Source organism: Ictidomys tridecemlineatus, chromosome 12 (assembly GCF_052094955.1).
Source record: "Ictidomys tridecemlineatus isolate mIctTri1 chromosome 12, mIctTri1.hap1, whole genome shotgun sequence".
Lineage (NCBI taxonomy): Eukaryota > Metazoa > Chordata > Mammalia > Rodentia > Sciuridae > Ictidomys > Ictidomys tridecemlineatus.
In genome coordinates this window covers 13,052,248-13,195,856 of record NC_135488.1, presented here as the reverse complement: position 1 = coordinate 13,195,856, position 143,609 = coordinate 13,052,248, and the positions used below count along the sequence as shown (strand labels likewise).

General features: G+C 48.3%; 2 protein-coding genes and 1 long non-coding RNA gene across 11 annotated transcripts; all 3 read right to left on the bottom strand.

Moving 5' to 3' along the window:
* Window positions 1–64,005: 64,005 nt before the first annotated feature.
* Window positions 64,006–77,011, bottom strand: LOC144369048 (uncharacterized). 5 transcript variants are annotated; one of them, XM_078028118.1, is made up of 11 exons: window positions 76,425–77,004; window positions 74,734–74,942; window positions 74,292–74,497; window positions 73,104–73,218; window positions 71,635–71,750; window positions 71,238–71,468; window positions 70,041–70,155; window positions 67,642–67,739; window positions 67,359–67,475; window positions 66,272–66,386; window positions 64,006–64,377 (listed from the first exon to the last, which is right to left on the bottom strand). In XM_078028118.1, the coding sequence occupies exons 1-11, from the start codon at window positions 76,715–76,717 to the stop codon at window positions 64,172–64,174; spliced, it is 1,821 nt and encodes a 606-aa protein (XP_077884244.1). In that variant the 5' UTR covers window positions 76,718–77,004; the 3' UTR covers window positions 64,006–64,171. The 5 variants fall into 5 exon arrangements, with proteins under 5 accessions (XP_077884244.1, XP_077884245.1, XP_077884246.1 ...); XM_078028119.1 differs by lacking the exon at window positions 67,359–67,475 and having other exon boundaries at window positions 76,425–77,011; XM_078028120.1 differs by lacking the exon at window positions 71,238–71,468 and having other exon boundaries at window positions 76,425–77,001.
* A 3,746-nt stretch (window positions 77,012–80,757) lies between these two features.
* Window positions 80,758–97,980, bottom strand: LOC144369049 (nephrocystin-1-like). Of its 2 annotated transcripts, XM_078028123.1 has the most exons (8): window positions 97,710–97,980; window positions 96,737–96,819; window positions 94,575–94,651; window positions 93,263–93,362; window positions 87,568–87,734; window positions 84,568–84,781; window positions 82,478–82,643; window positions 80,758–81,832 (listed from the first exon to the last, which is right to left on the bottom strand). In XM_078028123.1, exons 1-5 carry the CDS (start codon window positions 97,830–97,832, stop codon window positions 87,608–87,610), a joined length of 510 nt encoding a protein of 169 aa, XP_077884249.1. In that variant the 5' UTR covers window positions 97,833–97,980; the 3' UTR covers window positions 80,758–81,832; window positions 82,478–82,643; window positions 84,568–84,781; window positions 87,568–87,607. The 2 variants fall into 2 exon arrangements, with proteins under 2 accessions (XP_077884249.1, XP_077884250.1); XM_078028124.1 differs by lacking the exon at window positions 87,568–87,734 and having other exon boundaries at window positions 97,710–97,973.
* Window positions 97,981–104,468: 6,488 nt separating this feature from the next.
* On the bottom strand, window positions 104,469–132,585 carry LOC144369051 (uncharacterized). 4 transcript variants are annotated; one of them, XR_013428481.1, is made up of 6 exons: window positions 125,592–126,677; window positions 124,656–125,431; window positions 110,228–110,354; window positions 109,769–109,900; window positions 108,096–108,807; window positions 104,469–107,249 (listed from the first exon to the last, which is right to left on the bottom strand). It is a non-coding gene; the product is annotated as an uncharacterized LOC144369051 (long non-coding RNA). The 4 variants fall into 4 exon arrangements; XR_013428483.1 differs by lacking the exons at window positions 124,656–125,431; window positions 125,592–126,677 and adding an exon at window positions 132,350–132,585; XR_013428482.1 differs by lacking the exon at window positions 124,656–125,431 and having other exon boundaries at window positions 125,592–125,817.
* Window positions 132,586–143,609: the final 11,024 nt, after the last annotated feature.

Here is a 143,609-nt window from a genome sequence, read left to right as displayed (position 1 = left end):
AATAGAACCATAATTTAAATATTTAACTACTTATGGTCGTATGATTGGTTTTATTTTTCAAAAGTCAAATACAATCTTATGAATAACCATTTTGTATCTCCAGTTCAGATTTTCTTCACATTTCTTGGAGAAAAAGACCAGTTTTTATTGCATTTCTGTGACTCTTAGTTATTCAAATATTTGTGATCAAAATATTACTAGATGTTGTCTTCTTGCATTTGTGGTTATTGGGGCGGGTGTTAATCATCTATCAGAAAGTCTTTCTTAGAGACAAAAAACTGGAAATAGAACAGGGGACTTTCTACACAGCAGTCATTTGGAAAAGGAGCCATAACAACATAAAGAAGGCTGACTTGAACATTAATCCGTGGACTAAGAATTTAGCTCAATGGTAAGATGTTTGCCTAACCTCACATCCATGAGGCTCTGGGTTTGATCTCCAACACCACAAAATCATAACAATAATAAACACATGAAAAAGTCTCTTTACTGTTACAGAAAAGTATACCAGTATGTAATAATGGGTCTGTAATAACATTATAAACAAACAAATAACATACACTATTAGCTATCAAAAGATAAATTTCAAACTTCAATTGTAAAAAGCATTTTCTTTTCAGATTATAAACATAGTATTATATGCATAGAGAAAATATTTTCATTACTATTGTACCAACAGAGAGGTATATGTAATTAAATTAGAATGTATGTTCCTCTCCATTAAAGTTACTATTAGAAATTCCATATTAGCCATTAGAAAATCAAAAGTAGCAATGTTAGACCCATTTCATAAGATAAGAATGCATTCAATAGTGTTATTTCTGTTTCCCTGACAACCTGCCAGCATTCATGATCCAACCAAATTCCCAACAGTGTTGCAGAACAGGCTTTTAATAATGCACAGGCCTTTCTTTCTTTTGGTGGGATGATGTTCTCTTAGTGAGATTGGAATCACCCATCAACAATCTGTTCATCAATTTTCCTTTCAATATCCCAACTGTGATTTAACCTTTGTTAACCAATTCTCAGATTATTTTCCACTGGATGCTACTTTAAGTAGCACATTTATAACTGCGAGATACAATTGATGTCCAAGGGCTCTGAATAAGCAGCCACTTAAAACATAATAGTTAGGCTCTCTTCTCCTACTCATATATCATTAATTTACTCTAAATAATGTATCTTGAGTATTATAACTGGTTAGAGGAGAGCAAAATGATCTTTCCTGAGATACTTTCAAACAGGTTTAAAACTGGTTTTTATATAATCATCCAAGTTATTTTAAGGCATTAATGCAACACATTTAACACTACATAATAGAACACTAATCTTTAAGTCCCTGAAAAGCAGACAATATGATGTTCCTGTACATGCATAAATGACTAATTCTTTGAGTGACTTTTAATGTTTTTAACTTCTTATACTGTGAATCATTTGACTCTCTATTGTCTACATTTTTCTAAAAGAGAAACTGCTTGCTTCCTCTGGTTCAACATTTTATACTAAACAGAGTCTACCACACCATCAACAGGAAAAGTGGTTCAGTTTGATAAAACATGTAGGTTAGGTGCTGTTAATCAATGGCACTTTATTGATTTTTTTTCACCTAGAGAACAAACTCCCAAATAAAACATTATGTACAAAAGTAAAGCACTAAGCAAACAAACATTACCTTAAAGAGAATATTATACCATTGCTATATAATTTTCATTGGTTTGAAGCAACGATGATACCATAAAGGAAAGCGTATATGCATTTACAAAAAACTTACCTTTTTATATTTTGTATTAAAAATACATGACATTCTTTTAGTGAGGAAAAATCAGACTGTGAACACCGAGTCCTGAGCTTTTCCCAGTGACAAGGAGATTCCGACTTTTTACAACTCCTTTCTGAGTTAGAATCTAAACCTGCACAACCAGGTCCCCGAATGTCCACACGGCACGTCCACAGCCTCCCGGGATTGATTCTCCCTCATGGTAAACTATAAACCCTAGACTCCTTCTGTAACTCCGGGGCCATTTCCCGTGCCCAGAAAACGAGTCCTCCCATGCCTGATGGACTGACCCGCTGCAGCATGAAGGAGAGCCTGCTGATCCGGGGTCTGCTTCCCGCCCCCGCCTCTGTCATCTGTGCTCCATGTGCCTAGCATCTCGCCATTGCTGAGGCTGGCTCTGAACTCCCATCCTCCCGCCTCAGCCTTCCGAGCTGCTGGGATCACAGGCTTCACCGCTGCACCCGGCTCCAGGAGGAAACACCTCCCAGGTGGGAGCCGGGCCCCTCTGCTGGCTGGCTGCGGGGTGTGCAGAACTTAGCCTGCCAACTCTGGCACCTCAGGCCCTGGAGGAGGCACTGGGCCACATGGACCCTACGCACAGTCCTGCTTCCCTGTCATCTGTCGGCTTGAGGACAAGGCCCGCCTCGGAGGGCCAAGAGGGGATGTGTGCCAGGGGGAGGAGGAAGGCTCCAGGCCAGTCACTGCCCTGTGCTCCTGTGTCCTGCTTCCAGAACCAGCACCCTGCAGCCCATGCTCCACAGCACCCAGTGGGACACAGAGGTGACCCACTTCAAACCCAAGGGATGCCCCAGCCCCAAGGAGAGGACCCAACCCCACACGGAGCCATGGACAGCACCAGATCTCCCATCTGCAGGTGGGATCTAGAAAACTGTCCAGTGCACAGAGATAAAGAATAGAACAGAGCTGAGTGCGGTGGCTCAGGCCTGTAATCCCAGCAGCTTGGGAGACCAAGGCAGGAGGATCGCCAGTTCAAAGCCAGCCTCGGCTACAGCAAAGTCCTAAGCAACTCAGCGAGACCCTGTCTCTAAACAAAATTCAAAATAGGGCTGGGGATGGGGCTCAGTGGTTAAGCGCCTCTGAGTTCAGTCTCCAGTAACAAATCAAAACAAAAAAAGAACACAACAGTGTGCACAATGGAGAGGAAGACAGAGCAGTGGGCGAGCAGAAGGAACAGCCGGGAGCCAGTCACCCGGGCACTTGAGGACTTGAGGTCTGGCCTTGATGGCACTGTGGACCCAGGTCTCTTGCTAAGAGTCGATCTCAGGTGCTCTCACGTCAAAATAAAAGATGGACAGTTCTGTGGGAGGATGGACTTGTCTGGTCTCCCTGCTGGGCACCCCGACTTACAGAGAAGTGTTTCAATTCTGTGTCCCCACACCCAGGAGCCTGAGCCCTACAGTGAGCCTCACCGGCCCCCTGCAGCCTCCATCCAACCTGCCTGCCCCACCTCTGCGGGAGGGCGTTGCTCCTGCCTCCGCCCCAGGGAGGACTTGTCTGAGGTCTATTCCAGGACCCTGTGTGGCTGGGTGACGTCACAGACACCTGCCTACCTGTCTTTTTATCCCAGCTACAATAGGAGCTCGCTGGGGCCAAAAGCACATCCCTGAGGGCCAGCTCCCTGCCAGCGTCTTCTGAAAGACAGAGGGAAGACCCTCCGGAGAACCGGCAGCCTCAGATCTCCCATGAGCCGCTGTTCATGTCTGATTCTGCCTCCAGATTCACCCCTGCCCCTCCGCCTCTGGTCTGGCCGCTGCCCTGCTGCTTTCCTCTCCCTGGTAACTTTATGAGACGGGGCCTCCCATCAAGCAGCCCAGGGGCCGAGGCCGCCCAAGTCACTGGAGAGTGGAGGGGAGGCTGAAGGTGGCCCCAGGCAGGTGGGCGAGGCTTGCTGTGGGACTTGGTCCTCCTCCAGGGGCGCTGGGGGACGCTGAGCTCTTTCAAACAATTATTAGAAATGTTCAAGGTGTAAACACCGCCTTGAGCTCGAAGACGCTGCAACCACTTGCCATGTTTTAGTGCTAGAGACCCTTCCTCACCCAGCGTCCGGGGTGCAGGGCCTGTCCTGCCACGTTCCGCAGACACAGAATGGCCAGGAGGGGAGACCACAGCTCCAAGATAGATACGTCTTCAAGGGAGAGAGGAGAGAGGAGAGAAGAGAAGATGCATAGATGATAGAAGATGGATGGATGGATAGATTGATAGATAAATGGATGGATGGATGGATGGATTGATAAAAGGAAGGATGGATGGATGGATGGATACATAGATCATAGATAGCAGATAGAGGATAGATAATAGATGATAGATGGATGGCAGACACTGACAGACAGATGGTAGACAGATGATAGGTGTAAAGACAGGTACATAGGGAGATGTTGCTAGAGAGACAGAAATAGGTAGGTGGGTGATAGACGAGACAGCTGGACAGATCCACAGACAGGTAGACAACTGGTTAATAGACAGGTGGGTCACAGCAGTGGAGAACCGGAGAGTCCTTGTGGCAGCTGATTTGCCGCCTGCAAAGCTGGGCTCATGTCCGCTGTGCTGACGTCCATGATGAGACCCCCAACAGGAGCCTGGACACCGCAGTCCTTCTCACAGTCTGGATCCTGCGAGGGCAGGCCAACTGGCAGGACTGTCTCCTGGCTGTGGACACACCTTCTGTGACCTCACGTGGGGCACAGGGGTCACCTCTCTGGTGATTCTCCGTGGAATGGCCCAATCCCTTCAGGGCCCCACCCTCCTGGCCTCGTCCAACCCTGCTCCCCTCTCCAGGGCCACCTCCAAATCCACCACCTGGGGGCTCAGGGTTCCTGAGTGTGAAAATCCAGCTCTCCCTGCTGCCCACGTGGCGCTGGTGCCCAGCCGCTCTGCTCAGGGACGGAGAATCCCTCAGGCCTCCTGTGCCCAGATGGGAGAACCCAGTGTCTTTACCTACCACCTCGTCTTGGGGTGACGCGAGGCTTTCAACGGGTACAACGGCGGCTCGCAAAAGACTCGCCCAAGCCCTGATCTCTGGAACCTGGGCTTGATGTTCTGATTTGGAAAACACGACCTTGAGAGCAGATGTGATTCGGTCAAGGTCTGGAGGTGAGACTGTCCCGGTCATCTGAGTGGTCCTACACCCAGGGACAGGGCCTCTACAGGAGCCCAAACAGCACACGGTGAGAAGATGGCAGGGGCCAGCCGCTGCAGAGCCACAGGGACCTTGAAGAGGCACAGGGCTCTCCCAGCGCCTGAGGGGCACGGCCCTGGCCCCCTTGCTGAGGGGCTCTGCCTCAGTGAGAGCGACTGCCGCTGTCCTCAGTCCAGGGGCAGCTCCCATGGCGCCCAGCAAACCCACACAGGGTCAGGCGCTGAGCCACCGGAGGCCCAGGTGAGGCTCAGACTCGCCCCTGCTGCCTCTGGGCCAGAGAGCGTGGCTTGCGCCGTGGTGGGCGCTAAATAGAGAAACCATGACAGAAGAATCAGAGTTGATTTTGTAAGGAAATCTTGTTTTTGGAGAGTTTAATTTTTCGTTGTTGTTCCTTTGGGGTAAAAGATAAGAAAACAGATTTCCCCATTCCCAGGCAGCATCATTAAGTCAGTGTGGATAGCAGAGGCTTAATTTGTCCCAGCCCTGTACAATTTCATCATTCTAGACTATTAAAATTTTTAATCAAAGGTTTCAGTTATTAAACTGCCCGAGGTTGGCAAAGATTTGCTGTTATCTTACATTAAAATCCATCAGGATCCAAATAAAATGAAATTAATTTGAGATACTGAAAGGAACTCAGGCCAGAGGAGCACTGGTGTTTCCGGGGCTGAGCCGGGCACAGCAGGTGCTGGAGGGCCCACCACGCAGCCCCCAGCACCAGGAGGGCACTGAGACCCCGGGAGACCTGGAGCCCGAGCTGGGGAGGGGAGGATCCTGGAGACTGGGCGCAGCCGATGGCTGTGTCAATGTGCAGGCGCCCACCCAAGGCCCCACCCCTCCTCGCTTCTCCGTCTGTCCTGAGCAAGCCTCTCCACTCCCTCCTTGGTCTCTCAGCAACTCACAGGTCAGATTCCCCTCTGTGTCCTCCCAGCAAGGTCCCCGGCACCCTTGTCCCCAGCGCCAGCCCCAAGCCAGCCTTCCAGGGAGCTGCCCAGGCCGAAGGAGGGTGCCTTCAAGCACAACTGCCCGAATGCCATAAGCATGAAGCTAGGCTTGTCCCCGTGGGGGGAGCAAGTGTGGCCATCGCAGCTCAAAGCAGAATATCCGCCTCAAGACCAGCAGAGGCAGCACTGGAAAGGAGCCTGTGAGCTGGCGACTCTGAGCCTGGGCACTGCCCCGCTCCCTGCTGAACGCGGCCTTGGCCTGTGGACCGAGGGCTGATCACATCATCCCAGCCCTGCCCTGGGGTGCAGAAGAGACCAGTGCCCTGCGCTTCCATTCAAGAAACCGAGACCCCCAGCGGCCCAGGCCTGAGGGGCCGCCTGTGTGTGCCATTAGATTCCAGCACCTCTTCACCACACCACACCCACCTTGTCCCTGTCCCCGAGAGCTGCCCTCCGAGAACCACAGAGATGGCTCTCGGGACCACCCTCAGCCACCTCTGTCTGTCCAAAGGGAGCCCCAGGATCCTCCCACACTTTTGTTATCTGTGGCCTGTGCTTCTGTGGTGGTCAGTTCTGTGTCCACCTGGCCGAGCCACGACCCAGGCCAACAGTTAAAGGCTAGAGTGGCTGTGGCTGTGAAGGTCTGGGGAAACAGAGGGCCCTCCAGAATGTGGAGAAAGAAAGGAGGGAAGGAAAAAGAAAGACGGTAGACAGACAGACAGACAGCTCTCCCGCTGCCCTGCGTCCCTGGAGCCCTGGGCTAGCACAGCCTCCACCTCAGGCACAACAGCAGGAGGAGACACTTCCAGGGAATCCGGGAGCTGTCCAGCACCTCGTGGGCTGGCCTGTCGGGCCATCCTGGGTCCAGTCACTTCCCCTCACAAGGGAGGTGTATCTGCCGCAACTGCACCACCCACAGGGCAGGCGGGGTGCTGGGCACGGATGGACCAGGGTCATCGCCGGCAGCGTGGGTGGCAGTGCCCACTCCTCAGCAGATCCTACCTGTCGGGGTCCTGGAGGGCCGGGTGCTCCCCCACATGCTCCACCCACAAGCCCCTGAGCAGCCCCCTGCCACATGGTCCACCTCACGTGGGCTCGGAGCTCTCTGGCCAGCTTCAGCACTGCCAGAGCCGGCCTGAGCCTCACCGGAGTGCTTCCTCCGTGGGTCCTCCTGACCCCAGGACAGGCCTCCCTGCCCCCTCCACCCTGCACTGGGTACCACCGCTCCAGACCGGAGCTGCAGGCTGGAGACCACGTCCACACCCAGCGTGGCAGCCCCAGCTCCCTGAAGCTGCAGTCTGCCCAAGGCCTGGAGAGTGTCTGCCATCTTGGGGTTCCTCTGATATGCCGAGGTGACCCCCTGAGCCCCCGTGCCCAGCTCCCTGTCCCCAGCAGTCAGCAGAGGAACATCCTCGGCAGCCACCCAGGGAGGCCACCGCCCAGGTGACAGAGTGACTACCCTCCAGGGGCTAAGCCCTGGTGGAATCCTGCTCCACAAGGACCCAGCAGGCACCTGAACCCACAGTCCACCCTGCCTAGGCCAGCATTCTGCGCAGGACAGAGAGGCTCCCTGGTCACCTGCCCCACCTCCTCTGTGGGTCAACCACGTGCCTCCTGGAGGAGGCTGGTTCTGACCCGTCCATTCAGCTGGGCCCGTGCGTCGCGTGTGACGTGCCATGGCTGAGTCCCTGCCTCCACGGAGGCTTCTCGCCTCAAAGGGGGCTTCCCGCCAAGCCAGAGTCAGCAATTATCCTCTAGACAGAAAAGGGAGACCCAGGGGCGTCCCGACAGAGAGCCACAGGAGCCATGAGAAGGGGGCCGGGGAGGGGAGACCCTGAAGTACGGGGTGAGGGAGCCTCCTGGGGAGGCTCAGCGGAGCCTGGGTGTGGGAGAGCCGCGGACGAGCACGGGCAGGGAAGGAGCCCAAACAGCTCGGAGGTGGGAGCTCAGAGAGGCGAGGACAAAGGCCTGGGCACAGAGGCGGGAAGAAGGGCACAGCCCCGGGACTCGCAGGCCGGATGAGCAGTTGGGGTGTCCTGGTGAAGCCCTAAGCAGAGCTTCCTGCAGACCACACCTGCAGGTGACCACTGTGGCCCCGGGTGCGAGGAGCTGTGAGGGAGGCCTGGGAGGGGACAGTATAGGAGGCCCCACAGGGAGGGGGCTGGGAGGTAGGTGGCCGGCCAAGAGGTTAGACCCTCTGTCCCTGGTCCAGATGTCAAGGTGAGGTCACCAGCCACAGGGACAGGGCAGGGAACGAGCAGACGGCTCCCCTAGAATTAAGCCGGAGACCCCAGATGTAGCTTGAGGGCTGTAGAGAGAGGATCTGACTCCGGGCAGGGGAGGGTCTGGTGTCCTAGAGCTCTGTCCACCTGAGCTGCGAGGAGACCTGGCCCTCAGCTGCGATGCGGCAGAACAGACGGAAGGGACCAGAGGAAGGCCGAGCCTCCTTGAGGGGACGGGCACCTCCTGACGGGGACCTGGCTGTCCAGGGGGAGGCCTCTGGGCAGGTGATCCACCGGCCAGTGGCGGCAGAGACAGGCAGAGGTGGGAGGTCAGGCTGGACTTTCTCAGGGACAGAAAGCAAGGCCAGAACCGGGGGCCTCTGACTCATGGTGGGGGTTACGCACAGGGTGGAGGGGCTTCAGGCTGTGGCATCTCGGAGTGTCCAGGAAAGGGGGCAGCACACGGGGAGGGAGGGTGCTTCTGCAAGGCCCAGAAAGGTCTGCAGGGCGGCCAGGGCAGGATCTAGCGGGATGGGGGTGCTTGGAGACAAGGGCACTCTCAATGATATAAGGGTCCACTGACCCCCAAGACCAGCACCCGGACCTGGGCCACCACCTGGCTCCACACTTGACCCCACTGTCCACACAGGGACGCCAGGCACTTCCCTCCTCTGGGTTTCTCCTCAGGTCGGAGCAGCAGGGACCGGCCAGTCGCCTGCTTCAGAAATCTGCACGTGTGGGGAGGCCTTTGATAATGAGCACATGTCTGCCAGCCTGGGGCCCCCAGACCCGCCACCTTGGCAGGAGGCCGAGAGGAGAGGCCCTGCTACAGGCGCGGCGACAACGGGCAGCCTTTTAAAGAACAAGAAGAGCCGCGGCCCCTTGTGTTAGTTTCTGCAGATCGCTGCCTCAGAGGCACCAAGCAACAGAGCGTCACCTTGGGCTTGGTTGTACTTGATCAGAGACACAAAATCTAATAAAAGAGTTTGTCAGGGAGACCTCATCTTATTACAGAAAAATCAGCATCCCTGGACCCCACGCCCACCCTGAGAAGGGGTGTGCTTGCCGTGTGTGTGTGTGTGTGTGTGTGTGTGTGTGTGTGTGTGTGTACATGGTGGCTGCCACTGTCACTAGCTGGGGGCCCGTCCTCACTGCCTGTCCTTGCAGACCCCCCTTTCTGTGCTGTCCTGACTGTAGGATGAGGAAAACAAGCAGAGCGTGGGCCTCACAGGCTCAGGACGAGACCCACCCTCTGCATGGGGTTCAGCAGACACCTCAGCTCAGCCCACGCCCAACCCATGCAGACGGCTGGCTGTCCCCTCCTGTTTCCATGGCCCTGGCCACATCAGGAACACCCATGACAAGGTGCCATTGAGGGAGCTGGGACACCTGGGTGGCTCCTGCGATAGCAAGGAGCCCTACTGCGTCCTGGCCACCGTCCTCCCACCTAGGGACTCAGAACCAGCAGGCTCAGAGCCCAAGTTAAGGCCCCAGCCCATGAGGACACAGACCTCCAAAAGGTCTCCAAAATTAACCCTCTGACACTGTCCCCAAGCCCTTAGGAGCAGAGCTAAGGAAGACGTAGCCCTTACCCCCCTCAGACACAGCTCAGAATCAGTCATTTTAAATAAACCCTATCATGGATCGTAATTAACCATGGAAACGTGGAGTGTGAAATGGAAACTATCCTTTTGCCAAGCACACGCTGGTTGGAGGTCTGTTTACTCTCCATCCTCTGGGTGACATGCGAGGTGTCTCAGGCTTGTTTTCTCTGCTGTCTGCTGATGGGTGCTGAGGCCCAGGAGTGGGGTAACCGCGCAGCCCTGTCTTGCAGGACACCAGGTGCCCGCGCACTGGGCTCTGCCGGGGCATCTCCTGGCCTCGCTGGCTTGCTGCCAGGAGCTCCAGCTCCCGTCCTCCGGGCTGCTCTGGCTCTGACCTCCACATCATGTTACCGCCACTCTGCGGGTTTGTGACTTCCAGAGTGTTCATAAGAACTTTAGTGTTCACTGGGCACAGTGGCACACGACTGTAATCCCAGCGCTCAGGAGGATCAAGGTCAAGGTCAAGGCCACCTCAGCCACTTAGTCAGGCCCTAAGCAATTTAGTGAGACCCTGTCTTGAAATTTTAAAAAAGGGGGTGTGGGGCTGGGGATGTGGCTCAGCGGTTGGGCACCCCAGGGTCAATCTCTTGCACAAAAATCAAAAAGTTAGTATTCCCAAAATTACGATTTTGTAAAAACTATCCTTGTGTCCATTTGAATCTTTATTTTTTTGTGGTTGGAGAGTGTAGTTATTTATTGACTCTTAGAAATGTGTGGATGCGTTATGGCCCCAAGTGTGACGCGTTCCGCTCCTTTGTGTGTGCATGCCCTCTGTGTGTCAGGGAGGCTCTGTGTCCACCCAGGAGGCTACACCTCTGGGACTCGGACTTGTCCGTGGGTCTCCGTACTTGGCCTCTCTCTCTGCCTTTTTAGAAGCTGTGCCTCTGGGTGAGTAGGTGATGGACAGAGCTGTGGATACAGTTGCATCCTATGCTCTTCTCTTGTTTCTGAACCTTGAGTCTGGGTCTTGCCTATGTTTTGTGGACTTCACAATGATGGTGATGTCCCCCCGTGAGGCAGCCTGAGGGGGACATGTGGGCATGACGCATGAACATCCAGGTCCGAATACGGCAGCCTGTTAATGTCAACTTGTAGCTCTTCCAGTTTTAGTTCCCACAAGTCTCCAGCCTCAAGTGCCATGGCACCTCGGACAGTCTCCCAGAGGTCCTGCCTGGGTCTCTGCCCAGCACCAGGGGACCTCTCTCTGCTGCACAGAAGGTGCACAAGGGGCTGGAGAAGAGACAGAAAGTTCTGGGCTCCATGACAACCCCCCTCTGGTGGAAGTCAGAAGACAAATGTCCCTCCAGAGCCCAAGAAGGAGCACAGGTCAACCAGAGAAGCTCTGCAGATGCAGACGCAGCCTAGGGAGACCCAACAGGCACCCCATGGTCCCCGTGACCAACAGCTGCAGCAGGAGCCTGAGGGGGAGTGGGAAAAGAGCAGCCAGCTTCCCCGACAGCTTTCCAAAAGGATGGCCCTGCCTCATCCATAGGCAGAGGAGACCGGCAGGGAGGCCCAGCTCCAGGGAGGCCCAGCTCCAGGGAGGCCCAGCTCCCCTTGGAGGGGACCTCACCCACAACCAATCTTCAGCTCCACGGCTCTGTGCGAGGGAGCCTTCAGGGTCCCGAGTTCATGGGGCAAAGGGGGCCTGCGAGGCCATCTGCTTAAGCTGCAAGGACTTGTCACCAGGACCTGCCTCCCCTGGTGTCTTGTGAACAGCCGTTGGGGGCTATTGGCTTGGGAAGAGCTAGCTCATGTAGATTGACCACAAGGCACCAGATTTTACAGCCAGCGCGCCATCGCGGGAGGCCCCAGGACCTCCCTGGTGCACCTGAGACTCAGAGGACCAGCGGTTACCTGTGTGAGAATCCACTGCCGACTTCCTCCCCGTGCAACCCGTCTCCACGGCTGAGGAGCATCGTGTTGCTATAGCATGAAACAATCGCTACAGTATCAAACAGGTTTATGTATGGAGGGCTTCCATCTGTCCTTCCATCCAGATGACACTCTTCACAATTCCTCCAAAACTAGAGCCTAGGAGAGCGATCATTCTGGTCTCCTACCCTCCTTCCTGAGTGCAGCCTCAGGCACTGACTTTCCCAGGAAGCCACAGCCAGCTGGTGACCATCCTGGGTCTGGACACTCAGAGCCCAGACTCACCAGGCCAGCACAGAGAGCCCCCAGGAGGACAGCTGGATGCTGGGCAGGGCCACACCAGTTGCCCTGTGTCCTGGTCTGCAGGACCCAGGAGTCCTAGGAGGCCTCCTCTCCTACCTGAGGAGTGAGCGCCCGGTGGCTGCTCTAACAGATGGCCACCCGTAGGTGGCTTAAGGGAGCGGATGCTTGTTCTCTTAGAGCAGGAGGCCAGAAGCCAGAGCTCACGTATGGCGGGGGCGGGGGGCTGTGCCTCATGAGCCTCCTGCAGCTCCTGGTGCATCGACAGTCCTGGGCTACTCCAAACCACCTTATCTCTGCCTCCTTCTTCCCTGGGCCTGGGTCCCTGTCCTCTCTCTACAGGACACCACTCAGGGGGCCCCGGGTGCCATCTCCTCTTCTCACAGGACATTGTTCAAGGTGTTCACAGCCCATCCTGATCTGGAATTACTTCATCTAAAAACTGCATGTACAAAGTCCCTGTTTCCAAAGGCTACCGGCTGGGTCCAGGTGGCCAGAATTGAGGGACACCCTAGAACCCACTGCAGGAGTTAAGAACAGGGGAGAGTTGAATCTGGGCTCGGGTCTGGAGACCACTCCTGCACTTTGTACCCTCGGGTCTCTTGCTGGTGACCCCACTCCTCAGCCTCGCTGAGCCTTCCTTCTGTCACCCTGAAAAATTAAGGCTGAACTTGTTTTATGGAGCTGAGAGGATTGAGTGTGTGGGCGTGGTGTTTAGGAAAGCAGAGGAGAGGGTGGATGAGGGCGAAGAGTGAGTGAGTGAGAGTGAGTGGGTGAGTGAGTGAGTGAACGACTGAATGAGTGAATGAATGGGTGAGTGGGTGAATTAATCAGTGAGTGAGTGAGTGAGTGAATGGGTGAGTGAATGAGTGATTGGGCGAGTGAGTGAATGGGTGAGAGAGTGAGTGGATGGGTGAGTAAATGAGTGAGTGGATGGGTGAGTGAGTGAGTGAGTGAGTGAGTGGGTGAGTGAGTGAGTGAGTGAATGGGTGAGTGAGTGAATGGGTGAGTGAGTGAGTGAGTGGATGGGTGAGTGAATGGGTGAGTGAGTGAGTGAGTGAATGGGAGAGTGAGTGAGTGGATGGGTGAGTGAGTAAGTGAGTGAGTGAGTGAGTGAGTGAATGGGTGAGTGAGTGAGTGAATGAGTGAGTGAGTGAGTGAATGAGTGAGTGAGTGAGTGAATGAGTGAGTGAGTGAGTGGGTGAGTGAGTGAGTGAGTGAATGGGTGAGTGAGTGAGTGAGTGAATGGGTGAGTGAGTGGGTGAGTGAGTGGGTGAGTGAGTGAGTGAGTGAATGGGTGAGTGAATGGGTGAGTGAGTGAGTGGGTGAGTAGTGAGTGAGTGGGTGAGTGAGTGAGTGAGTGAGTGAATGGGTGAGTGAGTGAGTGAGTGAGTGGATGGGTGAGTGAGTGAATGGGTGGGTGAGTGAGTGAGAGTGAATGGGTGAGACAGTGAGTAAGTGAGTGGGTAAGTGAGAGACTGAAGGAGCCTCCCATGTGCATGGCGCAGGTGGGGGCCTCTGGAACTGACGGCACCACCTGTCCCAGCGCAGCCCCTGGCTTAGGCATTCAGGGTCCCTGCTGTCCCTGGGGAGGTGGCAGAGGCTCGTCCCTGGACCTGGTGAGCAGTGTGATCTTCAAAGTGGGGTGATGTTTGGGCAAACTCCACCTCTGTCCCCTTCGTCCCCGCTGTGCTGCAGATGGCTCGGAGTGGGCGGGGAGAAGGGCTTCTATTTTCCTGGCCAATAGGGTTTATTTTTGCTCTAGTGAATGACACATGAGCGTCTGAACAAACTGCAGTGTCTCCTCTGGGAAGCACTTTGCCCCTCGCCCTGCCCTTCCTGGCTGGCTGGGGCAGCACCCTCCTCCCCGCACCCTCTGCCATTCATCCTGCGGAGGCGGATGGAGTACAAACGGGGGCCTGGGGGGCCTGTGAGCTCGAGAGCACTTAGCAAGGAACTGGCTTTGCAGCCATAAATCGCAGGAGAGCTCGGGACCACCCAAGCTGCTCTGTAAATAAAAACACTAAGTGGTTTTCCAAGTGTTTGATTTTTCAGCTGAGGCTTATTCCCCTACTAAATTTTCGTAAAGGCCCATTTATTCATCTTTGGAGGAAAATATATTTAGCAGTGTCCACTTGGTAGCGAGGGCTTGAGCCTGAACCAGGGAGAGCCGCACAGCTGACCCACAGCAGGCCATGCTCCCAGCCTCGAGGCCGGTTTCCCCACCCAAAGAACAGGAGCAGAACGGCCGCCTTCCGCAGGACCCCTTTCCCCATGGAAACACGGACACGGGGCCAGCAGGACACACATCGGCACCCGGGACGTGATGCTGACTTCTATGAGAAGTCGACTCGGCAGTAACGTGGACGCATCCTGGACCACAGCCAGAGGAGCCCCAGGACTGGGCTTAGCAGCAGCGCAGTGACCAGGGCTGTGTGCTGACCCAGGGCAAGGTGGCCATTCTGAAAGACAAAGGAGCTCCTTCACACCCAGACAGGGCACCTGGCCAGGAACACCTTGTGTGGTACTGGGTCTTGGTGGTCCTGTCCCATCCCACTCCGCTGACCACACACCTGCCGAGGGACTGCAGGCCCCTGCTCCGGCCGAACCACACCTGAGTGGCTCCCTCCCTGACTTGCTGTAGCCAGCCCCCGTGGCCACCCCACAGTGGACACCCAAGCCCAGTCCATGCTGGGCTCTGACACACACAAGCTCGCACTCTCTCTGCCTCTTCCCTTGTCGGAGAAGGGACTGAGACAGAGCCTGGCCCTGGGGCCCCCTCAAGACTCAGCAGCGCCCTCGGGGACTACCATTGCCCCCATCAGGGACACACAACTCCCTCCTGCTCAGGGTCCTGTGTTCTGGAAATTCCTGGGTCACAGAAATGGAGCCCACACCTCCTGTCCCAGGGTTTCTCTTCTGGTTCTGGAACCCAGTGAGTCAAGAGCCGGAGTGGGAACCCCAGAGTCACTCTGTGTTCAGGACGTGGTGCTGGGGGTGAGACCCAGGCCTGCGCGCTGGGCAATGCTCTGCGCTGAGCTACTGCAGCCCCAGGGCTGGTTCTTCAACCAACGTGTCATCTGTATTTCCTTCCAGTACTGCTCTGTTGTTCCATGGCAGACTGGGACCTCGTTGATCTGCTCCTGGGGCTCCGTTTGTCCTTTGACGAGGCCGGTGAGGTGCAGTGGGATTGTTTGGCCTTGCCTGACCTGGCCACACACGATTGGTCACCACGTCACCGTCTTTGACAGGGACCTTGGGTGAGAGATCTGGGCTGCTGGGATGGCTTTAGAACGTCAGCGCTATGATCCACGTTTGAGCTCCGAGCCCCTCGGCCACACTTCGTTGTTATTATTATTATCAAATTATTTTAACCACGATTAGTTATAAGTTCTCCCAAGCAGAAAGGCCACCTGGAGTATGCAGCAAAGGCAGAGAGGACAGAGGCCGTCCCTGCCTCACCTTCCCCACCCGACGCCCTGGGAAGGCAGGAGAGCTCCCTGTGGACACGCCAGGCAAGCTAGCTGGGGTTCGAAGGACCTTCCCTGGGGACAGAGCTCAGCTCTCAAGGCCAGCACGACTCCCTGCCTGCTCAGCTCACCCTCCCGGAGGGCCCCGTGGAGCCAGGAGGATGCTGGGCATCGTACACAGGCTCAGGGCCAGCCCAGAGCCCAGGGCCGCCTCCCTCCAGCCCCGCACAGGCCAAGTTTGGATCCAGGTGTGATGCTGCCCGCCGGTGGCACTGCCCCTTTTCCTCCTGAAGACAGCACTAAAGCTCCTCCTCAGCATCAGAACTTACTGGGCTGTAGCCGTGACCCCTGCCAGGCTGGGCCACGTCTCCCAGATGACTCTTTAGCAAGACAGCCTGCCTGTTCCCCTTCTATTAACACCCCTCGGGCCACCCTGCTGGGTGACAACAGCGCTGTCCTTCAAAGCATCCAGCTGCCTGCCAAGCCCGCGCCGCCACACAGCAAACACCCCTGCTACAGGGAGGGAGAGCCATCCCCCACCACAGGACCAGGTGCCCCAGGGCCTTCCCCCTGCTGCCCCCTCCCATGCTATCCACTCCCCCCAGCCATGCCCTCCCCCGATATCCCCTCCTTTTGCCCTCCCCCATGATGCCCTGCCCTCCCCCCAGGCCCTCCCCCACCATCCCCCACCCAAGCCACACCCTCCCCCTTGGTAGCCCCTCCCTGAGGGAGCCTAGCCTGACATGGCCTCTCCAGAAGTGACCCTGGGAGCCGTATTTGGAGCCCCCATGCACTGTCCTTGGGCCCCTCTTGGCTCCTCGACCGCCATCCCTCGGGACCCTAGTCTTGTGATGAGACCCCTGTGGCTCGGAGAAAGTCCACGGAGGACCAGGTGGCAGGCTGAGTACAGGGGCCACACCCCCCGTGGCTGCAGTGGAGCCGCTGAGCTGGGCCAAGGGGCCCCGGGGAGACCAGAGGGCGCAGTGTCCAAGGCCGGGCAGCCGGCGTGCCTCCGCCAAATTCAATTTATGAAAGAAGACGCTCTCCGTGCACTGGGGGCTTCTGTGGCCCACTCTCCAGGTGCACAGCCTCTGGCTGTCACTGGGAATGAGCTGTCAGAAGTATTTAAGTGAGATCTCCCAGCCTGGCTGAGGAGGCCCAAGGCCACTGTACAAACCACAGGTGTCCTCCAGCACGGACAGCCCTGTCCCCCACCCAGGGCTCACGCATCATGACCAGAGGCAGAGACCCACAGCCAAAGACCCTCTGCCGCCCACCAGGCCGTCCTGTCCCTGCCTCCTGCCCCGGACCCTGGGTGCCTTCCGCTGTGCTGTCCCTGCACCTCCCTGCCCTGGCCCTGACATGCCACCTCACCTCCAGACCGACTCAAGCCCAGCCTCACCAGGAGCCTTCTCCACCCATCCCCTGTCACCTCCTGTCCCCCTCGGAGTCCTTGCCCCAGCACCACCCTTGCTAGGGTGTCCCCTACAGAGCTGGGATGCAGACACAGGGCAGGGTCGGCCTAAGGGCCGATTCCTTGGGGGTGAGGTTGAGGGAGCAGAGGCCAGGCCAGCAGGAGCCCACCGTGGTCAGGTGGCATGGGAGGCAAACCCGAGGGCCTGGGCAGCACCCACCCCAGGCCCAGCCCCTTCCCTGACCTTGACCCCCAGGGGCCTCTGGGAGGGAGAGTGGGTCAGAATGCTGAGATGGGCACCAGGGCCCTCGGGTGTGTGGGAGCTGTGGGGAGGGACTCCTGGTGCTCCTCCACCTCAGGGGGCAGAGGGGACGCGTGGAGGGAGAGTGTCCCAGGGGCCGAGGCTAATCAGGAACCCCGCCTCCCCAAGGGACCGCCGCTGGCCTGAGGAAGCAGACATCTGCGCGTGCGCCACCACGGAGGCCCCGGCAGGAGCGCCCACCCGAGAGCTGAGCGCAGCCCAGGCAGCAGCCAGCTGTAGACAGGACCCCTGTCCAGGCTGGGCCACGTCTGGGCCAGCAGAGCGGGACACTAGCCTGCTGCCATGGCCTTCTGCTTCTCCAGCCCGGCTGCCAGCCCTGGGAGACACCAGCAGAGGACCTCCTGACCTGTGGGGAAAGAATCCCCGAACCCACCACCGCTGGTCTCCTCAGCAGTGTTTATTCCTCCTCATCTGGGAGGTGCCACAGGTTTCTGGGAAGTGACCCTAAGCAACAGACCAGTTCCCCCACCCGAGACCCTTGCCATAATAAAGCTTCTCTTCTTGTCAGAAGAATTTTCCGAAGGGTGTCCACAGGAGAGCAGAAGCTTCCTGCAGAGGGCTTTGTGGATGGTAGCTCTCTCTCTTGTAAGCGCCAGGTCTGCAGACAAGACGTGTGAAAGCTCTGTGTGGCCCAAGACCACAGGACAGAGAGCAACCGCTCCCACCCACTGCCACAAAACCACCCCCTGAGGATGAGTCCAAAGCAATTTCCAGGCTCAAGGTCCAGAGGTGTCTGGGCGTGAGCCCCTCTGCACCGCGGCAGTCTAAGTAAACCCGCGTCCTGCGACTTCCTCCGGTGTCTAGCCTCATGTGTCCTGCGTCACAAGGACATCACAAGGTCATCACGGGCAGCGCCTCCTCCTGTGCCACACAGGCTTCAATGCAGTCTGTAGGATTCCTGTGGCTTGGCCGGCTTCGAAGCTCAGAGTTGAAGGCCCCACATCCTGCCTCCTGGCCATGCAGCCTGGTGACGATGGCGTCTGCCCAGCCCCTTCAGAGAGTGTCACAGGGTTGGCTGGTTTTGAGTCCCTGTCCTGCGGGACTATTTGGGTGGCCTTGGAGGTGTCTTCTGAGGTCAAACTGTGCAGGCCCGGGAGACAAGGAGGGTGAAGATGTGGGTCCAGGAGCTGCTTGGGGGTGTAGGGGACAGGCAGCCTGGGGACCTGCCCCGGGGCCCTCCTGTCCAGGACCAGTGTCAAGCCTGTGTGTGCCTCCTGCCAGCGGGTCATTTCGTGGTTTTATACACTGCTGCTGGTTTTGGCTTCTGTAATAAGAAAGCTCAGGGGGCGGTTCCCGGGGCTCTTGCCAGGCCCTCAGCAGCTCAGCTCTTGGCTGCTGTGGTCCAAGTACATGGGGTTGAAGGGCGGCTGGGCCTCTATGCAGAACGCTGAGCACGGCCCCAGGATGACACGGAACGCTGGCCTCATGGCAGAAGCGGGGAGAGCACCGGCAGGGCCAAGTCCAGGTCAGCACATATCCTCCTCTCCATGTCCCTCCTAGAACTGGGACTCCGAGCAGAGGTGGGCCTCTGATCCCCGGGCGCCCATGACATGTCACTCCTGGCGCTTCCCCAGCACTGCATCGTGACTGTTGGCGACTCCCCAGCAGCTCAAAAACATCCCCAAATGCACCTGGAGAAAGTCCATGGGTCCAATCAAAGGCCAGGGCTCAGCTGTGTCGCTCAGGCCACCTGGGAAGTAGGGCTGGGTGCCCCTTTGTACAGGCAGCTCCCCTGAGACCCATTTCCAAACCAGAAAGCAGGGCTCACTCCCTAACAGAGGGAGAGAGGAATGCCCCCCTCCAGTTTTGCTGAGCAGCTATTTGGTCCCCTTCCAAAGCCGTGCTCTAGCCAGAAAAATAGAACAAGAGCCACTGTGGGGGGAGGCACCGGCCTGCCCACGCTGCCCAGACCACTTGATTGTAATCCTCCTTTAAACCTCCAAGAAAGCCCGACTGTTTCCCTCATTTCACAGACAAAGCAACAAGCCCGAGATGGAGGAGTGGCCCGTCAGACCCCACTGGAGTGACTAAGGACTGGGCTGCTGGTGCCAAAGGTCCAGCCGTGGCCGCCCTCTTTCCGATAAAGAAGCAGTTTTTTTTTTAAATTTCATCCTATTTACTAAAATCACACTTTAGATCATTTTTAAAACAGAGAAGTGAAGAAACCTAAATCCAGACCCACGCCCCCTCCCCCGGCCTCACCAGCCCTGAGGATGCAACTGGGGGAGTAGCACCCCCCCTCTGCTCCCGCGACCTTCCCCCTGCTCCCGCCACCTTCCCTCTGCTCCTGCGACCTTCCCCCTGCTCCCGCCACCTTCCCTCCAGTTGCTTCCCCCTCTGGGGGCTCCGGGGGGCTCTTCTTCCTCCCCACAGCACACTGGGCTAGGACACAAGCTAAAAACCTCACGTTACTTGAGGACCCCTCAAAAGACCCTGTCTCCACACTCAGTCACATTCTGGGCCTGAGAGAAGATGTCTTGTTGCCCTGAGTTGCTCTCGTTTCTTGACCATACCTCTCCGTCCTGCGTGCCTAATCCTAGACCTTTGAGACAGATGTCCAGAGGAGGGTGGTGCAGGGTGGGGACATGAACTTGCTCTCTTTCCCTGTGCCCTCCGTAGCAGGTGGCTTTCATCTTCAAGGTTGCAAGATGGCTGCATAGTCCCAGGCATGGCGTGCACATCCCAGCAGGAGGAAGGCAGAGAGGCGAAAGCCACCTCTAGTTGACGATTTCCTTTTGCTTTTGAAGGGACGTCTTCTGTAGGGACTTCTGCCTACACCTGTTTGGCCAGGATGAGAGCCCCGCTCCTTCCTGGCTAGCTGCAGAGAGGGCTGGGTGGTACCTGTTTCCAGGGTGCTTCCCTGATCACAGAGGACAGCGGGAGGCCTCTGAGACGCGCCCTGGGTCCCCGCATCTGGGAGTGTTTCTGGGGGACACAATCACGTGATACGATATTAAAGGAGAGCATCCCCTTGGGCCGCCCTCAGCTGCGGGTGGCTGGGACGGAGTCCATGCCAGTGCGTCCTCTCCTCTCCATCATGCTCTGAGCCTCATCTATTGAGTGAAAACCCCCTTCTGCAGGGGTGGGCTTGTCCCTTGGCCACTGCCCCTCCTGTTTTATAGGTCCCCACACTCTTCCTGGGTACTTGGCTTCCTTCTGTTGAAGGGGGCTTGCTGTGGTGAGCTGGGCTCCTGGCAGGGGGCGTGGTCTCCGTGTGGCCCCTCCCCTCCCCTCCCCTCCAACACCCGCCCTGCCCTGTGCCTGGACCTCATCTCCCAAGCCCACACAGGGTGCCTGAGGCATCTGCTGCTGTTCTCCCTCTTTGAGGTCCTTTCCCCAAGCCTCACAGGAAGAGGCGGGAAGACTGAGCAGAAGGGACTCCTTGGCTGGAGGAACAAGGACCTTGGGGCTCACAGAGTGGACGCCTTCTTCCTTCTAAACAGGGACTGACCCGCTGCTGAGGCACTTGCTTGGAGGAGCCCTGCCTGCCCACCACGGCTAAGAGCCCACCGTCAGCTCCCGGTGACCTGGGCACCCGTCCTGAATGGAAGGCCAGGTGATGGGTGGAAACAGGGGAGGGAGGGAAGATGGACAGACAGATGATGGACGGATGGAGAGATGGATGGGTGGATGGATGGTGGATAGATGGACAGGCGAACAAACAGAGAGATGATGGATGGATAATGGATGGGTGGATGGGTGGATGGAAGGACAGATGGAAGCCCTCCATACATAAACCTGTTTGATACTGTAGCGATTGTTTCATGCTATAGCAACACGATGCTCCTCAGCTGTGGAGACGGGTTGCACGGGGAGGAAGTCGGCAGTGGATTCTCACACAGGTAACCGCTGGTCCTCTGAGTCTCAGGTGCACAGGGAGGTCCTGGGGCCTCCCGCGATGGCGCACTGGCTGTAAAATCTGATGCCTCGTGGTCAGTCTACACGAGCTAGCTCTTCCCAAGCCAACGGCTGTTCACAAGGCACCAGGGAAGGCAGGTCCTGGTGACAAGTCCTTGCAGCTTAAGCAGATGGCCTCGCAGGCCCCCTTTGCCCCATGAACTCGGGACCCTGAAGGCTCCCTCGCACAGAGCCGTGGAGCTGAAGATTGGCTTGGGGTGGGACCCCTCCAGGGGCCCAGGGATGGAGGCTCAGCGTCCAGGTGCAGGAAGCCCAGCGATGCAGGACGAGGCTCCTGGCCGAGGCCCCCATGGCCTGCAGGGCAGAGATGGCTCTCGTCACCACCTGCACTTCCTCTGCCTTCCTGGAAGCTCCCGCCTGATGGCACCCGGGGGGAAAGACTTCATTACAGCAAATGAATCAGACGTGAATACCACTCGGACTTCCAACAGTAGCTGCTCCACATGCTAAGGAGCCTGCGAGGCAGCAGGTCTCCCACCTCCAAGCAGAGCACGTGAGGGCCGGCAGTGCCCAGCAGGCACGTCCACACCTCCTGCCCGCCGCTGTCCTCTCCAAGTAGCCCTCCACCCACAGGACAGACTGGCAAGACAGAGGACTCCATGTGTGACCCTGGTTTTCCTGTGGCCTGTGTTGCTCCAAACAACGCTGCATCTACACCAAGGAGATGCCCTCTGCCCGCTGGTGGGAAGGGCTGAGGGGACGGCTGCTCCTGGCTTGGCACGGAGCAGGGTTTCCTGTGGGAATGAGGACTGTATCCTGCCTGGGGCCTTGTCCCCAGAGGGACCTCAGGTTGTGTGCACTGAGCTGGACGGACAGCGTTGCCTGGGCCTGCCCCACACGCCTGTTTACAGTGGTCACCCCTGAAACACAGACTCCTGAATGGCCCACACCCTCATCACTGGTGGAGACCCATTCCTGCCCCTCTCTGACCCCATGGCCTCCTACCCTCTCCACGTGGACCTTTGGAGCCCACTGGATCTTGCCCTCTTGCTGTGGTTGGAGGCCTCGGGCCTCCACATGCCCAGGCCGGTGTGAGCCTGTGGGAAGATAAGAGGCCCCCTGCAGGAGAGGCAGGTAAGAGAGGCCGCGCTAGACCTCCCACCACTAGCCAACCTGCCTGGAGGCCAGAGACACGTCAGCTGGGCAGGGACCAGAGGGCCCTCCACGGCCAGCCACAGAACCAGGAGAGGTCACCAGGGTTGTGTGTGTAGTTTGGAGCTGCTGCATGTCTGGGTACCGTGTTGGGCAGCTGAAGTGAACCCATGTGGCCTGGACACCATGGTGGAGGTCAAGGGGGCCAGTGAGCCCAGCGCAGAGCAGAGGCCAAGGCGGTGGGCAGGAAGGTGGCCCCTCTTGAGAGTTTGCACAGGTGGGTGTGGAGAGGCAGCCACTTCTCATCCTCCCTCCCCTCCTGACGCACACAGGCCATCTCTTGGTGCTGAGAGGGGCCAGGGGACCCTGGGGGCCCACCCCATAGCAGATCTAGAAAGCCCCCTCCTCTGGGGCAGTGCTGCCAGTGGCCCGTCCTGCTGCACCCTGGATGCAGGAGCCTGGCTCAGCGCAGTCCTTGCCCCTCTGCCGAGAGCTCTCCTTCCAACTGATGGTGCCCTCCCTCACCAAACCACACAGGCCCTGCTGCCCAGGGCACATGCAGGAGAGCCAGGCCTCCCCTTGGACAGAGCAACAGTGGGGGTTGGCAGCTTCTGACACAAACTCAGCTCACCCTCCTTCCTCCTTGTTTTAAGGTCAGAGAAAAATGGCTTCTCAGTTCTGCGTTGAACACACCACTGACCTTGGTGCAAAATTAGCAGGTATTTTCTTCCTTATTGGAGCTGTCACAATAGGGATTGGCCCCAGGTCCTCCTGGGCATTGCTCCATATCCCTGTCCCAAGTCCTCCAGGATGCCATAGGAGGTGCCATCTCTGGAAATGTGCTGGGATCCCAAATGCCCAGGCAGCTCCGTGCGCACACACCTGGGATGCGCTGGAGCGGGAAATGGGCTGACCCGAGGTGCGGTGGAGGACTCTCCTTTGCCTGAGTCCTTGGCCGTATGGCCAAGTGTTTAAACACATGAATTCCATCCAGAATCCTAGAGCCCAAATCCCAGATCAACAACTTACTCTATAGGATCTTAGGCAAATCCCTGCCCTCCCTGAGTCTCAGCTTCCTGACTGTAAAACAGGATGACGGTCCCAGTCACCAGCCCTCCAGATCCCGGCGAGAGCTAATGAGTGGTACATATGGTGCCCTGTATGCTTAGCACATGACAGCAAATGCCCCTGGCAGTTCAGAGGCGCAGGAAGGGGCGGGCGAGGAGCTGGAGCCGCGCAGGTGACCACGTCTCCCCGCTAGTTTCAAGTCCCGGGTCTGGTACTCCTCGTCCTCAGGAGTCCTTCACTAGCACTCTCAGCCCAAGCTCTACAGACAAACAGCAGCAGGAGAGGGGCACAGAGGCCCGGCACTGACTCCTTTTGGTCTTTATTTAAAGGAGGATTTGGAAATCTGCAGAACTGAACAGCCTAAAGTGAGGCTACTGAGGGGATAGGATTTTTTAAGTAGAGATCAAAGAGGGAGGCGGCTCGCGGTGCCTCCACATCTGTGGCGGCTCTGAGCCACTCTCCAGACTGCCTGGAGTTGCCGTGCGGACGCGTGGCCCATCAGTCCAGCCCACGTGCTTGCTGGGCCATGCAGAAACCGAGCACAGAGCAGCCCACGGGGAGAAGGAAGAGGAGCCCACTGCATTGAGGGCCATGTCCTGAAGGGGCCCGACCCTGGTGTCACCACACCAACCCCGTGACCAGCTGAGGAGGGCAAGAGCTGTGCCCTCTGCACATAGGAAGCTGGGGTTCAGAAGGACGTGGTGACCCGTTCAAGCTGCACCTTGGACAAGTGCACAGCCCCGACACGAGCTTTTGTGCCCTGACCCTGAGAAGATGGCCTGGGCTCCCAGGAAAGGCACAGACAATTGGGGAACTTTTCACATCCCCAAACCCGGGGTCCCTCATTTTCCCTCTGGCAGAGCGGTGACCGCTGACTGGCCCTGTGCATGGGGAGGACTCAGGAGGCCCTGGCCTGGGGCCACCTGCTTGCCACCAGCTCCTCTGCCTTCACGTCCTCACGTCCCGCTCGGTCCCATCTGTGATGAGGCCTCTGCGTGAGCAAGGTCAGGCTCAGCACCTCTCCAGAGAGCCACGGCAGCCCCTGGCCAGCGCTCCTGGGCCCCTCCTTTGTGAAGGGGGAGCGCTGTGTCCTTTCTCCGGTTGGGGAAGCTCAAGGGCGGCAGGCAGGAGAGAAACTAGGGCAGGCTTCTCAGAAATGCAGGAGAGGAAATGCCCTCCCAGGTGATGTGCTTAAGCCATCCCACGGGGAGCACTTTGTTTTTGATGGGCCAGCTGACGTTTCCTTCCAGGAGCCCAAACTGAGAAAACTGGGGCAGGCGCTATTTATCCCAGCCAGAGACTATAGCATCCTGTCCCGCCCTACCCAGCCTCCAGCAGACTACTCGACCGAAATGCAAAAACAGGAGTCGGTGCGAGGCTCCTCCCACGCCGGGCAACAGCGGGCAGGCCGCCTTCCCCTGTGCCAACAGGAGCTGACAAACAGGTCACCAACAGGGCCCAGCTGGTCTGCTTCCCTCCGCTCTCCAGGTACAGGTGCGGTCCCCCCACCAAGAACGCAAGTCCCTGGGGAGTCAGGAGCTGTGTTGAAAGGCCAGGCAGAGGTCGAGGAAATCAGCACTGTTCAACAAAAGCATGAAGCACAGCAGGAAGACTTCAGGCTGTTGAGAAGGTGTTCAAGTATTTCAAATCCATTCTGGATCCAAATCTGCACCCTAGTGGGCACAGGGGGCCTGGTGGTACTCCAGGCTGTAGCCCCGCAGCCCACCTAACTTCAGTACCACTGAGGTGGACAGTTTCCCGGGGCTGCTTGGGTGCACTGTGTGGCTCTGCTTTGGGGTGCCAGGTCAGGGCTTGCTGGGAAGCAATGGAGGCCCCTTCACCTCAATATCATGGTTTGGATCCAGAGTGTCCCGGCTATTGAAGGCTTGGTCCTGCTGTAGCAATGTCAAGAGTCGGGGCTGTCGGGAAGTGACGGAATCATGAGAGCTCTGTCTGTATCAGTGGCTGATCCACTGGTCGCTGAATGGACTACTGGGTTGGTGGAGGCCGTAGGGGGGCCTGGTGGGTGGAAGCGGGTCACTGGAGCTCTGCAGTCGGGAGCTATGTCTGTCCCTGTCCCCTTCCTGGGATTGACCTCCCTTTAAAATATCTGCACCCAAGACCTTGTCCGAGGCTCTGCTCCAAAACCAACTTAGAGAGTGAATCTCAGGTGGCTTCTGGAACTGGATTGTCCACCTGATGGAGCCCTAGGTGACACTGCTCCCTAAGCCACCCTGCTCAAGTTGGCATGTCAGGGGGCGGCAGGGGGTGGTGACCCTCTGAGCAGCATCAGGGCTCCAAGTCTCCCACCGAGTGTGTGTGGCAAGGTGCTGGCAGGCAGTGGACACAAGCCTCAGCCTAGGCAGTGACTGGCACTAGAGCAGGCAGCATGGTGACCGCAGGGCCAGGAGAGCGGCTGCCCGTGAACAGCCTCAGACTCCACAGAGAGAATGGAAGCCGGGCCCACAGATTCAAGTTCCAGGTAGCTGTCAAAGTCGGGACACCTCCGCGGCACCATTTAAAGTGACCCCTGTGTCTCGCAGCCAGAGGACAGATGGTGCTGAAATCAGGCCCATAATTAAATCGAAGAGTGAAGAAAACATAAAAGAGACTGAATGAATGGCTCAGGGGTTGGGGGGCACTGAGGAAGGAGCAGGTCCCGTGTCCAGGCCTAGAGGCGAATGTGGCTCAGAATCCTAGGCTGTGCAGCGCCAGCTGTGAGAAGTGCCGTATTCCCTTCCCAGAGGAAAGAGCCCCAGGAGGGGCTGAAAGGCAAGGCTTCGGCGGATGGCATCCTTCTCCTTGGGGTCCCCTGTCCTCCCATTACCTCCAGGCCCATAGCGAGTGTCGGCTATCAGCACAGCCCGGTCAGGCGGTGAGCGACACAGGGGAGCCGGAGGGCAGGGCTGCCGAGCTGTGGCTGTGTGGGGCAGCTGCAGATCCCAGCCTAGGTGGACTGTGGCAGATGCTCTGGCCTGCCCAACTTCAGCACCACCCTCGTGGACAGTTCCCAGACCATGGAAGGGATCCACTTCAAACCGTAACTCCAGCGTTCCCCACCAGGGCTTTCTCCAAAGCTGCGGAACGTGCCCCCACCGGGCGCCCCTCAAGCAGTGAGGATGGGGGTGGGGGGTAAGCGGGGGCCCGGGCAGGCTAGAGACAGGAATGTAAATGATCAGATTCCACTTTTGAATCGCCGACCTCAATGGTCAGAGATTGAGGAGACGTTGATCATGAGGATGGTCGACGTCCTCCTTTTCTGGGGATAATATTTCAGCTGACCTCAGTGACCTTGGCTCACATGACTGTGGCTGTCCCCGCCTCTGTGACCCCCGTCTCCTCCTCAGTCCCCTCGGGCCCTCCACGTCCAGTCACGGAGAGCGGCACAGGTCCTTGGTTGCCTCACGCTCTCCCGCCTCCCAGCTCAGGCCCCAGGACTCGGCCCCTGGAGGAACTCCCTGCCCACCTGTGACCGCCCTGGGCTATTCTAGCCTGACCACCCTCCCAGGGCGCTGGCATCCCTCTGCCCGAGGAACACCAGGTGCTCCTAGGACTCCCTCCTTGGGTCACCTGCTGTCATTATGGAAACCTCGTGACACTGTCTATGGACTTGGGCGCAGGGACCCTGGACAGAAAGCTTCATGAGAACAAGGACTGGGTCCCTCCTGCTCCTGTAGCCCCAGAACCTAGTGCAGCTCAGGGTGCAGAGCAGGGTCACAGTGACGTCTGCTCAGAAACAGGGTGGGTGTGACGCCGTCACATCTGAAAGTGCGAGAGCCGTCCACTCGGGAGCGTTTGGTCTCCCAGGGATGCCATGGCTACACCCCATGGGTCCAGCGCTTCAGCCAAGAGAACCATGAGCTCCCCCGGTTGGAGGTCTATAACCCAGGTCTCAGCAGGCCACGCGGCTGGTGTGTGGCGGAACCTGCTGCCTCCCTGGCTGCTGGTGCCTCTCGGCTGGCGGCCCTGTCGTCTCACGCCTTTCCCCCTTCGTCCTCACTCGACATTTCCCTCTGGTAAGAAGGGCCCTGGTCACGTTGCAGCCAGGGCTGCCCCAATGGCCTCACCTTAACCGCATTTCCACAAAGACCCTTTCTCCCAACAGGGTCCCTTCACGGGTCCTAGGAGTCAGGGCTTGGGCCTTCAGCGTGGGAGACATGGTTCCACTCTGAGCATTGCCTGCGTGGGGACGGAGACTGTTATGTCTTCACGGTGGCCAGAAGACTGACAAGACCCCCGGCATCGGCCCAGGGTTCAGCAAATGTGGTGGGCTCAAAGCCAGGCAGGAAGGGAGGGCCCGGGTCAGCGGGCCATGTGTTCTGCCATTGACTCAGGGCGCTCACCCAGCACACTGCACCGACAGTCCTGTCCCCTCAGAGTCCCCCTGCAGCTGCCCTGCTCCCTCGCATGTAGGGTAGCAGGTCATTTGGCCAACAGAACATGGGGGGCTTCGAGTTTGTCCTTCTAGGCCAAAGCCATTAAAAGCAGGGTGCCCCCCATTCCCTCCCAGTGATGGTGAGGCCTGGGACGCGGCTCTTGGCCCGAGGGCTGTGAACCTGGATGAGATGAATCGCCTGCTGATGTTTACGAGTCTCCTCTGACACAGCCCCTCCTTCAGCTGAGAAATGGGCCACAAACCACAGAGGCACCTTGACGGTACCCAGGGCTCAGTCACAGCCCGAGATCACAGGCATATTCGTGTCACAACAGTGACTGCAGACACATGACACTCCTCACTCCCTCAGATTCCTGGAGCTTAATTAGACCTTCATCTGGTGTTGGACGCATCCATCAAAAAGCCCTGCGTGACTCCTCAAATACGTGTGTAGATATTCTCACAAGGACCTTCGGCGTTTCCTTTGTAATCATGTATTTTTACTTCATTAATTTTGAAATCTTATTTTTCAAGGGATCCACAGACTCCCCCTGGCTGCTTCATGTATCCATGGCACCAAAACAGGGTCAAACAGAATGCCTGACCTAGGAAGAGAAGGCAGAGGTGGGGGGAGTCAGGACCCGCATCCTGTCTGGGAGGGCGGGAGCAGGACCTGCATGGTGTGTGCAGAGCCACTGTGGACCAGCACACCTGCAAAGGATGGTTATGGGGGGGAAACAGAAGCCAACTTGGCAAAGCCACTGTCAGGATACATTTGTTACAGCAGCTAGATCCTCCTCAGCCTGACTGGTAAGTTGCCGGACCCACTGACCACACAGTTGTATCCACAGGCTAAGCTACCATGTGTCTTCTCATGGAGAGGAGTCCACTGCCCTGATGGATGGCCAGGAGCCAGCTCCACTCCCCCAGGAGCCCAGGACCCAGCCCAGGGGCCTCCCAGATGCCACACCTCTCCTGTTGTGAGCTGGCGCCAGGTAATCACGGCCAGCTCCACTCTTGATCCTGGAATGAAACCAGCAGATGTCAGTGGCCAAGGAGCTGATGCTCAGGAGGAGGGAAACATACCCCAAGACTCCGACCTTGCCCAGTGATACTGTCTGTGGGATTCTGGCGTGCGCAGCCTGTCCCACAGAGTGGCCTGACTGGAGAGTCCTCTTCGTGCCTAAACCAGGTTTTCATCACTGTGACCAAACATCCCAACAAGAACAACTTAGAGGAGGAGAAGTTTATTTTGGTTCCCAGATTCAGAGGCACAGTCCGTGGCCAGCTGACTCCCTTGCTCTGGGTGTGAGGTGAGGCAGAACTCTGTGGGAGAAGGGTGTGTGGAGGACAGCTGCCCAGTTCATGATCGCCAGGAAACAGGGACTTCCGATTGCCAGCCTAAAACAGAAACCCAAAGCACACCCCAGGGACCTAACTCCTCAGCCAACCCTTACTGGCCTACAGCTTCCATCCATTCATTCAAACTATTAATCTGTCAAGTGGATCGATCCATGGATTAGGTGATGGATTCTCGTGACCTGATTACCTCCCCTCCGAACATTCCTGATGTCGCACACGTGAGTTTCAGGAGACACCTCCTATCTAAGCCATAACAGTCCCCCCCTGGCACCCCGGAGCTCATGTCCATCTCCCAAAGCCAAACACGCTTAGTCCCTTTCCAGGAGTCCCCATGGTCTTGTTCCAGCATTGCCCAAAAGGCCAAGTCCAAAATGCCACCTGAGACTCAAGGCGACCTCTGCTTGTGAGCCCCTGTAAGGATCAGAGTGAGTCACATAATATAGAATGGCACAAATGAACATTCCACTACAAGAGGGAGCAGTGTGGTTGTAGAAAGAAGGCATGGGTGCAGGACAAGGCTGAATTCAGCTGGGCACACGTCCTGCAGCTCCACGTCCAGCACCTGGGCACACGACCTCGTGATGAGCTCTGTGTCTGTGGCCTTGCTGTACAGCCCACGCAGCCTCTCTGGTGGCCTGTTTCTGCTCCGTGTCTGCTGGTCCTCTAGCAGATGTCCACTTTACTGGCTTCTAGACCCTGGGGGTCTCCATGGTCACTGCTCCTTCCTTCTCACATCTCATCCCCACCTCGAGGGCCGCCTGCTGGGACTCCCACCCTCTCCCTTGCTGGCCTCCCAGGCCTTTCTTTGAAACTCTGGGGGATGCCCCCAAGACCTTCTAACTCTAGCACCCTGCACTCCTGCAGAGCCGGACCCTCGTGGACGGTTGTCCAAGATCTGCCACCATCTGGAATAGTAGCCAGGCTCCCTGGGACCACGGCTGCAGTGACCTCTCAGTGCCTGAGTGGCTCCACATAGTGGAACATCTTCCAAGGTCCCCTGTGCCAGCAGGATGTCCCCATGGTCTTTTCTCAAAGGTATTTCTCCTTTTATTCCCTTGAAACGCCCTGAGCCATCTTTTTTATGGTCTCTGCACAAAGCCCTTAGTGTCTCTTTAGGAGACGGAGTCTCTTTAACAACCTCCCTTTCCTTGGCCTTCATTGTAAACACACTTTTCTGGTCAAATCGCAAGTTTTAAAGACCCTTCCTCTCTACTTTCTGCTCCTGTTCTCGCAGTGAACCTGCTACACCCACACCCCGACGAAGTGCCGGGCTGCCTGGAAATTTCTTCCACTAGATTGATGCGTCCATCGCTTTCAAATGCACCCTCCCATAAGGTCTCAGAACCTGGGCCAAGTGTAGGAGCTTCTTTGCTGGAAGGTAAAGTGAGTAGCCTGAAGTCTTACACCCAGTCCTGTCCTCCTTCCCTCTGTGACCTCGTGATCCCAGCCATGACTGTCACAGTCTATTGTCATTCTGCTCGTCTAAGCTCTCACCAGAGTCCCTGCAAGCTCTGTTTACAGTGGCCTAAGTCATCTCCATCCCGCATCTCCAGACTTTTCCAAGCTCCTCCCACAAACCATCTCAAAGACTTCTGAACCACGTGGTCAGATGGTCTACAGCACCAAGCCCACGTCTCGGGGCACATTGACATCACTGTGGCCAACACGTCTAACAGAAAAGAAACTTGGAGGAGGAAAAGTTCACTTTGGCTCCCAGTTCAGACGTTCCATCCATGGTCAGCTGACCCCACAGCTCTGGGTGCGAGGTGAGGCAGAACAGCACGGCACAAGGATGGCAGAAGCTCGGGGGAGCAGCCCAGTTCGTGAGAGCAGGAAGAAGAGCGAGCTCTGCTTGCCAGAGACAAGAGGTAAACCCAAAGCCCTGCCCCAGGGACCTAATTCCTCTATCCACCCCCTAACTGCCTACAGTCACCATTCATTAGTCCATTCAAATTATTAATCCTTCAAGTGAATTGATCCACTGATTGATTAGGCTATAGCTCTCCTAATCTAAAGATGTCACCTCTGAATACTCCTGCGTTGTCTCACCTGAGCTTTCTGGGGATGCCTCATATCCAAACCACAGCACCCAGCCGGACAGCTGTGACTCTCTCGTCCCAGCCAGGCCTGAGCGAGGAGGCCACGCAGCCTCAGAGCACAGAGCATCCTCTGAAGCCCAGGCTGCTGCTGGTCAGTCCCCTTCACCGGTGCCTCCACACAGGTTCCCACTGTGGCCTCTAGCCCTGCCTCCCCTGTGGGAAGGAATGCAAATCCCCATAAAGGGGACCAGCACAAGCCACCCTTTATATGCCATTGGAGCATAAGGACTATTTTGAGCTGAAAGCAACTAAAAAATCGCAAAACAGGGAGACCTCTCTGCCCTCCCCTTTTGGGCTAAAAGCAGAGAATAAACTTCCCTTTTACAAGGGAAATTTACATTTGCAAAGGTGTCTTCCTGCCCCCAATTCATCACCTGATGCAACTTGAGTTTACATAACAGATCTTATTAGACAACTGTGTGAGTCAGCTCTCAGTCACTGTAACAAAACACCTAAGACAATCAACTTAAAAAGAGGAAAGATTTACGTTGACTCCGGAGGGAGTTTCATAGGTTTCATTCCATCCATGGTCACCCTGCCAATGGCTCTGAGTCTGTGGTGAGGCCGAACATCATGGCAGAGACTTCAGTCAGAATTTTTGTTGCTGAACCAAATGATTTGACAAGAACAATCAGAGGAGGAAAAGTTTATTGGGGATCACAGATCCAGAGGTCTCATCCACAGATGGCTAAGCCCATTGCTCAGGGCCGCAGGTGTGGCAGGACATCAGAGTGGAAGGGCGTGGCAGAGAAAAACAGCTTAGGACATGGCAAACAGGGAGCAGAGCGGGCTCCACTCACCAGGGACAAAATATACCTCTCATGCCCCCAGGGACGTACTGCTCCTGTCCCGCCCCCAGGGTTACCACCCATTGGTCCATCAGGGGATTGATGCACTGATGAGGTCACACCTCTCATAATCTTATGATCTCATCTCTGAACCCCCTTGAACCATCTCACACATGAGATTTGGGGGGACACCTCCAAAGCTGATCACATCATGGTGGCATGGAGGCAAAGACAGAGGAAGAGGCCGAGGTCCAAGTGCCTCTTCAGGTTATACCTCCAACAACTAAGCAGCTGAGTTTTTAAACACATCAGAAATAATACATAACTGTCCCTGGTCCCTCCTAAAGCTTCCACACCTCCCAGGGCCACCACAGGCTGGGACCAAGCAGGGTAGGACTCCGAGGCAATGCCCAGCTGGGAGCCCCAGGCCCCAGGCTGCTCCCCTCCTTGCCTCACAGAGCGGGCTCAGGGGCCTCCTGCCGAGCCGGGTCCAGCCTGCTTGGGGGATCTGACCTGAGCTTGTGTTGACGTCTTGAAACAGAAGCACCTTCCTCCTAGTGGCTCACATTGCACCACCACACCCTCCAGCCCCATTGCTACCACACGAGCCTCAACACCTGCTGCTGCCCTCCGCCTGCAGGGGCCTGGGAGCTGTCCCGGTTTTCCCCATTGGGTCACTGCCCTGGCACGAAAACAGGAAGACACCAAGCCTGGGCCAAGAAGGAGCTGCACCCCTCACCCTCACCCCTCACCCCCACCGCCACCCTGACCCCTCACCCCCACCGCCACCCTGACCCCTCACCCCCAGCTCCACCCTCACCCCTCACCCTCACCCTCACTCTCACTCTGACCCTCACCCTCACCCCTCACCCCTCACCCTCACCCCTCACCCTTCACCCTCACCCTCACCACTCACCCTCACCCTCACCCTCACCCCTCACCCTCATCCCTCACCCTCCCCCTCACAACTCACCCTCACCCTCACCCTCACCCTCACCTCTCACCCCTCACCCCTCACCCCTCACCCTCACCCTAACCCTCACAACTCACCCCTCACCCTCACCCTCACCCCTCACCCTCACATTCACCCTCACCCCTCACCCCACCCCGCACCCTCACCCTCACTCTAACCCTCACCCTTCACCCTCACCCTGACCCTCACCCCTCACCCTCACCCTCACCCTCACTCTCACCCTCACCATTCACACTCACCCTCACCCTCACCCCTCACCCTTGCCCTCACCCTCGCCCTCACTCTCAGCCTCACCCCTCACCCTCACCCTCACCTCTCACCCTCACCTCTCACCCTCACCCTCATCCTTACCCTCACCCTCAGCCCTCACCCTCAGCCCTCACCCTCACACTCACCCTCACCTCTCACCCTCATCTTCACCCTCACCCCTCACCCTCACCCTCACTCTAACCCTCACCCTCACCCTCACCTCTCACCCCTCACCCTCACCCCTCACCCCCACCCTCATCCTCACCCTCACCCTCGCCCTCACTCTGACCCTCATCCTCACCCTCAGCCCTCAGCCCCTTACCCTCACCCCTCACCCTCATCCTCACTCTCACCCTCACCTCTCACCCCTCACCCTCACCCTCACCCCTCACCTCTCACCTTTCACCCTCACCCTCACCCTCATTCTCACCCTCACTCTCACCCTCACCCTCACCCTCACCCTCATCCTCACCCCCACCCCCACCCTCACCCTCACTCTGACCCTCATCCTCACCCCTCACCCTCACCCCTCACCCTTCACCCTCACCCTCACCACTCACCCTCACCCTCACCCTCACCCCTCACCCTCATCCCTCACCCTCCCCCTCACCACTCACCCTCACCCTCGCCCTCACCCTCACCCTCACCCTCACCTCTCACCCCTCATCCCTCACCCCTCACCCTCACCTCTCACACTCACTCTCACCCCTCACCTCTCACCCTCACCCCTCACCCCTCACCCTCACCCTCACCCCTCACCCTCACATTCACCCTCACCCCTCACCCCCAACCCGCACCCTCACCCTCACTCTAACCCTCACCCTTCACCCTCACCCTCGGCCTCACCCTCGCCCTCACTCTCAGCCTCACCCCTCACCCTCACCTCTCACCCTCACCCTCATCCTTACCCTCACCGTCATCCCTCACCCTCACCCCTCACCCTCACCCTCACTCTCACCTCTCACCCTCACCCCTCACCCTCACCCTCACCCTCACCCTCACCTCTCACCCTCACCCTCATCCTTACCCTCACCCTCACCCCTCACCTTCACCCCTCACCCTCACCCTCACCCCTCACCTCTCACCCTCACTCTCACGCCTCACCCTCACCCTCACTCTCACCCTCACCCTCACCCTCACCCTCACCCTCATCCTCACCCCCACCCCTCACCCTCACCTTCACCCTCACCCTCACCCTCACCCTCACTCTCACCCCTCACCCTCACCCTCACCTCTCACCCTCACCCTCACCCCCACCCCTCACCCTCACCCTCACCTCTCACCCTCTCCCTCACTCTCACCTCTCACCCTCACCCTCATCCTCACCCTCACCCTCACCCTCACCTCTCACCCTCACCCTCATCCTCACCCTCACCCTCACCCTCACCTCTCACCCTCATCCTCATCCTCACCCTCACCCTCACCCCTCACCCTCATTCTCACCCTCACCTCTCACCATCACCCTCACCCTCACTCTCACCCTCACCCTCACCTCTCACCCCTCACCCCTCACCCTCACCCCTCACCCTCACCCTCACCCTCACCCTCACCTCTCACCCTCACCCTCATCCTTACCCTCACCCTCACCCCTCACCTTCACCCCTCACCCTCACCTCTCACCCTCATCCTCATCCTCACCCTCACCCTCACCCCTCACCCTCATTCTCACCCTCACCTCTCACCATCACCCTCACCCTCACTCTCACCCTCACCCTCACCTCTCACCCCTCACCCCTCACCCTCACCCTCAACTCTCACCCTCACCCTCATCCTCACTCCTCACCCTCATCCTCACCCTCACCCTCACCCTCACCCCTCACTCCCCCTCTTGTCTGCACAGGAGGAGAAGGACAGCTATTATGCACGCCCTGCAGGGCAGTAGGCTGCCCGCCCTCAGACTAGGCTGGCTGAACACAAGGCATGGCCATTTCTTGGAGGGAGAGCCCCAGTCCCATGTGTGCCCAGTATGCAAGGGGGGCTTAGAGGAACTGGCCCCTGAGTCCCCCCACCAGTCTTCACAGTAGGGACTACTGCCTGCTGCCTTCCAGATGAGGAAACAGGCCGAGAAGTTAAACACCAGACCCAGGCCACCTGCCAGTGGAAGGAGGGGCAGGCGTCCCCTACAGGCACAGGTGCACCCTCGAGGAAATGGTGCAGCCACGCCTCGGGCACGCTGGCCCCCTGCCCCGGACTCCTGCACACTCCGAAAGCTTCTGGAGCCTCTCCTTGCTCCCCTTCCACATTTGCCAGGTCAACTCAGGGCCCGTCTGGGGCCTGTGTGGAGCTTGGCCCTGGGAGGCTCTGGGCTTCTTCTGCTGTTTGAAAACCACCCTCCAGCTCAGCAGAGGGGTCTGCCTGGCCACAGACCCAAAGCAACAAGGTGAAGTGACCATGGACTGAAATGTCTGAAACCATGAACCCAAATAACCATGTTCTCCTTAGGATGTCCCCCTTATCTATCTCAGGCATTTGTCTATCACAGTAATGGAAAGCTGACTAACACAGAAAATCGGGACCAGGAAGCAGGGTTGTTTCTGTGACTGTATCTGAGGATGTGATTCAGAGACCTTTGGAACTGCCTTACAGTGGGAATTGGGGAAAGTCTGGAGGAGAAGGTTAGAGAAAGCCCAGATTGCTATCAGCAGATCTTGATGTGCAATTCTCGTGAGGACCCAGAAGACCAGAATGCTGACAGGTATGCAGACAGTAAAGGTCAGGTTGATGGGGTTTCCGAAAGAATGAGGACTCCATTGGGATTTGGACTAGAGGTCATTCATGTTCCATTCTGGAAAAGAACTTGCCTGTGTTTTGTCCATGCCCTGAGACTTTGTGTGAGGCCAAATTTAAAGGTGATGAACTAATTTATGTAGGAAATTTCAAGGCAGCACAGTATTCGGACAGTGGGATGGGTGTTGTTGCTTTTATCCATATTTACAGTGAAAATTGGGAGCAAGATACAAAGCCGAAAGATTTGAAAAACTTGCTGTATATCCAGAAAAGGAGTACTAAAAGTTGTATCCAAGGAGGTTGTGGTTGCTAAAGAAATTAACACTATTAAAATCAAGCCGAGCACTGTGGACTGGGTAACAGGAAGAAAACTGTGAGGGCATCTCTTGAATCAGCAAGACCCCATCTTTGCAGGTCCAGAGATTTGCCTGAGAAGAGATACCCAGGGAGGGCAGCATACTCACACAGAGCTGTCCAGGGATGATTTTCCCAGGATCTTTTCCCTGTGTTCGGCTATCCAAGCCCTCAGGAGCTCCTGCAGTGGTGGTCCATGCAGGCTGGCTGATGTTCAGGCCAGTGGCAGACCTGGTGTGCAGATGTGCAGAATGCCAGGGGTCCTGCAGGCTTCTGGGATTTCCAAGGGAGGCCATGCAGGGTGTGGCAGGGTCAGGATCCCTGCAAGCAACCCCTGCCGGGGGGGGTACACAAAACTGAAAGAGAAAGGAACCCAGCAGTGTGGACCCCAGGAAGTCAGAGATGCCAGCACCCCGGAGCTTGCTGAGAGCAGCCGCAGGTAATGTGGAGGGCCAGCCCAAGAAAGAGGCCATGGGCTGCAGCCAGGCCACAGGGGGACGCTGCCCAGACACTTTGGAGGTCACGTTCTGCCACTGTGTGCTCCGGGTGCCACACGTGGAGCTACAGGATTTCATGTTTCCCAGCTGGATTTGATCTTTCCTTTGTTCAATCTTTCTTCTCTACTCTCTTACACCTCCCTTTCGGAGTAGGAATGCCTACCCTGCGCCCCTGTATCTTGGAATCATATAACTTGTTCTTTTGATTTTCATAGCTGGGAGTTGCCTTGAGTCTCAGAGACTTGAGACTTGGCTTTTGGCAAATTCTGGCACTGTTTAGACTTTAGGGAGCCCCAGAGATTGATGCTCTGCATTTTGCATATGAGATGGACATGGGGGCAGGCAGGACCAAAATGTCATGGTTTGGATCGTCAGTTTCCTCCAAAGACTGTGTGTTTAGGGCTTGGTCACGGTCCTGAGGCACTACTGGGAGATATGGAAACCTGTAGATGTGAGGCCCAGTGGGAGGAGGTCCGGTCCCTGGAGGAGTGCCCTCCAAGGTAGTGCTGGGGGCCTGGGGCCCTTGTCTCTCTCCTTGCCTTCCAGCCACCATGAGGTGAGCAGCTCTGCGGCTCCATGCTTCTTCCATGACGTATCACCTTGCCACAGGCCACAGAAACCAGGCACTGAAACCATGAGCAAAATAAGCCTTTCTTCCTTTTAAGTTGTTTGTCTTGGGCATTTTGTCACAGCAATGGACTCTGAGTAAGACATCAGGGTCAGATGATGTCATGGGGGGTCCCACCTTGGCACTGGTGGCCTTGTAAGAGGAGAAACATGCTCACTGTGTCTCAGCATGTGACAACCCAGCAGGAAGGCCCTCACCAGATACCTGTGCCACACCCTTGACCTTCCCACCCTCCAGAACCAGGAGCCAATAAGCCTCTGTTCTTTGTGTATTATGTGGTGTGGAGTATTCAGTTTTAGCAACAGAAAATCAACTGTGATGGTCAGTTTAGCCGCAACCCCCCAGCCCTGACGTTCACTCTTTGCCATCGACCCTCTTCCCCTGAGTTTCTGCCTCTGGCCAGAACCTTTGCCTCGTCCTTTCTGTACAAACGTCCTGTCTAACGGGGGCGTGAGCCTTCTGCTCCGGCTCCTCTGTGGGTCTTGGTTTTCTTGGGAAGACTCCTGTGCACGTGGACGATTCTAATATAAATGTGTGTCCTTCTCCTGTTAATCTGTCCCGTGTCGATGTAATTCTTAGCCTCAGCCAGAGATGCCAGAGGGTAGGGAAATTCCTCCCCACACACCCTCACAACCAGCAGGAAGTGACCGGATGGCTGGGAGACCCTGTCCCTTCCCCTGGGCTGCCACCATAACCTGGTGGACACCCAGCCCCGCCTCCCCACTGACACCAGGATCTGGGGACAGGACCACAGTGGGATGTGCCAGCGTCTCCTGCCCTCCCACCCACCAGGTCTGTGCGAGGGGATAATGATCCATTTGTATTCATAATCCTATTGTTCAGAGGATTAATTAAAAGGCAAGAGTATTTTTAATCATCTGTACTAATTTAGGGGAAGAATTTAGGAATATAATTGTGTTATCTATAACTGAGGAATTCACACAGATCCCTCTTGGAATCAGAATATTAATATCTCTCCATGAGACTCTGTGACTTGAGCAAATCATCGCAGTCGTTCCTTCTAAATTAGCCAAATTAAATGAGGATAATTTAAAATGTTTGCCTGGGCAGACAGCAGCCATGTACCAGCAAAAAGACGGGCTTTCTCCCCAAGTTTAGGAAACCCACGTCTCGGACAGGCGGGCAAAGGAGTGCCAGGCCTCACCCAGGACCTGAGCTGGGGCTCAAGCCACAGGGCAAAGGACAGCTGTGTCCCTGCAGATAATGCAGCAGGGAAGTCAGGTCAGCAATGGGCTTGGGGTGAGGGATTCCCCCCTGGATTTCCACCTGAGCAGCTCCTTGAACCTTGGAGTGGGTGACCCACAACCTCTGTCCCCTAAGGCCAGCAGGAAGAACCAGCCCCCTGTGCAGCCAACAGACACAGACAACAAGCAGCCTCATGGGGAGGCGGCTCAGCTGGCCAGCACAGAGGACCTCAGACTGTGCCTGGGTTGGTGCCAGCAGAGCAGCCAGCCTAAGGACACCACCTGCCTTCTGGGGGGAGTGAATGAGACCAGGTCAGAGACCCCGCAGCAGTTCCAGCCACCAAAGGGCCGGGGACAGGACCTTACGCATACCAGGCCATGGGGAGAAAAGGAACTCAAAACTCCGGGGCTCAGCTCTCTGCCACAGTCCTCCTCCTGGAAGGACTCCCCACACAGTCCTCCCCGCACAGTCCTCCCATGGCCTCGGGACTCGTGACTCGGAGCTTCTTGTCCTTATTGGTGCACACAGGTCCGTGGCTCAGCCAGGGATAGAGGGTAGTGTGATTTAAACACTTAACTGCATACACACACGTGCACACCCACTCCGGCCATCATACATGTTAATGCACACACTCACCGGCTCACGCCAATCCTGCTGCTGGTGTGTACCTGCCAGGGACTTTGGGCCTCTGACCCTTTCTGTGAGGTGAGAGCGATATGGCTGGTCCAGTCTGGGGTGCAGCTGGGTCCACACAGCTGAACCAGTTAAAGCTCAGCACCATTGGCAGGCAGGACACTGACCCAGTGGCCCTTACCTTCTCCTGCACCCCTCCACTGCCCTCCACTGCAGGGACTGTACGCCCTCTGCCACCCGGCACTGTCAGGGTGGCCCTGTGTCCCACCCAAGAAGAAGGGATGTTTGTTATGTGTCTAAGTGTTGAGTTGTGGCCAAAGGACTAAGGAGGGGAGGAGCTCAGGGACAATAGAGCAGCAGGGACTGTCACCAGGGCAGGTGTCCTCTCTCCTGACTCTGTGAAGGGAGGCCTTCCCCGGCACCACCCAGGTCATGTGACCAGGGAGGAAATGAGGAGACACCACGGCTGAGAGCTCTCGAGGACACTGTACCTGCAACGAGAGGGCCCTGTGTGCACCAAGGACCAACAGCTCCAAAGCACCTGTGTCCTCCTGGGCCCCCACTTCACAGGGGCCCACGGACTCCTCCCCAGGCAGCTCCTTCTGGCCTGAGGCAGAACCCACGTGTTGATCAAGCGGAATCAGCGCTCATGAACACACAGCCCTGACCTGGGCAGCTGGGGAAGGCCCGCTCTCCGCCCAGCCCTGAGCTCCGGGGATGAGAGGCCAAGGGGAGACATCAGCCAAGTTGTGATCAGAGTGAGGACACCCAGGCCACCAGGATGGAGCCAGAGTCAAGTCAGCGTGCGTGCCGGGGACCAGCCCCCTGGGGCCCCTACTCATTGTTGTGGAACAGAGCGAACCACTCTCCAATGCAAAACCATGGCTCCCAGGTGAGCAGAGACCAGGGCAGAGCTCAAGTTCAAGGTCACATCCTGAGCCCCTCTGCTTTTGAGTTCTTCAAGCTGTCCAGGGGAAAGGGGGTCCCTGGCGCACCACACCTGGCTGACCCGGAACAGGAAGCGCTTCCTCTGCCTGCTGAGACCCGTGCAGGGCGTCCTCAGGAGCTCTCTGCAGGCCAGTATAGAGCCCGGGCACACAGCCTGGTGTGGGGGTCTGCCCTGAGAGCCCCCCGCCATGTCTGCACTAGCCTGTGCTCACCCAGCCTGTCCTGCCCACCACACACCCAGAGCTCCACTGCCCACGGACACAGTGAGAGCCACCCTGGGCCAGCCTTCAGGATGGGAACAGAGAGGCCACCCTGGCCTGGTTCATGCCACCCTGGCCTTGTCCACGCCACCCTGGCCTGGTCCATGCCACCCTGCAAAAGGAAACCTGGCTTTGCCTAATTCTTGAGAAGCTCACAAAGCTATGGCCACAGCATTGATCCCCTCTGTGATGGCCCCTGATCTGGTGGTGATCCTCCCCCCCACCACTCAGCACCCAGTGGCCACAGTCTCCCTGGGGAGAGAGTATGTCACAACAGCACAGCAGAGATCTGAGAGATCCTTCTGGGCAGAGCAGCAGGGCGGGGGGAGGGTGCTAGGTGTGAACAGGCACAAGTGCAAGGGAGGGCGACAGGAGGCAGGTGCCAGGGAGCCAGGGAGGCCTTGCGCACCAGGTGGGGAGTCAAGGGGCTCTACTAGCCCAAGCACCACCCAGGTTGGAGGAGGAACCCTGTCTGTTGCAACAATCAAGTGCAGGTGGAGGTATGGACCAGGGAGTGACAGTGGCCGTGGAGAGAAACCCTCAGAAATTACTGTAGAGATAGGAGGGGAAGGGGGGAAGGGGGGAAGGAGGGGAAGGGGGAGCAGGAGGAGCAAACGGGGATGGCATTTTAAATGACAAACCAAAAATATGGCAGTCACCTGCCACCTGCCACACAGAGCCAAGGTGTGCAAAGTCACGCAGCTCTAACAAAAAACAGCGAGCACGGACATCTTAAGTCCAGCTGCTGAGGCCGTGGTCCTGGAGAGCCACAGGCATTGCTCGACACCAGGCAAGAGAGGTGCCCACCGCCAGCCAGGTACAGCTCCAGGCTGGGCCAACATCAAGGTGCCTGAAGGAGAGAGAGGCGGAGTGTGCACCTAGGGAGGGCGACAGACAGCAATCAGCAAGAGGCCAAGCACTGGTGGTTGCAGGCTGAGGGAAGGGCTAGGCAGGGGAGGCTGGGGGAGGCCAGCAGCCAGGGAGGCTCACCGGAGGGTGTTTGGACTGAGGCCCCTGCAGGAGGCAGGAGGCGCCAGGGGAGCAAGCCCTGGAGGAGCCACAGGCCTGCTGCTCTGGTCTTTGGTCCCCTGACCTGGTACCCGGAGAAGCTGCACTTGGAGTGAGTGGGGAAGCACTTTCCCCTCCTCTCCTGCCCGGGAGAATTTTGAAGATCTGACATTAGTTCCTTTAGTCCACAGTGAAGGACAAAGGCTGGGAGGGGCACGGGGGACACGTCCAGGAAGAACCATCAGGAGGTCATAACTGGGGCAGAGGTGGGCTGAGGTCCCAGGCAGCGGCCTCATCAGGGCCCTTAGCTGAGATAGGAGCTGGAGGACATGATGAGGAGACAGGTGCCAGGACCCCCCTGTGCTGTGAAGGGGCCTGGGGCACAGAGGCCCCAGGACAGGTGCTATTGTGAGGCCACTCTTAACACATTACCTGTCAGGGTGCGCTCGGAAACGGGTCCCCTGGTGGAGTCCAGGATGGTCCAGGGTCAGGCCTGGAACCAGTCCAAGGTCAACCTGGAGAAAGGCTCCAAGCAGGGGACTCCTCCCGCCCACCTGGCTTCCTCTGCCCAGCAGCTGGCCCAGGAAGTGGCCGGCCCTCCAGGACTCCAGAGCCGCTGTGTGTCTTGTGCCATATGGAAAAGGAGCCATGCTCACTGAGAACCGACAGCCTCTTCAAGCCGTCAGAGCCGCTGCACGTGGAGTGAAAGGGGGGGAAAGACAATTTACAATTGCAAATTGGAGCTCCTCTCCAGAGCCAGTGATGATCTCGCTCCAGAGACAGATGGCGAGGAGTGTTCCAGGAACGCATTTCAACACATGACGGAACAGCAGAGAGGTGGGGCCAGTGAGGCCCGCTGCCTGTCACTCCAACTTGAGGGGACGTGGGGCTCCCTGCCCACCTGCCTCAGAAGCCCACCATCCCCCTCCACTCTCACTGCAGAGGGGGCCAGAACTGCAGAGCCCCAGGGCCCAAAGCCCACAGGCGCAGACCCCAAACTCATGTGCCACAGCTGTTGGCAGAACAGGTGGGGACAAACCAGACCGACTCTCTCTGTGGCTTTTAAGTGAAGGACAAGGAGGACAGACGGTCCAGGCTGCGTGCCAGAGCTCAGGCCCATGTGTGTCACATAGGAGCCCCACTTGGAGGGGGGACATGGAAGGGAAGGGGAGGAGCCCACAGCCCCTGGGCCTCAGGCAAAGAGAAGGGGTGCCCGTCCTGGGCGCAGGGCCACCCTTGCTCCCAGTGCTGCCTCTCTGCAGCCGGCATCGCTGCGAATGGGTGGTTAGCAGGACTGGGCTGTCCCTCCCAGAGCCCCCTCACTATGCAGCTGCCCGAGGCCCGCCACATGCAGCGAGAGTGGCTCCTGCAGAGAGAGTCCTGGACAGGTGGAGGGAGGCCACCCGTCAGGGTCCAGGCTCCGAGGAGAGGAAACTTTGGGAGCCTGATGCCAGCCCAATGCCACAATGCAGGTCCAGCTTAGGGGCCTGGGGTGGCCAGGTGAGTGAGGACAAGGACACAGCCCCACAGGATCCCAAAGCCTGGGTCAGGCTGGTCAGGGGAGAGGGAGTGGGAGGAGGATGTTCCCTGCAATCAGAACTCCCTGCTCGGAGGCTGGGAGGGGAAGCTGCAGTGCGGCCAGGCTGAAGGGTCAGCCAGCTAGAGTCTTCCATGAGACGATAACAGAAAACGTCAGGGAGATGCAACAGACACACAGTGGTGCAAAGGGCCTGGTGCCCACTGGACAGAAGAAAGGGGAGAGAGGGAGGGGACGGGCCTCCTGACCCAGCCCCTCAGCCACTGCGAGGTGGAGAGAAGGGAAGCCCTGAGGACCTGGAAGGACCCCAGGATGCAGCAGCCTCTGTGGAGGGTGGACACGGTCAGCACCAATCCAGCAGATTGCACGGGTTTGGGGTGTTCGTTTTTAATGCACCCCCTGCTTCTCCCTAAGGGGTAAAAGGTAATGAATAACGTCTTAGCATCACTTTTGAAGAGAGACATTGTAAAATCCCAAAAAGACCTTCTAAAGGGCACAAGAAGAGCCAGGGTGTGCCAGGGTGTGCCAGGGTGCGCCAGGCTACGCTTCCGCACGGATCTGGCTGGCGCTGCCCTTCTCAGGGAAGACCCTGGGCAGGGAAGGTGAGGCCCGGCTGCCTGGCCACCACGGCTCTGGGTGGTGTGTGCCCGACTCTGCACCAGGCTCTGCCCTCATGCCCCAGGCCATCTGGGCCCGCAGGCCCCATCGTTCCCGGAGGCTGGGCCAGGAGGCTCTGGCAGAATGGTCCCATGGTGCTGCCCTGGGAACCTGTGCCATGTCAGGGCCCTTGAGGAGGTCACAAGGCCCAGGGACTTGGGCCATTGTGGTCACCAAACACGCAGGCTGCCGCTGGGATAGCGTCTTGTTTGAGACACTGTCCCGAGCAAGTAAGACCGGCCGATGTGCTCAGTCCTTCGTTTATTCTTTCGTGAATTGGGAAATTAATCCTGCAAATATTTACAGAGAGCTTTGCAGAGTTCTTTGAAGGGGAAATGAAGTTGCTGGCGGAGCTCCCTCCCTCGCCCGCCTCCCGCCACACGCTGGCTCCATGGGAGGTTTCAGGCCACTTACAAAACCTGCTCCTTGCTCCTCCAGCCGGACACTGAGGCTGGACGCTGAGGCCAGGAGGTCAGAGCCCCCCCGCTGTGGTTGAACCTGGAGAAGAGCCTTGGTCGGCTCCTTGGGGCTGACGGAGCAGCCCTGTGGCTGGCGGCTTCCACAACAGGGTGCGCGTCCCCATGGTTCCGAAGGCTGAAGCCCAGGATCAGGGGTCCCCGGTCAGTGCCTCCTGGGGCCCCTCTGCTTGGCTGGTAGCTGCCGTCTTCTCCTGGGACCTCACATCATGTGCCCAATCTGTGTGTCTGTGTCTCAATGTCCCCTCCCTATAAGGACATCCATCAGGTTGGATTAGGGCCATTGTAATGACCTCATTTTACTTTAATCATCTTTGGAAGATCCCGTCTCCACATGAGGTCACAGGTCAGGTACCACAGGTGAGAACCTCAGACCTGGGGCTGAGTCACCAGGGTCACAATTCAGCCCAGAACCATCCCTGAGCCTCACCCGGAAAGTCGGCATGATGGCTTCGGTCACACGGTCCCCAGGCAGACCTCCTAGGTGGGGCACGGGCAGCACTGTGAGCTTTAAAGGGCCGTGCCTAGGGTCACCCTTTCCTCTCCAGGGACAGGGAGCAAGACAGACAGGGCTCCGATCTCCCTGCAACCCTCTGGACACTAGGTCTCGAGGATGGGAGGGGACACTAGCATGTCCACCAGCAGAGAAAACCCTTTAAGAAAGGCCAAGTTTCCTTGAGAAGACGTGACCATAAGGTCAGCGCCGTCTCCCCAGACAACCGCTTCCCCGGCTAATTATGCGGCCTGCCTGGCTGATGGCACTGGATGCTAACAAGATGAGCTCTTCAGAGGTAATAAAAAAAAACGGAAGTAAAAAAGGCGTCCCTGGGTGGGAGGGCTTTGGTGTTCCATCTGAATTCCATAATGAATAATTTATATAAAAGCTTTATTGGAGCCCCGCGCGCACCACAGTAAATGTTCCACGAGAACATACGCAAATATTTCAACACCGATGTGTCTCTGGTGGCTTCAGCTGACGGCCCGAACCAGATTTGAGCTGCTGCATTGCTTATTTACGAAAAATATCATAATCTTGCTTTTATTTGCATTTTCCCAGCTTGCAAGGGGTGACGGATTCTCCAGGCAGGGCAGCCGATGCAGCTGCTGGGTGGGCTCAGGAGGGAAGGCGGGCGGGATGGGGGCAGGAGGTGAGGAGAGGGCCTCAGCACCCTTCACCCGCACAGCAGCACCTAGCAGAGGGACAGAGGGAAGGAGCCCGTGCTTTCCAGAACGTGGAAAGTGCTGGGCCACACATCCTGAGGGGTTTGGGGGTTTGAGGAGACCCAGTCGCTCAGCTTTGAAAGAGGAGCCCAGAGAGGAGGGTTGAGAGCAGGAGGCCTGGCAAACCCTTCTCCCAGGTGGTCACGTTCCCAGGTTCAGCACAGGGATGGAGAACCAGAGCCCAGTAGACCCCAGAGTGGATGGGTCGGAGCTGAGAGTCCAGGGAGACCAGGCCAGCTAGAGTCTGGAGGACAGGTCAGATAGGAGGCAACTGACTTCTGGAGGTGTGCAGAGGGTCCCCTTCAAGGGTCAAGCAGAGCCACAGATAGTGCGTGAAGGTGAGGAAACCACCCAGGGCTGGGAAAGGAGCAGCCAAAGGATTAGAGGAAATGGTGCCCCTTGATCATGGGGGGGGACGGACTGTCACTGTTCCTACCAGTCAGACTGAAAAAGCTCAGCTCCAGGGAAGCTCTGGGTAGAGATCAGAAGGAAGTGCCTCAGTCCCAGGAATAATTAACCGTGGATCATACACTGATCTATCTCATCTATCAAGTCTTAAACATAAGATCTGCAAGGATCAACGTGTTCCCACATAAGTCAACTGCATCTCGGGTAAGCTCAAAAAGAGTTTGGAAAGACAAAAGCAAATTCAGCACCAAAAATGTAAAACTTCAGTGTCTGACACCTGATCAAAAACTTTAGTCAGGCAAAGAAGCATCACTATTATCACCATTATAACTCATCGTAAGCTCATAAGTGGCATGAACATTAGAATTAGCAGGCAAAAACATTCAAGAAACTATTATAAGTATATTCCACATGCTTAGTTAGAAGCATGAAAAATATAAAAAGGCCCAAATCAAATTTCTAGGCATGAAAAATACACTGAATATCATTTAATAGCAGATTAGACACTGAAGAAGGAAAGATCAACAAACTTAAAGAATAGTAATGAAAGTCTCCAAAACAAAACTCAAAGAGAAAAATAATTTTTAAAAATTGATGTAGCCAATGATGAATCAACTGGAAGAGAAATTAGGAAAACTCTCTCACTCACAATAGCTTCAATAAAATAAAATAAAATGCTTGGTAATCAATCTAACAAAAGAGATTAAAGACCTCTATAAAGATAACTATAGAACACTAAGGAAAGAAATTGAAGAAAACCTTAGAAAATGAAAAGATCTCCCATGTTCTAAGATGGGCAGAATTAATATTGACAATATGGCCAGACTACCAAAGGCACATACAGATTTAGTGCAATTCCTATTAAAATCTCAAAAACATTCTTCATAAATAGAAAAGGCAGTAAAAAAAATATTTGAAAAATAAGAGACCCAGAATAGCCAAAGCAATCCTTGGCAAGAAGAGTGAAGGAAGAGGCATCACAATACCAGGCCTTAATTATACTACAGAGCTATAGTAACAAAAGTGGAATGGCATTGGCGCCAAAACAGACATGAAGACCCATGGAAGAGAACAGAAGACACAGAGACACATCCACATAAATCCAGTTTTCTTATTCTAGTCAAAGGCGCCATAAACATACATTGGAGAAAAGATAGCCTCTTCAATAAATGATGCTGAGAAAACTGGAAATCCATTTGTAGCAAAATGAAATTTAACCCCTATCTCTCACTTTGCACAAAACTCAACTCAAAATGGATCAAGGACCTAGGCTCTAGACCACAGACCCTGCACCTACTAGAAGAAAAGGTAGGCCCAAATTTACATCATGTTGGCTTAGGAACCAAATTCCTCAACCAGACTCCTAAAGCAAAGAAGTAAACTCAAGAATCAATAAATGAGATAGTATCAAACTAACAAGAGAAGATAGAACCATCAAGAATGTGAAAAGAGAGCCTATGGAATGGGAGAAAATCTTTGCCACCTTCACCTCAGAGAGAGCATTAATTTCCAGGATATATAAAGAATTCAAAAAACTTAACACCAAATAAGCAAATAACTCAATAAATAAATGGGCAAAGGAACTGAACAGACCCTTCACAGAAGAAGAAATTCAAACTGTCAACAAATATATGAAAAAAATGTTCAACATCTCTAGCAATTAGAGAAATTCAAATTTAAACTACACTGACGGCTGTGGTTGTGTCTCAGTGGTAGCGCACTTGCTTAGCACGTGTGAGGCACTGGGTTTGATCCTCAGCACCATATGAAAATAAGTAAATGATATAAAGCTAAAAAAAATTACATTGTGATTTCATCTCTCCAGTCAGAATGGCAATTATCAAGGATACAAGTAACAATAAATCATACATGGCAAATAGGACTGGGAATTGGTGCAACCACTCTGGAAAGCAGTATGGAAATTCATCTGAAAACTTAGAATGGAACCAAAATTTGACCCAGTTATCCCACTCCTTAGTATATACCCAAAGGACTTAAAATCAGCATACTACAGTGATGCAACCATATCAGTGCTTACAGAAGCTCAATTTATAATAGCTAAGCTATCGAAACAACTTAGGTGCCTTTCACCAAATGAATGGATAGAGAAAACATGGTATACATACACAATGGAATATTACTCAGCCATAAAGAACAATGAGATTATGGCATTTGCCAGTAAATGGATGGACCTAGAGACAATCGTGCCAAGTGAAATAAGCCAATTCCTAAAAACGAAAGCCCAAACGTTCTCTCTGATATGTGAATGTTAACACACAATAAGGTGGGAGGGGAGAATAGAAGTTCATTGGATGAGACAAAGGGAAATGAAGGGAAGGGAGGGAGAATGAGAAAAGAGAGGAGAATGAACCAGACATCACTTTCCTGTGTTCATATATGAAGACATGACCAATGAAACTGCACATCACGTAAAACCACAAGAACGGGATCCTAATTACACTCCATGTATGTATAATATGTCAAAATACACTCCACTGTCATGTATGTCTAAAAAGAACAAATCAAAAAAATGAGTATAGAAAATTTATGTAGGATTAGTGAGCTTGGGAATAACTCCAAGCTGTCTGATGTCAATGTAATTAGAATCTCAGAAAGAGAAAAGGAGGATAGAAAATCTATTTGAAGAAATAATGGCTAAAAACACCCCAGGCTTGATGAAAACCACATATTTACTATTCCAGAGGCTCAATGTACCACAAGCACAAAAAAACATAAAGGCACATCATAATCAAATCGCAAAAGAGAGTTACCTTCAAAGTAGCCGGAGGAACACTATCACCTACAGAGAAACCTAGTTTAAAACGACAGCAGATTTCTTACTGAAACAATGTGAGCGAGAAGACACTGGGTCAACAATTCCACAGTAATTAGTTGAAAACTATCAACTAGAATTTCATACGTTGAAATGTCCTTAAAAATAAAGGCAATGATTCAATCTTCAGATAAGATGGCGTAATGATGCCCCATCTGGTTTCCTCCTTGGGATACAACTACAAGACCTGGGCAGATGTGTGGACTGGGTACTGGGGGACTCTGGAAATTAATTGCAGCAGACAGAGTAGGAAAGAAAATCAGACTTCGGGGTCTCACCAACCAGCAGTGAGAGTGCAAGTTTCCGCCTGTGTGGCTTGGCCTGAGCGCAGGGCAGCTTCAAACCCAAAATGGGCCTCAGCTCACACAGAGAGGGCCCTCAAATTCCAGCTCAAGGGCTGGGAGGGTGTCTCCTGACGCTGCAGACCCCCACATCCTTGCTCTTCTGTTATCTCCGACCCCAGCCCCCAGGCAATCCTGTGGCATTTGGGGCAGAAACCACAACAGGAACCACAAGAACTGAAGCCCTGAGGGATGAAACTTCTCCAGTTAGTGGATATGAGACTCCAGGAGGGTAGCAACCCCACTGCACCTCATCCTCTTCTGTTCCCCACCATTTGGCACCAGTGAAGGCACAGTCCCAGAAGTGCAGACAGGAGAGGGCAACGGACAGCCCTGGGCTTGGGGACAAAGGACCAAAATGGCTAAAAGGATTGCAGAGGTGGGAAAGTTCTGGAAAGTGGAGGAGCCTGGAAGTAGCGCCCACTGCAGGGCTGTGGTTCCAGGGTGGTGGGTCCCGGATGGAGGGTCCGAATCCCGGGGTCCATGACAGGAGAAGGTGAGCTGCCGGGAGTGGCCCGGGTCTAGGCGCCCACACGAGGGGGGACCTGGGAGGACTCTGCCGCCGCCCTGGAGCCTCGGTCCCCGGCTGCCTGTCCCCTGGAGCCGCCGGGGCGGTCCCCACAGCGCCCACCGCAGACCGCGCGCTCCCGGTTCTCACCTGAGGGCCCTCCTCGGCAGAGCTGCTGGTCACAGCGGGTGGAGTTTGATCTGCAGGGTCCTGTTCAGGACGCGGTGGCCTCAGCCGTGTGGCCTGCGCTGCGGACCTCAGAGGAGAAGAGGTAGCCTGACCCACAGGCTCCTGGAGAGGGAAGGGGAGCCCAGGTGACCTGGTGGCAGGAGGCGGTTTAGAAGGGAGACCCACCCAAGTGTCAGGTGTCACTGACTCTGTGTCCTTTTGTTTTCCTGTGGCACCTGTGGATTCTGGGGTTTAAGTCCTCGCTTTAAAAACCCTCTCCTGTTTCCTTCTGTGTACCTGACCCATCATTTTAAACCATGTTCCAAGGTCACTTTTTGGTGTATGTGGTTCTGGGGATTGAACCCAGGGCCCTGAGCCTGTGAGGCAAGCGACCTGCCTGAGCTCCACCCTCAGAGACCCCTGTAAACTTCTTCCTTTCTGCCACGGGGTCAAGTTGCCAGGGCTGACCTCGAAGGTTCCTCTTGCCTCAGCCTCCCTGGTGGCTGGCATGACAGGCGTGCACCTGGGACTGTCACGAGCCTGTGATGGGAACTCATATGCCTCTGTCCAGAGCTGAGCATGGTTCTGCAGAGCTGTGCTCCAGGCTCCCTGCAGGGCTGTGGAGGCTTCTGCTGCCCAGCAGCCCTGGTGCCATGTCCAGGGCTCCTCCCAGCCGAGGGCAGGCAGCTGCCCATTGCTGTAGGCTGACCTTATTTTCTTCTTATGGCACTCATACGTTCTCTGGAGTATGTTGGATTGTTTGTCCATTAGGAGTCTAACAGGTCCTCTAGAACCTTCAAACAATTAGTAAAATTCCTAAACAGTAAGTGAGCATGCGCAGAATTTGGGCTAATGTTTTGGGAAGAACAATGTTGGATGATATTTTCATGGCTTAAATATATCATCCAACATGAAGTTACATTTTATTACTTACAAAATAATAAAATAATGAAGCAATACCATGGGCTGAGGCAAAATAAATCCTCAGGATCTTAGGCATTCTATAATAAATCTGCATCACTTGAAATATAGAGTTGATCATCTCTGGGTAATGAAATGGAAGTAAAGGTATCAAAGCAAATGATCATCTGTTTCCAGTTTTCTGTGATTTGGTTCAAGTGGTAAAGTGGTGATATTTATTAATAATAGATCAAATAGATTCATAATTCTTTTAGACTACAATTAGATGCCTTCAAACTTTAGGCTACATGGGCACATTTGAGAATGGTTATAGCCATTCTCTCATCCTTTGAGTCATTCCCCTCCTATGTCCTGTGAGACATTTTCTATGTGAGGCTTTAAGAAGAGAATATTCTGTAAAGAAAACCTTATGATCTGTACATTATAAAATTGAATGGGTTCATTCAGAAATCAAAAGTTCTATTGAAAGCTATTTGCATTAGCCAAATAAAACCAATTTCTGGGCATCCTGGTGAAGACAAGATTTTATCTTTATATGTCTCATTGTCTCTGCCTCACGACCAGTGCGAACTTCATGAAAGAAGGTTAGGTTCATAAGAAATTGCGAGTGAGTTTTAAATTAAAGAGAAAAGATTCTCATTACCTTTCACACAGCTCTGAAACGGCTTCTCCTAGCTCCCGCTTCTGGCCACCTAATGTGGTGGTGAGGTTTACACAAGAAACTAGGGAGAGAAAAAACGGCAACATGGCGGCGGGCACGAAGAGATCAAGTCTCTGACCTCTTCAGCTGTGTGGGCATAGGGAGTCGTAATCTGTCTAAATGGTGTTTGCTCAGGATCACTAGGCAATGCTGAGCTGACGTGGAACTGGGGCGAGCAGTGTGGGCCTCTCAGAACACACACCGAGCCCAGATCGGCTGAATTCAAGCTCCCTCCCGTTCGCCTGCTTCTCTCAGACAAACTGCTGTGACTCAGCACTAACGATCCCACGGAAACAACTGGTGGGCCCTCATGAACTTACGGAGGTAAATGCCAACTGAGCCTTCATAGGCAGTTGCCACAGGATTGAATTGGGGCTTGGGAGAGACAGTCAGGACCTACCCGTTGCAGTGGTCACCAGGCAGAGGGAACGAAATGTCACCATTTGCATGGGATACCACCATGGCAGAGAACTGACTTCACCAGAACGTGGTGGAGGAGATAACTTCATTGAAACCTGTGGCTACAGGTGTGTAATCCCCTAGCCATCTCCACGCAGCAGGGAAACCTTAAGGGCCCCTCCCAAGTCTCCCATGAACGCAATAGCCAGACTCGAGGCATGGAACTCCCGGCTACTGCTCCCACCAGTGCTGACAACTGAGGTCTCCTGCACCAGCTACCGGGGGTGTGGCTACCGGAGGGCAAGCAAATTCGCTGGGGATTCTCCACCCCAAACTCCACAAACTTAGGGTCTGAGGGAATGGCAAACAGGGAGAGTGTGCCCAGGCATTCATGAAAACAGGCTCCAAGGAGCAGCAGACCTGGCGTGTAGCCAGTATTGTGGTGAACGTCACCTGTGAGCGGGTCCTGGCTTGAGAAAAAGTGGGGAAGTGACTACACACAAGAGAAGGCCCTAGACACTCAGGATTGGAGACCCGCCCAGTCTGGGAGGAAGAGCTGCTGCACAGTGATTGGTTCCCACCTATTGAGAGGAGAAGCTTGACCCAGTGGGCACAGCTCCACCTACTGGAAGAGAAGTTAATCAAACTCTAAGACTGCATTTATTAATTTTTTTAAATTTTTTTAAAATTTTTTAAAAAATTTTTAAAAAATTTTTTAATTTAATTTAATTTTTTTTTAATTTTCATTTTCATTTTTTATTACTATTATTATTTAAAAATTTTTTTCTTCTTTATTTTCTATTTTTTCTTTTGTCTTTTCATTTCTTTTCAATTTTCTTATTTCCCCTTCCTTGAATTCTACCTGCTTACTCTCATTCTCTTTAGTGACTTCTTCCCTTCCCTTCTAATACCTTTTCTCCCAAGCATCAAATAAATTTATAGGAGTAAACAGTAACTCAGCAGTCAAACAGAACAAGAAGTAACATGTGCAGCATGAAAAAGCAAGGAAGAAAAGGAGTACAAACAATGCAGGACAGCCTAAATATTCAGGAGGACCTAGAGTCATCTGAAAAATGGTCATATAAAGAACTCAAGGAATACCTTAGACAGATGGAATGGAACCTTAAAGAGGATACGAGACAGCAAATTCAAACAGTGAAAGAACACATTGAAAATGAATTACATAAACAGATAAAATAAGAAGTTAAGCATCTTTATCAGGCTATAGAGATTATAAAAAAATCAAACATTAATTCTAGAAATGAAGGAAATTATAAACCAAATTAAAAACTCAAATGAGAGTATCAACAACAGATTGGAGCAAGTAGAAGCCAGAACGTCAGATAACGAAGACAAAATATATCATCTTGAAAAGAGTCTAGCCAACTCAAAAAGGCTGGTAAAAAAATCACGAGTAAAACATCCAAGAGATATGGGATAACATAAAAAAAAAACAAATTTAAGAGTCATCGGGATAGAGGAAGGTATAGAGATTCAAACCAAGGGAATGAGTAACCTACTGAATGAAATAATTACAGAAAACTTTCCAGAAATAAAAAAGAAAATGGATATACAAATTGTAGATGCATACAGGACACCGAGCATACAAAATTACAGTAGACCAACGCCAAGACACATTGTTATGAAGATATCCAATATACAGAACAAAGAGAAAATATTAAAAGCTACAAGAGAAAGGAGGCATATTACATTCAGGGGTAAACCAATAGGGTTAACAACGGATTTTTCATCATAGACACTGAAAGCGAGAAGATCCTGGAACAACGTATTTCAAACACGGAAAGAGAATGGATGCCAATGAAGAATTCTATATCCAGCAAAATTAAGCTTCAGGTATGACAACGAAATAAAAATCTTTCATGATAAACAAAAGCTAAAAGAATTTGCAGCCAGAAAACCAGCATTGCAAAGTGTCTTGAGCAAAACACTACACGAGGAAGAAATGAAAAACAATAACCAAAACCATCAGTGGGAAGTCCCTCTGTAAAGACAGAGGGTGGGGGGGAAAGCTAATCATGGAGAAACAAACTAAAATTTAAAAAAAAGATAAATAATCAAACATGGCTGCAAGTACAAACCATATATCAATAGTAACTATAAACGTTAATGGCTTAAACTCTCCAATAAAGCGACATAGGCTGGTAACATGGATTAAAAAAACAAATCCAACAATATGCTGCCTCCAGGAGAGACATCTGATTGGAAAAGACACACACAGGGTGAAGGTGAAAGGTTGGGAAAAAATATATCAAGCACACGGTCCTTGTAAGCAAACAGGGGTGGCCATCTTCATATCGAATAAAATCGACTTCAAGACTAAGTTAATCAAAAGGGATGAGGAAGGACATTATATACTGTTAAAAGGAACCATTCACCAACAAGACATAACAATTATCAATATTTATGCAACAAATAATGGTGCTTCGACAGTCATAAAACAAATTCTCCTCAAGTTCAAGAATTAAATAGACCACAACACAATAATTATGGGTGACTTCACACACCTCTCTCACCATTGGACAGATCCTCCAAACAAAAGTTGAATAAAGAAAGTATAGAACTCAATATCACAATCAATAACCTAGACTTAATTGACATATATAGAATATATCAACCATCATCAAATGGATATACTTTTTTCTCAGCAGCACATGGATCCTTCTCAAAAATAGACCATATATTATGTCATAAGGCAACCCTCAGTAAATATAAAGGGGTGGAGATAATAGTGTGGTGAGCCGTTCCTGCGGACTGTGGTCGACATTACATGATGGCGCTGGCTCCGCTGTGGTCTGTGAAGGACAACTCCGTATCAGAGAGAGTTGGCGTGTTGTCAACTCCTTATCAGAGAGAGTTGGCGTGTTGTTTTCTAGCACCCTGTGAGAAGGGTCCACGTGGCAGCTTCGCATAGGGGTTCGCAGTGCTTTCTTAAGGCTGGGAGGGGCATCCGAGAATTATTAGGAGAATTATTAGAAAAATATCAAGGGCCTGAATAAACTGCTGAAAGAAGATTCCTGAGTCACGTCTTTCTGGCTGGCAAGGGGGTCGTGACATAATATCATACATTTTATCTGATCATAATGGAATGAAACTGGAAATCAATGATAAAAGAAGGAAGGAAAAATCCTACATCACATGGAAAATGAACAATATGTTACTGAATGATCAATGGGTTACAGAAGACATAAAGGAGGAAATCAAAAAATTCTTAGAGTTAAATGAAAATACAGACACAACATATCGGAATCTATGGGACACAATGAAAGCAGTTTTAAGAGGGAAATTCATTGCCTGGAGGTCATTCCTCAAAAAAAGGAAAAACCAACAAATAAATGAGCTCACACTTCATCTCAAAGCCCTAGAAATGGAAGAGCAAAACAACAGCAAATGTAGCAGAAGGCAAGAAATAATTAAAATCAGAGTGGAAATCAACGAAATTGAAAAATGAAACTATTGAAAAAATTAACAAAACTAAAAGTTGGTTCTTTGAAAAAATGAATAAGATCGACAGACCCTTAGCCATGCTAACAAAGACAAGAAGAGAAAGAACTCAAATTACTAACATACAGGATGAAAAAGGCAATATCACAACAGATGCTTCAGAAATACAGAAGACTATTAGAAATTATTTTGAAAACCTATATTCCAATAAAATAGAAGATAGTGAAGACGTCGATAAATTTCTTAAGTCATATGATTTGCCCAGACTGAGTCAGGAGGATACACACAATTTGAACAGACCAATATCAATCGATGAAATAGAAGAAGCAATCAAAAGACTACCAACCAAGAAAATCTCAGGACCGGATGGGTATACAGTGGAGTTTTACAAAACCTTTAAAGAAGAATTAATACCAACACTTTTCAAGTTATTTCAGGAAATAGAAAAAGAGGGAGCTCTTCCAAATTCATTCTATGAGGCCAACATCACCCTGATTCTGAAACCAGACAAAGACACCTCAAAGAAAGAAAACTACAGACCAATATCTCTGATGAACCTAGATACAAAAATCCTCAATAAAATTCTGGCGAATCAGAAACAAAGGCACATCAAAAAAATTGTGCACCATGATCAAGTAGGATTCATCCCTGGGATGCAAGGATGGTTCAATATACGGAAATCAATAAATGCTATTCACCACATCAATAGACTTAAAGATAAGAACCATATGATTATCTCGATAGACGCAGAAAAAGCATTCAACAAAGTACAGCATCCATTTATGTTCAAAACATTACAAAAACTAGGGATAACAGAAACTTACCTCGACATTGTAAAAGCTATCTATGCTAAACCTCAGGCTAGCATCATTCTGAATGGAGAAAAATTGAAGGCATTCCCTCTAAAATCTGGAACAAGACAGAGATGCCCTCTATCACCACTTCTATTCAATATAGTTCTCGAAACACTGGCCAGAGCAATTAGACAGACAGAAGAAATTAAAGGCATAAAAATAGGATAAGAAGAACTTAAATTATCACTATTTGCAGATGACATGATTCTATACCTAGAAGACCCAAAAGGGTCTACAAAAAAACTACTAGAACTAATAAATGAATTCAGCAAAGTGGCAGGATATAAAATCAACACGCATAAATCAAAGGCATTTCTGTATATCAGCGAAAAAACTTCTGAAACAGAAATGAGGAAAAACACTCCATTCACAATATCCTCAAAGAAAATAAAATACTTGGGAATCAACCTAACAAAAGAGGTGAAAGATTTATACAATGAAAACTACAGAACCCTAAAGAGAGAAGTAGAAGAAGATCTTAGAAGATGGAAAAATATACCCTGTTCATGGATAGGAGAACTAACATCATCAAAATGGCGATATTACCAAAAGTTCTCTATAGGTTTAATGCAATGCCAATCAAAATCCCAATGGCATTTCTTGTAGAAATAGATAAAGCAATCAAGAAATTCATATAGAAAAATAAAAGACCCAGAATAGCAAGAGCAATTCTAAGCAGGAAGTGTGAATCAGGTGGTATAGCGATACCAGATTTCAAACTGTACTACAGAGCAATAGTAACAAAAACAGCATGGTACTGGTACCAAAACAGGCAGGTGGACCAATGGTACAGAATAGAGGACACAGAGACTAATCCACAAAGTTACAGCTATCTTATATTTGATAAAAGGGCTAAAAGCATGCAATGGAGGAAGGATAGCATCTTCAATAACTGATATTGGGAAAACTGGAAATCCATATGCAACAAAATGAAACTGAATCCCCTCCTCTCGCCATGCACAAAAGTTAACTCAAAATGGATCAAGGAGCTTGATATCAAATCAGAGACTCTGTGTCTGATAGAAGAAAAAGTTGGCTCCAATCTACATATTGTGGGGTCGGGCTCCAAATTCCTTAATAGGACACCCGTAGCACAAGAGTTAATAACAAGAATCAACAAATGGGACTTACTCAAACTAAAAAGTTTTTTCTCAGCAAGAGAAACAATAAGAGAGGTAAATAGGGAGCCTACATCCTGGGAACAAATCTTTCTTCCTCACACTTCAGATAGAGCCCTAATATCCAGAGTATACAAAGAACTCAAAAAGTTAAGCGATAAGAAAACAAATAACCCAATCAACAAATGGGCCAAGGACCTGAATAGACACTTCTCAGAGGAGGACATACAATCAATCAACAAGTACATGAAAAAATGCTCACCATCGCTACCAGTCAGAGAAATGCAAATCAAAACCACTCTAAGATACCATCTCACTCCAGTAAGATTGGCAGCCATTATGAAGTCAAACAACAACAAGTGCTGGCGAGGATGTGGGGAAAAATGTACTCTTGTACATTGCTGGTGGGACTGCAAATTGGTGCGGCCAATTTGGAAAGCAGTACAGAGATTCCTGGGAAAGCTAGGAATAAAACCACCATTTGACCCAGCTAATGCCCTTCTCAGACTATGCCCCGAAGACCTTAAAAGAGTGTACTACAGGGATACTGCCACATAGATGTTCATAGCAGCACAATTCACAATAGCTAGACTGTGGAACCAACTTAGATGCCCTTCAATAGATGAATGGATTTAAAAAATGTGGCATTTATACACCATGGATTATTACTCAGCACTAAAAAATGACAAAATCATGGAATTTGCAGGGAAACGGATGGCACTAGAGCAGATTATGCTTAGTGAAGCTAGCCAATCCCTAAGAAACAAATACCAAATGTCTTCTTTGATATAATGAGAGCAACTAAGAACAGAGCAGGGAGGAAGAGAAGGAAGAAAAGATTAACATTAAACAGAGACATGAGGTGGGAGGGAAAGGGAGAGAAAAGGGAAATTGCATGGAAATGGAGGGAGACCCTCATTGTTATACAAAATTACATGTAAGAGGTTGTGAGGGGAATGGGAAAATAAACAAGGAGAGAAATGAATTACAGTAAATGGGGTAGAGAGAGAAGATGGGAGAGGAGGGGAGGGGGATAGTGGAGGATAGGAAAGGTAACAGAATACAACAGTTACTAATAGGGCATTATGTAAAAATGTGGATGTGTAACCGATGTGATTCTGCAATCTGTATATGGGGTAAAAATGGGAGTTCATAACCCACTTGAATCTAATGTATGAAATATGATATGTCAAGAGCTTTGTAAGGTTTTGAACAACCAATAAAAAAAAAAACTAGGGAGAGAGGGAGAGCACGCCAGGGAGTGAGCTTTTATTGGTGAATAAACAATTCAAGGGAAAATCCCATCCAGTGAAGGTTAAGGGGGAGCAGAATCCCAAGGTCAAGGACAATGATTGGGTCTTCAGGTCAGTGGCCAGGAGGCATCTGCAGGGACAAGCCCTGGGACCTTGGAAAGGGTGGGGAATGGCTCTGACACATCTGTGTTTGAGCGTCTCTCACCCTGCCAGGGAGGTAAGTCAAATCACGTAGGAGGATGGCCTCTCACAATTGTCAGTGTTTTTTCTTTTTGTTGTTGTTGTTGTTAGAATGAAATTCATAAGTTGGCATTCCATTTTTTTCAGATGTGTAACTAGATGCCATTTAAATTACCCACTCTTAAATGGAAGACATTTTGTACATGAACACTGACTGTCTGCACCTTTTTGAACAGCCAGTCTGGGCTCAGGAGCCCAAATACCAATGGTTAGCTGGAACATGTTCTTTATTTGGCCTATCCATCAGTATCCCCTGAGGTCATCTGTTCAATGAGCTTCGTTACTCCTGCTCCCTCACTGGCTTTCATAGAAACCACATACTGTCTATGAATCAGGGACACCAATCCCACAACATTGTGTTCTTTGAGTATCCAAAGTCCCACTTTTCACTTCACCATGCCTGACATAGGCAGTAATATTTATCAGCAAATGTGAGGTTTTCAAAGATCCAATTCTGTGTGCTCCTTTCTCAAGGAGCATTAGGCAAGGATATAGCATACATAAATATTAAAAGGCTGTAGTTTTTAAAATGTCATCCATTGAATAGTTGATACATGTCTGAGATACTTTTTATTTTGGAGGAGGTATTATTTAATTATCCAACAGTTACATAATAGTGAAATGAGACACAAAGAATAAAATGCATCCATTTTATTCTTTGTGCCTGATGAATTTTATGAGTAAGGATAAGATACTTCCTTGTTCCAATGAAGATGTTGCCCACTTCTGTGAATGGATGTGGGGTGTCACCTGCTACTTGCATGTCTGCATGTTGTGCTTGACACTAATATCATACTTGGCAGGTGGCAGAAAGTCAATACTGAAGTTAAGCTCTTGTGTTCTACCAGTTGTGCTGCAGATCCTTGGTGTGCCACCTTCTGCAATCCATGCTGCTCTGTTCATGTTCCTATTGACTTCCTGGTGGTGAGTATCATGGTCTCCTGGTCTTGAGAATGGCCAAGCATTGCTCTGTGAATGTGGAAGATGGGCATGTGGAAGGCTCCAGGGAGGAGGGATGATCATGTACTCTAATCCATGTGCCTGTTTAATGACCTGTTTTTCTTCTTTGGTTTTAAGGGAGACAAGGCCCTCAGACACTTCTGTGCAGCTGGGAATGCAGGCTTCTGCTTCACCCTGAAGGAAGCGAAAATGCTCTCTAAGTGTACATCATGCTTAATTTTATGGAAGAATTCTACATCTAGCCAAACCACATGAGATTTCAAAAGCCAGCCCAATAACATTTAGAAGATTCATTCTCCAAAGCAGAGTCCTCCCTGTTGAGAGACTTCAATGTGGAGAAAGGAGAGCCCCTCTCTCCTCAGACTCCCTGCTTTGACAACAAGTGCACTGGAGAAGTTTGAATCAAGTGGGAGGCACATGGGCAGGCTTCCTGGATGAGGCCCTATTTAAGGGAGGATGGGATCTGAGGAGTGGACCAGAGAGAGGAAAGATGGGAAAGGGAGGGAAGCTGGCGAGGGCAGGGTGGCAGCATCACTGGAAAAGAGGCCCCAGGAGGAAATGCTACAGACTCTCAGCTGAAGACACCCGTGAGGGCTTGAGATGTTTTCAAGCACAGCCTTCCTTGCCAATATGTGAGCTTCGTGTTCTGCTGGACTTGGATGAGTTTAGTGATAAATGACATGCAGGGACCCACATGCAACAAACACATTTACTGATGGCACAAGGGCTTCAAAGTGAAACTGTGTCTGCCAGTTATTACACATCATTCTGTGGCACTCTAGTTCAAACAGGGACAGCCACAAATTGCTCACTGGGAACCCTCTTTGCTGCCGCAAGTGGACGCTGCTTGCATGAACCGCTTCACTTCTGAACTTCTAAAGTTCTCCTGAGCAAGCACATTCAGAACCCACTTCAGGCCCAATAGGAAAAGTGTACCTAGAAGAGAGCCCTTGTAGCTCTCATCACCAACTTTAAAGAGGAAAGCTGCCCTCTGAAGAAAATCCATTTGCCAATGTTTCACTGAAATCAATGGTTCCCCCTTACTCAGAAAACAAAATAGAAACGCAGGAGCCTTCATGAGGGGAACCTGCATTTCTAATGGAACAGATACTTCAGAGAGAAAGTGAGAGTGCCGGCTCTGAGAAGCAGTTCTGCTTCATGCAGCTTCAACCAGAAACAAAACCCAATGTGCTTACAGAGAACAAGACCGTTCCTTCAATTGGAAGCTGCCTGCACAAAATGCTTCCATTCTGCACTTCCAAGCTTTTCTCAGCCAGCACGTTCAGTCAACACTTTACACCCAAAGTGCAAATTGTGCTACCCAGAGAGCCCTTGGACCTAACATCATCACCAGTATTCACATGGAAAGTTGGACGGTTGACAAGATCAATGGCCCAGAGTTTCATTGAAATCTTTTTCTCAATTTTTTTTGAAAACTCACTGGAAATGAAAGGCCCACAAGCAACAAACTCTGCTTTATACAAGACACAGAAACTTCTAAGTAAAGCCCGGGACTGCTGGCTCTAAGAAGGGGTTCCAAATCCTACTAGTTCAACCAAGCCCAAATCCCAATGTGCTCTCTAGGAACACTTTTACATCTTGCAATTGAAGCTGTTTGCATACCCTGCTTCTCTTCTGCACTTCACACTCTAGAGCTGTTTGCACACCCTGGTTCTCTTCTGCACTTCACACTCTTCTCACTGAGCACATTCAGAGAACAGTGCAGGCTCAATATCCAAAGTGCACTAGCTGGAGAGCCCTTGTACCTTGGAGCAGTTGCTCAGATAGGTCTGATGGGTGGTTCAATTCCTCCATGATTCTTTGGAATCCATTCCTCAAACGGATTCTAAAAACTATCTTGAAATTGCATGAGCCTGACTACAATGACCTCTGCTTTATTGAGTGCATAGATGGTTCCAAGTGAAATGGTACCATCATCTCTGACAAGAGGTTCTGCTTCCTGCATGTTCAACCAGGGAAAAATCGCCACGTGTTCACTGAGAACAAAGCTACTTGTGCACAAAATTTTTCTGTTTGCCCCCTACATATGCATCTCAGGATGCACATTCAGAACACATTTCCTGCAAAAAACATGAGAAAGTATCCTTGCAAAAGTCCACTCTGGTCTAGCATCACCAACATTGATTAGGAAATGAATTGCACAGGTTTCATTGTATTCCCTTGGTCTCCTTTTTCTAAAAACTCATTGAAACTGCAGGTGCCTGACAGCAACCAACTTACCATTGACCAAGAGCACAGTTGTTTCCAATGAAAACTGTGCCTGTTAGCTCTCAGAAGCCATTGGATTTAAGGCTTCTTCAGCCAGGATCAAAGCTCAATGGGCACGATAAGAAAAATGTCATTTCCTAATGTGGAAGCTGCTTGCCAAAATTCTTCTGTGCTGCACTTCCAAAATATTTTCAGGAAGCACACTCAGAGCACAGTTTCAGCCCATATGCAAAGAGTGCTAGCAAGAGTGCCCTTGGACCTAGGTCAGCAACTTGGAGAACTGTGGGCCCACTGGGAAGAGGAATTCCCCAAGGTGGATTGAAATCCATTGCTCAATTGTTTGTCACAGAATTCACTTGAAATCCAAGTGCCTGCCTGCATTGAACTCGCACTGACCAATTGTACAAACACTTCAAAGGGAAACTGCCACCTCTGAGAAGCGGTGGTTCTTCATGCTAGTTTAAGTAGTGACAAACCCCAATGTGCTCACTGAGAATAAAATGAGCTCCTGAATGTTGAAGCTGCTGAGAGACTGCTTTACTTTTGCACTCCCAAACTACTCTCAGCAAGCACATTCAAAACCGAGGTCAGGCCCAAAATACAATGTTGGCTGACAAGAGAGGCCTTGCACCCAGGATCACCAATTTTGAGAAGGCAACGAGGACTGCTGAAAAGATGAACTCCACAAAATTCCATGGAAACCCACTCATCGGACCTTTCTGAGAACACTTGAAATGCAGGTTTCTGCATGCAAGGAACTGTGTGTGACAGATGGCAAAGTTTGCCAAATGCAAACATGCCTACCAGCTCTGAGAAGCCATTCTCATTCACACTTCTTCAACCTGGGAAAAATCCCCATGTGCTCACTGAGAACAAGTTAGCTTGTGCTACTTGAAGCTGCTTCCACAAACAGTTTTACTTCTGCACTTCTAAGCTGTTCTCATCAAGCACATTCAGAGCACAGTTCAGGCATGAAACACAAAGTGCACCAGAAAGAGATCACCAACTTGCAGGAGGAAAGAGGACCAGCTGAGAAGATCAGTTCTCCAAAGTCTCACTGACATCCACTTATCACATTTGTTTACAATATACACTTGAAGTGCAGGTACCCAAATGAGTGAACTGTTTTTGATCAATGGCACAGAGGCTTCAATGTGAAAGCATGCCTGTCACCTGTAAGAAGCAGTTTTGCTTTCTTCTAGCTCACACAGAAGAAAACACCATGTGCCTACTTACAACAAAGTTAGTCTTGCAAGTTGAAACTGCTTGCAGCAAATGGCTTCCATTCCCCACTTGCAGCCATCAATGGTTGACAGATGGCACAGAGGCTTCAATGTGAAACCGTGAATGCCAATCATTACAAGTGCTTCTGACACACTCTAGTTGAACCAGGGAAAGCCCAAAGTGGTCAATGAGAACACACTTTGTTCCTGCAAGTGGAAGCAGCTTGCATAAACTGCTTCAGATAGAAAATTCCAAGCTCTTCTCAGCAAGCACATTCAGAAAACAGTTCTGGCCCAATGGAAAAAGGGACCTAGCAAGAGGATCCCATACATATGATTACCTTCATAAGGTAGCTTCCCAACTTCTGTGTGGAACTGTGTTTCTCCTTGGCCCTTATGCTGTTTTGGAGACCACTAGCTCAGCTTTGTGCAGGATCATCAGACCTGGACTTTTGGCAAGACCTGTACAGCCCTCACACATGCTCAGATGCTACAGGACTTTGCAGACCAGTCCAGACAACAGTAGGCATCCATTCATTGTCTGCAGTCTACAGATTCCTAGATGCATGGCATTCATTATCATCAAATGCAGAATTTTCATCAAAAACCATATATATATATATATATGTATGTATATATATATATTTCCAATCTGAATCAAGAAAATCAGAAATATCCCCAAATCCAAAGAGTGGATCTCCTTTGTGATGCTACCAGTGGAAAATTCCACAGCTGACCTCATGGGATGGTACACAGTGAAAACACAGCTGCATGAAAAATATTACATGACATGACCTTCTGGTTATGTAGAAAGTGGCATGTGAAGTACACATGCATGTCTTCTTCAGACATGGGATTCATTTGCAAGACACCTTATCAATGGAAAATACTCCAAAATGGGAGAAATCAGAACCACATCTCCAAAGTATTTCAGAAGAGACCAACTCCATCTGTGTATCTATCGCTCAGTCAGTGTGTGTGCTCTAGGTGTGTGTGTGTGTGTGTGTGTGTGTGTGTGGTGCGCTCTAGTGTGTCTTTGTTTGTATTTGTACCAAGATAGCCGATACTTCATTGCCCCCATTGGAAAACTGACTCAGATAATGCCATCTGCCAAACTCCTAAAAACCAAACTTCTTGCTAATACAAGGAAACATTCCTTCCTGTTGGTTTGGATGTGTCCTTTAGGAATCACTGCTACATTTAGTATACTCAAATCATCACAGTAGATCAGGAAACAAAAACATATATATTTTAAAATAATAATATATTAATGGAAACAACAAATACAGGATAGAGTAACAACTGTGTTACTAAACAAGGTCAAGGACAATGGCAAACTATAGATACAAACTTTGAAGAAAATAATTATCAATGTAAATATTCCTGGGCTGCCTCAGCCCTGCCCAGGCACACAGCAGCAGAATGGTTTTGCAAGCATCCTCAGGAGGGCTGGAGCCTTCTTTGTAGGATGAGAGGGAGGTTGAGGCTGGATCCACTCATCATTATTTTGGGGGTGGCTCCTTTTCCTCAGCACGAAGATGGGTTTTCTGTGAGGGTTCTTTGCGTAAAATACGTTGGCCTGCGCTGGAATCCTCAGCTCTGGAAAGAGAGGGGTATACAAAATAAGGTGGCTCAGGAGGTGCTCTCTGGGACACCCCAACATCTGAGAGCCTGTGCCAGAAAAGGCCAGAGCCACACACCTGAGAGCTCTCCAATTCAGCACCAATACCAACAAGACAGCCTCCACAGTCCTCCCTGAGGAAGAACTAGGCAGAGCACTTCCACAGACCTAATGTCGGTTCCTACCAAAAGCTTTGGACTCCAGAACATCCCAGGTCCTCTTACATCTGCCAAAGTACACCACTAGGGTTTGCATCTGAAATCTCCCACAAAAGGCTCCTGTGCCGAAGATTCAGTCCCCACATGAGCCATCTTCATGAGTGGGTTTGGAGGGAAGCATTGGATGGTGAGTGCTCTGGTGTCAACATAAAATTCTCATTCAAGATGAATACACTACTGGGAGGTGGGAGGGACTGGAAGAAAGGTTGAGCGTGGTTGGAGGAAGACCTAAACAGGGGTGTGCCCTGGGCAATAATACCTTGTTCCTGTAGGATCCACTGAATCCTCATTCTCCAAGTAGAGGTCCTCCTTCTCCATCTTTCTCTCTCTCCCTCTCTCCCAGCCTTGTTCTCTCTCTCCCAGTCTATGCCTTTGTGGCAAGGGCTGAGAAGCTCTCCACTGCCACACACTAGAGCTTTATAGACAGCCTCAGTACACAACCAAAGAGAAAGTTGTGAAAGCCAGAGAAAAGGCCTAGGATTCCTCAAGTATGGCCACAGTGAGGACAGGCTGACCAGCACAAATACCACATTAGAGCCATGCTTCTGCATTGGTGGAGCCCACCTCCATGTGAACCAGGCTTCTGAGAATGGAAGCCACATTCCAAATGCTGCTCTATTGAGAACAATGGTTCCAAAGGCCAGCAAAGGGAATGCTTCCCTCCAACATGGTGTATGGTCCAGTGGTGCCATGACCCCAAGTGGGAGAATACAACAGCCCACTTCTCCTTCCTCTGAACACGTGTTTCCTGTCACCCTCCTCTAACCTAGAGCCTGTTCTCCATCCCTTCTGGGTTGGATGTCAAGATCTCTGCTATGAATTTCTAAGGCTACCAAGGCCCCAGACAGACTTCCTCTTCCATTGATTCTACTAACCTAACAGTAGGTTAAGATAGGAGACAAGTGATTCTAGAACTCATAGGGATGGTGGTCTTCAGCATACATAGGCTGGGATAATGGCTGCTGTGGTGTTTGGCTCACAAAAACCAACCAACCAACCAACGAAAAAGTGCTGGCATTATTATCAGATGAGCTTTGTGGCTACGTGCTCAGGAAGCCCTCATCTGACTCTAGTTAGGGATCATAACCTGGCTATTGGGATCACTCCTTGGCAAGTGAACTCAGGTACAGAAGACCATGGAATTTATGCAAAGACAGATGATTCAAGCTGTCTCCCAGGCTGTGTTTTCTTCCCAATTTCATCCTGTTACTGCTTGCTAGAATCCTGGCAATGCTCTGCCAAGGCAGAGGTTTTCTCGTCACACAGAAGGCTTTCAATCCTACTGCTTCAGTCCACAAAATGCCAGTTCCCTCTTTAGCCCATGCATTCCATGTTCCTCTGAAACCACTCCTATCCCAGACCATGAAAGCATACTGCTCCTGGAAAGAGGCTTTCCTCCTCACTCCTCAAAGATGTCAGCTTTGGATGCCTGTTCATGTACAGGGGAGGCACCTGGTGGGGAGCCACAATATCCACTGGGGTATACCATTGGACCTCGAGACCTTCCACCAGCAGAAGTGCAGTTGGCTTTGTGCACGAACCCAACACACCTATTGGAGTGTTCTTGGGGGTCAGAGACTACACTTTGGTGCTAAGAGTTGACCTGAGTCCACATCCTGACCCTTGCTCTCTGTCATCTGATTGTCCCACTTACTCTGACGGTGAGAGATGATTTGGCCCAGCTCATAATCCTCCGGCTTCTCCTGAGTAAGCAAGTGTCGGTCGAGGGCCCTGCGGATGACGACAGGAGCCCGATCTTGGCAGGTCACCTGGAGCAGCATGGGAGACAGGCCTTCAGGAAATGGGCCTTGAAGTGACTACTCAAGGACAGTGGGCAGGGGCATTCTGGAGGCACCTCCACTCTAAATACAAGGGCAACATCCATGACCCTACTACCTGAGGCTGACCTCCTCCTCATCGCGTGGGCTCTTCCCATAGGCTACTAGCCCAATCCTTGTACATAACTTCCTGGACCTGCCATTGCTCTTTGTGCAGCTGCACTTCTCTCCAAGTGAAAGGACCCCACTACCTGCATACAGATGCAATCTCATCCCACAAGTTGAGAGGAATTGGACAATAGCCTCCAAGATCCCAGGTCAGCCCGAGGATGCAGGCGGCATTGGGAATGGCCTAGGCACAAAACCTACAGGCTTTGGTCTGGATTGCCAGGGCCCAAATCAGACCCAGGAACATGACCACACACAGGAGTGCTGAAACATAGCCACGAGAGCTCCTGGCCTCCAGAGGCTCAGTGCTGGCTGGGGTGTAGGAGGGCACCTCATCCAGCAAGGGTGGTCATTGGGTTACCTGGACATTTAGTGTGCTTGTTCCACATCCATACTGACTCTGCAGAGAGACCCTCTCAGCTCCTTGTTCAAGGAACATGCAGAACCTCACACTGCTGTCCTCCTCCATAGACGTCAGCATCCCATAGAGTGGAACCTGCAATCTAGGTCCTGGCCTGTTCTCATCTGTCACCTATACCTGCCTCTGCCCTTCTGGACTGCATGCTGCCACCTGACACACAGACTCCCTCAGACATGGTGGTGGACAAGCTTCTGCTCTCCCTCATCTCAGCTCCAGCCCTTCACACTGACCTCTCCCTTCTTGATTCCCATCTATCCTCCTGATCATCCAGAAGCTCCAAATTCAAGAGGGCATGAGTAGTCCATGGTATTGGACCAGTGTCTGCTCCCCACCCAGGTGTAAGCACCAGGGGACACCCCTGCTCCCAGGCTTACCAGGACCTTCTTGGCCGACTTTGGACTTTGTATTTCTAAGTGGACACGAATTAAGCAGGTGTCTCCCACCTGCTTGTGGGAATGCGGCCTGGAGGACTTGCAGGTTGATTCTGAGAACTGTGGGGGATGGAACATCAGCAAACCCAGAAACAGAAAGCCACCCCAGCCTGTCAGTTGGCTCTATGGGCTTCTAGCACATATGTCCAGGTGCTGAGGCTTCTTATTTCCCCAGGTGGGAGTGGAATGGCAACACAAGTACAGCTTGAATAAGGTAGGTGTTTACCTCCTTTCTCTTGACCTCGCGGCGTTTCCTCACGATGAAATATTTTATCCGCGGGGTCCTAGACTGATACATGGGTGAGTGGTCAGGGGCCTTGATTTCTGCAGAGCAAAGTGGAGAGAATTGTTAGATGGCACTCAAGGATTTTACCACAAAACACACACAACCCCTGAGATTCTCCGCCAGGGCGAGCCTGCACCAGAATTGAGAGCCCTCCTATCCAGCTACAGTGCCACCAAAGACTCCCTCAGTGATTCTTCCCTGGAGAAGATGATGTACAGGATTCTAAACCAAAAGAGCACCAGGCAATGGAAACAGCACCTTGGGCCCAGAACTTCTCAGTGCAGGTTGGATCTGCCAAAGGGACACTGCTAGGCTCTGCATCAGGATTGGCAAAGGCTCCTGTGCTTAGGCCTTTCTCCCCAGGGCAGCCATGCTCACACATGGGCATTCAGGGAAGCGTTGGATGGTGGGCGAATTCATCCCCTTGCCCTGGATGAATCCACTCATGGATGACTACGTGGAGGGGAGGTGGTATCCATCAGAGGTGTGTTGGGCATGGACATGGGAGGACTTGAGCAGGGTGGTGCCCTGGAGAACTCTATTGTTTTCTAGGATCGCTCTCCTTCCCCTTGTTTCTCATCAGGAGCTGTCTGCTTGGTACTTTTATTCTGGTTTTTGTTCTACTTCTGGCTCTTCTTTCTGTCCTGCATCTTCTTGTAGTTCTTTCTGGGTCTTTTTCTTGTTCTTACATGGTTCCTTCTTGTTCTTCTTCTTGTGTATCTCCCTCCACCCTTCCTTCTGTTCACTTCCTTCTTTTTCTTCTTCTTCCTCCTGCTCTTCATCGTGTGATCCTCTCCCCACTCAGTTGTGTCCTCTTTCTCCTCCTCCTTCTCCTTATATCTCTGGCAATGGTGGGGCATCCTGAGGAGTTCAAATCTATCACACTCTTCTGCCCAGATGCAGCCTCTGTTCAGTAGTCCAAGATGAAATCAGTTCTCAATCAATGGCCAGGAGTGAAACCAAGACCAAAGACAAGTGACTTCCTTTCTTTGTCATTGTCACAGTCAGGAAAGACTTCCTAACAGACATCGTATTCTGGATAGGCTTCTACCTGTGGAAGTCCGCACCTCATCTGGACCAGGATTGCTAAAATAGATTCCACCTCCATAAAGTTTCCCCAATGAAAACAAGGTTTCCAAAATCTAGGAGAGGGCCAGCATCACTGCCACCCTCCTGCCATAAGGCATAGATGCCATCACACCTAGTGGGTTCCAGGCCCCCCGTAGTCCTCCCTTTTGACGTCTGTTACACACAAACCTCCCCTGGTCTGGAGCCTGCTCTCAACTGATGCTTGGGTTGAAAGTCTGTTTCTGAAATCATCTTCGTAGATTCTCAGTTTGGTAATTCCTTATTGACTGGCTTATTTTTGTACTAGGGATAAAACCAGAGGCAATTAAGCACTGAGACCATTCCCAGGCCTTTTTACTTGGGTACAGGGTCTCCCTAAGTTTCTGAGGTTGTTTGGAAATCCCCATCCCCCTGCACTGCCTCCCAAGTCCCTGAGATTCGCAGACACTGCCCCTTGCCCAGCTCCTTGCACCTCAGTCTTCCTCATGTGTGAGACAGAGCCAACCCAAATGAGGTGGTGTGGGAAAATTGGAAAACTCACTTACGTGCCCTACAGATGGTGGGTTCTATTGTGGACAGGCTGGGATGGTGAAGGCTAGGAGTGTTTGGCTCACAAGAAAGGAAAGAGCACTGGCATTGTGGACAGCTCAGCATTGTGGCCTCTGTTCTTCAGAGCCCTTCTTTGTTGCTGGAAGGAATAATAACCTGGCCATTCTGATATCTCCAGGAGATGGGCACCCAAGCACAGAGAACGTGGAATTGTTCCCAAAAGAACCCAAACAGGCTGTCCCCTAGCCTTGACTTCCTCTTCACTGAGTCCTGTTCCCAGTTGCTGCAATCCTGACATTCCTGTGAGTAGGCAGGACTTCTCATATCCTGGCCATGGATTGGGACCTGTGCTGCTTCCGTCCATAGCAATGCTGATCCAATCAGGACCCATGTTCTCCTCCTCTTCATTTGAAGGCATCCTTATCAGTGAGCCATAAACCAAACTGATGATGGATTGAGCCTCTCTCTGCCTTGCCCTCATGGATATTAGCTTCACATTGCCAGACCAGGTCCAGGGGAGAACACATTTAGGGAGGTTCAGCAGCCCCCTTGGGCCTCATTGAGCACCTCCACATTGGACACGCCCATCACTGCACTTGGTCTCCTGCACCAGGCCCACCACACTTTGGTATTTTGTGGCCAAGGCCCACTTTCTCTTGGCTGTGAGTTATCCTGAGCCCACTGTGGATCATGTCTCCCCACTGTCTGATTGTCCTACTTACTCTCATGCAGAGGAATCATTCTCAGCAGCTCAAAGTTGTCCACATCCTCATGCTGCAACAAATTTTGGTCCAAGGCCCTGCGGATGAGGCTCTTCACTGTATCCACACTGGTCACCTGGATCAGGGTGGAATAAATGTCATCAGAGAATGGCTTTTAGAGGAGCTACCCAGAAGACTGTGGTCAAACATTCAGGAGAAATCTCAGCTACATATACAAGGGCACAATCTTGTTATCCTGCTACCCGAGTGTAGCCTCCATATAACCCCTGGGTTCTTGCAACGTGCTACTAGAACAATCTTGGTACAAATATCTGCCTGTACCTGCCATCTCCCCTCCCCCTGGGGAGCCACATTCCACTCAGGTCAAAGGACCAAACTGCCTATGCACAGACATACTCTCATCTCACTGAGACGAGAGCAATGGGCCAGGGATCTGTGCACCAAGTGTGCTCTGGGGTGCAGGCTGCCTTTGTGCGTGGAAGAGGCAGACGCACTGAAAATTTTGGTCCTGACTGCCACTACACAAAACAGACTCAGATACAAGAGTGTGTACTTGAGTGCTTCATGATAGCCTTGAGAGGCCCTGGCCTCTGGAAGCTCGGTGGGGGTCTGGTTGTAATGATGTACTTGACTCAGCACTGGCAGTCACTGAAGGTGTCTTCTCTGCAGCTGGACACCTGCAGCATTAGCGTGTCTACTGCACATCCATAGAAATTCTGCCAAGAACCCCTTTAGCTCCGCATTTACATACATGCAAAGGCTAACATTCCGAAGCTTTGGCATGACCCCCCAGGTGATCCCGACCCCAAATTCCCACACCTAGTCATGCTAAGGAGGTTCTCTTCCCTGCTACAAGGAACACATCCCCTCCTACACATGTGACAAGTCACTGCCACCTCCTCTGCTCCAACCTCACTCATTGAGAATACCAAGTTCTAGGCACTGCAGCCTGCACCCTGGACATATCTCTGACTTCATCTGTCCACAGAACTTCCGTCTGCACTTCTGGCCTGCAAAACCCACACTACAACACCCACTCACCACTGGAGCTGGGCATGCTGATGCTCTCCCTCCTCAGGTCAAGCCCTTAAGATGGACCTCTCTCTTCTTTATTTCCCACCACAGCCCCGGGGTTGGCTGTGTCTCCTGCCTTCCACTGTGTGGACACCCAGGAGGCAGCCCTACTGTCGGGCTTACCAGGATGCGCTTTGACTCTCTCTCGCTCTGTCCCTCTAGGAGGATATAAATAAAGCGGTTGTCTTCCACCTGCTCGCTGGAGTGAAGCAGTGAGGAGCTGCTACTGGTGACTTTTCTCATGCAGCACTCATTGCTTTGGGTGGCCTGGGGCAATGATCCTGCAGCCACTGCAGAGCTGCTGCTCACAGCTGCTGGGGTCCTGGATGCCACTGCCACAGAAGGCTCCAAGAACTGTGGGGGATGACAACATCAGCAAAGCCCAGCACCTGCACCCCACACAGCCTGGCAGTTGGCTCTGTGGGCATTCTACAACATCCATCCAGAACCTGAGGTTCTTGTCCCCTTGGAGGATGTGGAGTGGCACCAGGAGTAAAGAGTGAAGAAGGTGACTGTTTACCTCCTTTGGCTTGACCTTCAACGACTTGCTGGCATCTGTTTCCCGAAGAAGAAAGTTATAATGCACTCCTCCAATCAGGCCGTAATATACTTTCGCATCAGCAGGGACCCTCAGCTCTGGAGAGGCAGGGGCAGAGGCGTGGTAGGTGACACTCAAAAAATACACTACCCAACATCCCCCACAACTGAGAGCCTCTGCCAGCTCAGGTCTCACACACAGACCTGAGAGCCCCCGAATCCAGCTACTGTTCCACCAAAGACTCCCCACTGATTCCTCCCTGAGGACCGTCTATGCACAGGAGGTCCAGTACAGGAACACCTTTCAAGGAAATAGCCCCTTGTACCCCAGACTCTCTTAGTTCACGTTGGACCCAACAAAGAGAAACAGCTAGACTTTGTATCTGGATTGGTCACCAAAGACTCATGTGTTGAAGGTTTTCTCCCCACTGCAGCAATGATCACAGGTGGGTTTGGGGAAAAGCATTTGATGGTGGGTGCCTCCACCTTGCCAGTGGATTCATACACTCATACAGGGCTACACTAATTGGAGGGGTATGGTTTGGAGGTGTGTTGAGCATGGGTGGAGGATGTCCACAGCAGGGCTGTGCCATCCAGAGCAATATATTTCTCTTGAATTCCCCACTACTGCATTTCCTGCTCATGAGTATAATTCTCATTCACATTTTTAATCAATGTATTGTTATACTTCTTGTTCACCTTGTGTTTCTCCTTCTTGTTCTTGTTCTTCATCTTCTCCTCATGCTTCTTCTTATAGTCATCTTGAACTTCTTATTCATGGTCTTCTCCTTCAACTTATTTTCATTTTTCTACTCCTCCTTCTCCTTCTCCTCCTCCTCCTCCTCCTCCTCCTCCTCCTCCTCCTCCTTCTCCTTCTTCTCTCTCTCTCTCTCTCTCTCTCTCTCTCTCTCTCTCTCTCTCTCTCTCTCTCTCTCTCTCTCTCCCTCCCTCCCTCCCTCCCTCTCTCTCTCCAAGAACAGTCTACAAGCTGTGAAGGGTTCTATTCTACTACACACTTCTCTCTAGAAATGGCCTCTGGTCCTAAGTGGACTCAGTTTGCAATGAATAAAAAGATTGGAAGCCAGAAATGATTCTTCATTGAACTGCTTTTCTCATGTACTCATCTAGGTCAGGAAAGGCTGCCAAAGTAGGCACCCTGTGGTTGTCTGTCTTCTTTGACACAAGACAAAGAAGCCTCTCTTCTTGGCCCTTTGTGGATAATAGCTTTGCAATGCCTCCTCAGGCCAAGGAAAGAACACGATAGGCAGGTCCACAGCCCCTGGGGAACATGAAGAACCTGCAGATTTATGCCCCATCATTACACTTTGTTTTGTGCACAAGTCCCACCATACTCTTCCTGGGCATTGGGTCAATGCACACTGTGTTTTGGCTCCCAGTTATCGTGAGCCCACTGTGACTCACTGCTCCCTACCCTCTGATGGTTCCACTTACTCTGATGGTTCTCGACAATATGCAGAAGCTCATAGTTTTTTGGATCCTTCTGCTGGAGCAAGTGTACATCTAAGGCCTTGCGGATTACGACTGGAGTCCTGTCCTGGGAGGTCACCTGAGCAGGGTTGAAGAAAGCTCATCAGAGAGGGAATTTGGGAGTAGCTACCCAGAGGACAGTGCTCGAGGACAATCAGAGACAAGAGAGCTCTCAACACAAGGGCACCATCTTGATACCCTGCTACCTGAGGCCTTCATGTGAACATGTGGGGTCTTCCTATGAGCCTCTAGTCCAATCTTGGTACAAGAGTTTGCTTCAACCTGCTATGCCCTACAGGGACAAGGGAATAAGGACCAAAAGGCACACTCTAGTCCCCACAGATGGGAGGAATGGTCCAGTGGACTTCCATATCCCTGCTCTGGTCTGGGATGCAGCTGCATTTTTGTGTGGACAAGGCACAAAACCTAGGTGCTTTGGTCTTGACACCCAGGCACAACACACACACGGACTCTTTAATGATAGGCATGGAAGCTGCTGGGCTCGAGAGTTTCAGTGCTTGCTGGGGTGTCAGGAGTTTTGGACCCAGCAGGTGCAGTGGTTCAACATGGCTCCCCTGGAGGTGGTCACCAGAGTCTCATGATGGATACTCCACACCCAGGAAGATCCTGCAGAGAGACCCGCTAAATCTCTATTCACATACATGCAAACTAGGACACTAATGGGCCCCTCCAAGGCCCCCAGTTGTCTGTGACCCACACCTACCCACCCTAATCATTCTACAATGGCTCCCTTCCCTTCAACCAGCAACATATCCCCTCCCACACACAAGAAAATGACTGCCAACTCCTCTGCTTCAATATACTCCTCCTCAATACCACGGTTCAATATACTCCTCCTCAATACCAAGGTCAGTAGAGGATGGCCTGTACCCTTGATATTTCTCTGACCTCCTCTGAACCCAGCACTCACTCCTGCACTTCTGACCTGCACACCCCCAAACACGCAGGCCCACTCGCACCCAGACCTGGCATGTTGCTGCTCTCCCGCCTCTCTCTTCCTCACTTTCTGCTCTCCTTCCTGACCTTCCAGAAGCTCCAGTTCAAGAAGAGAGGCCTAGTCCAAAGTGTTTGCTATGGACTCGGTCTTCCCCACTGTGGGCTCCCAGGAGACTCCCCTGCTCGAAGACTCACCAGGATGCTCCTATACTGTGTTGTCCTTTCATTTTCCAGGTAGATGCGAATGACGCACCTGCCTCTCATCGGATTGGTATATTTGGGCCGTGGGGAGTACTGAGTGGAGACCCCTGATGTCCTGGACTCCGGCTCTGCCCCTTCCCTGGGAGAAGGCTCTGGCTCTGGGGTTGGCTTAGGAGCCGATACAGGAACTGAGCTTGTAGCTAGAGGAGAAAAGATGCCAACATGACTGCCTTGCCCTGACCTTCCCACAGACAGACAATACCCCTTCTGCCAGGAAGAACTCAGAACCTTAGCCCACACAGGACCTCTTTGCAGACTGGGGTCACTTCCTGAATGGACAAAGGCTTATCCTAATTTCCAACCCAACACCAGGCATACAGACTCCCTGCAGTGGAACAACAGTCGGACCTTTCCTCATATACCCTTAGGTACTCACCACAGTCCGCCTGGCTCTCAGGCTCTGCCTGGCTTGATATGCCATCTTCAGTAGGGGCCAGCAGGTGGTGTGCTTGGTGCTCCAAGTTAAAGCCACTCAGGAGGAGCCACACATATGGCAGCAGCTGCTGCAGACTCAGAGAGCCTGGAGGCTGATGGGAAGCCTCGGTGTGGAAGTTCACCCAGGTCCCCAGGAAGGAAGGTGAGGCACTGTGGGGAGGCAGGTGTGGAGTCAGCAAAACCCTGGCCTTGCCTTCGCCATGGCCTCCAGAGCAAACCTCTGACCCTACCCTCCTGAACCGTCCCTGGTTCTGAACACACCAGTCCACCTCAGGAAAGACACAGTGGCTGTACAGGCAGGGACAGGACAGGTCACTAGGCAAAGAACCTTCAACGAAGGAGCGTTAGATTCATGGTATGACCAGCTCTCCCCTCCTCTGGGCAGGCCCGACACTCTTCTTCCTCTTGGCTACCTGCTCTCCAACCTGGAATGCACCTTCCAGGAGTGTCTGTCCTCCTGCCCACTCTTCTCAGGGCTCAAGAGACACCTCCTCCCCTGGCGAGGGCTGCAATGCTACCTCATTCTCTGTGAGCTCTCACTGAGTCCCCCTGAGTAGCGGTGGACCTCTCTTTTCCCATGAGTGCAGACCACATCTCTGTGGCCCTGAGGGAGGACAGGGAGGTGTAGAGTAGGGGATCCATTATCCCAGGGCCTTCCCCAGAGGACCATGACTACCTACAACTCCCTGCCTTACCCCTCCTACTGTTGAAGCCCCACACCTTACACTGCAGGCAGAAAACTGAATTGGGGAGAGCAGTCTTTCCTCAGCCTTCCCAAGTCAAATCACCTTGCAGGTCCCTACTCTAGAAACAGGAGCCCACCCTCTTGACCCCAAGCCCATTCCATGTTGAAGTTGGTCCAAGGGTCCACCATAGTCACTGAAGAGGACAACGTGCAGTTATGCCCCATGGAGTCAGGGATGCAGTCACATGTAGGATATGTACTCATGGCACCTGCGGTTTGAGGCTGACCCCCATGAAAAGGGACACAATGGCAGTCATTTGCACCCCATTTTTCACTGAATTATGAAACACGTGACTGGAAACGTGTCTTCACACAGTGGGTGCTTTCTCCATGTTCATCAGTGAATGAGCCCAAACTGCTGATTCCCACATATCTCTGGGTGTGGGAGCTGCCATGTCCAAAGCCCCTGTCCAGCTATGTCCCAGCTAGGATGCTCTGTCCCACTATGGAAACTAACATGTCTTTATTAACCCAAAAGTGCTTTTCCAAGGCCCGAGTTTTGAGACGCCTCTGGCACAGATCTACATTCTTCACAAAGCCAACATCACACCAGAAAGACCACCTGGCCTTGCTGAGTCCACCTGGGAATGAGCTCAGTGCACACCATTGAGCTGTGGTGCCCAGTGTGTGGGGACTGCTCCACGGACCTCTGTGGATCAGCTGGAGTCAGAATGGTTTCTCTGCCTGAGAGGGGAAGTTCACTCCCCTTGCAAGGCTGTGGCAGGCACCTCCAGGACTCGTCCCATTCGGGGCTGACATTCCACTATGAGTGTGGTCCTCTATCTCATTAGGTATCACAAACCTTTGGGTCCCTGAGAGGTACATGGCAGCCCCAGAACCCAGGCATGAGGGGGCTACACACTTGGGCTTGGTGGTCTGGTGCTTACCTTGGGAACAAGAGATCCAGCACCTGCTGGGTGGGGATGAAATCCCAGGAGATTAACCCCATGTTGCTGCTGAAATGTAGGTTTCTCCCACAAATGACAGGCAGGAGCTCATTCCTAAGCTGGTCCTGCCTATAAGGTTCAAGGCTCTGTACCCTGAAGGGTTCCTCCGTGTTCTCATCTTTTTCACCCTGGGTTGGGACCAAGAATGGTGGGTTCAAAATGGAAATGGTGACAAACAGAAAAATGACTTGTGCCAATACACTAGAGTCAAAGCACAATGGGACAGTTCCCATCAGTACACACACACACACACACACACACACACACACATACAGAGTCAGAATAGGAGTCCTGGGCCATTCATCAGGGATTAGACTAGAGGGCCTGCTGGGCTCACCTGCCCTGTGCTACTTACTGTTATTCTTGAGCTCCTCTGCGACAATCTCCAGAGGCTCTGGCGTCTAAGATGAAGCCTCACCCAGTGCATCCACAAAAGGGCTAGTTGGCCCCCCTGAGATTCCTGGGAGCCTGAGGCTCGGCATTGTTTGCAACCACAGGAGAACATCCTTCTCACTCCAGTTTCTCCAACCAAATGAGCTAGGATGGCTTGGTCAGTTAAGTGGGTGCCTGGATACCAGGGTTCCATGTTCTGTTTGATCCATTGTCAAGGCAATGATGTCATTTCCTGTGTCCATACCTGAGCCTCTTTTCACATAAGACCACTTTCAAAAGCCCTATGGGCTGCTGATTTCTCCTCCATGCCTACCCATCTCAGGTGCGCAGGTGTTCGCCAACAACTACCCAAACATCCCCACCAAAATCTGCCCTGTTTGGTGCCACTAGAGTTCCAGCTTGGAGCCTTCAAAAATGCATTCACAACTAGTCCTTCCCTCTCAGCAGCTTTTGGACCCTGGTCCCATTAATGTGCAACTCATGCTGTGCCCAGTCTTTTCTGGAAAGTAGGGTAGCATCTAATCTCTAGGGTTTATTGTGTCTATTGGCCCATAACACCCTCTATTCTCTCTGAAACCAGAGATGGGACTCACAGGTGGCTAAAGCACAAATGTAGAGATGGGACAATCACAAGAAGGGCAGAGACAAAGAATGCACCCCAACTCAATCAGGCCTGTGTCCCACACAGGAATGTGGCCAATGTCCGTCCCATCGTGGCTGCAGTTCCCTCTCTACACCATGGCAAGCTGGAGGGGACTGAGATGCAGAGGCTGCTCCCCTCTGCCATACAACTTCCCAAGGCTTCTCCTAAGATTTCAAAAGGGCCAAGTGTGTCTAGTGTTGGGGTCTCACAGAGACTCCGAGGTACCACAGCATCCTGCTGCCCAGAACCGGTTCACCCCTCACCTCAAGGGGGCTCAGCCTCTGGATTCATGGGAATTGAAGTGGGTACAGGTGATGGGATATCACCTCCAAGACTGAGTTATGCCAAGTCCATGACCCCTGTCTGCATCCCTGTCTCCAGCACCACTCCCCTCTCTCTCTTTCCTCCTCAGAGCAAACAAATCCATTTAGCAAGTGTGTCCTGTGATAAAGACATGACAGTCACCCATCCTCTCATTGCAAAAACACTGAGGCTCAGCCAACATGGATCCTACCAGGAACACAGGCATAAACTCAGAGTCCGATCCTCCCAGCCGAGCCTCAGTGGAGCCTGGACTCCCAGCCTCCTGAGTCAAGGAAACAGAGGTGCCTAGCCAAGCCACCTTGGATGCAGCCGCACAAAAACTGAACTCATCAATGCCCCTTGCTCTCAGTTGTGAGTAAGAGGGGAGGTGGTGTTTCACAACCCTGGACATCAAGTGCAGTCTCCAGGCTTTGGGGTGTGCCCTGGCCTCTCTCTATCTGCCCAAGCCCTCCAACTCACACTGGCCTTTTACCCAACCTCCTCCTAGGGCCAAACTCAATCCTGCCTCTCAATTTCTGCTGCCTTCGCCAACACACTGCTCCCCAAAATGAGCAGGGCTGGCTCTCTGTTATCATGCTGGTGCCAGCAGCAATGCCACCCCACTGACATAATTCTGAGTCCCAACCTAGGCACTCCAGCTGTCTTTGCCACACCTGGCCTGTTTGGGCTCTAGCTCTTGCTCTTTTCTTTCATGTGCATGTGTTTTGAGGTTTTGAGTTTCTCCCACTGCAGAACTGCAGCTGTAGCAGGGTAGAGCTCATGAGGGTGACATTCTGAGACACATCCAATTCCATCAGGACTGTGAACTGGGGTGATGCTGGAACACAGTGATGAGTGAACACATGGGAGGTGGTTGGACCCACCTTGCCTCTGAGTGGCTTCCTTTCAGGACAGGAATGTAGGGATGGGAGCCCCTGGCGTGGGATGCTTTGCACAAGGCGTGACCATGGGCTCTCTTTCCTGGCAAAAATGGCTCCACTCAGCATGGAGAGCACTGTCATTCCTGGTGGCTAACAACAGCCCTGGACCCCAGAAAGGAACCCACACTCAAGATTAACGTCCGAGTGTGCGTGTCCTCGAGGAAATGAGGTCTCCTGATCCCAGGTGCAAAGGGGTAAGTCCTCTAACTCCAGGGGCCATGAAGGGACATCTGAGTTTCCCTTGTCCTTCTTTCCCTCTCTGAACCCATGGTGTCCTCACACTAACCACAGTTAGGACCCTGGCCTCATTCCCCAGTTGGGATCATTAGGCTCCATAAAGGACAGTCTCTAAGATGCTCAGTAAACCACCACCCTCTGCACAACCCATAACCCTATTCACCCAAGAGGCAAGAGGATTTCTATTCAGGAAAACCAGGAAAGGGAGAGCCTTTCTCAAGGACACAAGGACATTAGTGAGTGAGGGAGTGATTAATGGATGGAGAACTATTTCCACCACCAACTTCCAGGAGCATATATGGCCCTTTGGGCACAGGTACGGACCCTTTTTTTCCAATCAAGTTTTTCAGAGAAGTGAGGCTGCCTTCTAGATGGCACCTCCACACTAAGGGGGTCTCCTACTTCTTCCACATGTATATATTGCAATGGGCCTCCCACTGTGCATCTGAGAACACTCTGTGGGCATCTGTAGCCTTTCAAGACCCCAGAAACCATGCAGGCACCCCAGCACCAGCAGAGCATTTGTGCACATCACAACAATCACCCCGGGTGAGAACTCTCCATTCCACTCTGTACTATGCCCTGCCATCTGTACTGATCAGTCCAACCCCTCTCCTTCCTGTTTCTTGATTATACTACCATGGTTCCCACACATGGATGCCAGGGTGCTTGTGGACCCCCAACCATTTGGGTTCCAGGAACAAATGCCACAGTGGAATGTGTTTGCGAACTTCTGGATGATGGGAAGTCCCACCCTCCAGGTTTTCATCTTCAATGTAATGAGTGCAGAGGGAGCCAGGAGGGCTCTGTCAGGTAGAGAGGTGGGAGCTGATGGAGCCTCAACTAAGTGCCCAGGACTCTGGGTTCAGAGCTGGTGTTATGTGGAATTGTTGAGAGATGTGACGAAAACCCAGCTCACTATATGCAGAGACAGCAGATGCCCTCACGTGGTCAGGCTGCTGTGCTTCTCAGAGCCCCAAGATGTTCCACAGGTGTGGAGGTGGGGAACCCACGTGCCAGCCCAGGCTGCTCCTGAGCACCTCTACCTGGATTCGAAGCACGTGACTCTGCATCAGAGTCATCACATCAATGTATCCAGGCCCCCCACCCCAAAAGTTCTCTCAGAGACACTGAAGTTCAACTGGCTCTGGATTTGCCCTTTTCTCTGGGATTCTGGGGGCCCATTAATTAGGAGGTCACAACAATTCTCAGCACACAGGCTGAGCCTACTGAGATCCCAGGAGTATCCAGGCATTGCTTCTATTTATAGTCCATCATGACCCACGACACTGTGGACACGTATTGCACTCACTAAAGAAACCACCAGGCCCAGGGCCTTCGTGCCACTGGCCTGCAGAGATCTGGAGGAGCAGGCAACCTATAGGCTGCGTGGAACCAAAGACCCTAGATCCTGAGATCTGAGCTGGACACACAGGTCATGTGCGCAATCACCACTGTCACTGAGAGTGCAATTGAAACACCCGCAGAGTTAGCAGTGGACCTGGTATGCCCACGAGTGAGGGTGATCTGCATTTCTTGAAAATGATCGTGTCCAGAGAAAGGCAAATTTTGTAGGATTTCACTTATCTCAGATTCTCAATTATCAGGTTCATAAAAAGTAAATACCATGTTCTTTTCCTAGGCCTCAAGGGCACTAGAATTCAGCATTGATGGCAAGAGTATGTCCACGTGAGTTCTGGAGATGCATGGTGGTGACGCCTATACACCAACATGAACATGCTTAATGCCACTCAACTGTGTACTCCAAAATGGTTTAATTACAAAACGGATGTTTGGTGTCAATTACCACAATGTAAACACTTGGGAGACTGCTGATTGACTTATCTTAGCATAGTTTGTGTTGTATTGGCACTGGGTAATTCATAGCACAGATTTTATTTCTCAAACTTGGGAGGCTGGAAGACCAAGACCGGGGGCCAACTTGTAAGAACGTTCTTGTTGTGTCCTCCTGGGGAAGCAGGTGAAAGAGGGACAAGGGCTGATTTGAGAAGCCCTTTCCCAGGGAAGGAGAATCCATGGCCTAAGCACGTCTTCAAGTTCCCACCCACTAACACATCATAATGCAGAGAGAGCATAGAATGACAGCCCATGCTCCCCAGAACATCCCAACTTTTGGCATGAGTCCATTTCTGCAACATTTCACAAGTCATGATTTTGGATAAGACAAGAGTTAAGCTGAACACATGGGGAGCGGGCTCCCTTCTCATCTGCTGCTTGCAGTGTTGCAGGTGGCCTTACAAGCCATCACTGAGGTTCTGCACAACAGCTCCGACTGCCCCCCATCACATCCCCATGAGGCTGACTCACACACAAGTCCTGAACACTCCCAAGCCCAGAAACCAGAAATGTTACAAGAAATCCAAGGGAGATTTGTTCAAAGTCAGCCCAAAACACCAGTCCACACAGGCTCAAGTCTCTTACAAAAGTGCCCGAGTATTTGCATTTAAACCCTGCATATCTTCTTCCTGTAGCACTTCCATTATCTCCAGATGACTTCTGACACCTAATACAATGAAAGGGCAGTGTGATTCTCTGTAACACTGTAAGATCCAGGAAACAATGAGGAGAGAAGTATCTGTCCAGAGAGACACAACTCCTTTCCTAATAGTTTGGATTTCCAGCTGGTGGGGATCATGGATGCAGAAGAATGGGTGCAGGGCCAACTGCACTTTCTTGCTTTGCATTGAGGGGAGGAAACACTGCAGCCAGGATGAGGGCTTCTAGGAGCTGATATCCTTCAATTCAACATCTGGACACATCTGACCTTCAGGCTGGAAGACTTTCTAGCAGGGGATCCAAGGACTTGCCTACTGTGGAAGGAATCCAAAAGAATAACTTACTTTAAAGGACATCAAAGAGGTTCAGGAGGGAGGGAGCCAACCCAATTGTCTAGACCACTTTTAGAGGTCAGGGGGTGGGTTCCAATGCAAAACACCGCAGTCCCATAGAGAATTCTGCAGTGTGTTGGTGATTAAGGAGAATGTGTGAATCCAGGGGTCACTAGGTCCTCTCAGCCATAAGGAGGGAACCTGCCATAAAGGAACTAGGACAAGGGTGCGAGGAATGCTCACTGGGGGGAGATCTGAAGGAAGGAAAGTGTACTCATTAGAAAAGTGTCCCCTGAAAAATTCTTAGCCAGCCAAAAGTCGTGCGAACTTGTGTGGAAAAAGAGTCTTTGCACAGTGATGAAGCTAAGAGCTCACATGATGGAACACGGCATCAACTGGGACCAAATCCAATTTCTGATATTCTTGTAGGAAGAGGAGAGTCTGGACCCAGAGACCAGGGAGACTTGGGGATACAGCCTAAGTGAGGATGGAGTCAGGAGGGGATGCCCATATGGGAACCACAGATCGTGGGCAGCAGTAGGAGAGTGGGAAGGGCTGGGAGAGTTGGGGGGACAGTCCCCTTGAAACTTGGGAGGGGTTATGGAACTGGGACAGCCCAACACCTACTGTGATGAGCCTCTGGAGCTCAACGGAAGACACATCCTCTGTTGTCGGCCACCCAGTTGACAGAGTTTGGTTGCAGCAGCCTAGGACCCAGCTGAAGGTCTGAGTTGGCCATGCAGGTTGGATCTGGACCACAGACACCCTCATCAGAGACTGTAGGGTCTCAGCCCTGAGGCAAGACAAGCACCAAGTCAGGCCAGGTGGGGAAACGGCGAGGCACACACTCTGGGGGCTGGTGCCTGTGTTACTGGGAGCACTTCTGATCCCAATTCCCTGATCTGCTGCCAACACAGGCTACAGAGGAGGGTACAGGGACACAGACCACGGATCTGCCCCACTCAGTGGGCCCAGGCCAACACCACACCCAGCAGCCTCGTGCCATACCCAGTGAGTCTCGAAGCGGCCCCCTCTTCCCATCCTGAGAGCTCTTCCCTTCCTCATGTGCCACTAGCTCCCTACTGTCTCTGGCAATATCTACTCTGTGAGATGACAACATCCATGGGTACTGCTCTCTCATCCCAGGACAGTGTGGTCCCACACACCCTGGTGAAATGGGCCGCCTGGAAGCTGGACCTGGAGGTTGTTGAGGCTGAATGGCAGGTATGGTCCTCTGGCACTTTATTATTTAAGTTAAAAACACAAAAACAAAAACAAAAAACGGGTCTTGGTGCTCAAAAATGTTTGATTTGCATATTCTCATCCCCTAACCCCAATATTTTCATTGTTTCCTCACATATGAAATCTTACTAGGAGAAAGTTAATTTCGTATTATACAAAGTTGAATGAAATAACATTGGTATAAATAATCAATCACCATACTTTCAATTTTTGTTCCGCTTTCCTCTTAGAAACCACATGGATACAAGAGAACAGAGGACAGACTCATGGAAATGCTTGAAATGACAAGAAGCTCCCACTCAAGCTCAGCATTTAGTCCTGGACAGGGTAAGACCAGGCCACTTTGACATCTGTTCCAAAGAGTCTACCAGACAGAATCCTCTGACTGATCCCTGACTGAGCCATAGGAACTGGCTAGAAAAGCCTTGACATCCTCAATACATTCTTCACTTCAGAATACTTGACAACCATTGATATCCATCTCTCGTTACCTTGTTCCCCAGCCAACCATTCTTCAACAAATTCAAAGGAGCAACTCATGCAAGCACACAGAGAGAGGTGTTCACTACACACATCCATGTGTGAAAAAGACAACTGGTATTTCTTGTTTGGGCTAATTCAAATGAAATCCCTTCTGCATGACCTCCACAAACCAAAGGAAAATATTTGTGAAATTCCCACATAGAAGAGAAGATACACTTGCCAAGGAGGCAGTGCCAAGAATTTTGACACTGCAAATGTAGAGTGTGTGTTTAGGAAGCAGTCACAGTTTCCATGAGAGAGTCCCATGAAATCAATTGGGAAGATCCATGCTCTAGCCCTACCATGCACGTGATGTGACTTGAAAGAGTCATTTAGTCTTAGTAACCATCATCACTAACCACTAAGTCAATGAATAAAGGTCCTCAGGTGTCAAGCGACAAAATGTGGGATGAGCATGGATGAGGATGGGTGGGAGAATCCTCCCCCTCTAACACAATTAGGGAAGGATGTGCTGCCCTCAAGTGGCTGGGGGACCTGGGATCCTGCCACAGAGGGGGATTCCAAACCTCACATCCCCTGACCCAGGCCAGAAGACCAGGTAGAGTCCAAGGACCCTGGGGTGGCCCAATGGCAATAAAGGTCAAAAGGAACTAGGGATCTGCCTGGACCCTCAATCCCCTACTCTGAGCAGGGCTGCATGACGAGGCCAGAGGCCATCCACAGCAATCTGCCTTTATAGGAAAACAGGGACTGCAGGCTGCCTCTGGCTCACTGAATCAGGGTGGTATTTTCATAAAGCAAGACCACTTCCTCACATTTGACCAGCAGCTCATGCGCTGACAGCACAATGGCTGGCTTGACTCAGGCCCTGAGAAATAAAATAGAAAATTCATAGCAAACACATCTTTAGCTCTTCTACATCATCAGGGGGTGCGATTCATTTCCGTCAACAAAGGGGTCTGAAATGGTGTCTAAACATGCTGGGGACTCACCTCTGTGTGAAACTCTTCAGGAAAAAGGGGATCAAATCTCATGAAGCAACTCTTCTCCCTTCTAGCCCATGGGCAATGCAAGGAACCTGCATGATACCAGAGGCTCACTTCTCTCTTCTGATGTCTTCTGGAAATGAATCATTAATGCTTCCTTCAAGGTGAAGCAGAAGCCTGCATTCCCAGCTGCACAGAAGTGTCTGAGGGCACTGTCTCCCTTAAAACCCAAGAAGAAAAACAGGTCATTAAAGAGGCATATGGATTAGAGTACATGTTCAATGATCCATCCTCCCTGGAGCCTTCCACACGCCCATCTTCCACATTCACAGAGCAATGCTTGGCCATTCTCAAAGACCAGGAGACCATGATGCTCATCACCAGGAAGTCATTAAAGGACTCGAACAGAGCAGCATGGGTTGCAGAAGGTGGCACACCAAGGATCTTCAGCTCTGCTGCTACAACACAAGACCTTAACTTCAGTATTGACTTTCTGCCACCTACCAAGTACGATATTAGTGTCAAGCACAACATGCAGACATGCAAGTAGCAGGTGACACCCCACATCCATTTACAGAAGTGGGCAACATCTGCATTGGAACAAGAAAGTATCTTATCCTTACTGATAAAAATCATAAGAAACAAAGAATAAAATGGATGCAAGATTTCTCATTTCACTATTACGTAGCTGTTGGAATTCCCTATTAAAAAATACTTCCTCCAAAATAAAAAGTATCTCAGACATGTGTCAACTATTCAATGGATGACATTTTAAAACTATGGCCTTTACTTAATATTTATGTATGCTATAGCCCTGCCTAATGCTCTTTGAGAAAGGAGCACATAGAATTGGATCTTTGAAAACCTCACATTTGCTGATAAATATTACTGCTTATGTCAGGCATGGTGAAGTGAAAAGTGGGACTTTGGATGCTCAAAGAACACAATGTTGTGGGATTGGTGTCCCTGATTCATAGACAGTATGTGGTTTCTATGAAAGCCAGTGAGGGAGCAGGAGTAAGGAAGCTCATTGAACAGATGACCTCAGGGGATACTGGCAAGTAGGCCAAATTGAAGAACATGTTCCAGCTAACAATGGTATTTGGGCTCCTGAGCCCAGACTGGTTGTTAAAAAAGGTGCAGACAGGCAGTGTTCATGTACAAAATGTCTACCATTTAAAGGTGGGTAATTTAAATGGCATCTAGTTACACATCTGAAAAAATGGTCTGCCAACTTATGAATTTCATTTTAACAACAACAAGAAAAAAAAAAAACAGACAATTGTGGGAGGCCATCCTCGCACGTGATTTGACTTACTTCCCTGGCTGGGTGAGAGGCGCTCAAACATAGTTGTGTCAGAGCCATTCCCCACCCTTTCCCAGGTCCGAGGGCTTGTCCATGCAGAGGCGTGCCTGGCCACTGACCTGAAGACCCAATCGTTGCCCTTGACCTTGGGATGCTGCCCCCCTTAACGTTCACTGGATGGGATTTTCCCTTGAATTTTTTATTCCCCAATAAAAGCTTACTCCCTGCATGCTCTCCCTCTCTCCCTAGTCTCTTGTGTAAACCTCGCCACCACATTAGGTGGCTAGAAGTGGGAGCTAGAAGAAGCCGTCTCAGAGCTGTGTGAAAGGTAATGAGAGTCTTGTGTCTTTAATTTAAAACTCACTAGCAATTTCTTATGAACTGAACCTTCTTTCATGAAGCTCGAGCTGGTCGCAAGGCAGAAACAATGAGACATATAAAGATAAAACCTTGTCTTCACCAGGACGCCTAGAAATAGGTTTTATTTGGCTCATGCAAATAGCTTTCAATAGAAATTCTGATTTCTGAATGAACCCATTTAATTTTATAATGCACAGATCACAAGGCTTTCTTTACAGAATATTCTCTTCTTCCTCTTAAAGCCTCACATAGAAAATGTCTCACAGGACATCTGAGGGGAATGACCCAAAGGATGAGAGAATGGCTGGAACCGTTCTCAAATGTGCCCATATAGCCTAAAGTGTAAAGGCATCTAATTGTTATCTAAAACAATTATGAACCTATTTGATCCATTATTAATAAATATCACCACTTTATCACTTGAAGCAAATCACAGAAAATTGGAAACAGATGATCATTGGCTTTGATACCTTTACTTCCATTTCATTACCCAGAGATGATCAACTCTATACTTCAAATGATGCAAATTTATTATAGAATGCCTAAGATCCTGAGGATTTATTTTGGCTCAGCCCATGGTATTGCTTCATTATTTTATTATTTTGTAAGTAATAAAATGTAACTTCATGTTGGATAATATATTCAAGTCATGAAAATATCATCCAACATCATTCTTCCCATTAGCCCAATTTCTCTGCATGCTCACTTACTCTTTAGGAATTTTACTAATTATTTGAAGGTTCTAGAGGACCTGTTAGACTCGTAATGGACAAACAATCCAACATACTCCAGGGTATGTAAGGGTGCCATAAGAAAATAAGGTCAGCCTACAGCAATGGGCAGCTGCCTGCCCCAGGGTGGGAGGAGCCCTGGCCATGGCACCAGGGCTGCTGGGCAGCAGAAGCCTCCACAGCCCTACAGGGAGCCTGGAGCACAGCTCTGCAGAATCATGCCTAGCCCTGGACAGATGCACATGAGTTCCCATCACAGGCTAGAGTGACAGTCCCAGGTGCATGCCTGTCATGCCAGCCACCAGGGAGGCTGAGGAAGAGGAACCTTCGAGGTCAGCCTTGGCAACTTGACCCCGTGGCAGAGGGGAAAAAGTTTACAGGGGTCTCTGAGGGTGTAGCTCAGGTAGGTCACTTGCGAACAGGCTCAAGGACCTGGGTTCAATCCCCAGAACCACACATACACCAAAAAGTGACCTTGGAACATGGTTTAAAATGATGGGTCAGGTACACAGAAGGAACAGGAGAGGGTTTTTAAAGCGAGGACTTAAAACAAAATCCACAGGTGGACAGGAAAACAAAAGGACACAGAGTCAGTGAGACCTGAAATACCTGGGCAGGTCTGTCTTTTAACCTGCCTCCTGCCCCCAGGTCACACTGGGCTCCTCCATTGGCCCTCCCCTCTCCAGGGGGCCTGCGGATGGATCAGGCCACCTCTTCTCCTCTGAGGTCCAAGGCGCAGGCCACACTGCTGAGGCCACCGCATCCTGAACAGGACCCTGCAAATCAAAACCCACCAGCTGTGACCAGCAGCTCCGCTGAGGAAAGCCCTTAGGTGAGAACCAGGACAGCGAGGTCGGGCGGTGGGCGCTGTGGGGACCGCCCTGGGCTCCAGGGGACAGGCAACCTGGGGCCGAGGTTCCAGGGTGGCGTCAGAGTCCTCCTGGGGTCCCAACCTCCTGTGGGCGTCTAGACCTGGGCTGCTCCGGGCCAGCTCACCTTCTCCGCTCCTGGATCCCGGGAGCTGGACCCACCACACCCGGAGCTGCAGCCCCGCCTCCAGGGCACTACTTCCGGGCTCCTCCCACACTGAGCTGTGGGGGACCAGGCTCCAAGTTCCCGCCCTGGCATAGGCCCCGCCCCCGTCTCCCTGGGGAAGGTGGGGCCCCTGGAGCCCTGCCAGAGGAGCTGTCACCTCAGCTGGTGAGCTAAGGCGGGACAGCAACTAACTAGAGTCCTCACCTGTCCCCAGCTTCCTAGGAGTGAGGCCTGTGGCTGCAAAAACGAGATCCAACTATATGCTTTCCTATAAGAGACTCACTTTTACACTCAGAAGTTATAAAAGAAATCTTAATTTTATAAATTAATCCTCTATCTTAATTAACTCCAGAGTTTTAGAACAATTATCCTAGGGGCCACATTCAGGCTTCCAGCTGGCTGGAAGGAAACGGAGATCCTGACCCTGGGCTGGCCTGAGCGAGGGGATCCCCGTTCCTGAGCTTCCTGGGAACTGGAGCAGCACCTTGCCCACTGTCCAGAAGCATCAAGGCATGGTGCAGGCCAATTTCCCCCACTTCCAGGCGGGAGCAGCCTCAGCCCTCTTTGAAGCCACTCAGGTTCCCATGTCTACTCCTGACCTAGGAGCCGAAGACTGGCAGCCTCAGTGCCCCATGTGCACCCAGCAGTCATGCTGCGACTCCAGAGGCTGTTCTGCCCCAGGCCCCCATGGCCTGTGTTCCAGCTGCTGCTGAGTAACAGTGGTCGCTGTGCTGCGCAGGGGAAGGCTGAGCCCTCCTTCCTTCCTTCCTTCTCACCCCCTCCTTTGCTGTTTGCTGCCCACCTCCCTGTTCATCTGTCTGGCAGGCTGGGCACTCCCACAGTGGGCACGCCTTTCCTTCTGGCACCTTCCCACTCCATGAGGCAATGCTGCTTACCTGTTTTTTTTTTTTTAATTCCTTTAGAGAAACCTCCTGATTTTTCCAAACCTAAGATGGCCAGAAAGTTCTGTGTCACCAAAGTTTACCTGAGTTGAAGAAGTAAGAACATATCCTCTTGACCTCACACGGGGACCAGCAGTCTCTGGTGGCAGAGGTGCTGTGATTGGGGTGAATGGGCCTCAGGTAGGCCATATCCTATTTATTTTTAGCAATAATATAACAGCATTAAAAGAGAGGAAAAGAATGCATCAAGGAGAGTAACTAAGAACAGAGTAGGGACAAAGGGCATGAGAAGAAGATTAACATTAAACAGGGATGAGAGGTGGGAGGGAAAGGGAGAGAGAAGGGAAATTGCATGGAAATGGAAGGAGACCCTCAGGGTTATACAAAATTACATACAAGAGGAAGTGAGGGGAAAGGGAAAAATAATACAAGGGGGAGAAATGAATTACAGTAGAGGGGGTAGAGAGAGAAGAGGGGAGGGGAGGGGAGGGGGGATAGTAGAGGATAGGAAAGGCAGCAGAATACAACAGACACGAGTATGGCAATATGTAAATCAATGGAAGTGTAACTGATGTGATTCTGCAATCTGTATACGGGGTAAAAATGGGAGTTCATAACCCACTTGAATCAAAGTGTGAAATATGATATATCAAGAACTATGTAATGTTTTGAACAACCAACAATAAAAATAAAAAAAAGAAAAAAGAATGCATCAAAAAGGCAAAGGGAAGTCCATTTCTAGCACCGCCACACACACGTGCACGTAGCTTCCTTCTACAGGCCAGCGCTTCTTGGTGCTCAGAACTCAAGAGTTAAAATTCGGAGCTTCCCCTCCCCTAAGGGGCTGAGAACCTGATCACTGCAAATTGAACCCTTTGTACAAGAGCTCCAGAACGAGAGAGGTAATTCCTATTTAACCCTGAGAGAAGGCTAAACAATATAGAGCACTAAGTTAGATCTGAAACAGCTCCAGAGTCAGAAAGCCAAGCCTTGGGGAGCCTGAGACACCTGTGTGCTCCCTGCCACGATGACAGCGCCCCCTAGCCTGTCCCAGCCCAGCCAGCTCGCTGAACAGTCTGCTGGGCCCCTGTGCAGGACCCTGGAGCTCTCTCCAGGGAGCAGGGGTCTGCCCAGCTTCATCCGCATTTTCAAGGTCTCTTGACACCCACAGGCTACACTCATGTAAGGCTGTGGGCTGGGGCAGCTAGGGCCCTAGGGGACAAAGGGCTCTGAGACAAATACTGGGCTTCCTGCTCTTGGCGCTGCTGCTCCACTGTTCTGTGCTCGCTGGCGTCCTGGAAAGACCCCTCGTGTCTCCTGGGAGCAGAGACATGGCTGAGCCAAGGTGGAGCTGGTAGGCAGGGCAGGTGGGGCTGGAGGTGGATGCTCCTTGGAAAGAGAGGAGAGGGCTGCAGGTGCCACACTCGCTCCCTTCTCTCTGTAGGTAGCAGGATGGGTGGCGAGGATGCCCAGTTGGGTCAGTCCTGCCTTTGCCCCTCCAGGTGCTCAGGCAGGGCAGCAACATCCTAAAGTTCACATCTGGCCCCTGACCTTGACCTATGTACACCGCAGCCCATGGTCCACGGCTTTGGAAAGGCCTAGGGCCTCTGGTTTCACTGCCATGGCCTGCTGTCGGTGAGCCAGCCTGTCCCTGGGTCACAACAGCAGGGTGCCCAAACCCACCCTTAGCATCACCAGGGACGCACATGGCAGGATCCCGCCATGTGCAGAGGCAATGCCAGGACAGCCCAAGTCTGGGTAAGGGGCAGGGGCGGCAGCAGCAGGGCGCCTGAGAGGCATGCTCTGATACCAAAGGTCTGGGTGCCCGTGTGCACTACACTCAAGCGAGAGCCTCAGTCCCTGAGGTTGGGGACAAGGACCCAGGGCCCTTCTTAGTAAGCCAACACACAGAAGAGTGCTCCTAGTTTCATCCACCCCCTGCACCACAGTCAAACCTGACCTTGAGATGGTGAAGGGACTTAAAAGCTAGTATCTGGAGCCACAGAAACTGCCGGAAGCGCTGTGCTGACAGGGCTGCGGGGGTGCCCTGGGCTCCCGGAGGAGCGGCTGGCAGCAGCAGCAAGAGGGAGAACTAGGCCCCATGGGTCCGGCTGGCCCCTGACAAAGACCGCTACTGTGCTGCTTCTCCTCACACTGGGAAAAAAACACAATTATCTGAGAAAAGATTTGCCAAAAAAAGGGCCACGAATATCCAGGAAAAGAAAAAAGAGGCGGGGCAGGTAAAGAGAGATTAATCCCCAGGAGCACGTTATTAACAGTTACTGAAAGACTCAACACCCGTGTGTGATGACAAGCACCTGTCAGCTCTGGAGAAGGAACAGGGGATATTTAAAGCAAGGCCCTGACCCAGGGGCAGAAGCCACCACTCAGTCTGCTTCCCCTGCTGCTCCCCAACCTGCATCAGGCTCACCGTCTCCTGTCCCCTGTGTGACCTGGAGGAAGGCCCTCTCATCCCTCCAATCGGTTAACATCTGTTTTAAATTCCTCAGTCCTCTTCATTTGAACAAATTTCAGGAAATGGCAACATGTATCTACCTGGTGTGCACTGACATTTATTTGGATATAAAATAATTAGGATATAGATAATTATAGCCAACACCACTGTGTTTCTGTATAGCCAGGGACTATAAATATGGACTAAGTGTTTTATATACTTGCTTTCAATTAAACCTCATTACAGCTGGAGGGAATTGACATTGCTATTATCCCCATTTTAAAGAGGCAGCTACTGAAACCCCGAGAGAAGGTTACATGACTACAGGGGATCCAGTGAGAACTGGAAGCTCTGGGATCTCCCCAGGAAAAGGCAAATGAAACCATGGTGAGAAACTGCTGTTCACTTTTTAAACTGGTCTAAACAGAAAAATCATACCACATGCTGCCAAGAACACGGAATCACTGAAACCCGTGCACAGAGAGGGGGAGAGGGTCAATGGCACAGGCATTCAGGGAAGCAGCCAGACCAACACCAGATGTAACAACAAACCCTCTGCTAGGCAGTCCTACTTGAGATGTAGGTAGCCTCACATCCACACACGCAGAAACGTGTATGCAAATATTTAGAGCAGGTTTATTTATAGTTACCCAAACCTAGAAAAACCCAAATGACCACCAACTAGAGGATGATAAACACATGGTGGCATGTCCATCAAATGCAGCAGTAACCATTTAGAATGAACAGGAACAAATCACTAACAAAGGCAACAGCATGGACGAGCCTCAGATGTATGATGGTCCAAGACGCCAGACTCAGAGGCTGCAGGCCGCAGGCCACATGAGTCCACCTATGGCATCTGGGAAAGGCCAAAGTGCTGGGGAAAAAAACTGAGGAGTGCTTCCCCAAGTCCAGAGCTGGGAGCTGACAACAGAGGGACACAAAAGAACCTTTGAGAGCAAAGGGAATATTCTTTGGATTGTGGTGATTGTCACGTGATCGGTACATTTGTCAAAACTCCAGGAACTGCAACCCCCAAATCATAAATTTTACTGCATGCAAGTAAAACCTAAATAAACCTAAGATTAAAAAAAAAAAAAAAGTTCATACTGTAGTAACTTGGCCACATCAGTGTTTATAGCAGCTCAATTCACAGTAGCCAAGCTACGGAACCAACCTAGGTGCCCTTCAACAGATGAATGGATGAAGAAAATGTGGTATCTATACACACAAGAGAGCATTACTTAGCCTAAAGAAGAAGGAAACTATAGCATTTGCCAATAAATGGATGGAACTGGAGATTATCATGCTAAGTGAAATATGCTAGTCAGTCCCCAAAAACCAAAGGCCAAATGTTCTCTCTGATATGCAGATGCTAAAGCACAATAAGGGGAGGGGAGGGAAGAAGAAAAGTTCATTGGATTAGACAAAGAGTGTGAGGGGGAGGGAGAGGGGCTGGAAATAGGAAAGACAGCAGAATGAGTGGGACGTCACTTTCCTGTGTTCACATATGAACCCACGACCAGTGGAACTCCACACTATGTACAACCACAAGAATGGGAAGTCGCACACCATGTATGTAGGATATGTCAAAATACATTCTCCTGTCCTATAAAACCAAAAAGAACAAGTAAAAAAAGATTTCCCTGAAGATAGGCCCAGGCATTGGTAAGTCTCATTTGTTCAAAAGTAGCTGAAGGATTTATTACCAAGTCTGTCACTTGAGCTTAGTGTTAAAGAAGAGTAAATGATGCTAAGCTTTATTATTTTTCTATTTCTCTTCTGCTCTTTGGCAAAAATAATTAATTAGGTAAAAAGTAAATGACAAGAGACAGCCAAGCAGGGGGGACCCGAGGCAGATGCGACCTGGGGCCGAGTGCCCCGCGGTCACTGCCCGGGAAGCGGGACGCACCTGAGCATGCTCCATGACCTTTGGGTGAGAGACCTCAGTTTCACCAGGAGTTGAGGCTGCCTCCGCATGGTCATCATCTGCTGGAAAACACTGCCTTGCGCTGTCAAACAGAAACAGACCCATAGCTGTCAGCGCTCGGAACGGGTAAGACTATTTGTTAAGACTATTAAGTGACAGGTCAGCACAACTGGTGGTTATAGCAGGCAGGAGGCGCCCACATCCCTCCGGCTGTCAGAAGAGACCTGGCGGTGACAGACACCTGCGGCCTCCCTACAGCACCCCTGGCCACTAGGGCAGATGGCCGCAGCAGCACGCAGGGAAAGGGGGAAGGGCACATGCGGCCCCAGAAAGAAGCACCTACACCCCAAACCCCAACTCCTTCCTGTTCCAAGGAGGAGAGAGCCTGCCACTGGGGCAGCAGCCAGGGTTGGTGTCCTGGACCACACAAGGACGGGAGGGCTGAGGCGTGCGAGGGGACTCCAGCCGTCAGCCCACAGCTTCCCGGGGGAGGGCCCATCTGTGTGCCCTCCACTCCCTTCCCTGGTGTCCCCTGGCCAACAGACATACTGACGGGTGCTCCATCTTCCTGGAGGGTGGCTGGAGGGTGAGGTGGCATGCATGTCACGATTTCAATGCCTACACGCCCTGACCCTGAAATGGGCCATCTCTGAGGAAGCCGGCTTCACTCACTCTGTACCTGCCACAGCATCAGCTCAGCGTTCAGCGACAGAACTAACGCAGGGCCCCATTTCTCACGATTTTCAACATTATAGTCTTACATGTGCTACCAAAATAACAATCACTGAGATAAAAATGACTAAGATCACATCACCAAATGGCACATCTTAAAACATGGGAATCCAAGTAGAAACTGTCATGCTTACTGGAATATGGCTGCCTTCTCTGAAGCCTCTGCCATTTGTTTCATCTTTAAGGAAAAGGAGGTGCCACGGTTTGGATCTGAGGTGTTCCCCAAAGGCCCACAAATTAAAGGCCTGGTCACCAGCCTGTGGCACTGAGGGAGAAGGTGTGGGACCTTTAAGAGATGGGGCCTTATGGGAGGAGGCTAGGACACTGGTCAGTTGAAGATACTGGACCCCAACCCTTCCTCTGAGTCCTGGCAACCATGAGATGAACAGGCCTCCTTTGCCATGTGCTCCCACCATGATGTCACAGGCTCAAAGAAACGGCCAAGCAATCATGGACGGAAACCCGTGAAGCAAAATAAACCTCTTTCTTCTGAAGTTGATTATCTCAGGTACATTGTCACAGTGACGGAAAGCTGACAGAAGGCAGCGCACCACTGCAGTACCTCTTCTGGACACTGAAGGGTCCACTTCAACACCTTTTTCATAAGGAGTGCCACCATTCAAGAAGAGCTCGTAAGTCCTGTGAAGGAATAACATACTATGATGGCTGCGCATGGCGGGCATTCCGGAGACACCTGAACCAGAAGTGAAACATTTTTAGCACAAATGTATTCATTCTAATTAGGTCTCATTGATGGATGAGAATGACAGTGTTGACCCTTCCATGGGGTGTCATCTCAGCAAAGAGACTCTGTCCCAAGCATCAACACAGGAAATGTACTTATATGAAAATGAGAAAGATTTCTGTTATTAAGATGGGCCTGAGGCTGTAGCTCAGTGGTAGAGCACCTGCCTTGCACACGTGAGGCACTGGGTTCGGTCCTCAGCACCAATAAAAATAAACAAATAAAAATAAAGATGTTTTGACTTGAATGACTTGTTAATAGCAAGTAATTAGTGTTTTTAAATGTGTTGAATCAATATTTAAAATTAAGCCATTATGAATTTATATGATTTTTAAAATAAAACAGTAACATAGATCGTTGTAAAATGTTGGAATGGGGGCTGGGGTTGTGGCTTGGAGGTAGAACACTTGCCTAGCATGCGTGAGGCACTGGGTTCGATCCTCAGCACCACATAAAATAAAAAATAAAAATATTGTGTCTACCGATAACTAGAAAATAAATATTTAAGAAAAATGTTGGAATGGCATAGACAGGACACGTAAAAAGTGAAAAATTCCTGTCCTTCCCCCTACTTCAGTAAGTCTCCTGCCCTGTCTGTCACCCACCCTGTGACTCCCTGTGCCTCACAATACACATCAGAATGCTTCCCTATCGACCGAGCTCCACCTTCTAGGAAATAACTGGGACCTCACTTTGCCAAGGTGGAATTTTGGATGTTTCCTTATTTTTTTCTTCTAAGTATAAGTGAAAACCCTGAACATATTTTTTAAAGAATCATAAGAAACTTGAGTTTCTGTATTCACTCCTGATAATGGGGCGCCCCTCCTGCTCCGGCTAGGATGAAATTAGAAACTAGGGTTCAGTGGTAAGGAGGCTGTTCAGGGCATGTTATCCAAGTTAATCCTCACCAGGAGCTTGTGGGGTAGAAATTATTTCCCCAGATTAAAGGTGGGGGGAATTTGGACACTATGGCGCATACCTCCTGTTATACAGGCAGTGTGGGACCCAGCACCCTGAGTTTCCGTAATGACAAATTTAGAATCTTGATCACCATCCTCCCTACTGCTTGTCCATCTGTAGCCCTCTGTGAATGTCCTGTTTATATCCTAGACTTAGATCTTTATTTTCCCCATTTAAAAATTCAGATGAGCTGGGTGAGGAGGCACATGCCTATGATCCCAGTGACTTGGGAGGCTGAGGCAGATGGATCACAAGTCAAAGACAGCCTCAGTAACTTAGTAAGGTCCTAACTAACTCAGCGAGACTCTGTCTCAAAATAAAAAATAAAAAGGACTGGAGATGTGGCTCAGTGGTTAAGCACCCCTGGGTTCAATCACTGGAACCAATAAATAAATAAATACAAATTCAGATGATCTTTTACTTATTAGTTTTCAAGGGCTCTTTTTACGTTAGGGCTAACAACATTCCAACTTTGTGGTATGCATGAGGATATTTGCTTCTAGCTTGCACTGTGCTTTTAAAGTTTAAATTTGCTTACAGGAGGGCTGGGGCTGAGGTAGAGCACTTGCCTAGCAAGTGCGGGGCCCTGGGTTCAGTCCTCAGTACCACATAAAAATAAATAAATAAAGGTATTGTGTCCAACTACAACTAAAAAATAAATATTAAAAAACTGCTATAATTTCAATGTCCTACACAGATTCACAGAGGACCTGGGGACCCTGGACTTAGCTTTTGCACTGTTTTCAGCATGGTGGAATGTGCCAGTACTTCAGGGAACAGTCCCAGCAGGCAGACAGTGCAAGCATATTCTAGAACATGTCCTATGTGTCCTTCTCCCTCTCTGGGTGAGGGAGTGTGTGTTGCTTTCATACACTACTTTATACAACACTAAAATCAACATTAAAAGCCCTCGCCCCAAAAGCTGTTGACATGCCAACAGAACAAACCTGAGTTCCTTGATCCTAAAAAAAGAACTTCTACAAAATCACACAACTGCTAGGAATTCGCAGAGCACTTACTTTGCTGGTATTGGAACGCCACTGGCATCGAAGAGCCTGAGAAACACCCAGCCGCAACTCAACTCTCCTCTCTCACCCGTTGACTAGGAAATAAAACAAGTCTGAGAATCAATATCTGAACGAGTCAAATTATAAGCACATGCAAGCCCCTGAAAGGAACAAGGCCAGTATCCCCGCTTAGGGCTAAGCAGTTCTGCCCCAGAAAATCAAATGAAACGTGGTGGGTCCCGGGTACAGCAGAGGTGGCACTTTAAGTGACCCATCATTAACTACCAGTCCAACATATAGCCACACCTGTAGATAGGCCTTTGTACTAGTGGGGGGGGTGAGGTTCTTTGCCTCACCTCTGTTGGCCCCCAAATTTTAGCTAAACGACCATCACAGGGAGGAGGATACACCAGCTCCTTTTGGAAAAATTGTACCACCAATAACACCATCATCAAAAATACCCGGCACTACCACAAGTTGCTGCACCAACAGATAGTTCACAATGCATAAATGTGATACATAGTCGAGGCAAGTTCTGTCAGCAGTTCAGTGATAGCTATTGTAACAATAGCAACAGAGTCTTGGGGTGGTGACAGAGGGGCTGTGGAAGCAAGGGGGACACAGGAGTACCCTGTACTTGCTGGGAACTTAAACTACACTAAAAATCAAAGTCTTAAAATATTCCCATGTGGAATATGTGGAGAGGCCTGTCTTTGCTGCACGACACCAACTATTGCCATTAGAGTCTAAATTCTGCCCATATCATTGAGGCTGTTATCATGGTCACCTGTTGGGGCTGAGCTGAAGGAAAGAGTCAGGGTGCAGAGGAGCCCCCTGGATCCTTCCACAAACCCTCCCCATGGCCCTGGGAACCTGGCTGCCTCTGAGGCAACAGGAGGAGCAGCTGGGGCAGCCCAGCCTCACACTTCTGCTCCCTGGGAGGTTTTTGTCATGGCCTGTGTCACTGTGGGAGGATAACTGTTACCTTGTTGACAGTAATAAGTGGCAACATCTTCAGGTTCCAGGCTGCTGATGGTGAGAGTGAAATCTGTCCCAGATCCACTGCCACTGAACCTCGAGGAGACCCCAGATTCCAAACTGGTTGCATAATAGATGAGGAGCTTAGGAGCTCAGACTGGTTTCTGCTGGTACCAGTATAAATAATTGCTAATGCCCTGACTGGCCCTGCAGGTGATGGTGACGCTGTCTCCAGGAGACACAGGCAAGGAGGATGGAGACTGGGTCATCATGATGTCACATCTAACACCTGCCATTAAAAACATAAAAAGAAATATCTTTGCAAGTAGTGATGTTGCAAGAGGACTTTCCTGAGTAGCCAGGCAGCACTGACCACACTGTGATTAGTAAATCCCCAGTACTGTCCCTCCTTACCTGGGAGGCAGAGCAGCAGGAGCCCCAGGAGCTGAGCAGGGGCCCTCATGTCCATGCTGTGTCCTGACTGGGACTGACTCCTGCACAGGGTGTGAGCAGCCTCTTAAGAAGTCCTCAGGGCAGTGGGCTGTGCTGTGGGCACATGCAAATCAGCAGGTCTGGGCAGGCTGGGCACAGCTGCAGGGCGGGCTCCTCCTGGTCAATCAACACAGGCTCAGTGTGTCCAGGTGTCCCAGGTCAGACCAGGGCAGCTCAGATTTGCTTGGGGGGAACATAGTTCCCTGGGGCCACAGGACACAGTCAGCCCCCTGAGCTGTGAGTGGTGATCTGTAGTCACTTTCTGGTTGAGGACAGGCTGTCCTTGTGCCTTAAGCACAGTTCTGTGTGGGTGACCCTTGGAGGAGGAGGGGACATTACAGAAGCAAGGGGATAGTTTATGCTTTGGAGGTAAAAACAGAAATAAAGACAGAAAGAGAGGAAGATGTGTAAACTCACTGAGGTGTTTGGGGTTTCTGGACATTGGCACAGCATGGGTAAGAGGCAGGGAGGAGGGACCCACCCATGGACCCAGCCCTCTCTGCCTCAGAGCCCCACAGAGTACACTCACACCCATCATGGTGCCCATCTTCCCCAGACCAGCAGGTCTAAGGCCAGTCAGGCTCTTCCTCTTAACTATATCTTAGGAGAAGTAAGAATAATTTTACAAACTAGTGAAAGTACTTTAGAGATTGAAGATTGGAGAATATAGGTCATGTTTAGCATCTTAGTAAACTCAGTAAAGATCCAGATTCCGTATATAATTCTGCTTTACCAGTATTACCACATGTGTTTTTAAGTCTTAGTAATACCTCATGACCTCAAGAGGGCTGCAGTGTTTCTAAACATCATGTCCTCCTTCAGGTCCTCTTGTAAATTTTTCAGAAATAAAGCAGGACAAAGTTCTTCACCCCTGCTCTTCTAAGAGTTATCAAAAAACCTTCTAAATAACTGTCCACAATCTTTTTTTCTTTTCTTTTCTTTCTATTTTTACTTTTCTCTTTCTTTCTTTCTTTTCCTTTAATTTTCCCCTTCGGTGCTGATGACTGAAACTAAGGCCATGTGCATGCTGCACAGTTCTCCACCTCTGAGTCAGAGGTCTAGGGAGGTGTTTCACCATGCTCAGCTGCCCACACACTCAGAGGCTGCTGCAGAAAGGGACATGGTTCCTGGAGTCTTGGCTGCTTATCAAGATGGTGACAGTCCTTGGGGGTCAGCATGTCATGCTGCTTCTACAGGAATGCAGGGTGCTGAAGTTCAGGGTTTGTGGAGGCTTCCACTGATATTTAGAAGGATGTCTGCCCTCCCTGGGGGCTGGTGCTGTGGTGCTGCACCTGCAGAACCTGGTGAGCATCCTGCTCTGGAGAGTGGGTGGCAGCTCCAGGACACCCACAGGGCATGTGTAGGTGACATCCATACAATCAACACAAAGTGGAAACACCCAGAGTCTGTCCATGGACTGGGAGGTGAGAGTGGAGTCTTATGCCCTTCATGCAGGTGGAGGAGGTCATGGTGTCTCTTCATAGGAACATGGTCCTTTGGGGGCAGGTATCTTGTTCTGCATGTGAGATACTGAGCTTGTGACTTCTAAAGTTCCTTGGCCAGGACAGCTGGCATTGTCTTGCATTTTCACTGATGAAGTCACTCAGATGTCAGCTCCATGGGATGGTCCTGGGAAAGCCGCCTTCCACAAATCCCCACCTCCTGGGAACCCTGGGCCCTCCATCTGTGGAGAAGCAGGAACGGCAGAAAGAGCCTCCTTGTGCTGCACACAAAGCAAAAAAGCTGTGGTTGCATCCACATCCCAGGGTCAGAATGTGGGAGATCCTCCCTCTTACCTTGGCTTCAATGTGAACAGGACCTGGGAGCAATTTCTGGAACCATTTGACAGTGTCTGTGCTTGGACAGATCTAACCCCATACTGTTGAGGTCAAAATGAGGAGGATATAAATTTCTGGGAATCAAACTGCACTGAGGGATTCACCTTTAACTGCCTGTGCTTGGGATCTCATGGCTCTTCCAGAGACTCCATCCTCATCTGGTAAATAGGAAAATAACACCAAGTGTCCCCATCCTTTGTAATCACTCACATTTCTTCCAGGGAAGCAAAGAGGGCCCAGGAGACCATGCATCTTTCAGACCTGAATGAACCTTGGTTTCCACTCACACAACCTTTCCAGGAGCAGTGGGAAGAGAAAAATGCAAACGATCTGACTGGCGGCCTCTAGGGGAAGCTGCTGTACCCCAGGGGGAGGGTGGCAGAGGGACTGTGAGGTTTCTGACAGGGATGGAACCACTGTGGTAACCTGCATGGTCTTGCAGACAGTAACACACTGCAGCCTCCCCAGGCTCCTGGCTGTGATGGGAGGGTGAAGACTGTCCCTGACCCACTGCCACTGAACTGGACTGGGATGCCACTGGCCCTGCTGGATGCACCCTAGATGAGGCATCTGGGAGCCTTCCCAGGCCTCTGATGGTACCAGAAAAAGGAGCTGCCAACAATCTGATTGGCCCTGCAGGTGAGGGTGGCTCTTTCCCCTGGAAACAAAGCCATGAGCGTGTAGTCTGTGTCAGCACAGTTTCTCCTGTGGTCCCTGAGATGGAAAGAGAACAGAAAGGTCACCTGTGCAGTCTAGGTCATACCCCAGTCTCCACAGTAGAGCCAGGACCCTGCAGCAACCAGAGCTTGAATCAGTGGGCTTGCTAAACAGAGGTGCCAGGACACAGGACCCAAGCACAATGAAAGAGTTTTCACAGGTGTGTAGAACCATCCCATGATCCCATGATCCCTCACCTGGAAGCCAGAGTAACAGGAGGCAGAGGAGCTGACTGGGGGCTGCCATGGCTCCCTCTGGGTCCCATCGGAGGCAAAACTTCCCAGAGCCCTGGTCACCATGTCCCAGCAACATGAAGTCATCCACGTTCCTGAGATTTACTAAATGAGCAAATTTAGCTACCAGGGAAAACTTGTAAAGGACACTATATGTACATCTATTGAAAGGAAAGGGGAGTGTATCTGTGAAAATGTTTTTCCAATTTGAAAAGTGACAGATGGCCCAGATGACAATGTCATGAAGTGACCTGGTTCAACTCTGCTGGGGTGGGAGAGGCTTCAAGTACCAGCTGTGCCTTCAAAGCTCAGAAACAGAGAATGGTGTAACCAAGTGTCTCTGTCAGGACAGATACAGGGACCAGCTACAGGGCCCAGTCACAGAGCTGACACTACGTGCCACAGATCTCTGGCGGAACTTGTAGTGTTCTGGAATCCACTGAAGCTCAGGCCTCAGACCTGAGCTCAGGCAAAGATAACTCTCTTGTTCTAGGTCAAATAACTCTCTTGTTCTAGCCTGAAGTAACTGTGGTCATGTGGACACCAGGCAGCACTGCCCCATGTGACTCTGCATGGATGGCCTCATGTTGCTTGGACATGATGAGCAGGAAATGGCAAGAACTCTGGTGTCCAGAGAAAACCATGCTCTTCAGAGGTGGGCTGCAGACCTACAGCAACTGACGGGCCTGTCACATTGAAAAGATGTTGGGGCCCAGATATCTTATGGCTGCTGCTTCCTCTCCTTCAGAAGAAGGACAAGGCATTGCTCCTTGCTCCTCTAATCACTGAGAAGAAAGATCAGTGCTGGCTGGGCTCTGTGCAGAGCTGAGATGGCACCCTCCATGCTGGGTGAGCTGCACCAACCACTCATCAGCTACCTGGGAAGCCTGTCTGTGCTGAGGGGTCCAGAGCAGGACACTCTGTAGCAGGCTTGTGCTGTGACCCAGGAGCCCTGCTGTGTGGCCATGGGGCCCAGCACATTGCTAGGGGTAGGGGTGTTTGTACTAGATGAGGACAGTGTGTGTGTCTCTGACAAGTCCCCAATAAGAGTTACAGCAGAGACCTGCAGAGCACTAGAGAAGAGCAGGCCAATCCCAAGAAATAAAACAGAAGGAAAGAAAAAAAGGAAGGAAGGAAGGAAGGAAGGAAGGAAGGAAGGAAGGAAGGAAGGAAGGAAGGAAGGAAGGTAGGAAGGAAGGAAAAAGGGAGGGAGGAAGAATGACTACTGACTGTTCTAAAAGCAGCTCCAAGGCATCCCTGAGCCCTGGCACCATGCCCTGGGCACTGAGTGACTGAGCTGCTCACCACAGGGGAGTGTGGGACTCAGCACAGGGCAGCACCAACTGGGCCCAGCTCTGCTTACATTAAGATGGAAGTGGTACATTGAGATTGGACTTGAGGAGATGCAGAGGCTCCACTTAACACACATACACAGTGTCCCAGGGTCCCAAGAGCCTTCCCTTTCCTTATAGCATAACTTGACCCCTGTGACCTCATTGATGTTACACATATGTTTATGCCAGAGGGAAAGAAGCTAGACTGTATTCAAATGGCACAAAGAAGGTGCACTGCCTTCCCAGTGCAGCCATGGTAATGGGGACAACTGACTTGAGGTTAGCAGATGTCTGAGCAGAGCACATGGTCATAACCTTGATGTGGACAGAGGAGTGATCTGAGCCCAAGATGTGAGCATTGTTTTCTGGGGTCTGTGCAAGGCTGGTGAGCATGGCCCCTGTTAAGAGCAACAATACTCCAGAGCTCCAGAGGCTGCAGCTTGTGCTAAACCCACCTGCCTGCAGAAGCCAGGAAACTCCAGTTTCAAAACTATTGCAGTGACGGTCTCCTGCTTCTTACTAAATGGCTCATAGAAGTTCACCTGGGAGTGTGTCAGGACCCAGGAAACTTGATGGACATGTGTTAAAAGCAGATGATAAGTTGCCACCAGAGAAGGTAAGGTAAGATTGGGAGCCCTCAGAGGATGAGTAGGTAGAACTGTTGTGGGTCCTGCCCAGGCCAAGGTACCACAGAGAAGAGGCACTGGCACCTGCTATGGGATGCCTGGGGAAGAGGAGGGTTCAAGGATAAACCAGCACAGTGAGCTGATATTGCTGTTGCTGTAGGCACCAGAGATTGGTCCCAGGGGCACTTAACCACTGATCCACACCCCAGCCAGCACCTTTTCTGTTTTCTATGCTACATGTGGGAATCACAACAGCTGTGTGCACATTATTGTCTGTGCTGTAGTTTGGGTGAGTGTCCCTGAGGAGCTCCTGGGCTAGTGCCGGAATCCACAGGCTCCACCTTCCCTCAGAGGAGCTGTGGTTTTTGAAAGTTGTGACTTAGACTGTAATTCCATGTATTTCAAATCTGAGGAAGGAATCCAAACTGACACAGAGAGCTGGATCCTCCCGTAAAGTGACAGTCACTCACTAAACCTGGAGGAAATGGTCATGTCTCACCTGTTGGGGCTGAGAAGGAAAGAGGGTGGGGTGCAGAGGAGCCTCCCTGGCCCTTCCTACCACAGTCTACTAGAGACCTCCAGAGCCTGGTGCCCCTGAGCAGTGCCCTCAGCAGGTGGAGGCAGCAGGAGGAGCAGCTGGGGCAGCCCAGCCTCACACTTCTGCTCCCTGGGAGGTTTTTGTCATGGCCTGTGTCACTGTGGGAGGGAAACTGTAGCCTTGTACACAGTAATAAGTGGCAGTATCTTCAGGCTCCAGGCTGCTGATGGTGAGAGTGTAATCTGTCCCAGATCCACTGCCACTGAACCTCGAGGGGACCCCAGGTTGCAGATTGGATGCCTTATATATCAGGGGTTTAGGAGCTTGCCCTGGCTTCTGTTGATGCCAAGCTAACCAACTGTTAATATTCTGACTGGCCCTGCAGGTGATGGTGACTCTGTCTCCTGGAGATGCAGACAGGGAGGATGGAGACTGGGTCATCATGATGTCACATCTGGCCCCTGACATTGGAAACATAAAAATAATTATCCTTAATTAATCATGTTTCAGGAGGATTTCCCTGAAGAGCGAGGCAGCACTGACCACTGGGCTGAGCACACCCCCCAGAGTTGTCCCCCCTTACCTGGGAGGCACAGCAGCAGGAGCCCCAGGAGCTGAGCAGGGGCCCTCATGGCCATGCTGTGTCCTGACTGGGACTGACTCCTGCACAGGGTGTGAGCAGCCTCTTAAGAAGTCCTCAGGGCAGTGGGCTGTGCTGTGGGCACATGTAAATCAGCAGGGCTGGGCAGGGCTGGGCAGGGCTGGGCAGGGCTGGGCAGGGCTGGGCACAGCTGCAGGGCTGGCTTTTCTCAGTCACTCATCACTGGCCGAGCATCCCCAGTGATCTCAGCTGAGACCAGTACAGCACAAATGGGTATGGAGAGAGCTTGTTTCTCCCTGGGGTCATTTTGTAACAAAAGATATTTTAGAGACTATTTTCAAAATGAGAAATGCACGGAAAGGTTTCTATAAATTAAGCATTTCATGGTGGTTTTTAAATGGTGATGGAGAATTTATTTTTTTGTAGAGAACACACAGTACAGTCTTGGCAGAGAGCTGGTGGGGCTTTAACTTACTCCAAAATGACCCTGATTGGTAAGAACTCTGTGTTGTCTGTGCATATCTGTGACTTTAAAGTGGTTTCTTCTCTTTAAATTAGATAATTTTTCAGAAACATGTTCAGTGCATTAAAAGCTATTTGAAATAGCTGTCATTCATTATGAGGGCCAGTGAAAAGTCCAGCAGATGCTCAAACATGACTCTTGGTGAGTGTGTCACTCGCCGTCCCTGTCACCTGTAGCTGCAGATCTCTTTGGAGCTCGGGGGCTGAATGGCTGCAGCTCATTCTTGACTTGGGCTCTCCCCTATTCTGTCCCTTTCTGACATGTGGCATTGCTTCCCAGAGATCACCATCACAAAGGGCTGGTTATTGAGGCCAGGCCTGGTAACTAAGTGACAGCCACTGCTACCCAGTGCATTTCCCTGATATGCACCATGGATGCCCCCTTCTGCTCTTCCCTGCAGCAGTGAGGGGCAGCTCATCCTGACCCAGGCTCCACCTCCTGTGGGCCTCTCCAGGAGATTCTCAGCCTCCTGTGCAGCAAGCACAGATGCCCATGGAGGAGAAATTGGACCCAGGTGAACTTGGGCACAGATTCAAACAGCTCCTGTGTCACCTCTGTGCCTTTGCTTTAGACGTCCATCCCAGCTCAGCAGCAGGGGAAGTGGAGCCAGCTGTGTCTTCAGCATCCACACCCTGGCAGCTGGGGACCAGGGGTCTCCCTGCTGAATACAGGCTGAGGGGTCTGGCTGCAGTACCATGGGCTGAGCACACACCTGCTGCCTTTCCAGGGGCCTGAACTACAGGGAGCCTTGCTAGAAAGCAGCCCAGGCAGAGCCAATTCCAACAAGCTCTGTTCAAGTTTGAAAGTCTTTCCCCATTTTTCTGACTTTATTGGCAGTCCTTGCTGGTGCATTGTCCTTTGATGCCACACTGTGTTTGTGCTGATTCCCTAGGGACACCTATGCTCAGTCTGCTCTCTGAGGCTCAGGAGGCAGCTGTGCTGCACACAAGGCAGACACAGGGCCTGGGCTGACCACTCCCAGGACAGTTCCAGAGGGCAATGGCAGGAGAGGCACACATCCCAGCCCCTCAGCTCAGCTGGAGTCACCAGGGGCATTTTCTCTGTTTCCATGTGGGCTTGAGCTGCCACCATCCTCAGCAGTGTGGCTCGTAATGGAGTGACTGCATAGTCCTCTTTGTCCTGGGACACAACCCAGGAGAGAAACAGATCCTATTCCTGCAGGGCATCCCTGGTCCGAGATCTCACCTCTCCTCCTCTATTATTAAGAAAATTCCAGAAATATTTATTTTCCTTTACCAATGTCTCCTAGATTGGATTTATGGAGTGATTCCTTTCTGTTTGTCCAAGATCAGAGCAGTCTTTATCAAATATCTGTGCAACATGAGGGCCAGTGTAGATGCAGTGAAATCAAATCACCAGCTTTTAAATCCTCAAGCCAGAGGACCCCGAGTCACATTTTATTCTAGTCTCTTTATAGATTGGCCTTGTGACAGTCAACTCAGAAGGGGAAGTGACAATGAGGAGGATGGTGCCGTGATGGAGGAAGGGGCAAGGATCAGGGATTGGGAGCATCTTGGAGGAGGAAAGGCAGACTAAGATTCTCTCCTCGGGAACCTCCAGATGGAACACCGCCTGAGAGAGCCTGTGACCTCCAGAACCATGGGCTCCATGTGTGCTGTGTGGAGCCCGAGAGGTCCTGGGATATGTTGCAACAGCTGCAGGCAACTCAGGAGGAGAGAGAGGGCCTTGCCAACCCTGAGTGGGTGGCTGTCCTCTCTGCTCCCAGTATTCCCATGTTTTTGTCACCTGGTGTTGGTTTTGACAAGAGACAGATACAGTTTCACTGAAGAAGAGCTATCCCCAGAGTTTTTCTTAGGAAGACAATCTCATGGGCAAAGCCCCTTGATTACACTAAAGGGGAACCCACAGCACTTGAGCAAGGAGGAGACTCTTGTCTGTGTGCTTGGGTTTCTTGGTATTTTGTATTGGCGGTAGGGTTAAGACTCACAGGACCCCATCTGAGGGCACATCACTCAGTGGCGCCTCCTCTGAATTCACCAGGCAAGTCACCGTCACTGCACACAGGGCTGCACAGTCCTCAGAGCTGTGGCCCTGCCCTCTCGCACATCCTGGCCCACTGCTGACCCTTAGTTCTGACCCCACTCCATGAGTCCTCAGGGAACTGTCATCATTGCCAGGTTGTGGTCATTGCAGATCACAAAGTGAAATTAAAAAATGCTCATAAATTGCTGATGGGGAGACTTGGCCCAGTGAGTACAGAGCCCCAGCAGTCCTGGGCCTGAGCTGGGCACAGCTCCCAAGATTTAGGGTCCCTCCTGGGCAGGACATAGATACTTCCTCAGGGCTTCTGAGATCTGGCCTCTGGGCTTTATTTTAAAAGTCAAGTTTGTTCGCATTCTCATGGCAGGTAGATGTCACAACAACGTGTGGGATTTTGGGTCTGTGGATCCAGTGTCTTGACTGTGGATTCCTTCTTTCACATTTAAAAAAAATACTTTTATTTGTAGCTAGACACGATATCTTTATTTTATCTTTATGTGGTGCTGAGGATCGAACTCAGTGCCTTCCACATTCAAGGTGAGCGTTCTTCTTTTGAGCCACATCCCCAGCTCTCTTTCACATTCCTGAAGCTGATCTTCTTCCATCTGTCACTGGGCAGGATTCTGTAGGAAATGCAAATGATTTGTGGAACAAGTTAAGGAAAGAAGACTAACATTTCACAAGAAATTCATACAGATACTCTCACACAATTTTTAAACCTAATGGATATGAACCATTAGGATTTTAAATGGACTTGCCATGATCCAAACTCTTGATATAAAATTATTTCAAATATACTTTCTGTCCCCAATGGGAAGCAGGATCTTAGGTTTCTATCGCTGCATTCTGTGTATCACACTGTGTTCTGACATGTGACTGAAATGACCCATTGTTACATCAGATGTAAATTTGGAGCACTTCTTCAAATAGACCTGTTGAAAGCAAACCATCTGTATCCATTTACAAGTAAAATAAAATCAAATTCAATTCCATGTAATGATGATGTCATGAAAATAATCCACTTTTATATTTTCTTTTAGCAAAAGATTAAAATTCTCATCTTGAAAACTGTTGAAGATATTTATAAAATTCCTAAAATTTGAGGTAAAAAATAAAAACCTCTATTTTTCCTGTGCTACGTGGTGTATACTTGTTCTTCATTATTCAGTTTCTGCCCTTTATTTTCAAAACTCACAATAAGAATGGGGTGAACTGCCTTTTCAATCAGTGAACAGTAACTAGGGCAAATAAAATATGTTGGATTAGGATCTATATCTGCCTTGATTGTGCTCAAAAGGCAAACATTGCTATAAATAATCCACTTCTTCCTTCTCTAAGGGCTGGTATATCATATGATTTCCTAAACATGTTCATCAAAAGGGTAGATGGTAAAGTTGATGTGAGAAATTAGGTCAGTGAGAAAATGGAATTTCCGAATATTACTAAATACGTGAAAAATAACAGCCCACCATTCATTTCCAGCAGGTACTGGACTCCTGTTCCATTGATCTGCACCAATGACCTGCTTGTCATGTGGAGTAATTTCTCAACAAATGTGGGCAAATGAGGAAGAAGCCTGAATATGTGAATCATGAGCTGTCAGCCTGTTCCCTGAGTTCCTCAGCATCTTCCTCTCACGCAGACTCAAAAAAAAAAAAAAAAACTGTTGTTAGACAAGCAGCACATATAGCTTTCAACAGATCTGTTTAAAGTAGTGTTCCAAATTTGCATCTGATATAATACGGGGCCATATCAGTCACATGTCAGAACACAGTGTGATAGAAAGAACGCAGTAATAGAAACCTCAGATCCTGCTTCCTGTTGGGGACATAAAGTATATTTGCTGAGTCACCATAGCAAAGAGATTTTTGTTTGGGGCTGCACACTGTGGGAGGAGCTTGTGTACCTTGCCTGCAGTAATACACTCCAGCATCCTCAGCCTCCTCCCTGCTGATTCTCAGTGCAAAATCTGTCCCTGACCCACTAACGCTGAACTCATCTGGGACCCTAGAGAATTGGTTGGAAACTTTGTAGATGAGAAGCTTTGGAGACTTGCCTGGCTTCTGAAGAAACTAACACAAATAGGTGTTTCCATTACTATGTAGGAGATGGCAGGGGGCTTTCCAGGGGTGACAGGCTTGGAGACAGGAGTCCGGGTCATAACAACATTGCCACTGGATCCTGAAATGATGACAGAAAAGCAAGGTTACATACCAATACTGTGATCAATATTCATTATTTTCAGTCTGCTACTTATTTCAATATTTTCTGATGCATGCCAGGAAAAAATAAACCTACAAAAATAATTTGCTATTTTATATATAAGTCACAAAGTGCTATTTGTTATTCATGATTTTCATTAGAACACTGGTTATTGTTGAGTGGATGCTAATGCTAAAAATATCAAATAATTTTCTGATTCATACCAAGAAAACATAAACCTGTAAGAAATAATTTGCTATTTTATATATAAGTCACAATGTGTTCTGTGTTATCCAAGATCTCCATTAGGGCATTGGTCATTGTTAAGTGGATCCTAATTCTAACAGGAAAAGTATGAAATACCATTCCATGGAACACAAAATACTTGCCTCTACTGCAAGGAAAGAATAAATATGACAAGAAATGGGACCCTTCTACCCCATTCTCCTTTCCTAAATCCCTCGGCCTCAGCAGGGACCCAGAGCATCAGCAGCCCCAGGAGCTGAGCAGGGCACAGCAGAAGGTTAAGTTGAGCAGCCCTGGTGAGCCAAGGCCAGATTAGAGCTGAGCGTTTTCTCAGATTTGTAAGAAAGAGCCTTCCTGTGGGACAGTATGCAAATCCCATGGTGGGTGCAGTGGGGTGAGACAACCTGCTGGATGAAGTGGGAGGAGACAGCAGGACAGGCCCTCCTCTGTGTACAAGGTGACATAAAACATCTCTTGCTGGTACATAGATACAGATTAAGATCAGTTTGTTTGTGGAAATATGGAAGAACCATGTGACAGAACCTGATTAGAACATGGTCACATGATTTTGGAGCTGCCACTCTAAGACAGCAAGTCCCAGACAGTGCAGGGTGTCTAGGATTAATCTGAGAGCTGAATGCTGTCCAGCTTGTTTTGTTCCCAGGTAATGTGGAAAAGGACACAGCTCTCATACCCACAAGTCTGATGGGGGAAGCCTCCAGATGCAAAGGTGGTCTTGAGCCAGTTGAAGATTCTTTCATCTGCATCCCAGCTACAGTGCTGGAGAATGTTAGATGCAGGTTTTGGAAGCTGCTTTCCATGGGACCTAAAATCCACAAAAGCATTCTTTTGAAGGTCATGAAAAGGATAAAAGCATGAGTCTGTCTCTTGCACATCGAAAGCTGAAAGCCCCATTTAAGTAAGAGGAAAAGAAGATATAATTCCATGCCTTAGGTAATAGATATGAAATTCCTTGTGGTGAGTTGTTACGATTTGATGTATTTCCCATCATAACTTCCTTAACAAATACCAGATAACCCACAGGTGTTTATTAGTAAAAGAACTTCTCAATTTACTGGTACAGAATGAAAAATCAAAGAAAAAAAGTTTTTTAAATAAGTGGTGTTAAGAAAAACTCTGGTAACAGTCTTACATTCTATCTGATCCTGCAGAACCAGGTCCTTCAGGATTCTGCTCCTTGTCACTGTGTGAGGTCACTCATCTCTCCTCTGGCCTGTCTGGGGAGCAACAGCCTTAAATCAAGATGCAAGGGAGATTCCCTGTAAGAAAAGAACAACAATTGCATCCTAGGCAGTAGTGTCTTGGGGCACCCTGTGCCAGCACTGACATTTTCCTAGGCCTTCATTTAAAAACGGTGCCTGCTCAGGGATCATTCTACCATGTGGCTAGTCACCTCAATAGTGAAGCAACTTCACCTTTTATCATTTGTTATCGATACACTTAATATTGAATTCAACAGGTCATGGAAAATGGCTTCTACATAAAAAGGAGAGTCACAATCCTGGAAGAAAAAAACAAATCCTGGGAAATGGAAAGATGAGTTAGAACCACAAAGTAATCTTAGATAATTTAACCCAAAGTTATATTCAATCGCTAAAACAAACAAACAAATGAAATTGTACACATGATTTCACAAAAATGAAGATTGTTTTTAATATATTTTGGGAAAATGTACCAAACAAAGACTCTTTAACAAGGCTCGAACAGATAATTGACAAAAAATAATATTTACCTTTAAGGTTAGACATCATGGAAAGAATATGGATTTTCTTCTGTAGATATTAATCTCTCTGCTAAGCCTAGCTCACCCACACCAAACTGCAGTGAAGCAATATTCCATTTACTACCTAATTATTCAGTGTCTTACAAGTTCTCTTCCTGGTCTCCTAAGATTCCATGTCAGTTTACATTTTTGAGGACACAGGCCTCTGTCCTCCAAAGAAGGTGTCTATAAATATGGTTCACTTGTGAGATGAGGAATAGAGAACCCAAAAAGATTTTGAAGACTGTGAATTTCAATGTTTTAAACTGTACTTAAAGCTTCTTTTAAGTTTTCCTCATAAAAATTTATAGAATATACCAAGAAGATAAAAGAAAAAGGTTTTGCTTTTTTATTTTAGATAAGACATTGAGACTGTAACATGAACAGTTTCATACTTATTCCTTCTCCTTTCATACTGAAGTCCAAGAATCTACAAAAGAGTTGTATGAATTTTCAATAAGGGAAATTCAAGATACTCAGAAAACTTAAGATAAAATTCATCCATTTAATATTATTTGTCAATCAAATGTTTCCTTCCTTTTTTTCCATAGTAAGAAAAAAACAAAAATTAAGAGCAAGAAAGATACAAGAAATGAATGAATTATTTAGTGCCTAATTTTTGTCTTATGACAACAATCAATGCAGCACAACTGCTGGAGGGTAGCCCTCCGCCTTAAGGAAGCAGACCTCACAGTAGTGAACTTCACTTTCCCTTGTGTTTTCTGTTCAAGAGCTAAGAATAACCCAGTGTTGAAATGCATTTCAAAGTGTCAACTACCTTCAACCTTCAGAGGATCTAGATATTTGAACGCTGGCTCATCAAAACACCTCCAAGCAAAATAATTATGAAGAATCAGCAATACATATAAAATAACATAAGCAGGCATGCTCCTAGAGAAAGCATGTGGGAAATCTCCTTCATGTTGGCATTAGTAATAATTGTTTTTTATGTCACATCAAAAGGTAAAATAACAAAATCAAAAATAAGCAAATGAGGGGCTGGGGATGTGGCTCAAGTGGTAGTGCGCTCGCCTGGCATGCGTTCGGCCTGGGTTCGATCCTCAGCACCACACACAAACAAAGATGTGTCTGCCGAAAACTAAAAAAATAAATATTAAAAAATTCTCTCTCTCTCTCTCTCTGTCTCTCTCTCTCTCCAAAATATAACCAAATGGGACTGCAGCAACCTAGGATGCTTCATCACAGAAAAGAAGCTATTGACAGAATAAAAGGACAGCCCATGGAATGGTAGAAAATATTTGTAAACCATATAACTAATAATGGGTTAATATCCAAAATATATGAGGATCTAACACAACTACATAGACAACAAAAAAGAAAGCAAAACAAAAATCATTAATCCAACTGAAAATTATGAAAATGACCAAAAAATATACTTGTGAATTATACATCAATAAAACAAATTAAAAATTAAAAGATTCCATCTTCACAGTATTGGCAAAACACAGACACCCAGCTGTAAGATCCAGAGTTCACAAAGAAAACTTCACATTTAAGGTTTAATGATGCTCAGCCAGGGACACAGTTGAATGGGAGAGAGGACAATCTTTTCAGTAAAGTGTGTAGGGAAAATCAGATACTAAAAATGAATTAAGTTGAATACTTAACTTGATCCATGAATAAACAAATAACTCAAAATCATACAAAAAAATCATTGACCTAAGAGTAAGAGCAAAAACTGAAAAAGAAAATACAGGGAAATGTTTCATGACATTGGATTTGGCAGTTATTTCTTGGATTGACACTAAAACCAGCATCATTAAGAGTAAAAATTAGTTAAAAACATACGTGCATCAGAGAGTCTCAAAAACTCTTATCAACAGAGTGAAAAGGCAACCCACTGAATGGGAGAAAGTATTTGTAAGTCACATGTATGAAATTGCTAATTCTTTTTGTTCCTTTTGACTCATTTCTCCTTAGCATTCCAAATATCCTCTCCATGTGTCAATCTCATACCTTGTAGAATTTTCATAATTCTATCAAGTCTTGAACTTTCTAATGATTTTTTTCATATTGTATTTCACCTCATTCTGATAGGTCTCCAGCTTTCTGCTCCAGCTAAACAGTCTTCCACTATTTAGAGCAACTGTTGTGTCTTCTTCAACAGATATTTCAAACATTGCATATCTCCTGTTATAGTCTCTTATATTTATACATATAATTTATACATACATCTTATATTTATACTTCTAATTATTTGAAATATAGTTTTACTGAACTATTTCCTCTCCCAGTTTTCAAGGCTTTTAGCATTTTTCTGGGTACATTTTATGCTTCTTTAAAAGTAGTATGTCTGTAAATATGCCACCTTTAGTAGATGTTCATATAACATAAGGGCATAGTTTGGTCTTCAAACACAGAAAAGGCACACTGTATAAATTGAAGAAATATGAATTGTACAAACAAGCATTTTTTGTATATTCATCTTTCAGATCAAGATATAGAGCTCTCCAAACTTCCTTTGTATGTCTTCCAAGTCAACATTTGTCTCTAACCTCTAGCAAGGAAATTGTTACTCTGCAGATTGTCGAATAGTTTTCTTATTCCTGGATTGGAACATCATGTACACTGAAGTAAGCATACTTTCGTTTCTAGCATCTTTCCCTTATCTTTCTGTTTGAGATACAGTGGATTCCTGCTGCAAAATAGTAAATGTTCTAGTTGTTATATACAGTTGTTCTGTGAATATTCCACAGTCCATACATTTGTAGTTAAGTCAGTTAGATTGTATCCAAAAATCGGCCATAAAGTTAGATCTTTTATGCACAGTCATCTACGTATCTCTTTGTGGACATATTCACTTGTATATCTTGGTTATAATCCTTGGAATTTACTGATGCTCTTATAAAACTTGGGCATAGCGAACACTTTTCATTATATTTTTTTTCCAATGTACACAACCACATGCAATTTATGAGCACATCAGATTTAAATCTTCACAGATTTAAATTATGCTGTGCACTGTACATTCATAGTGTCAAACTTCTGTTACATTAAATTGGTAATTACGGATTCACTTACAAGAGATTTCCTTACCTACCTAACATCACATGATGCCTGTTTTCTAAAACTACTAGGTCCTTTAATTCCAATCACATCCCCTTTTTGTTAATTTCTCTCACATTGCTCTTATGTATGCACCTCAAATTACATGATATTGCTCTGGCTCTTACATGCAGCCAAGGCTAATCCTCATTTATACATATGTGTCCTCTTTCCAGCTTCATATTTCTATCCAGGATTACATTCTATTTATTTTAAACCCTTCGGATGATTACTAATTATTTTGGTTTTTCAAACAACATGTGTTTGAATGTTCTTTCTGCCCAATTTTTTCTGCTCTCTCTTTCTGGAACTCCAAATATTCTTTTTATATCATTAGTTGTTCGAGACATTACAATGATCTTGACATATCATACATTTGATTCAAATAAGTTATGAATTCTCAATTTTCCACATATACAAATTGCAGGATCACACCGGTTATACATCTATGTGTATACATACAGCAATCTTAGTGTCAGTTGTATTCTGCTGTCCTCCCTATCCCCCCTCCCCTCCCCTCCCATCACCTCTCTCTACCCATTCTACTGTGACACTTATCTCTCTCTTTTTATTTTCTTCCCTTCCCCCTCACACTAGCGTATATGTATTTTGTGTAACCATGAGGGTCTCCTTCCATCTTCCATGCAATTCCCCTTCTCCCTCCCATTCCCTACCACCTCTTTTCCTTATTTCATGGTAATCTTCTTCTCATGGTCTTCCTCCTTACTCTGTTTTGAGCCACCTCCCTCATATCAGAGAAGACATTCGACATTATTTTTTAGGGATTGGCTAACTTTGTTTAACATAATCTGCTCTAATGCCATCCATTTCCCTGCAAATTCCATGATTTGTTATTTTTTAGTGCTGAGTAATATTTCATTGTGTATAAATGCCACATTTTTTTATCCATTCATCTGTTGAAGGGCATCTAGGTTGGTTCCACAATCTATCTATTGTGAATTGTGCTGCTATGAACATTGATGTACCTATGTCCCTGTAGTATGCTCTTTTTAGGTCTTTTGGGTATAGTCCGAGAAGGGGAATAGCTGGGTCAAATGGTGGTTCCATTCCCAGCTTTCCAGGGAATCTCCATACTGCCCTCCAAATTGGCTGCACCAATTTGCAGTCCCACCGGTAATGTACAAGTGTACCCTTTTCCCCACATCCTTGCCAGCACTTGTTGTTGTTTAACTTCATAATGGCTGCCATTCTTACTGGAGTGAGATGGTATCTTAGAGTGATTTTAATTTGCATTTCTCTGACTGCTAGAGATGGTGACCACTTTTTTGTATATTTGTTTATTGATTGTATGTCCTCCTCTGAGAAGTGTCTGTTTAGATCATTGGCCCATTTGTTGATTGGGTTATGTTTTTTGTTTGTTTGTTTGTTTTATAACTTTTTGAGTTCTTTGTATATTCTGGAGATTAGTGCTCTATCTGAAGTGTGAGGGGTAAAAATTTGTTCCCAGGTATAGGCTCCCTATTTACCTCACTTATTCTCTTGCTGAGAAAAAAGCTTTTTAGTTTGAATACATCCCATTTGTTGATTCTTAATTTTAACTCTTGTGCTATAGGTGTCCTATGAAAGATTTGGAGCCCGTCCCCACAAGATGGAGACTAGGGCCAACTTTTTCTTCTGATAGATGCAGAGTCTCTTGTTTCATTCCTAGCTCCTTGATCCATTTTGAGTTAATTTTTGTGCATGGTGAGAGAAAGGGATTCAATTTCATTTTGTTGCATATGGATTTCCAGTTTTCCCTGCACCATTTGTTGAAGATGCTATCCTCCCTCCATTGCATGCTTTTAGCCCCTTTATCAAATATAAGATGGTTGTAATTTTGTGGATTGGTCTCTGTGTCCTCTATTCTGTACCATTGGTTCACCCACCTGTTCTGGTACCAGTACCATGCTGTTTTTGTTACTATTGCTCTGTAGTACAGTTTGAAATCTGGTGTCGCTATACCTCCTGATTCACACTTCCTGCTTAGAATTGCTTTAGCTATTCTGGGTCTTTTATTTCTCCATATGAATTTCATGATTGCTTTTTCTATTTCTGTGAGGAATGTTGTGGTCTTTTGATTGGCATTGCATTAAACCTATAGGGTACTTTTGGTAATGTGGCCATTTTAATGATATTAACTCTGTCTATCCATGAACAAGGTATGTCTTTCCATCTTCTAAGGTCTTCTTCTATTTCTCTCTTTAGGGTTCTGTAGTTTTCATTGTAAAGGTCTTTCACCTCTTTTGTTAGGTTGATTCCCAAGTATTTTTTTTTTGAGGATATTGTGAAGGGGGTGGTTGTCCTGATTTCCCTTTCAGAGGGTTTGTCACTGATATACAGGATTGCCTTAGACTTATGAGTGTTGATTTTATATCCCACCACTTTGCTGAATTCATTTACTAGTTCTAGAAGTTTCTTGGTAGAACATTTTGGGTCCATTAGGTATAGGATCATGTCATCCACAAATGGTGCTAATTTCAGTTCTTCTTCTCCTGTTTTTATGCCTTTAATTTCTATCGTCTGTCTAATTGCTCTGGCCAGTGTTTCGAGAACTATGTTGAATAGGAGTGTGAGAGAGGGCATCCCTGTCTTGTTCCAGATTTTAGAGGGAATGTCTTCAATTTTTCTCCATTTAGAATGATGCTAGCCTGAGGTTTAGCATAAATAGCTTTTACAATGTTGAGGTAAGTTCCTGTTATCTCTAGTTTTTCTAATGTTTTGAACATAAAGGGATGCTGTATTTTGTCAAATGCTTTTTCAGCATCTATCGAGATGTTCATATGGTTCTTATCTTTAAGTCTATTGATGTGGTGGATTACATTTATTGATTTCCGTATATTGAACCAGCCTTGCATCCCAGGTATGAATCCTACTTGATCATGGTGCACAATCTTTTTGATGTTTTTGTATCCGATTTGCCAGAATTTTATTGAGGATTTTTGCATCTAGGTTCATTAGAGATATTGGTCTGTAGTTTTCTTTCTTTGAAGTGTGTTTATCTGGTTTAGGAATCAGGGTGATGTTGGCCTAGTAGAATGAATTTGGAAGTACTCCCTCTTTTTCTGTTTTGTGAAATAGCTTTAAAAGTATTGGTATTAGTTCTTCTTTAAAGGTTTTGTAAAACTCTGCTGTATACCCATCCAGTCCTGGGCTTTTCTTGATTGGTAATCTTTTGATGGCTTCTTCTATTTCCTCAATTGATATTATTCTGTTTAACTTGTGTATATCCTCCTGACTCAATCTGGGCAGATCATATGACTTAAGAAATTTATTGATGCCTTCACTATATTCTATTTTATTGGCATATAAGATTTTAAAATAATTTCTAGTTATTATCTGTATATTGTGATATTGCCTTTTTCATCCTGTATGCTAGTAATTTGAGTTCCCTCTCTTCTCTTTGTTAGCATGGCTAAGGGTCTGTCAATCTTATTTATTTTTGAAAAAATAACTTGTAGTTTTGTCAATTTTTTCAGTTGTTTCTTTTGTTTCAATTGCATTGATTTCAGCTGTGATTTTAATTATTTCTTGCCTTCTACTACATTTGCTGTTACTTTGCTCTTCATTTTCAAGGGCTTTGAGATGAAGTGTGAGATAATTTATTTGTTGGTTTTTCCTTTTTCTGAGGAATGAACTACAAGCAATGAATTTTCCTCTTACAACTGCTTTCATTGTGTCCCATAGATTCTGATATGTTGTGTCTGTGTTTTCATTTGTCTCTATGAATTTTTTAATTTCCTCCTTGATGTCTTCTGTAACCCATTGATCATTCAGTAACATATTGTTCAATCTCCAAGGGATGAAGGATTTTTCCCTCCTTCTTTTATTGTTGATTTCCAATTTCATTCCATTATGATCAGAAAAGATGCATGGTATTATCTCTACTCTTTTATAATTGCTAAAAGTTACCCTATGGCATAATATATGGTCTATTTTTGAGAAGTATCCATGTGCTGCTGAGAAAAAAAAGTATATCTGCTTGCTGATGGTTGATATATTCTATATAAGTCAGTTAAGTCTAGGTTATTAATTGTGTAATTGAGTTCTATAGTTTCTTTATTCAACTTTTGTTTGGAATATCTGTCCAGTGGTGAGAGAGGTGTGTTGAAGTCACCCATAATTATTGTGTTGTAGTCAATTTGTCCCTTGAACTTGAGGAGAGTTTGTTTTATGAACATAGCAGCACCATTGTTTGGAGCATATAAATTGATAATTGTTATGTCTTATTGGTGAATGGTTCCCTTTAACAATATATAGTGTCCTTCTTTATCCCTTTTGATTAATTTAGACTTGAAGTCAATTTTATTTGATATGAGTATAGCCACACCTGCTTGCTTCCAAGGTCCATGTGTGTGGTATGATTTTTCCCAACCCTTCACCTTCAGCCTGTGTATGTCTTTTTCTATCAGATGAGTCTCCTGAAGGCAGCATATTGTTGGATCTGCTTTTTTATTCCAGGTTACTAGCCTATGTTGCTTAATTGGTGAATTTAAGCCATTAACTTTTAGGGTTACTATTGAATATGCTTTGTACTTCCAATCATGTTTGTTTATTTATTTAATTATTTTTTAAAATTTGGCTTGTTTTTTCTCTTTGATTAGTTTTTTATCCCCCACCTCTTTACTGAGGTACTTCCCACTGTTGGTTTTTGTTGTTGTTTTTCATTTCCTCTTCGTGTAGTGTTTTGCTCAAAATGCTTTGCAGTGCTGGTTTTCTGGCTGTGAATTCTTTTAAGTTTTGTTTATCATGGAAGATTTTTATTTCATTGTCAAACCTGAAGCTTAGTTTTGCTGGATACAATATTCTTGGTTGGCACCCATTATCTTTCAGTGTTTGAAAAATGTTGTTACAGGATATTCCAGGTGAAATGATGGGATTATGAAAGTTTTATTCCAGTCAGTGAATGAATCCACCAATGCAGATTAAATGGTGGCAACTGTAGGTAGACAAGGTGTAACTGAAGGAGGTAGGTCACTGAGGGTGTCTCTTTGGGTTTACATTTTGTCCCTGGTTGGAGGAACTCTCTCTGCTTGCTTGTTGCCATGTCCTGAGCTGCTTTCCTCCTCTATGTCTTTCCACCATGATGTCCTCAGTGCTATGGAGTCAGCCATCTGTAGTCAGAGACATCTGAATCCATGAGCCAAAAAATACTTTTCCTCCTCTGTGTTTTCTTCTCTGGTATTCTGAAAAAGTTGACTAAAACAAAAATTCATACCAAGAAGTACCGTGGTTGCTGTAACTAACCTAACCACATGTTTCAGATTCTTTTTGGAACTTGTGGGCACAATTTTGAAAAGATTAGGAATGCAAGTTGGAAAATCTTTAGGTTGTTGTGATCAGAGTTTAATGGGTGATTCTGATGAAAACTCACAGACCAGAATGCCGATGGAACTGTGGACAGTAAAGACTAGGCTCATGAGTTTTCAGAGGAGGAAGTCTCTGTTCCAGGGATTGAATTCAGGGGCACTCAACCACAGAGCCACATCCCCACTCCTATTTTGATTTTATTTAGAGACAGGGTCTCATGAGTTGCTTAGCACCTCACTTTTGCTGAGGCTGTCTTTGAACTCCATCCTCCTGCCTCAACCTCCTGAGCTGCTGGGATTACAGGCATGTGGTATGTGAATTGAGACTTTCTATGACAGTGAATTTAAAGCTGATGGACTAATTAGTCTGATGTAGAAAATTCCATCCCTCATATGCTTTAAAATCATCTCTTTATGTGGTTTTGTTCTACTATATTATTTAGAGAATAATGTCATGGAAAGAGTCTGTTATATTCAGTACAGATACATTTTTTTCTGAAATATGTTCAATTTATTATTGATTGAATCCAAAGATGCAGAACTCATGAATGCAAATTTTTGATTTGTTTTTCAAAAAATATATTAAAATTCAAAAACAGAAAGCAAATTGGCAAGATATCAACTTAGAGAAGATATTCCAATGCATATTTCTAGCTGTGATAGTCAATTTTGCTGTCACCTGGACTGGACTAAAGAATATTAATTCTCTTTTATTGCTGAGTAATATTCCATTGTGTATACACACCACATTTTCTTTATCCATTTATCTACTGAAGGGCATCAAGATTGGTTCCACAATTTAGCTATTATGAATTGTGCTTCTATAAACATTGATGTGGCTGTGTCCCTGTGGTATGATGTTTTTAAGTTCTTTGGGTTTTATATATATCTTAGAAAGAATTTTTTATCAGTGTACAAGTTCTCCAGAGAAACAGAACACATACATATATACATGCACACAAGTACATGTCTATATACATATCTCTAATATTTAGGTATAGTAGAAAAATAGATTCAGTCACAAGGTCACATAGGCTGAAATGTTCACCAATGACTATTTTCACTCAGGAGAACCAAGGAAACTGGTAGTTACTCAGTACAAGAAGGTGGGGGTTGTGGGGTAGAAAATGCACCATATGCTCCCTGTTTGTATCCTTAGGTCTGAAAGTCCCTGAAGGTTCACTGGTGCAAGTTCACATTCAAAATCTAAGAAACCTAGTATTTGGCACTCACAGGGAACAGTGGTCAAGTGGGTCAGCGCACTTGGTCAAGTGGGGAAGTGGAGAGAGAAGAGATGGTGGTCTCTCCTACTATTTTGCTCACATTCAGGCTGAGTCTTTGACTCACTTCCCTCAACTTGCCAATAATTTCTTGAAATACCTTCACAGTCACACCCAGAAGTGTGCTGTGTTCCTAAGGGAAAATATCAAAATGGAGGAAAGCATAAAGGTGAGAATGATTTGATTTGATCACTAGCTGTTCCTAAGGGAAAATATCAAAATGCTCAATTTCATTGCTCATCAAATAAATACCATTTTAAGATGTACCAATATGGATACAATTTCACAAAGTTAACAATATCAAATATTATTCAGGAAGTTTTATAGCAACTAGTACCTTTCTGTATGGTACAGGTTGGTAGACTGCAAACATGCTCACTATTTTAGAAAACATCACTCTATTATTTTAGTGTTCACTGAAGCTAAACTGCACAGGAAAACTCTGACTCACCACTTTCATACCTAGGAATATACTCAAGACAAGTGAATGCACACGTCTATAAAGGATGTTGCAAGAATGTCCCTAAAACATTAACAACAGTCTCAAACCTATGCCAACTTGTTAACATGAAGATTGACTGACATGTTCATATAATAGGAAATTTTTCATTCGTTAAAGGGAACAAACTTCTACCATACCCACCACACAGGTGAATTTTGAAGAACATGTTTATCAAAAAGAGCAAGATGTCAGATATAAAATTCTTGGATGGCATTAATTTTCTTTCAGAGCTTGAAATATATCATTCCAGGACTGCCTAGCTTTGAGGATCTGGTTTGAGAAATCAGTTGAAATCCAAATTAGTTTCTCCCTATATGAAATTTTAATTTTCCTCTCACAGCCTTTAAGATTTTATCTTTATTCTGTGTTAGTCACTCTCATTGTAATGTGTCTTGGTGTGGGTCTGCTATAATTTTGTATAGTTTGGGTCCTGTAAGCCTCTTGTATTTGATTTTCCATTCTATTATTTAGGTATGGGAAATTTTCTGCTATTATATCTTTGAAAAGATTGTGCATTCCTTTGGTTTGTATCTCTGCTCTTTCATCTATTCTGATACCTCTCTTAAATTTAGTCTTTTCATGTTATCCCATAATTCTTGGATGTTCTTTTCATGGCGTCTTACCAACTTTTCTGCACAGTCAACCCTACTTTCAAGATTATTTATTTTGTCTTCATTGTCTGTGGTTCTGTGTTCCAAGTGGTCTAGTCTGTTGGTGATGCTTTCTATTGAATTTATAATTTGGTTTACTGATTCCTTCATTTTGAGGATTTCTGATTTTTTCCCCACAATCTCTAACTCTTTATTGATTTTTCACTTCCTGTATATTTTCTTTGATTTCACTCCTTATACTATTCTTTACTTCACATGTCAATTTAACTGTGTACAATCTGAACTCCTTCTTAGACATTATTCTACTGTTTTATCAGTGGCATCTGTTGTTGAAGCATCTTGGTTTGTTTGGGACACTTTATTCCCCCTTTTATTTTTATATGTTGTTAGTGTGTTTTGCCATCTAGAAGTATGGATTTAAGGCAGCATAAATTTCTACCCTGTAGACCTGTAGTGATCCTGAAAGTTTCTAGTGCCTCACTTTTAATGATGAGACCAATATCAACAGCACCCCCAATGTAGATAATATATATCCTTAAACCTAATACTCCCACTAAGGTGTCTACTGCTTTCTAGCATTAAACCAAAATGATGAGTTCAATAACTATCTATAGTATAAATAGGAAATTTGTTAAAATGGTTTACAATTTCAAATGGTGAATGAGAGAACAGAGGTAGTGTAGTACACAATATTTGAGAGAAAGGAAGAGAGAATCTAGAAGTAAAAATTCACAGGAAGAAAGGAAGAGGAGTTGATAGAGATTGGCTGGAGAAAAGTTAGAAAGAAAACAGACAAGAGAGTAGAAGAATAGGAACAAAGACAAAAAATTAAAGACATAAGAATACAATGAAAATACAAAACACCTTTCATATATCATTGTCCTCCACACACTGGTGCTTAAAAAATCTGTTCTAAATATGGTAGAGATATTAATGAATCAAAAAATAAAATAAATTTTGCTGGAAAGTCGACCTGTCTCTGTCAGTGTTCAACAATGTCTCAGCCCTGTCTCTGACATCTCTCAAAATCACCAAACCACATCAGCCATTGAAAACCCAGTCACTATTCCACCAATCTGGGCTTCAGATACCTCAGGCTCAGTCACCTGCTTGCCCAAGATCTCAGTGCTGCTCCTTTTTGCAGAGAGGCCACCAGGGATACACTCATGAAAAAGAGCAACCCTGAGATGCAGCAGCAAGTAAGGGCCACCACCACTCTTAGCAGGAAGACCCCAGGCTCCTCCAAACCCACAGGCACCCCCACATTGGACCTGCAGTCCCAACTGGAGTCCCAAGACAGAGGCTCTTGTGCTGGTAACACCCAGATCCCAGGCCCTGGCTGGTGTCCCAAAATCACTGTAGCCATGTGCAACCAAACCTGGAGTCTCCCTATAACAGTCCTCTAGGCCATTGTAGCAGCAGTAGGGTGGTAGTTGTTGTCAGCATCAGTGGTAGCTGCAACTGAAGCTTTGGGGTCAGCATCACCAGGCAATCTCTGGGGTCAGAAGCAGTGTCAGCTTCAGGTGAATCTGGGGCAGCAACAGAGGGTTGCAGCTGTAAGGGCAGCATCACCCAGAAAGAAGATATCCAGGTGACCTCAGGCTAGCAGCAGTAGAATCAAAGGCAGCAGTGATGGAATAGCTGTGCAGGTGGAGTTTATTGACAGGATACCTTGGGTTCAGCGACAGTGACCACAGAGTAGCATCTAAGGTAGCCAAGAAGGTGCCCAGAGAAGAGACCTCCGGGTATGGCAGCAGCATTTGTGGCCAGCAAAATTAAGTTTCAGGTTTGAAGATGAAATGAAAACCTTCCATGATAAAAATATATATATTAAAAGAATTCACAATAAGAAAGCCTACCCTAGAGAGCATTCTCAACAAAATATTCAATGAGGATGAAGTGAAGAAAAAAAGTGAAAACCAACAAAGGGAGGATCTACACTAAAGGGACATCCAAAGAAATGAGAAACTAAGACAAATCAAAAACCAGAAATAAATCAAAATGACAAAGCATACAAACCATATCTCAGTAATAACCTTGAATGTTAACAGCCTAAACTCATCAATCAAAAGACATAGACTAGTAGATTGGATTAAATAGCTAGACCCAGCAATATCCTGTCTTCAAGAGACTCACCTCATGGCAAAGACATCCACAGGCTGAAGGTGAAAGGATGTGGAAAACTTATCATTTATATGGATTATGTCAACAAGCAGAGGTTTCCATCTTCATATCAGATAAAGTAGACTTCAAACCAAAGTTAATCAGAAGAGATAAAGGAGGACATTTCATACTTCTTAAGGAAAGTATATAAGCAGAACATAAAAGTTATGGATATTTATGCCCTAAACAATGGAACATCTATGTACATCAAACAAACCCTTCTCAATTTCAAGAACCAAATAAACCACAATACAATAATACTGGGTGACTTTAACACAGTTCTCTCACTACTGGACAGATCTCCCAAACAAAAACTAAATAAGGAAATTATAGAACTAAATGATACAATCAATAATTTAGACTTAACAGACATATATAGAATATTTTATCCATCAACCAGCAAATATACTTTCTTTACAGCAGCAAATGGCTCCTTTTCTAAAATAGGCCATATATTATGTCACAAAATAACTCTTGGTAAATACAAAACAACAGAGATAATACCCTGCATTCTATTAGAACACAATGGAATGAAATTAGAAATAAATAATAAAATAAAAATACAAGCTATTGTAACAAATGGAGACTAAATAATACACTATTGAATGATAAATGGATGGTAGAAGAAATCAAGGATGAAATAAAAAATTCTTAGAGGTAAAAGAGAACACTGATACAGTATATCAAAATCTCTGAGACACTAAGAGGAAAGTTCATTGCATGAAGTTCATTCTTTAAAAGAAAAAAGCCCTAAAAAAAGAAGAACAAATCAACCCCAAAAGCAGTAGAAGACAGAAAATAATTAAATCAGAGCTGAAATTGAAACAAAAGAAATAATTGAAAAAAATTGGCAAAAAAATTGGTTCTTACTGGAACACGTGTGCTTTTCTGGATTTAATTGCATCTGGCTTTAAATGAAGGCATGAGTGGGAGTTATAGAGCCAGAGCCTCAGAGTCTGTTTCCATCTCCTCCTGCAGACACAGGAAGCAAGCTGAGCTCTGAGAACCTCCAAAGCCACATCTGTACAGGATTACTAGAGGCCAGTCACACCAGATACCTGAGCCCTTAGTGTGGTTTCAACACCCAGCAATCTCCAAATCTCAGTCCCTGGCCACTGGCTGTGGAGTGTGCGCTGCTGGTCAGTGTCCCTCGTGGTGGTGGTAATGGGACAGCCTGCTTTCAGAAGTCTGAAGTCCCTTTCAGGCCTTTACCATGAGCCCAGCCAGTGCTTCCCACCAGACCCAGTGCCTCTGAGTATGCCCCGTGGCAGAGAGCAGCTGGTGACACCATGTGACTCCCTGTACCATCCCTGGGAGGAGGGTTTGTGTACGGGGCTGTGACTGTGTGGGAGGGACTGCATAGTCCTGCTGGCAGTAATAGCTGGCAGCATCCTCAGCCTGTACCCTGCTGATTTTGAGAATTAATTCTGTCCCGGACTGTTTCCCAGAAAAACGATCTGAGACGCCAGACCATAGATTATCAGCATCATAGATGAGAATCTTGGGAGCCTGGCCTGGTTTCTGCCGGTACCAGGTTAGATAGTCACTGATGCTCTCATTGGCAGTACAGGTGATGGAGGCGCTCTCTCCTCCAGACACAGTCAGGGAGTCTTGTGACTGTGTCAGCCCTGGGCTCCCACTGGCACCTGGGAAGAAAGAGACAGCATTCCTGTTTTAACTCCATTTCCCCCAGCAGACCTGGCTGTCCTGGTCCTGTAACCTGAGAGCACTGTGGGCCATTGACGCACAGAGCCCTCATATTAGAAGAGGCTATTCCTCAGGCTGTCCCCTGTGCTCCCTCCTCACCTGGACTCCAGAGCAGCAGAAGGCAGATGAGTGCAGCCAGGTCACCCATGCTCAGTCTGGCCCTGCCTGAGGCTCCTGCTGCCCAGGCTCACCAAGCAGCCTTTTCACGAGGACTCTGAGAAGCAGAAATTGGCTCTGGGGAAACATGCAAATCAGCAAGGGTGGAGCAGCCCTGCTCTGGCAGCTGCAGGGCCGACAGCCTGGGGGTCAGTTCCAGCTGACTTCCACATACAGTCCCAGAGGAGTTTCTTCTTGGCCAGTGAAATGAAAACACCTCTAATTTTTGTGGTCCTTCTTTGTCCTCAGGGTATGAGAGTCTGTAGTTAGAATAGGGCCTCTTCCATGTAATTGTCCTTCTAGAATTCCATGGAATATCCTCTTATATAGGTGGCTATGAAAAAAAAAATGGCTCCGTAGTGTAGAGGAGATGCTAGGTGCCCTGGAGAGAGGATGTCCTGGAGCAAGTCCATGGCATACCACTTAGGGGCGCTGTGCACCAGAAGAGACTCAGATTATGGAACATCTTCCCATAGCTAGTGTGATCCTTTACTTTGGATATCATGCATTTTGCTTCTTAACTTTTTCTCATTTTCTATATTATTTCTCCTATTTTTCTCACTTTCTCTTACTACACTGTCATATCTTGGGGTAAGACTGTCTACTTTGCCTGAGAGGGTTCCAGTGTAATTATTAACAGCTCTGCCTTTCTATCCTCACATAAAATTTTGTGACCACTATATATTCTGATTCTCCTTCTTCCAAGTACACTGAGATATTTCTTAACTGAAAGTCTTACATGTAAAATTAAGAAATATTTTATATCATCTATTAATATGACTGATTTTCATCTTCTTCTGTTACCTATCATTATATTTGGTGACATTAATAAACATCCTGGACTCACTAGAGTTCCTGGGCATCATCATTACTATGGGTAAAAATGCAATTTCCAGTAGCTCCTTAAAAGAGTATCTCACCCAGGAAGCAGCTGAATTTCAAACCACCCTCCACTGCTAGTACAAGACACAGTAATAATTAATTTGAGTCTTGCTTTGTAAAACCTGGTTTGTGGGTATGTTTGTGAGGAGTGCATTTTTCCTGGTTTGTCTTTGTCTTTTTTACATTTTTTTGAGTTGTTGATGGACTTTTATTTAATTTACTTTTATGTGGTTCTGAGAATCAAACCCAATACTTCACACACGCTAGGCAAGTGCTCTACCACTGAGCTACTACCTCACTCCCTTTCCTGTTTTTTCTTAACATCTAGACCTTCATGTGTCTCCCCTCCTTTTGGAAATCTCCTGGGATGCTCCTTTGTTCCTTGCAATTTCCAAGCAGGTGGCTGTCAGTCTTCCTGAGGTCCAGCCACAGTCTTCAGAGGAATTTTAATCACACTACACTGCAATAGTATTCTCATAGGACCAGCCTATGAGAAGTTCCTGTAATTACATTTTGCATAAGTGATGAGGACTATGTATGGATCTCAGCCTTCCCAAAGCACCCCCTGCACAGTTCCCAATGCTCTATCTCCAATTTCATGTCATATTGTATCAAACAGAAAGCACTTTTATTTACTATATATAAACTTCTTAGTACTGATGTGTTTTGCATTCTTGCAAGTTCTTTTTTTTTTTTTAAAGAATGTACATTTCTTTTTTTTTTTAATATTTATTCATTTATTTTTAGTTCTCGGCGGACACAACATCTTTGTTGGTATGTGGTGCTGAGGATCGAACCTGGGTCACACGCATGCCAGGCGAGCGCGCTACCGCTTGAGCCACATCCCCAGCCCCTTGCAAGTTCTTAATATTGCTGCAATTTACTATATTAAAATATATTGTCACATCATACTTTAATATATAGAAGAAATCTTAACATGCACTTTCTGTTTATGCATTTATAGTTCTGAATGAAATGGTTTGCATTTTCCTTTTATGCTATTTTTTCATATCTTAATATTAAAGTTAATGAACTTTTATAAAGATATAGAAAGATGATTCTGGGGCGGGAGGGGAGTGGATCCAAGATGGAGGGGAGTGGATCCAAGAGGGAGGCCGAATTCTGTGTTATTCTGTGACCTGGGTCTCAACTAGTGGGAATACTGCTTTTCTGAGAATGATAGAGGACCCCTCAGCAGCTGCTCCCTCACAGAAGTCATGGGCTGCCATGCCCACACAGGGCCCCAGGCCTCAGCTTTAGGAAAGGACTCCCAACTACTCATCCACACAGGTCTCGAAGGTGCCTTAAGGGACCACTGGCATCAGCACTGGTGCAGAATTTCCAGATGCTGCTCCCACACAGGGTTCTCAGTGGCTACCCATACTCAGAAACCCCGGCCACCACTCTCATGTGAACCTCCATCTACCATCATCTTGGCAGCCACTGCCAGAGTCCCCTACTCACAGTAGCTTGCCTGCACCTGGGTCATCTCAGGCTCTGAACACAGCTGAGAGCCGCAACACTACATGCTACAGAGCTCATCTCTGAACGCATGGCACAAGGCCATCGCCCAGCTCCCCACACCTGACCTGACACCCCATTGCTGAAAGCAGCTGCCTCCATCTTGGGTCACATCTATCATCATCTTTAGTTGGGGCAAAGACCAGTTTGGAGCACCAGATAGCCAGGTACCCATAGTTTTCTAATTCCTCCTAATCCCCAGCAGCTGCGAACTCGCCAGAATGACTGCTCAAATCAAAACAGCCCTCTGGGACAGGTGTGCAACCACCAGAGTGCAACACACAAGACCCCCAGAGAGCAAGGTTCCTGATTAGGAAGGAGAAAAGGAGAGAGTGAGGGAGACACACTTTACAGACTAATGCAGAGGCCAGGAACTGTGAGGTCTACAGGCAAGATGAGGAGATAAGATCAGGTGCCCACATCACAGGAGCAGACCCCAAAGGAGATCCTTGAGGTGCGGTCTCCCATCAGGACCAGGGGTGCCATACCACACTTCCAAGTGTCCTGCACCCAAGACCAACCCTCATACCCTGGTAAGCCCCACCATCCTGAGGGCGGAGATACCAACTAAGAACAGACAACCCCACCTATAGGAGAAGAAGAGAAGCGGAAAGACACTGATCTCCAACCAAAACAATTCATGTTTCTTCCTTCAAGATTTTTTTCTTTCTTCTCCCTCTTTATTCTCCCACCCTCCCATCGCCAATATATGTAACCAAGTGCTTTGCATAAATTAGGATATTTAGGACTGAGATGAATGAATAGTATATTATTGTATATTCTTTTTTTCTCTGTTTTCTTTTTTATCTCCAATTTTTACTATTTTAACATTTTTATTTTTCTTAATATATATGTGTGTTTGTTTTATGTACTCTACTGTCTTCCCTCTTACTTATCTACCCAAAATTACTACCTCTCTATTCTCCTGCTACTAACTTTCTTCTTTAGGTTTCTCTATCACACTTCCTAAGATATAATAACATTATGTCCTCATCTCGTACCTCCTCATCATACCTTCCTACACCTCATTCCCGGTTCTTTGTCCACCATCAGAAACTGTAGATCCTTTTACAAACCTACTGATTGTATTGTAGATAATAATTGAATTCACCATTTCTGCACATTGTGACCAAACTGTAAACATCTTAATAGCAACTATTTATTTTTAGATAAATAGATCCCAATATTTTTATATTGGGATCTATTAACATTGTCCTTCCCCTCAAAAGAGAGGTATTGGAATCCTACAGGGGCTCTATAAGTCTATAGGGTAAAATGATAATGCCTTGGATCCACAGAGCTAGAAAGGAAGACACACAAGCAACATGAAAAAACAAAGGAAGAAAGTGCCCCAAACAAATCAAGATATCACATTATTAGAATCCATGGCCAGCACAGCAGATAAAATGATTAAAGGATGACATAAGAGAGCAAATACAGGCAGCTAAAGATCATTTTGACAAAGAGATACATAAGCAAATACAGGAAGCAAAAGATTACTTCAATAGGGAGCTAGAGGTTCTAAAGAAAAACCATACAGAAATCCTTGAAATGAAAGAAACAATAAACCAAATTGAAAGCATCACTAATAGGTTAGACCACTTGGAATACAGGACCTTAGACAATGAAGACAAAATATATAATCTTGAAAAAAATATAGACCACACAGTGAAAATGATAAGAAACCATAAGCAATCAGAACATTCAAGAAATGTGGGATAGCATAAAAAGACTAAATTTTTTTTTGAGAGAGAGAGAGAATTTTTTAATATTTATTTTTCAGTTTTTTTCAGCGGACACAACATCTTTGTTTGTATGTGGTGCTGAGGATTGAACCCGAGCCGCACGTATGCCAGGCGAGCGCGCTACGGCTTGAGCCACATCCCCAGCCCCAAAAGACCAAATTTAAGTTATTGGGATAGAAGAAAGCACAGAGTTCCGAACCAAAGGAGTGAACAATCTCTTCAATGAAATAATATCAGAAAATTTTTCAAACATGAAGAACAAATGGAAAACCAAATTCAAGAGGCTTACAGTTTACCAAATGTACAAAATCATAACAGATCCACACCAAAGCACATTATAATGAAAATGCCTAGCCTACAGCATAAGGAGAGAATTTTAAAAGCCACAAGAGAAGATTACATATAGGTGAAAACAAATTAGATTCTGTGCAGATTTTCAACCCAGACCCTGAAATCTAGAAGATCCTGGAAAAATATATATCAAGCTTTGAAAGAAAATGGATGCCAACCAAGAATCTTGTATCCAGCAAAATTAAGCTTTAGATTTGATGATGAAATAAAAGCCTTTCATGATAAACAAAAGTTAAAATAATTTACAGCTAAAAAAAAAACCTACACTGTAGAACATCCTCAGCATAATATTCCATGAAGAGGAAATGAAAAATAACAATGAAAATCAACGGAGGGAGGTATTATACTAAAGAAAAAAACTAATCAAAGGAGAAACCAAGTCAAGTTAAATAACAAAAATGGATGGGAATACAAATTATGTCTCGATAATAACTCTGAATGTTAATGGCCTAAAGTCATCAATTAAAAGACATAAACTTACTGATTGGATCAAAAAAAACCCAACAATATGCTGCCTCCAAGAGACTCATCTCATAGAAAAAGACATCCACAGATTGAAGGTGAAAGGTTAGGGAAAATCATACTATTCACATGGACTGCAGAAGCAAGAAGGGGTTTCCATTCTTGTATCAGATAAAGTAAAATTTAAGATAAAGTTAATCAAAAGGAATAAAGAAGGACATTTCATACTGCTTAAGGGAACCATTCATCAAAAGACAGAACAATTATAAATATATAAGCCCCAAACAATGGAGCATCTATATTCATCAAACAAACTCTTCTCAAGTTCAAGTGTCAAATTGACCATAACACAATAATGCTGGGTGACTTTAACATGGCTCTTTCACCACTGGATAGATCTTCCAAACAAAATTGAACCAAGAAACTATAGAACTCAATAAAATCAACAACTTAGACTGAACTGACATAAATAGAATATTTTATTCTTCAACAAGTGAATACACTTTCTTCTCAGCAGCACATGAAACTTTCTCTAAAGTAGACCAAATATTATGCCACAAAGCAACTCTTAACAAATACAAAAAAGTAGATATATTACCCTGCATTCTATCAGATCACAATGGAATGAAATTAGAGATCAAGGATAAAATAAAAAAATAAAAACTACTACAATACCTGGAGACTAAATAATATTCTACTGAATGAACAATGGAGTTGCAAAAGACATCAAGGAGGTGATTAAAAAATTCTTAGAGGTAAATGAGAACAAAAGCTCTGGGACACTATGAAGCAGTACTAAGAGGAAAGTTCATTGCATGGAGTTTATTCATTAAAAGAATAAAAAGTCAACAAAAAATGACCTAACATTACATCTCAAAGCCCTAGAAAAAGAAGAACAAATCAACAATTAAAAGCAGTACAAGAGAGGAAATAATTAAAATCAGAGCTGAAATCAATGAAATTAAAACAATTGGGAAAATTGACAAAACAAAAAGTTGGCTCTTCAAAAAAATAAATAAAATTGATAAACCCTTAGCCATGCTAACAAGGAGTGATAAAACTTAAATGACTAGCATACATGATGAAAAGGAAATATCAAAATAGACACTACAGAAATACAGAAGATAACCAGAAATTATTTTGAAAACTTGTATTACAATAAAATAGAGAATACTGAATATATCAACAAATTTCTAGATTTATATGATTCACACAAATTGAATCAGGATGATATACACAATTTATATAGATTAATTTCAAGCAAGGAAATAAAAGAAGGCGTCAGAATCTTACCAACCAGGAAAAACTCAAGACCAGATGGATACACCGCTGAGTTCTACAAGACCTATAAAGAAGAACTAATGCTCATACTCTTCAAATTATTTCATTAAATAGTAAAAAAAAATGGAGCACTTCCAAACTCATTCTATGAGGCTAATATCACCTTGATTCCAAAACCAGGCAAAGACACATCAGAGAAATACAGCTTCAGACCAATATCACTAATGAACACAGATGCAAAAGTTCTCAATAAAATTCTGGCAAATCAAATTAAAAAAAATATCAAAAATATAGTGCACCACAATCAAATGGGGTTCATGCCAGGAAGGCAAGGTTAATTCAACATATGGAAATCAAAAAATGTAATTCATTGCCGCCCCCGACCTGCGTGGGCAGCTGAACTTAAGGTCGCTTGTGTGAATTTCCAGGGACACCAAATAAAACACAGACACACTTTACCTTTGAGCAAGCTTCAGGAGGACTCCTCCGCTCTCGGCCTCAGGCTCTCCAAAAGGGAGAGCAAGAGAAAGTCTGGAGAGAGCAAGCAAGCACATTCAGAAGTGGGCTTTTATTGGGGAAACTCTTGTTCTTTAGAAAGTTCTATCCAAAAAAGGCCAGAAGGGGCAGGGTTACAAGGGATAGATGAGTGTAATTCAACCTCAGGCTGACACCTACATCTGAAGACACGCCTTCTACTTCTAGAGCTGAGACAATGCCCACATCACCACAAAATGTAGTTAATTTGTCACAGCTTCTTGCTTCAGGACTGGAAGGCATGGGTCATTCAGAGTGGCTCCCCACAATTCATCACATCAATAGACTCTTTTTTATTTTATTTTTTATTTTTTATTTTTTTTAGTTGCAGATGGACACCACATCTTATTTTATTTATTAATTTTTATGTGGTGTGGGGATTAAACCCAGTGCTTCATGTGTGCAAGGCAAGCGCTCTACCACGACCCCAGCCCACATCAATAGACTTAAAGATAAGAATCATATGATCATCTCAATATATGCAGAAAAAGCATTCAACAAAATACAGCACCCACACATGTTCAAAACACTAGAAAAACTAGGGATAACAGGAACATATCTCAACATCATAAAAGCTATCTATGCTAAGCCCCAGGCCAAAATCATTATAAATGGAGAAAAATTGAAAGCATTCCCTCTAAAAACTGAAACAAGACTGAGATGCCCTCTTCCACCACTTCTATTCAACATAGTTCTTGAAATAGTGGCCAGAGCAATTAGACAAACTAAAGAAATTAAAGGGATATGGATAGGAAAAGAAGAACTCAAATTAGCACTATTTGCTGATGATTTGATTCTACACCTAGAAGACCCAAAAAATTTCACCCGAAAACTTCTAGAACTAGTAAATGAATTCAGCAAAGTAGCAGGATACAAAATCAACATCCATAAATCAAAGGCATGTCTGTATATTAGTGACAAATCCTCTAAAAGGGAAATGAGGAAAACTTTCCCTATCTGCAATAACCTTAAAAAAATAAAATAAAATACTTGAGAATCAACCTAACAAGAGATGTAAAAGACCTCTACGATGAAAAGTACAGAATTCTATAAGTCAGCCTCCTTATATCAGAAAAAAACATTTGGTATTTGTTTTTTGGGGGAGGGAATTGGCTAACTTAGCATTATCTTCTCCAATGTCATCCATTCACTTGCAAATGCTATGATTTTGTTCTATTTTATTGCTGAATAAAATTCCATTGTGTATATATGCCACATTTTTTTTATCCATTCATCCACTGAAGTGCACCTAGTTTGGCTCCACAGTTTAGCTATTGTGAATTGTGCTGCTATAAAAATTGATGAGGCTATGTCCCTTCAGTATGCTGTTTTTAAGTCTTTTGGGTATAGAACGAGGAGAGTGATAGCTGGGCCAAATGGCCGTTGCATTCCCAGCTTTCCAAGGAATCTCCATACTGCTTTCCATATTGGCTGCACCAATTTGCAGTCCCACTAGCAGTGTATGAGTGTATCTTTTCCCCCACATCCTCGCTAACACTTATTGTTGTTTGTTTTCATAATAGCTGCCATTCTGACTGGAGTGAGATGATATTTTAGAGTAGTTTTGATTTGCATTTCTCTAATTGCTAAAGACGATAAACATTTTTTCATATATTTGTTGATTGATTGTATATCTTCTTCTGAGAAGTGACTATTCAGATCCTTGGCCCATTTGTTGATTGTTTTTATTTGTGTATGTGTGTGTGTGTGTGTGTGTGTGTGTGTGTGTGTGTGTATGTATGTGCTTAGCTTTTTGATTTCTTTATATACCCTAGACATTAGTGCTCTATCTGATGTGTGAGGGGTAAAATTTTCCTCCCAGGATGTAGGCTGTCTGTTCACTTCACAGATTTTTTTTCATTTGCTGAGAAAAAACTTTTTAGTTTGAATCCATCCCATTTATTGATTCTTGGTTTTAATTCTTGCACTATAGGAGTCTTATTAAGGAAGCTGGGGCCTAATCCCACAGGATGAAGATTAGGGCCTACTTTTTCTTCTATTAGACGCAGAGTATCTGGTTTAATTCCTAGGCCCTTGATCCACTTCAAGTTGAGTTTTGCTCATGGTGAGAGAGAGGGGTTTAATTTAATTTTGTTGCATATGGATTTCCAGTTTTCCCAGCACCATTTGTTGAAGAGGCTAGCTTTTCTCCAATGCATGTTTTTGGCACCTTTTTCTAATATGAGATAATTGTAATTTTGTAATATGAGATAATTGTAATTCTGTGTCCTCTATTCTGTACCACTGGTACAGTTTAAGGTCTGGTTTAGTGATGCCACTTGCTTCACTCTTCCTGCTAAGGATTGCTTTCGCTATTCTGGGTCTCTTATTTTTCCAGATGAATTTCATGATTGCCTTTTCTATTTCTATGCGGAATGCCATTGGGATTTTGATTAGAATTGCATTAAATCTGTATAGCGCTTTTGGAAGTATGGTCATTTGGATAATATTAATTTTGCCCATCCAAAAGCAAGGTAGATCTTTCCATCTTCTAAGGTATTCTTTGATTTCTTTCTTTATGGATTTCATTGTATAGATCATGGGAGGAATAGATGAATTCTAGATAGGGCAGAGGGGTGGGAGGGAAAGGGAGGGGGCAGGGGATTAGCAAGGATGATGGAATGTGATAGATATCATTATCCAAAGTACATGTATGAAGACACAACATACTTTATATACAAAAGAGTTATGAAAATTTGAGCTGTATACGTGTAATAAAAACTGCAATGCATTCAACAGTCATTTATTTTTTTAAATCAATTTTTTAGAAAAGAAAAGTTCAAAATGCTAAAGAGATAATTTAAAGAAGAACTTAGAAAATAGAATGCTCTCCCTTGTTCTTGGATAGGCAAAATTAATATTGTCAAAATGACCATACTACCAAAAGTACTATACAGATTTAATGTAATTCCAATAAAATGAAATTATGGCATTCCTCATAGTAAAACAAAAAAGAGTCATAAAATTTATCTGGAAGAATAAGAGACCCAGAATAGCTAAAGCAATTCTTAGCATGCAAAGTGAAGCAGGTGGCATCACTATACCAGAGTAAACTATACTACAGAGCAATAGTAACAAAAACAGCATAGTATTGGCACCAAAAACAGACTGGGAGACCAATGGTACAAAAACATGCATTGGAGAAAAGATAGCCTCTTCAACAAATGGTGCTGGGAAAACTGGAAATCCATATACAACAAAATGAAGTTATGGGGCTGGGGATGTGGTTCAAGCGGTAGCGCGCTCGCTTGGCATGTGTGCGGCCCGGGTTCGATCCTCAGCACCACATACCAACAAAGATGTTGTGTCTGCTGAAAACTAAAAAATTAATAAAAAAAAATGAAGTTAAACCCCTATCTCTCACCATGCACAAAACTCAACTCAAAGTGAATCAAGGACCTAGGAATTAAATCAGAGACACTGTGTCTAATAGAAGAAAAAGTAGGCCCTAATCTTCATCATGTGGATTAGCCCCAACTTCCTTAATAAGACTCCTATAGCACAAGAATTAAAACCAAGAATTAATAAATTGGATGGATTCAAACTAAAAAGTTTCTTCTCAGCAAAAGAAACAATCTGTGAGGTGAACAGAGAGCCTACATCCTGGGAGGAAATTTTTACCCCTCACACATCAGATAGAGCACTAATCTCTAGGGTATATAAAGAATCAAAAAGCTAAACACCAAAAAAACAAATAGCCCAATCAATAAATGGGCCAAGATGTGAAAGACACTTCTCAGAAAAGGATATACATTCAAAAAAATAATGAAAAACTGTTCAACATCTCTAGCAATTAGAGAAATGCAAATAAAAACTGCTTTGATTCATCTCACTCCGGTCAGTTTGTTGTTTGTATTGAGAACACAAACAACAATAAATGTTGGCAAGGATGTAGAGGAAAAGGTATACTCATACATTGCTGGTGGGAATGCAAAATGGAGCAAACAATATGGAAAGTAGTATGGAGATTCCTTGGAAAGCTGGGAATGGATCCACCATTTAACCCAGCTATCCTCTCCTTAGTCTATACCCAAAGGACTTAAAACACCATACAACAGGGACACAGCCATATCGATGTTTATAGCAGTACAATTCACAATAGCTAAACTGTGGAACCAACCTAGATGCCCTTCAGTAGATGAATGGATAAAAAGAAAATGTGGTATATATACACAATGGGATTTTACTGAGCTATAAAGAGAATAAAATCAAGGCATTTGCAGGTAAATGGATGGAGTTAGAGAAGATAAGTGAAGTTAGCCAATCCCCAAAAAACAAAATGCTGAATGACTTCTCTGATATAAGGAGGCTGATACATAGTGGGTTTGATAGAGGGAGCATGGGAGGATTAGATAAATTCTAGATAGGGGAAGGGGTGAGAGGGGACATGAGGGAGCATGGGGGTCAAAAAGATGGTGGAATGAGATGGACATCATTACCCTAAGTACATGTATGAAGACATGAATAGTGTGAATACACTTTATGTACAACCAGAGATATGAACAATTGTTCTCTATATGTGTAATATGAATGTAATGTATTCTGCAGTCACATATAACAAATTAGAATAAAAAATAAATTTTAAAAAAAAAGGAAAGATAATTCTCACCGCATGATCTGGTCTAAAACAAAAAACCCACATGATGATTCAGTTCATGTTTTTAAAACCAACTTATTCAATACAAAATATTCTTATTCTTCTCTAATATACTGTTATAGTAAAAAAACTGTATCAAGGAATATGAAATATATTTTCACTCCCTTTGTGCTATTGCAGTTCTATACATTTTTTGTTAAATATATATATTTTAGAATTTTTAGTCGTCAATGGACCTTTATTTTATTTATTTATACGCTGTGCTAAGAATTGAACCCAGTGCCTCGCACATGGTAGGCAGGCGCTCTACAACCGAGCCACCACCCCAGCCCCTTGTTAGATATTTCTAATTTATTTGTTCATGAAATTTTCATGTAACTTTCAGAGTCAACTTGTTCTTAATAGCTTGCTATGATAATTATCATAATTATCATAACAATTATCAAAATTTTGTCTGAATGAGAGATAACTTCTTTCACCTGCCCCCTTCTTCTTCCTGTGTGTCCCTACAGGGCTGCTTAGGGTCTTTAGGAACAAGGAACTGAACCAAGACCCCTTCCTTAAGGGTACAGTTGGGAGTTTCTAGTCTCTAAAGAGGGTCCTGGAATGGTGGCTTTACTAACCTGTTGGTGTTAATAATTAACCATGTCATTACCTGCACACTCTTGGCTGGAAAGTACAATCTGTGGTCTAGACATTTAACTGCCAACACCAAGTGGGCACCATTGAGATGCAGAGTTGACCCACACACTAGGGCATGGATGAGTAGCCTGGTTTCTCTTGGCAGCCTGTCAGGGGATTGCGGACTCTGTCACCAGTCTCTGTCCCGCAGGTTCTGCTGTAATGATTCTGACTGTTGATATGTATAAGGCAGTGTTCCTCTGGTGAGCAAGTTCCTGGAGGGTAAGAGCCACCCTGTTATCCACATTTGGAATATTCTACAGTTAATCTCTGGAACTAGTAAGATGACTAATACATGCTCAATGCCTAGCTGCTATGGTAATGTCCTTCAAGAGGAGGCTCTATGCTAGTGTCTTACCAGCCTCGGCCTTAATCTCAGACACTCAGTTCTGGAAATAAAGGAATTCTCTTAGACAACACCAATGTGTCACTGTGCCTAAACCTGCCCACGTAACAGTAACTTTATACAATGAGCAATATGTACCAATGATGTCAATGACCTAATGTAACTTATGGATATAAATAAAGCTGGCAGCTTAGATGAGAAGCCCCTTTTACTTTGCCCCTACATGATGCTCGCTTTTCTGTCTGTCTCTCTTTTTGTTTTTCTTTACATTCTGCTGATGGTGGTAATGATCTCCCAAGGAGAGAAGCAGAAAGGGGAGAAGGAGACTTAGTCAAAACTTTGTCACCAAGAACATGATATCAATGTTAAAATAGAACTCAGGACCTTGGTGGTGCAGAATACTAGGAGCTTCGAGGTCACACTGTACCTCAGCACATGGAGAGATGAGCAGCCTGGGGCTTCAGCAACTCTTCAACCTGTCAGAGAAGCAAGGCCACAGAGCAACTGCCACCTCCAAACTTGGACAGACAGATGGGATTGTACAAACACACAAGTCACAGGGCAGAATCCCTGAGCAGACACGTCTGTGAGGATCAGTTCAAGGTGAGAAAAACAAACTGTACCTGGCAACTTGCTGGTGGTTCAGCGTGACCCAGTGTGAGAGTCAAACCCAGGAGAACTGAGTCCAGGGGCCCAGTCTGTGGGTTTCACTCTAGGAGTCCCAGCAGATCCTGACAGAATATGTCCCATTTTGCTTCTAGCAGGAAACGGGAAAGTTAACCATTCTAACTTGTTCAGAGCATTCTGTTCCTGTTAACAAGGCCTGTCCTCGGGCGACAGGCGATTTCACCATGACCTTACTCTCCAGGATTTCTTCACTCTCCTGTCTGAGGGAAGAAAACACTCATCCCAGGTCTTTCAATAAGAAAGGGAGGTGCTCTCCTCAAGCTCCATCTCTCCATCTTCTGTACCGACAGGGAAGGGGCTCCTGAGAGGCAGCCAGTAAGCATCACGGTCCACAGGCGCAGACTCAGGGTGGACTGAGAACTAATCATGTGGACAAAGAATGCACCATCTCCACACCCCTCCACTGCATTATCCAAGGCCAGTTTATGGGGTTTCCTTTTAACTAGGACATCATGTCCATTTTCAAGAAATATATTAAACAATCTTACACCGCCCCTCCCCCCCCACACACATAGTTTGAAGACACAAAACATGTATAAGAACTGGAGTCAGATAGGGAAAGACCTTTGGAATTATAAGACCAAGAATTTTAGAAAACTAGGATTAGCCTGCAAGTGATGTAATAGGGAAACTGTCACATAGGGGAACATGGTTTGTGTATTCTTTTACTTAAGTGAAATGGATGACAGCAATAATATGAAGGGCAGGAAGAAGAATTTAGAACTAATTTTATTACACATTCCTTATTATCCCTGAAGCAGTATAATTTTATTGAAAATGGACTTAGAAGTAGATGCAAATTTAGGGAAACCACTAAAAGAAGTAAATAAAAATATGTTATATGCTAATAAGGGAAAGAAAAGACAATCATATAAAAAGTTTAATTAATATTACAAAAGGAAGAAATATGACAGAAAATAAATGAGCAAAAGCTAAGAGCACAAATTGAAAACAATGACAAATATCATAAAAATGCATTCCACTACATCGATAATCACTTTAGGTGTCAAATATCTAAATATATAAATTAAAAAACAGACTGTCAAAATGATTCAAGGAACAAGGCCCAACCGTGTGTTGTCTATTAGAAACCCAACCTAAATGTAAGAAGATATAGACTAAAAGTAAATGGATAGAGAAAGACAGACCTTGCTAGCTAAAAAACAAAGTTGTAAGGATTACATTAATTCCAAACAGAGCACACCTCAGAGAAAGAAAAATGGCCAGGGATAATGAATCATTACATAATTACACAGGAGTCAACTCTCACAGAAAAAATAATTCTCGATGTATGTGTATGCATGTATGTGTATGCACCTAATAGCAGAGAGTCAGAACAAGGCAAAAAACATAGGAAATGCAAGGTCAAGTAAATGAATCTACTATTAGAGCTGTAGACTCCAACAGTCCTCTATGAGAGATGGAGAGATTTAGCAGGTACGTAGGAAAATGAGTAGACATAATTGAACTCAATATCACAATCCACCAATTGCATATGATTGGCATCTGTATACTGCTTCATGCAATAATCAGAGATTATAAGTTCTTCTTAAATGCACATGGGACATCCACCAACATATACCATATCCTGGGTCATAAAGCACATCTGAATAACTGATTGCATATATGACAAATAAGGAAACATCTAAAGTCATTAATATTCCACAGTAGAAAAACTGGGGGGAAAAAACAACTTATATCTAAAGTAAGCCAGATATAATGAAAATAATTTAAAGAATTAGACATCAGTGAAATTTAAAACAGGTAATCAATAGAAAATATCAACAAGACAAAAAACTGATTAAAATATCAATAAATATTTAAAATATCAATAAAATTGATTAGCCTATAGCCAGGATCACTAAAGAGAGAGAGAGACCAGACACTAACTGCTAATATCAGATGAAGGAGAGGACATCACTACAGATCCTAGGGACACTGATGGGACTGGAGCAGGGACAGGGATATTGCTGATGATGCTGATTGGCCAGAGAAGGATCTGGGGAAATCATAGGTCTGGGAGTGACATGCCCAGAGCTCAGCCTGGGGCGATTCCTGTGCTTCCCTTCAGACAGAGAAGCATGAGTTTGAGTGGCTGCGTGATCACAGGACAAGCCACTCCACAGGTGCTGGCAGTCACCCCTCTGATGAAGTGACATGGGTGTCTCTTCTCAGCTTCCAGGTTCAAGTGGCTGCAGGGACTCTGTTAACTGTGGGCCAGACTGCCCCATGTGCGCTCCTGAATGCTGCTTTACTTTGTGGTTTCCAATGACCACAACCTTCCATCTCTGAGCTTCCTGCAGTCCTCGTCATCATCATCATCATCATCATGGCCTGGCCTCCAGCTTCTAGTTCCCTTTGGCCACCACACTTCTCTCTCTCCCTCCCTTTGTATTTGGCTTTGGAAGAGCTGCCCATGCCCAGGACTCCCCTTCTTGGTACCCTCTTCCTCCTCAGTCAGTTAAGACCTGACTTCGGTCCTCATCACTCACCGAAGCTGCAAAACCAGCATCAGCAAATCAGCATGGCCAGCCATTGCCAGCGGCATCCTGACTCTATCTCGGGTCTCTTCCGGGGGTGGACACTGCTGCCCACTTCCTTCTGAGAACGCTGCCCCTCCTGCGTGTCTCCTCTCTCAATTCTCCTCCGACTACCTCCTTTCTCTTCCTCTCTTTTACTGTGTGCGTTGTGTTCTTACTGCCCCTTAAATATTAGAGACCAGGAATCCCTCTTCAGTCCCTCTCAGTTTTCTTTGTCCCTATAGCTGACATGTGTGACTTATGTCACTATGACCGCCAGGGGTGGTCCTGAGCTGGGTCTACCTGTACAGGAACCCACCAGGGATCCCGGAATTAACCTCAGCTCTGCCATTCTCCAAGGAAACCGACCTGGGCAAAGGCCCCCGATACGACTTATTGTCATTTACAGAAGCTCCCTCCTCAGAGGATCATTATTATCATAATGTCATCATGATCATAACCCCTCCCGGGCTGACCATACCGGAGAGGAGGTGAACAGAATACGCCTGACCTGCGGGCACCGCGGCTGAGCCCCACCTGCTCCGGCGCGCTGAGAGCCTTCCTGGTCTGCGCAGTAGGACACAACCACGACAGGGGACAGTCCATACAGAAGCACTGGGTGGCTCGTCTACACGCGAAGGGGAGTTGTATAGACATGATGAGATGAGAAAACGCAATCGCCAAAAAATACTGGCCAGGCAGTTAGGGAGTCTCCCCAGGTGACTCCCTAGCGGGGACCCGCTGATGCTGGCCCTGGAGAGTATCCCGCCGAAGCCGGGGAAAGATCAAAAGTCAAAATTGGAAGCAGATGCATTAAATTCATGTTCGTTCACACCACCACAATGTTTAACCCGTCATTCGAAAGCATTGTCTGTGGGGCAGAATCCATCTCTGTTGAGAATGACTGGGCTGAGCCGCACCTCCCTTGAGGTTTGAGGCTGGCCGGGAAGGAGCAGTGGTGGACCGCTGGCCTAGCCCTGAGAGACCTGCCCGGAGCAGCCCCTCCCAGCCCCGGTAAAGAGAGGCAATACGGAGAGCCCCCATCTGCTCGCCCAGGGCGCTCCAGGTCAGCCTCCAGGGACAGACTCCCAGGCTGTGCAACACTCACTTGCAGGCTAGGTGTGATGGCGCCAGTACAGCGGGAGGGACACTGAGCCAGGCTCATGCTGGGGCGGGTCGAGGAAGGGAAACCTGTGGTGCCATCTGAGGGTAGCAGCTTGTTCGTATGGAGCTCAGACTATCCAAGAGGAAGGACTCCTGGTGCCCACCTTCCTGCCCACACATGCCCGCGGTCAGGGGAGCATGTGTGGACAGGAAACCAAGAGTTGCAGCATCCAGGCTAGACCTGGCCCGCAGGAAACATTCATCCAGCATCAGGAAGCCAAGGATCTATTCTAGGCTGTTTGCAACGCCTGGCTTTGGGCAAGTCACTTCCCTATTCTGAACGTAGGGGTTTTTTCCCTTTCTTTTGCAAATGAAGAAACTGAACCTTGCCATCTCTGAGGCTCCACCTATTCATTTCCTGAGACCTCAAGCGCATAGTGAGCAGCACTAGTCATTGGGACTGGAAACGCTGCATGTATCCACTTCAGCCACTAGAGGGGGACGTGCGATCGTTACATGGCTGCGATTGTAATTTATTTCTCTTGATTTAAATGTGGCAGCTAGAGGGCACTCCTACCCTGCACTTGCATCTGACCATGCCGTGCAAAGGAATCCTAGATTTCCCCTTTCTCCTGTCAAAGTCAGAGAAAGTCAATTAATCAAAAACTAAGGAGTAACGAATGCTGACTGCCTACCTCCTATAGAAAGTACTTCAGAACGAATGCTGTAAGTAGAACTAAAATCTCTTGAAACTTTGCATTAGCTAATTATGACTGCAACATTTTCTGATAGGGTTACTTATATGATATTTATTCAAAAATGATTAGAAGCTGACAGAATCTTTTCATCTCAGCATTACTTACTGTTTCAGTCAGCATTTTTTTTTTTTTTTTGCAGCTGTGACTAAAGGATTCAACCAGATCTACTTTAGAGGAGGAAAAGTTTGAGTGCTCATATTTTCAGAAGTCCTAGGCCATAGAAGATTGGCTCCATTTCTTGGGGCTCAAGGTGAGGCTGAACATCATGGCAGAGTGTGTGGCAGAGGGAAGCAGCTCACATCATGGTGATCAAGAAGCAGAGAAGGATTTCCACTTGCCAGACACACACACACACACACACACACACACAACCCTAATTCCCCCCTCCTCCAGCCACACCCACCACTTCAGTTACCACTCAGTTGATCCCTATCAGGGGATGAATTCACTGATGGGGTTAAGACTCTCACAACCCAATCTTTTCTCCTCTGAA

What these genes read in the sequence shown, in the direction of transcription:
- LOC144369048 (XM_078028118.1), bottom strand. Translation starts at nt 76,717, where the DNA reads ATGGGAACTGTCCCATTGTGCTTTGACTCTAGTGTATTGGCACAAGTC. An exon ending in TATTGTCGAGAACCATCAGA is followed by an intron (nt 71,751 to 73,103) that starts GTAAGTGGAACC and finishes CTGCCTCTCCAG; the next exon opens with AGCTGAGGGTCCCTGCTGAT. An exon ending in AGTCGGCCAAGAAGGTCCTG is followed by an intron (nt 66,387 to 67,358) that starts GTAAGCCTGGGA and finishes ATGCTGCTCCAG; the next exon opens with GTGACCTGCCAAGATCGGGC.
- LOC144369049 (XM_078028123.1), bottom strand. Translation starts at nt 97,832, where the DNA reads ATGCAACCAGTTTGGAATCTGGGGTCTCCTCGAGGTTCAGTGGCAGTG. An exon ending in CACTTATTACTGTCAACAAG is followed by an intron (nt 96,820 to 97,709) that starts GTAACAGTTATC and finishes TTTATTTCCTAG; the next exon opens with TCAACGGGTGAGAGAGGAGA. An exon ending in AGGTCATGGAGCATGCTCAG is followed by an intron (nt 87,735 to 93,262) that starts GTGCGTCCCGCT and finishes TTTGATTTGCAG; the next exon opens with GGTCCTGTTCAGGATGCGGT.